At 36.6% G+C, this 144,179-nt stretch overlaps 4 protein-coding genes across 5 annotated transcripts in view; all 4 read right to left on the reverse strand.

Annotated features, from left to right (window-relative positions):
- dhodh (dihydroorotate dehydrogenase) overlaps nucleotides 1-4,673 on the reverse strand; it is a 14,781-nt gene extending 10,108 nt beyond the window's left edge. Inside the window, exons 1-3 of the mRNA XM_073836859.1 lie at nucleotides 4,648-4,673; nucleotides 3,770-3,982; nucleotides 1,991-2,190 (exon numbers count right to left, since the gene is read on the reverse strand). Coding sequence (XP_073692960.1) covers nucleotides 1,991-2,190; nucleotides 3,770-3,982; nucleotides 4,648-4,665 — 431 coding nt within the window. The 5' untranslated portion in view covers nucleotides 4,666-4,673. The remainder of the gene's footprint in view (nucleotides 1-1,990; nucleotides 2,191-3,769; nucleotides 3,983-4,647) is intronic.
- Nucleotides 4,674-32,154: 27,481 nt separating this feature from the next.
- Nucleotides 32,155-39,647, reverse strand: ist1 (IST1 factor associated with ESCRT-III). Of its 2 annotated transcripts, XM_073836860.1 has the most exons (10): nucleotides 39,518-39,647; nucleotides 38,599-38,695; nucleotides 38,326-38,506; nucleotides 38,164-38,251; nucleotides 37,998-38,081; nucleotides 36,299-36,409; nucleotides 36,036-36,215; nucleotides 35,850-35,960; nucleotides 33,633-33,681; nucleotides 32,155-33,549 (listed from the first exon to the last, which is right to left on the reverse strand). In XM_073836860.1, exons 2-10 carry the CDS (start codon nucleotides 38,684-38,686, stop codon nucleotides 33,383-33,385), a joined length of 1,059 nt encoding a protein of 352 aa, XP_073692961.1. In that variant the 5' UTR covers nucleotides 38,687-38,695; nucleotides 39,518-39,647; the 3' UTR covers nucleotides 32,155-33,382. The 2 variants fall into 2 exon arrangements, with proteins under 2 accessions (XP_073692961.1, XP_073692962.1); XM_073836861.1 differs by lacking the exon at nucleotides 33,633-33,681 and having other exon boundaries at nucleotides 35,840-35,960.
- A 5,949-nt stretch (nucleotides 39,648-45,596) lies between these two features.
- Nucleotides 45,597-66,452, reverse strand: slc22a31 (solute carrier family 22 member 31). Its single transcript, XM_073836937.1, has 9 exons — nucleotides 66,013-66,452; nucleotides 64,548-64,651; nucleotides 61,911-62,065; nucleotides 55,770-55,938; nucleotides 54,557-54,702; nucleotides 53,550-53,658; nucleotides 51,632-51,846; nucleotides 51,380-51,491; nucleotides 45,597-46,795 (listed from the first exon to the last, which is right to left on the reverse strand). The coding sequence occupies exons 1-9, from the start codon at nucleotides 66,400-66,402 to the stop codon at nucleotides 46,363-46,365; spliced, it is 1,833 nt and encodes a 610-aa protein (XP_073693038.1). The 5' UTR covers nucleotides 66,403-66,452; the 3' UTR covers nucleotides 45,597-46,362.
- A 3,632-nt stretch (nucleotides 66,453-70,084) lies between these two features.
- ankrd11 (ankyrin repeat domain 11) lies at nucleotides 70,085-100,905 on the reverse strand. Its single transcript, XM_073835716.1, has 12 exons — nucleotides 100,819-100,905; nucleotides 96,910-97,048; nucleotides 89,133-89,306; nucleotides 87,445-87,645; nucleotides 87,131-87,273; nucleotides 86,897-87,044; nucleotides 80,272-86,795; nucleotides 79,786-80,214; nucleotides 77,201-77,299; nucleotides 76,724-76,867; nucleotides 76,530-76,622; nucleotides 70,085-73,842 (listed from the first exon to the last, which is right to left on the reverse strand). The coding sequence occupies exons 1-12, from the start codon at nucleotides 100,903-100,905 to the stop codon at nucleotides 73,657-73,659; spliced, it is 8,367 nt and encodes a 2,788-aa protein (XP_073691817.1). The 3' UTR covers nucleotides 70,085-73,656.
- Between the last annotated feature and the right edge of the window lie 43,274 nt (nucleotides 100,906-144,179).

Here is a 144,179-nt window from a genome sequence, read left to right on the forward strand (position 1 = left end):
TTGAAACTCTCAACTGGTTCCAATGTTGACAGCATTAAATCTGAGAATGATTCAATAGGCTACATAACACCTTTAATTGTCAAGAAACTACTTGTTTATCTCTTGATCAAAAATTGCCTTTAACTTGCATATTTTTCTGTTTAATAAATAAATAATATTGTACAAAATATAAGCTAAAAATAAAAATTAGGGGTGGGCATAGATTAATTTTTTTAATCTAGATTAATCTAGATTAAATCTTGGAATTAATCTAGATTAATCTAGATTAAAATGGCTAATTTGAATTCTGCTGAAGGCATTCAGAATATGTGTGCAAATAATGACTAAAAGTAAGTCTTCGAGAACGGGCCAGGTGGCGCATTAGATCAGGCGCTCATCTCCTGTTTCCAAAATGCATCACAAACTGCTTGACAATTGCATTTACAACATAATTATGTATACAAACTTGTGTAACCATGTACTTCTGTGCAAAAGGCTGCACGACGTGCGCGTGCTGCACAGACGCGCACCGGCATGGATATCTGCGTGCATAGTCTTGGGTTAAACTGCGTTGCTTTTAGAAGCGTCAATTCAGTTGTTGCATATAGTTTAATGTCTTTATTTCGGGATTATCAAAGTAAATTATAACTCACGTGCCCCAGTAAAAAGGGTCTAGCAACGCACCTGCCCTGAAGCGGCTTCATAGCTGCATTCATGTTTGCACGTCTCATTTGATGTGGTAATTTCACAGAAGTTGAAGACTCGTTCTCGCCCCCTACAGTGCAATTCGACTAGGTATACGTCATCCGCGCTAAAATATCAAGGTGAAAGTCATCATAGCTCACGTAGTTTAGACCCAGCTCCCAACCCAACTTTGAGAATAGATTAACAGCGATATTTTTTTTTATCGCCCGATAAGAGTCTCACGTTAACGCAGCACGTTAACGCCGATAACGGCCCACCACTAATAAAAATGTAATCGTTTTATTAGGTAGCTTTCAGGAGGGTGTACTTATTTTTGAAACAACATTTTAGCACTTTGATAAGAAAATCTAATTCTGAAATGCTTCTTTGGTAATTGATCAAGATAACTTGCTTGAATATTATATCTTCAAATAATCCTTATCTGTCTTTAAAGGGTTATGAAATCCCAGATTACTTTTTCAGCGATTTTAGCAGAAGTGTTTGTGTTGCACATCATAGAAAGCAACGTTAGCATCTGTTATATTAATTGTTAGAGATAACTGGTTAATTTTGAGCTGTTTTGCACTATTTTCATCTTCCGGGATTAAAATCTACATTGTGGTGACGTCACCATTTGTGATGTGGCAATGGACTATAGTACATCGATGACACATCGGTGTCTCATAAATATCCTATGAGAAGTCGCTTCACTTAATTATTCATGACAGCATGTGCTGATTTGCTGTGACAGGCGCTTCAGACTATAGGATTGCGTACATTAACTGAGAGAAACGTTCATGGATCGAAAGAGAGTGTAAGACTTGGGCACACGCGATTCATTCATAAAGTAAGTGCAAGCGTTTTTTCCTTGACGCAACACATCAAAATAAGCCTGAACAGTTATTAGAGGTTCAACAGCGCGTTCATATAAATGTTTTAGATACACAGTGCAAATGGCCGTGCATTTATTTGTGTTTTAAACTCGACGGGAGCGAAATGAAACTGTCTGAACCCAAAGTTGTCTGTCTCCCCTCTCCACGCAGCGAGCGCACCACGCCCCCTTTTGCACCATTTTTCAAAACTGGTGAGAGCTAGCCAGTGCTGAAACCAGGGGGGTTTCATAACCCTTTAAAGTAAAGAATAATTGATTAATTCAGAGGGGGTGTACTCATTTATGCTGAGAGAGAATGTGAAGCTTACTGAGGTGGCTGAAGACAACCCAAAGATGCCCAAGACAAAGGCTGGAAAAACAGACATCAAATTCTATTCTGAGAGCCTGGAGACATATCACAGTATCTTTGTCTTTGTAGATGAAATGTAGCCATACCTGTTAATGACGGCTTGGTCTGAGTCCAGTCTAAACACACGTGGCTTTGGGTTTCCCTCCTGTGCCTTTGGGGTTACAGTTCCCACCTCTACGAAACCAAAGCCCAGCCTATAGAGGCCATCCACTGCCTCTCCATGCTTGTCAAAGCCTGCTGCTAACCCAACTGGGTTCTGGAATTTTCGACCCATCACATGCACTTCCTGATGGAAATAAATGTGGAAAATTTTTACTTTAAAGGGATGGTTCGGAGTAGAATTGACTTCATTGCTATGCAATCCGAAGCCCTTGTAAATACCCCATCCAAAGTTTTTTTTACCTTAGTCGAACATTTATGGAGATATTAGAGTTTTTCGAATTGCTTGTTACAGGAGTGAATGGTACATGTGATGTATCTCGTAAATTGCACCACTAAACGTGCAAGTAATCTTACCAAACTTGTACAGTAGTGTAAATAGGTTATGTACTCACAAAACGCTGCATCAGAACATTTGTAAGTCCACCACGAGTGTTTTAAAAACACGTTTTACCCGAGAACTACTAGTCTCAAAAACTACAAGTCAACGTCACTTCCCTGGTTTGAAAAAAGCACGTAAAAGTCCTCCTACTACATCTGTGTGCATGTCAACTTGTAGGAGGACTTTTACGTGCTTTTTTCAAACCAGGGACGTGACGTCGACGTGTCGCCATTAGTAGTTTTTGAGACTAGTAGTTCTCGGGTAAAACGTGTTTTTAAAACACTCATGGTGGACTTACAAATGTTCCGATGCAGCGTTTTGTGAGTACATAATCTATTTACACTACTGTACAAGTTTGGTAAGATTACTTGCACGTTTAGTGGTGCAATTTACGAGATACATCACATGTACCAATCACTCCTGTAACAAGCAATTCGAAAAACTCTAATATCTCCATAAATGTTTGACTAAGGTAAAAAAAACTTCGGATGGGGTATTTACATGGGCTTCGGAGTGCATTGCAATGAAGTCAATTCTACTCCGAACCATCCCTTTAACTTCCTTAAAAAAATTAAAAATAATCCAGAGTGGCCAATATAATGCACATACACTACATGGCCAAGAATGTGGGCAACCACTCTGTAATTAAAGCAAAAATACATGTGACCCTGGACCTGGTCGTAAGGAGCACAGGTATATTTGTAGCAATAGCTAACAATACATTGTATGGGTCAAAAATGTCAAATTTTCTTTTATGCCAAAATTCATTAGGATATTAAGTAAAGATCATGTTCCATGAAGAGATTTTGTATATTTCCTACAGTAATATACATTTATAAGAACTTCATCTGGACAAGTTCAAAGGCAATTTTCTCAATAATTAGATTTTTTTGCACCCTCAAATTCCAGATTTTGTTGTATCTCGGCCAAATATTGTCATATCCTAACAGACCATACATCAATGGAAAGCTTTGCATATGTATATTTCAGATGATGTATAGAAAATCTCAGTTTCAAAAACTGACGCTTATGTCTGGGCTTTGTGGTCCAGGGTCACATATCTTAATGCTTACTGGCAAATCTTACAGTCTTAAAATCTTCCAGCACATAGTGACATTCTACAGAACAAAACTGGCCAGCACAAAGGAGACTGTACAAATAAGGAAAAACATATTGTGAGATTGATTATGATGATCAAAAGAATAAAAGATGTCAAATTTGCAGTCGCTGCCTCAGCTTTTGTATTAGAAACATTTATGTAACAGCATTGACTATTTTTTTGTAATCCATATAGAAGTTTATCACTAATATTTAACATGCTGACCAGTGAGGCTGGGTCCTTGTAGTTGTTGTGAGGCACAAGTCCAAGACCAATCAACCGAACAGCCATGACATGAGCCGTCTCTGCCCCCACAAACCTCTGCAGCACAGGCATGAGAGCACTGGCATAGAAGCGCTCATCTCCGGAGGCTGTGAGGTATCCCAGGAACAGGGCGCTGCCACATCCTATGATCTTTAAGGCATCTTTCGCTTGTTTCTGCAAAGGTCAAGAGAGGATACTTAAGTAACAAGAGACCACATTTTTTTTCTAGAAAAAAAGACAGTGCCCCATTTTAAAAGAAACTATCTCAAGCACACACTATAAACGTGGGCTAAAACTCCAAACTGAATATCAGGCTCATCAAAGATTTTGTCTTTGTCTTGGTACTGAAATTTTGACTTTTATTACAGTATTATGTTAATATTATGTATATTTAGTATTATGTCAGATATGTTAATACTATAAAGCCTAACTTTACAAAAAAAAAAGTACTAAGTTAGCACTATGGATCAGTGGTGGTATAATACCATGATGTAATACTATAATACTGAATGGTAACTATATTTATGTACTGTAATATTTCAAAGGTAAATGTCCAAAATACTCAAGGTATTATCCTGGTATTTTTGCTCGTGTAATGCAATTAAAGTTACCATAGCAATTCAATAAACCTGAGACTTTACTTTGATTTCAGGGCATTACAGAAGGTTTACTTCCATTATATATTCACACAAACTGGGAGCTGATTCAATACACGTAAGACGCAAAACAACAAAAAAGTGCTACTTATTTATCTGTACACGCATGCTCTGCTTATGCTGGTGACACCTTAAAAAACCCACAAAACTTTGTCTAAGACCAGCGACACATCGCTTATTCACCTTCAGTCGTCCCGCCATGAGTGTTGCATGACACCATCCAAACAACGTGCGTGCAGCGCTTCGCTGTTCACTTCCTGAATGAAATCTCGCGAGAACGAAATAGGAGCAAACCTGAGGGAGAATTTCATTTGAGATATTTGTTAGATAACACAGCTGAATGTGTGAAATTAACAGTTAATTAAGTGGAATTTTTGATGTAACATTTAATATTGTTAAATGTGACAATTATAAACACAGTTTGCTAATGTTGCACTTGTTAAAAAAGAAAACGTGTAATGTACTTGATATAATATTTATATATTTTAACATGATATTTTATTACTTAATATATTTAGTACTAGAATTTTACTGTATTTGTAAAAATAGTGTGAAAACGTTTCATGTTTTAGCACTTTTTTTATATGTACCATGGCATTCAGTGCCATCAGTGTACCATGTTATTACCAAGGTACTTTATGTAATGAGTGCTTCTCCTTATTTGTCTATTACACAGTGTTAAGTATTTAATACATACAGTAATACAGAGAATGGTAATTATTTTTCATCATCACTGCACAGGACTGTGAGACTTTAAATTAGAAATAAAAGTTCTTGATTTCACAAATCTGTGATCATGGATAACAATGTACTGGAGACTTTTGGAATGGAGAATCTTGGTTTAAAGTCAGACTTTGCATGTATTTGAGTGCCTGCTCCCATTTCCCTAATGAAGTTAGTTCACATTCACTGTTTTCACAAAGTGAGATTTCAGATTTGCCTAAGATGAACGTAGGCTCCCTGTTTTTCAGTCCACACAGACTTTCCTAGACTGAAGGTTGCTTTTCAGCGATCATCAGTCATGGCTTTCTCAAAGAAAGTGCTGGTTTATTGTTGGATTTCAATTGTTTTGATGCCGCTTACAAATTGTAAGGATGAACCAGAAGAACGTGGACAGGAGAAATATGAGTATGGGAGGAGAATTTTGGAAATTCGTGGAGGAATAGCGTATGAGATTGTTCAGGAATCCATGCCATGGGCTGAAGCCCAAAAGAGCTGTGAAAAACAAGGGGGACATCTTCTGAGGGACCTGAATGTTGAAATTAAGGAGCTCCTACTTGCCTCGTCCACAGAAACTGGACCGTGGTGGGTCAGTCGGGACTTGATGTACAAAAATTCCATCAGTGGTGAGTAAAGTTTTCCACATGTTAACCCTCAGTACTTCTGTGGACTTCTAAGGAACAAGGAAAGTCAAACCTGTGCTTAAAATAAAATGTGCTGATAAATGGCAAAAGTTAAATGTAACAAGCTGTTTCATGTCTCATGAGATCTTTTGATTTAAGATTTAGGTAACACTTTGCTTATTATCATGCATGTTAGCTGTTTATTAGTACTTATAAAGCACATATTAATGCCTTATTCTTAATGGCCATAGTTTAGATCCCTCAATCCTACCCCATACCTAAACTTAACAACTACCTGATAAGCAGCCAATTAGGAGTTTACTGAGGCAAAATTCATAGTTTATAATTAGTTAAGAGTGAGAATTGGTCTTCAAACTAAAGTGTGACCATGTTTTATGTTCCAATGACTTTCCAATGAGTTTTTAAGAAGGAAATTTGATTAGGCAGGGCAAACTGATGAGATACTAGCAATCTTCTTTATTCTTATAAAGTGCAAAAAAAGTGTTTAGTGTATGTTAAAGTCAAACAGACGTTTCAGTCACGCAGGACCTTCCTCTGAGTGAACAAAAAAAAACAAATTTCAAGAATTCAGTTTTTTTGCTCTTTGGTGGATTCTTTTATTGACTTGAAAAAGTGCTAGATGTGAATGGAACCAAGCACCTTCTTTTTCCTTTTTTGGTATTTTAGTAGGTACTGCTACTGTTTTGCCAAAACATAAAGGTTAAATTATAACCAAATCAATTTGAAGAACCAATTATGTACCCCCAAAATATATTTCCGAAGAACCATATAGTAATACAACTCAAGATCCCTTTACAAATGTTCTTTGCTTATCCTGGAGAGTTGTTGTAAAAAAACATTGAAGAATATTTTCCTTAAGAGTATATAATGAAATAAATTAAATTATATCATTCATAGAGATTTTTTTATATGTTTGGCTGTGTTTACAGGATTTAAACCTGTTAAAAACGATGGCAATGATGTCAACAAAGATAACTTGGCTTGCACCTATATGGTCAAAGATCCATTTCAGCTGGTGACCACACCCGACTGCAGTATGAGCTTTAGCTCCGTCTGCACGCGAGGTACTGAAACAAATCACCTCTCCTTGACACAGACATAACATACAACAACATTATTTGATGATGTGAATCAGATCAGAATAACTGGACTGTCAAGAAATGAAATCGATTAGTACATTTTTTTTAAAATATGGAACAGAATGTAATGTATTTATACTGTTGCAGATTTAAATAAACATCTGACATCAGGCGAAGAAAACAAAAGGAGACGCAGAAGTCTCGCTGACACGTTGACAACATTGACAACCAGTATAGGAAATAGTGTTGCAGTTTTGGAGGTTGGTGAGGTTATTCAATTGTAAAAGAATTTAGGCCTATGTTTTATTTCACTAGGGTTACCTCTTTAGATCCAGATCTGTTTTATGAAAAATAAATTAAAAAGAAATTACTAGTATACAAGACCACTTGGTATCTTGCTTAAAATGCCTCATTACATATCATGATTAATGGTTTATGATTGTAAAGAAGTTTGCTACTTGATAATTAATGATATTATTTACACAGTGTTTGATATGACCATAATCAAACACTGTGTAAATAATATCATTACATTAAAAAAAGGATGTAGTCCCAGTTTATCCACATATTTTAAAAAGCTGCCATACAAAGTAAATTACAATCTCAACAACAACTCGTGAGATACTCTTAACCCTTCTTGTCAATCTTGCAGAATGCCAAAAACATGTTGAAGGATTTGGAGACAACAGCAGAAGAACTATCAAAAGACAATAAGGTGGTTCATGCATTATATTTACATCATATTTTCTGTCTGTCCAGCATATCAGACCTTTACTTACAAAAAATAAAATTAAAAATATCCTCATTTGTGTTAGCCAGCAAGTTAATATTCTCATTTGTGCAACCCAGCAAGTCTGCTAGACTTTAATACATGAACATAATTAACAAAAGTAAATATAGTGAAATCCCAGCATCGGCACAATAGGCCAAAGAACAGTCCATTTAGCTGGCCTTAAACTCTCACACTGGTTTTGGGCCAACATACTATACCATTTATTTTCGCCATCACACATTGATGTACCAATGTAAATTATTTTCTTTCACTTACTCGGATAGGTCAAATACCTGCAAAACTTATATGATCACCTCGTAACGGGCGTTACAATGACTCCAGTCCAGCTTGAAGAAATTATGAACAGCACTGCAGCCATGCTTTTGTACTCACAAGAGTGTGAACCTGACAACATGGATGAAGTAAGTCAAATTACCAATGGATCAAATGCTTTTGAGGCTGATTATGTCTTTCTACAGGTGAATACTTTACATTGTTATAGCTTTTCATCTCTGAATATTTCTTCTTTTTCTTTAAACAGCTTGAGGAACTTATCGTTCTTGCCGGCCAAATTTTTGGGAAGGCTCTGACTGTCAATGGTAACATTGTCAAGGAACTTCCAACAGGCACCATTTATGTCACCAGGTCAATATTATTTGAATGATTACTATGTCATCATCTGCAATGGTTCATATTTGATGTACAGCTGTGTCTCCACAGGCAAGATTCAAGTACCCTGGGTGGAAAAACCCTTGGCTCACTCGATGGAGGATATTGCCAACTTCCGTCTATTTCTGCAATGACAAGTCAACTGCCCGCTGGGAATGTCAATGTTCAGGTTTGTTAACATGGCATTCACTGATGTATCAAAGTCCTGTTTTTAAACCCAGGGCATAAAATCAGGTTCATGTTTATTTTTGGACTGTGTATATTAATATTTCTACAGTACAGTCCATTTGAAAGAATTAATTCCATTTACTTTCCTAAAATAGTACATATTTCTGGTCTTATTGTGCTTTGTATTTTTATTTATCAGAGCACATTATACCAAAAAGCTTCTAAAATTATTTGTAGTTTTTTGCTGACGTGTTCAAGCAGTCTTATTATTTTTAACCCCTACCCTGTCATATAGAGACCGTTTACAGTCAGTTCAGACCATTTGCAATCATTTCACAGCTATGATCATTATTTGAAACTCTATTACAGCTCTTCCAATTTAAAGAGAATCCACTGGAATTAAGGTCCAACGAAAGTATCACTGGAACAACGTGCAGCTTTTCTTTGCAGAATGGAAGCTATCCAGTCAAATTCTCAAATCTTCCAGAGAATATTGAGGTGAGAACAAATAACTGAAATCATTTTGTTACATATTAGTTAGATAACCATATTGGGCTTACTTCATTAATTTCAAATATGTGAACACTGAACACAGAAACATTTATCCTGTGTAAAGCTGCTTTAAATTTTTTTCATTGAATTAAGCAATTGAATTCAATTTCATTGTAAGTAATAAGCAGCTGCTAATGCTTCTCTCTGTACAGATATATCTGCCACGGCCTGGAGCTCCTGAGCCCGAAGTTGTAGATATAGACTGGAAACCAGGGTTTACTGTCAACTCAAGATTCAACATCTCAGACGTAAATGTGACTGTGGTTGTTACAGTAATGCCAAATCAAAACGTGACGCTTAGATTAACTTTGTACCCACCAGAGGAGGCAAATGCCACCTATTTGAATCAAAGCACTAATGTAACCTACAAAGGTAAAGTTTAAAAAATAAATGTTACTGTTATGAAGAGATGAACACTAAATCATCATGAGATAAACCTTTCCCTTGCATTATTTGTGCAACAGACAATTATCGCTGGCTGATCACCCCTGAAATGAGAAAGGGAATTGAGGGGGGCTGGAAGGTGGCAGTATCACCACTTGATTATTCCTCAAGTGTGAAGATGGCCTTCAAAGTCTCAGTTTTTGTGACCAAGTGCCTGTTTTGGGACGCAGCACTTGAAGTCTGGAGTAGAGAGGGCTGCATGGTAAGACTCTATAATGGTTGCTCACTTAATATGTACATTTAATATGGAGTCTTTTCATGATGTTTATGATATTATGTCTATCCAAAGGTTGGTCAGAATACAATGCCGAACCTAACTCACTGTTTGTGCAACCACACAACGTTCTTTGGGAGCTCCTTCTTCGTGATGCCCAACCAAGTTGATTTGTCCCAGACAGCAGCTTTGTTTGCCACAGTAAATGAGAACTATATAGTGGTGGTTTTACTCAGCTGCTTCTTTGCCCTCTTCCTGGTGGTTGTAATGTGGGCCTGGTATGCAGACCGCAAAGCTCTCAGAACGGTACAGTATACTCACATTTACTCTCATAAGGCTTGTTGAGGAGAGAGGTGCTATGACCGAACCTATAGTTTTCACCTAGTGGACAATAAAACAGCTGACAAAATCCTAGTTACATTTGAGTTAAGAAGCCATTTTTGGAGATCAGAGTCTTAGACATTAAAAAATCCTTAAGATTAAGACATTCATAACTTAAACTAGAAAATAATAAGTAATGGCAGTTGAGAAGAATTCTATTCTTAAGAATGTTTTGTAAATTCGGCACCAGAACATGAAGATATTTTTTTTTCCTGATTGAGCTGACAAGTAAAATCATTTATTTAAAGCAGCCGCTGAAGTGCATTTCCAAGTAAAATATAATGGTCATTTGATGTTGTGTAGAGATGTCTCTTCAGTCACAACACACCACTTTAACCTAAACCAGTATGCTTTACTTATGTCATAATCATCCTTGTAAATGAACTAGACTTAATTAGACTGGTAAAATCAACAGGTAAAAAGTTTCAGGATATTGGTTTTCAGTTTAATGTGGTGTGTCCTAGAGTACTACATAGTAGGACATTAAGAAACATATCATTAAATGTGACCCTGGACCACAAAATCAGTCATAGGGGTCTTTTTTTTTAATTGATACTTATACATCATCTGAATAAATAGGTTTTCTATTGATGTATGGTTTGTTAGGATAGGGCAATATTTGGCCTGAGATACAACTACACTGTAAAACGTTTTCACTAGTTTCAACTTAAAAACTTAAGTTTAGCAGCTGCATTAAAATTTTAAGTTCAATCAACTTCAAAGTACAAGCAATTTCAACTCATAAGTTAAATAAACTTAAAAGTACAAGTCATTTTAACAATTGTTTTTTGTCGTGAGTTGAAATTAATAGTAGTTTTAAGTTGATTTAACTTAAAATTTTAAGGCAGCTGCTGAACTTATGTTTTTAAGTTGAAACTGGTGAAAACTTTTTACAGTGTATTTAAAAAAATCTGAAAAATGAGAGTGCAAACAAATCTAATATTGAGAAAATTGCCTTTAAAGTTGTCAAAATGATGTTCTTAGCAATGCATAGTACTAATCAAAAATTAGGTTTTGATATATTTACGTTAGGAAATTTACAAAATATCTTCATGGAACACAATCTTTAATTTTGACCCATACTATGTATTTTTGGCTATTGCTACAAATATACCCGTGCTACTTAAAACTGGTTTTGTGGTCCAGGCTCACAAATAGGTTTCTAAGTTTAAGTTCGGTTACTATGTCTTAATTGTATTAGTTTCAAAAGCTAGGAAAAAAAGTCACTTTTAAATAAATGTGAATGCTTTTTTACTTTCACCAAAGTAAAATTGAAAAATGATGTGGTAAAATACCTGTGTCCACAGCGTAAGATGACTCTTTTGGAGGACAACCATCCATGTGCCATGTACAACTACCTTGTGAATGTTCAAACAGGCCATAGAAGAGGGGCTGGCACCACTGCGAAGGTGATACACACTGTGCTTGTCTTCCCTGGCCTATGTTTCTCAACTTAAGGAACTTTTGGCTTTTTAGCGATACTATTGATAAGTTTAGAAGGTGCTTAATTCAAGTCTGTTTTTGTCAGGTAATGGTGACCCTCCAGTTCACAGATGGGCAAAGTGAAGTTTTCAATTTGTCTGACCCTGAGAAGCCAGTGTTTGAGAGGGGAGGGGTGGATGTTTTCGTGCTCAGTATGCCCTTCTCTCTTGGAGAACTACAAAGCATTGACATATCGCATGACAACTCAGGTGGAAGCCCTGATTGGTAAGTGTCGGCATGTCCAGGCTTTTGCATGCTTTTTCGTATTTTTGCATAGCAAGGCAGAAACAGAGTACACTTTAAAATGAGGTAAGTATTTTGTGTTGCGTACTATTCCTTTTGCATTTGTATTTGGCAAAACAAACATACACATAAATAAAATACAATTAAAAAACATTTTTTTATAAAAATAGATATAGAATAGTCACATTTTAATCTAGAAGTCATGATTTTTCCAAACTTTTTGCCAGAAATGTGCTAAAACTTAAAAAAATGTAATGATACAATCATACTTTGAATTAAAGTAGAGTTTGTGACTTGTGATAGCTCTTGAAAGCTATCCTTTTCCCTTTATCTGATAATGTAAGACTAGCTGTTGATTAAACAACATTGGTTTTTATTGAAGAAGGTCCAAGTGCTAATTTCACTTTCAAAATCCTTAATCTATGGCATAGGTGTCCAATCTTGCTTCTGTAGAGCCACAGTCTGTCAGTCTTTAGCTTTAACTGCACCAACTCACTGCACTTTAAAATGACTAGAAACATCCTGGCATGTTTGTTGGGGAAGTTTGAACAACATTGCAATTTCAGGAGCAGGACTGGACGACCCTGATCTGTGGAAAGCAATATGGCTATAATTATATTAGATTGCTATGTCACACATTACAAATGTTCCATCAGGTATTTGGACAGAATCACGGTGCAGGATTTACAAACACAGGAGGTCACACACTTTTTGTGCTCCAACTGGCTGAGAGGTGAAACATGCAAGAGGACCTTCAACTCGGCCAAGATGACTGAAGTGGCAAGCTTTGGGTAAAAACTTTATCTTACATTCTTATAGAGACTATTTCTGATTATTAAACTTTTACCTTATATTATTTTACAGATATCAGATTTATAGTAGTGTCATTAAAATTATGAAATAACATTAAAGGAAGAATATGAGTTATATAGTTTGAGGGCGCTTTAGTGCCACATTAAAAAAATCTAAGATTACGAGAATAAAGTTGTAATATTATGAGAATAAAGTCTAAATGTTTTGATAATAAAGTCAAAATTACGAGAATTAAGTTGAAATATTTTGAGAATAATGTCAAAATTACGAGAATTAATTTGTAGCAATTATGAGATTAAAGTTATAATATTTTGAGAGTATATTTTAGCCTTTTGTACATGCAAATGGCCCCGATTGGAAGTGGCTTGGCAACTTCTCATGGTACTCCCAATCCAGGCCATTTTCATGCACAAAAGGCTAAAATATACAAAATATCATAACTTTAATTGCTACAATTCAATTCTTGAAACATTTCAACTTTATTCTCGAAACATTTAGTCTTTATTCTCATAATGTCGACTTTATTCTCGAAACATTTTGACTTTATTCTCGAAACAATTCAACTTATTTCTCAAAATTTCTGCTTTATTCTCAAAATATTTTGACTTTATCCTCATAATTTCGACTTTATTTTCTAATCATTTCGTCTTTACTCTCAAAAACATTATGACTTTATTCTCGAAACATTTCGACTTTTTTCTCGAAACATTTCAACTTTATTCTCATAATTTCTGCTTTATTCTCAAAATATTTTGACTTTATCCTCGTAATTTCGACTTTATCCTCATAATTTCTGCTTTATTCTCGAAACATTTCGACTTTTTTCTCAAAACAATTCAACTTTATTTTCAAAATTTCTGCTTTATTCTCAAAATATTTTGACTTTATCCTCGTAATTTCGACTTTATTTTCTAAACATTTCGTCTTTACTCTCAAAAACATTATGACTTTATTCTTGAAACATTTTGACTTTTTTCTCGAAACAATTCAGCTTTATTCTCAAAATTGCTGATTGATTCTCAAAATATTTTGACTTTATCCTCGTAATTTCGACTTTATTTTCTAAACATTTCGTCTTTATTCTCAAAAACATTATGACTTTATTCTCTAAACATTTCAACTTTATTCTCTAAACATTTCAACTTTATTCTCAGAATTTCTGCTTTATTCTCAAAATATTTGGACTTTATCCTCATCATTTCAACTTTATTTTCTAAACATTTCGTCTTTATTCTCAAAAACATTATGACTTTATCCTCGAAACATTTCGACTTTATTCTCGAAACATTTCAACTTTATTCTCAAAATATTTTGACTTTATTCTCAAAATATTTCGACTTTAATCTCGTAATAAAATGCCATCATAATGTAGCAATTGACAAATCAAATGGATCAAACAATTTTAGATTTTAACTTCTTCATTCTGGACCTTAGATCAAGACTTTAGATAATTGTTGTATAACTGATATAATTTTTTGGCTTTATTTGGAAGTATTTTAATTGTTGGGAACTAAATTAATTGGCCCCTTTTTTTCCTGAAATGTAATTTACTCACTATTAAGTTCTTGTTTATTGAACTGTTGTATAAAAGCAGTGTCACACTTGCAATTGTGCTGTTGTACTAAATATTTTTAGAGCCAGTCTTTAGAGTAATAATGTACTGTACATTTTATAGTATTTTTAAATAATAATTCTGGATACATGTACATTCCCCACCAACCCCTATCCCAGAAATATCTTCCAGACCCGGACATCTTCTGGCTTCCGAGATGAGCACATCTGGGTGTCAGTCGTCGACCCCCCACGGCGCAGTCCTTTCACACGTGTTCAGAGAGTGTCGTGCTGCATGTCTCTGCTGCTCTGCACCATGGCCATTAACATCATGTTCTGGAACCTTCCTGTTGATGAAGAGTCTCCTGTCCTTTTAAAGATAGGTCAGAAAACATCCCTGCGGCATTTTTCATTTTCTAAAATTATGTAATATACAAATGCGATGCCACACCACTTGGGTGTTTTTTATGCAATGCATCATGCTTGAGAGAGTCGTGCTTTGAGGGAGCATGTTTTGTTCAGTTGCTTAATTTAAATTCACTACACATAAGCATTATACATACTATATTATATATTACTCATTCTGACATTGTTCCAAACAAGTATGAATTTCTTTCTTCTGCTGAACACAGAATTTATGGAAGCCATTGACTTCCATAGTGACAGATTTTTCATTTTTGCGTGAACTCCTTTAATAACTGTTACATTTATAAATTTACACAAATTTTTTTTGTTACAGGCTCTTTTGAACTGACATGGCAGGAGTTCATGGTAGCCATTGAAAGTGGTCTTTTCATGTTCCCCATCAACATCTTGATCATTACCATCTTCAGACACATCAAGCCACGCATTCTCCCTAACAAAGACAAGGCTGCCACTTCCAAGAAAACACCAGCAGCTGCTGCTGTGTCTATGAACACTATTATAAAGGTTCTTGCTGAAGTAGTTCTGAAGCATAATAACTGCTCTCTCCAATATTACATAGCCTACTTGTGAAGAGTGTTATTTTATTAAGTGTATGTTCTGTTCCTACCCTTAGGAAACCATAGGACTGTTAAACCATCTGAGCAAAAGCCCAAAGAACATGCTGGCTGCCAAAGAGATACGGCCTGAGACTAGTGGTGATCTTTTCTGGGCCTTGAATAAAGTCAATGACGTTCTTCAGATTATGCAAGGTTCATTGATCAGCATTACATACATTTCATTTCTATGTGCTTTTAAAGGATTAGTTTACGTCCAGACTGCCAGAATAAAAACTTCCTGATGAATTATTCACCCCCATGTCATCCAAGATATTTATGTCTTTCTTTTTTTTCAGTTGCAATTTTTTTTTCTGAGGAAAACGTTCCAGGATTTTTCTCCATATAGTGGGCTTCTGTGGTTCCCAACAGTTTGAACTTTCAAATTGCAGTTTCAGTGCAGCTTCAAATGGCTCTACACAATCCCAGCCGAAAAATAAGGGTCTTATCTAGCAAAACAATCTGTTATTTTCTAAGAAAAATAAAAATGTATTTACTTTTTAACCACAATTGCTCATCTTGCAATAGTTCAACCTCAAACATTACGTAATCATGCACATGTGAAATATGCAGAAGTACAGATCCAGTGGCTACACAGCAAACATGCAAAGAAAGTCAAACACCCTTTACAAAATTTTGATATTGGAGGAAAAAATTAGATGGAGTTATTCTGCCTTCCCTACCTTTTTAAACCGAAGTACATAGACAAAGAACTAACCACCCGTGACTTTTCCAGTGTGGTTACACAATGAGTGAAGATGCGCATGCGTATCGCAGAGCTAGTGCAAGAGTTAGTGCGTTTATGGTTAAAAATTATATAAATTTGTAAGAAAAAAAATGCCTGATCGTTTTGCTAGATAAGAGCCTTATTTCTCAACTGGGATCATGTAGAAGCTGCACTGAAACTGCAATTTGCACCTATTGGCCACCATTGAAGTCCATTCTACGGAAAAAATTCCAGTAATGATTTCCTCAAAAAATGTATTTCTTTGTGATGTGAAGAAAGAAAGACATGAACATCGTGAATGACATGGCGTGTGAGTAAACTATAAGGAAATTTTATTCTGGAAGTGAAGCAATCCTTTAATATGACATAATATAATATTGTCAGTGCCATTTACTCGCAATGAATCATTATTCAGCGAGTCATCACAGCTCTGTTGTGTGTTTCTATTCAGTAGAAAATGTTGGTGATCCTCACTGGTCGTACTGCAGCCGCTTTGTGTTCTATTCACTGAGCCATATTTCTAACCTACTGGAGCATGTGGGAGAAAAGGGCTATTTCCTTAATGAGGAGCTTCGGCAGGCACGGGGGACGGTCAATGTTCTGCTGAAGAAGGCTGAAATGGCGTCTGTCCAACACACTCCCCAAAGGTCAGCACTGTCACCTCTGCAACCCCTCCCATTGTACATGTATAAAAAATGATTCATCTTTACACTAAACTCAAGACCTGTTAGGATTTCTGTCCTACAATGTTCTCTCTCTCTCTCTAATCTCATGTAATTTTTGTATTTTCTTCTAAACCTTTTTTGATTTCTAATCCATCAGTACTGTTTAACTCCGTTTAACATTAAACCTGGTTCTTTGAAAAAAACAAAAAAACAATAATAAGTTCTTGTTAGCTGAAACACAAGAATTTAGTTTCTTCTATTAAAGCAGTTGTTGTTGTTGTTTCAGCCAACCTGTGCAAGTACAGAAGAAGAAGCAGGGATGGTGGTTGCCTTGGTGGTTTCTTTTTATTGGCTGGTTCCTGCTTTTTGCCATGAGCGGTATTTCCACCTTCTTTACCCTGCTTTATGGCTTCCAGTACGGAAGGGAGTCTTCCATCCAGTGGGTCATCACTCTTACATTATCTCTTGTCCAAAGCATCTTCATCTTGCAACCCCTTAAGGTAAGAACCAATGGAATCTTCTTCTAAGGAGAAAAATGGAATAGTTCACCCAAAAATGTCAAATGTCTGTCATTCTTTTCTGTCAAAGCTTGAAGTGTGAAGGTCATTGCACACTGAGCTTTCCTTATCAAAATGCTTGTTACGGATGTGAAAACGCAGAAAATCGAACCTGATCCAAATTTTTTTATGACGGACGAAAATTTCGGAGGTTTGTAAACTTGATTGACATAATGTGAGGTCGTATTTATTTTTTAACGTGTGAAAACTTCGTACTCAGTGTGCAATGGTCTTAAGCTTTGGCATTAGGCATTTATGGTCAACTAAAGTATACTTTAATGCAATTTCTGTTGAAACTTGTATGTTATATATATTAAAATACTTGTGTTTACTCTTGACACATTGTTTGTAATTATAATGTTGGAATTTAGTACATTTAAAATATATAATACATATATATAACACACTACAGTTACAAATGATAATCAAGTACTTTGCATGTGCTTTATTGTGTTATTTAGCACACTGAAAAAGTGTACTACTTTAAAACGTAAGAAAAAATGTTAAAATAATGTTAAAACATAATTGGCTTTAAAAGTAAAAACCTTTTAGTACTGGGCAATGATTAACTGTCATTAATCGTGATTAATCACATCCGAAATAAAAGTTTTTGTGTACATGATATATGTGTGTATACTGTGTATATTTATTATGTATATATAAATACACACACACATGCATGTATATATTTAGGAAAAATATATTATGTTTATATATTAAATATATTACATATACATTATATAAATATATACATGTTAAAATTTTCTAAATATATACTGTATGTGTATGTTTTTATATACACATAATAAATATACACAGTACACACTCATATATTATATATAAACAAAATATATTATTTATTAATTATTTAATTATTAGATTAATTCTTTTGTATGTGATTAATCATGATTATTCATTGCCCAGCACTACTTTCTTCAAATACACTTAAATAGCCTTAAATTTTTATATAAAAAATGTATTATTCATTATGATTGTTTAGTAAAATACTTTTAAGATTTGAAGTAAACTACAAGTACATTAAATAAAATTAGGTGTACTTATTTTTAACAATGGTATGCTTTTATTGTTAAAAAATGAGCGACTTGAACATTCTTCAGAGTTTCTGTTTTTGTTTGTTTTCAGGTGAGTAATGCATTTGAAGTGCTGTATAGATAATGAGTATGAATTAGTGAATACATTTTTATTTTTGGATGAACTATTCTCTTAGGCAACAGTCTCTGTTTGCTCTCATTTAACAGTTTTAGTTGTGATTTCTCATGTGTGATTTCTCCTCCTAATGGATGACAGGTGATATTTGTGGCGATCTTCTTTGCCATGATCCTGAGGCCAGTAGCTGTGGAGAGCAATGAGGAAGTCGAACTGCTCCTGCAGGGTAAGAACATACGCACCAAAAACCAAAAACCAAAAATCTGAACAGTATTACCAAGCACAAAAGCTGTTCTTATTAATGCTTTTTTGCCGTTTTACAGAGCAAAAGGAAAAGTGTGAAGAATACGCTGGAAAGTCAATATCCTGAGTACATCTCACCTCAGACTCAAATTGCAAAGGAAGACACTTGATTTGAGAAGTCATCAAACACACCCAGTTTTATTCTAGATTTTGGTGTCGGGAACAGAGGATGCCATTTTCATGTCTATGCAGATGACTGGCTCACTGTCTCTTGCAGATTATAATCCATTTGTGTAGGCAGTAATATTTTAGTAACTATTACTATATGTACAGAACTTTGTATCAAAATCTAGCAAAAATATATTGTCTAAGTGGTTTACTCTATACTGTTACAATAACAATGGTGTATAGTTTAGCACACTCAATTTTCTCTTTACTTTTTTTTTTTTTTTTGGTCAAGTCAGAAAACAAAAAATGGGTTTTCTAATAGTTTATGGCAATAATGTCACTCAATAACAGTCATATTGAGATTCACACTACTTTATTTTAAAAAATTACTGTCTGACAATACATATTTACATTTTGGTGGGCAGTGTCATTGTGATTTTTGGTTTTGGTTACTCCAAGAGCAAATTTTGGTAACTGTTCAGTAAATAGTACCGCTGTGTGTGTGCTGTAATTTTTGAGCTTTGCTTTGTGTCTTCTCAGTATAAGGGGTAGTGGTTCAATGTTAAAGTTATATTTAAAAATCACTGAATATTCACTATTATGTCTCAATCCATGTAATGTATAAATCTCTATAAAATGTATTTTAGTATACCTTCAATAAATAAATTATTTTACAGCGCATTTATGTGTATCAATCAACAGTCAAATGTAATTATGATCAACAGAATAGTGCAATATCGAAATATTGAAAGAAATCTGCATTAAAAAATTATACTGTGAAATACTATTACAATATTAAATAAAGGTTTCTATTTAAATATATTTTAAAATTTAATTTATTTCTGTGATGGCAACGCATTACTTTCATTAGCCATTACTTCAGTTTTTACTGCTTAATATTTTTGTGAAAAAATTATGCATTTAAAAATGTAAAAAATTATTTAGTAAATAAAATTTAATGAGTCTTTGCAAAATTAGTAGTTATGGAAGCCTGTTTCCACCACTGAATAAATTTTTTTTGAGTGTTTTGTTTTAAAATGTTTCTTTCTCACAATCGCGAGTTTACTTCTCGCAATTCTGATGTTTTTTCTCAGAATTGCAAGATTATACATCACAATTTTGCGAGATGTAAACTCACAATTAAAAAAAAGGTCAGAATTGCGAGAAGTAAACACAGTTGAGAGAAAAAAAGTCAGAATTGCGAGATGTAAACTCACAATTAAGAGGATAAAAGTCAGAATTGCGAGATGTAAACTCACAATTAAGAGGATAAAAGTCAGAATTGCGAGATGTAAACTCGCGATTGTGAGAAAGAAACATTTTAAAACAAAGTGAAGAAGTGTGAGTTTTTATGTTGCAATTGCTACTTCATATTAAATTATATATATATTCTGTTTTTAAGTCAGAACAGTCTTTTTCTCCCCTTAAAATGTTTTATATTGTAAGTTTATATCTCACATTTCTGAGAAAAAAGTCAGTATTGCGAGAAAAAAGTCAAAATTGCGAGATACAAACAAACTGAGCGGGAAAAAAAGTCAAAATTGCGAGATACAAACAAACTGAGCGGGAAAAAAGTCAAAATTGTGAAATATAAACTCGCAACTGAGAGAAAAAAGTGTGGAATACTACGAACGAAATTCTAAGAACATGTCAGTCATTATTTCTCAAAATTCAATGTTATAACTCGCAATGGCGACTATATCTCACAATTCTGAGAAAAACGTCAGAATTTGGGAGATACAAACTCGCATTTGCAAGAAAAAAGTCAGAATTGGGAGTTTTTAATCTCGCAATTGCAACTTCATTCTCACAATTCTGAGAAATAAAAAAGTCAGAATTGCAAGTTTGTATGATGTAATTCTGAGAAAAAAAAGTCAGAATTGTGAGATAAAAAGTCGCAATAACATTTTTTTTCATTAGGCATTACTTCCGTTTTTGAATGAAATGTGTTAAAAAAGTGTAGTTTTAAAATGTATTGTGACTTTTTTATCTCACAATTCTGCCTTTTTTCTCACAATCACAAGTTTGCATCTCACAATTCTGACTTTTCTTCTTTTTTTTTCTCAGAATTGCAAGTTTATATCTCACAATTCTGAGGAAAAAGTCAGAATTGCAAGATGTAAACACACAATTGAGAGAAAACAAGTCACAATTGTGAGATATAAACTCGAAATTCTGAGAACATGTCAGTCTTTATTTCTCAGAATTGGACGTTAACTCAGTGGTGACTTGGTGTTTTTAAGTCAGAATTGCGAGATATAAACTTGCAATTCTCAGAAAATAGTCTTTTTTCTCCTAAAATGTTTTATATTGTAAATTTATATCTTACAATTCTGAGAAAAAAGTCAGAACTGCGAGATGTAAACTCGCAATTGAGAGAAAAAAGCCAGAAGTGTGGAATATTTTAACTTGAAATTCTGAGAACATGTCAGTCTTTATTTCTCAAAATTGGACATTATAACTCGCAGTGGCGACTTTATATCTCACAATGCTGACTTCAGAACTTAAAATTGTAAGTTTATATATCACATTTCTGAGGAAAAAAGTCAGTATTGCGAGAAAAAAGTCATAATTGCGAGATACAAACTCGCATTTGCAAGAAAAAAGTCATAATTGGGAGTTTTTATCTCGCAGTTGCAACTTCATATCTCTGAGATAAAACGTCGCAAAATTTTTTTGTTAATATAATTTCTTTGTATCACACCACAAAAATATGAAGCAAAAGCTGTTTTCAACTTTGATAAAATAATAATAATTACTATTATTATTTATATTTTTTCAAAGATATCATAACGCATCACTTATAGTTATCATGTACAGCGACTCTTTGCAAAGTCATCATTTACTCATTTTAACTTGTATTTTCTATTTGTAAAATCGTTATCTATAGTTTAAGTGGCTAGTGATTGTGAAATGTTCTAAACGTTCAAATTACAAATCAGCTAGTAAACATTTAGCTACTGGCAATGCAAGACCTTTTTGCGAATAAAACAGAAGTTACAGCAGTCGCTGCTTCCCCCACTTTCACTTCAGCACACTATTATTAGGAAGGTGTGTCATTGCCTCACTTGTACATCCACTCATCCCAGCCGCAGCCATCATTGTGCCCTCTCACTGTGCCCTGCTTCAGGCCACATTTGTTAGCAGTCACATGCAGACACTCTCTCCCCTTACGCAACAAAAATATATTTCTCAATATATTACGTGACAATATATTGTTGTATGTCTTAATATATTGTGAAATTTACATAGTGATATATCATATGATATATTATATAATAATATATTGTAATATATTGCAATATATTTTACAATACTGCAATTATTGCCGTTTTCATATATTGAATAAATACATATTATTATACTATTTAATATATTATTATGTATATTGAAATATATCCCACATTATATGAAATTATATATTGGAAGAGGCATTGTATATATATGTAAATATATATGTAAAATTATATGAGATAATATACCTCAATGTACAAGATAATATAATCAGATTTATATGAGAACATATGTCTTAAATATGTTGAAAAATATATTGATTTATATTACATAATATATTATATTATATATAATTATTATATTATATACATGGCAAATATGAAATAATCTAATGCACAATGTCTGTCATATATTTTAAAATATAATAGATTGAATAAGACATCAATATAGTTCACATTAACTGAATGAGGTATATTTCAAAAGCAGCAGCTGAAGGGACAGTGACCTGAGAACAAACAGAATGTAGCTAGCGCTACAACCAATCAGAGACGTAGTCGGTCAGGTGACGTAGTCAGAGCAACGAAGATTTTTTATGAAAATCAGTGCACTGTGCAGTCTGTCAGCCAAATAATAGACATAGATAGGCACTAAACCTTTAAAAGTACACTGTAAAAATCTCGTACAAAAAACAGTCAAATGACTGGCTGCCAAACAAAAACCGTAATATTACAGTAAAATATCTTAATTGAAATAAAGTGCAAAAACAATTTTACAGAAATTTTCATTAAAGGTTTTACAAAAAAAAAAAAAAAAATACAGATTTACAGATTTTTCCTTGTTTCAATTACAATATTTTACTTTAATTTTACGGTTTTTGTTTGGCAGCCATAGCTGCCAGTCATTTGACAGTTTTTTACGGGACCTCTTTTACAGTGTAAAACCCTCATTTTACAGACTTTCCCTTGTTTCAGTTACAATATTGTACTTTAACTTTATGGTTTTTGTTTGGCAGCCATAGCTGCCAAGAAATTAAAGTTTTTGAGGAAAAGATTTCAGGATTTTTCTCCATATAGTGGACTTCAGTAGGATTAAGGTCAAGGATAAAGGTTTCAAAATTTCCAATTTCCAATTTCCCAGTAACCCTCATTTCTTGGATGGGATGATGTAGAGCCCTTTGAAGCTGCACTGACAATTAAATTTGGACCTTCAACCCGTTGGCTCCCATCGAAATATGGAAAAAAAATCCTGGAATGTTTTCCTCAAAAACCTTTTCGACAGAAAAAGAGACAGACATGAGCATCTTGAATTACACAGTAAATTATCAGCAGGAAATATTTGTATCAGAATTGAACTAGTCCTTTAAAACTGAATAAATACAAAACCAATACATCTACAAAAAGATTAACAATTTTATTAGTTTCAGATGTCAATTTAGATTATTGAATTTTTCATTACCAGTTATTCAGAGATCCAAGGAGAAATTGAACTAAAAATGCATATCTATCTCATCCACATCATTTTATTTTAATCCACAATATTCTACTGACTCCCATGGGCTCCAAATACAGTGGTGTCCAAAATTATTAGAACACTAGTATTTTTACCAGCTAAAAATTATTTTAATTCAGTTATGTCTATCTTTTGCTGTAGTGTTTCAATGGGTAATTTTATTTTATATTTCTAAACATTAATTTTGCCATTAAATGTAATAATCCAGTAAGATTTTTGTTTGACAACAGCCAGTGCTCCAAACAGAGATCTGATCTTATCATCATCCATTCTGCACAGAATGGCATGAAGAAACAGAACAAACTGAGACAGATTAAATCTAGAAGAACTGTGGCAATGTCTCCAAGATGCTTCAAGAGACCCACCTGTAAACCTGAAAAACTATCCGCATGTGCACCTAGTGCAAAAGCCGCTTTAAACACGAGATGATGGTCACACTAAATGTTGATTTAATTTATGTAAAAGAAGTTAACTAATAAAGAAAATGTATAACATTTTTGACATTTATGATATTTTTATCAACATTCTCATTTTACAGAATTTTTACACAAGTGCTTAAAACTTTTAACAGTACTGCTTTGCAGGTAGGTTTCTTTAAGCATATTGGAGATGTTGCCACAGTTCTTCTGGATTAAGATGATGAGAATAGACCTCTGTGTGAAGCACTGTCTGTTTTCATACTCCTTGTGTCACTGATCATTGTAATTAATGGCAAAATGAACGCTTGGCAATGTAAACTGATATTTCACACTATAGCAAATGATAGAAATAACTAAGTTTAAACCATTAGTTAAGGTAGTTAAAATACTAGTGTTCTAATAATTTTGGGCACCACTGTAGCTCTGATAATTAACGTAGTGTGATAATAAGTAAAACCAAAACATACAACAAAAGGTCCAAGACTCTGCACCAGAAGTGACGGACACACCAGATGAAGAGCAGTCCTCCTCCAAATAGCCAGGAATCAGCTGAATCAGCTGGGGGTAAAAAAACAAACAAAACAAAAACAAATTTAAAACAAATTTAAGAAAAATACTACAAACACTCCTTTAAAAATAAATTAATGTTAGTGTGTCTTAATGTTAAAAATGAATACTTACTTCCTCTGAAGATCATGTAGTAGAAGATTTTCATTCCCAAAACTTCAGGATCATAAGGGGGAAACACACACACAAGCAATCAATTAAATTAAAATTAATTTGTTTGATAAAACACTATCTACTTACTGACAGACATGGGCTTGCAAAAATGTAACGTTACTCACCAGCTCCATACCAAATCTGCACAGCTGATCAAAAATCCTGGTTTACATCTATAGTCAGTTGCAAATATGGCTTGACCCCAAAAAAATTCTAACAAAAGGTTTCTCAGTGGTTTACAGTAGTATCAGATGTACTTAAAAACATACTAAAAGTTTACCAAAGTTTGACTCCAAGAAAGGCCCCATTTTCAAAATGGCGGCTGTCAGGTCCTTAAAATGACCATTACTCCTTTGTATTCCTCCTAGACCAGGAATACTGGTGCCTGATACATGTTCTGGCCATGTAATATTTTAATTAGCATATTTGCATGATAGATACAGGTAAATTATAAAATTAAAATACAAATATATAAATTAAAATGTCATGGAAAAGTTAATTTATTTCAGTAATTCAACTTAAATTGTGAAGCTTGTGTATTAAAGGGGTCATCGGATGCCCATTTTCCACAAGTTCATATGATTCTTTAGGGTCTTAATGAAAAGTCTGTAATATACTTTGGTTAAAAATTCTCAATAGTAGTGTAAAAAAAACACCCTTTTACCTTGTCAAAATCAGGTCTGCAAAATATCAGCTCATTTTATTGCATGGGCCCTTTAAATGCAAATGAGCTCTGCTCGCCCCGACCCTCTCTGCTGAGGGATTAGGAGCTGTAATGTTTACTTTAGCCGCGTTTAGCTGCATTTAGCCGTGTTTATCCGCGAAACTTGCCAACGAGCACATTATTAAGATTCACACGAACAGAGACGCATATGTAGATCGCGATTGGTGCTTTTCTTTTAAAAACTAAAGTAACGTTGTCCTCTACCTCTTAAGCAGCTCAGATGTCGGGAGCAAATGACTACTGCTATGTTCATTATAACATCCAACAACAGAACACCTCAATCGCTCAATTAGAGTCTTCCTCTGCCCCTGAGTCACACAATGGCGATCGGTGTCGAACTGTTTCAGCTCGGTGAGGGCAGGGTTAAGGTAAGACGCTCATGTCAATCTACTATCGTGGGAGTGCCCTCTGTTGGTGTTCCGTCACAACGACAAGAAGCTGAGAATGACCCGATTTTAAAAAGGGGATATTACTTTTAAAGATTAAAAAAATACCACTGGGTGGATTTTTATCATTGTAGGGTGGTTGTGTACACAAACTGCCAACACACATTAATGTTAAAACAACATGTAAAAGTTAGTTTTGCATCCGATGACTCCTTTAAATAAATTCATTGCACACAGACTGAAGTAGTTTAAGTCTTTGGTTCTTTTAATTGTGATGATTTGGCTCACATTTAACAAAAACCCACCAATTTACTATCTCAACAAATTAGAATATGCTGACTTGCAAATCAGCTAATCAACTCAAAACACCTGCAAAGGTTTTCTGAGTCTTCAAAATGGTCTCTTAGTTTGATTCACTAAGCTACACAATCATGGTGAAGATTGTTGATCTGACAGTTGTCCAGAAGACAATCATTGACACCCTTCACAAGGAGGGTAAGCCACAAACATCCATTGTCAAAGAAGCTGGCTGTTCACAGAGTGCTGTATCCAAGCATGTTAACAGAAAGTTGACTTGAAGAAAAAAATGTGGAAGGAAAAGATGCACAACCAACTGAGAGAACCACAGCCTTGAGAGGCTTGTGAAGCAAAATCGATTCAGAATTTGGGTGAACTTCACAAGGAATAGACTGGACTTGTGTCAAGGCATCAAGAGCCACCACACACAGACGTGTCAAGGAATTTGGCTACAATTGTCATATTCCTCTTGTTAAGCCACTCCTGAACCACGGACGACGTCAGAGGCATCTTACCTAGGCTAAGGAGAAGAAGAAATGGACTGTTGCCCAGTGGTCCAAAGTCCTCTTTTCGGATGAGAGCAAGGTCCTGGACTACAGAGGAAGGGTGGAGAAGCTCATAGCCCAAGTTGCTTGAAGTCCAGTGTTAAGTTTCCACAGTCTGTGATGATTTGGGGTGCAATGTCATCTGCTGGTGTTGGTCCACTGTGTTTTTTTGAAAACCAAGTCACTGCAGCCGTTTACCAAGAAATTTTAGAGCACTTCATGTCTTCTTCTGCTGACCAGCTTTTTAAAGATACTGATTGCATTTTCCAACAGGATTTGGTACCTGCCCACACTGCCAAAAGCACCAAAAGTTGGTTAAATGACCATGGTGTTGGTGTGCTTGACTGGCCAGCAAACTCACTAGACCTGAATCCCATAGAGAATCTCTGGGGTATTGTCAAGAGGAAAACGAGAAACAAGAGACCAAAAAATGCAGATGAGCTGAAGGCCACTGTCAAGGAAACCTGGGCTTCCATACCACCTCAACAGTGCCACAGACTGATCACCTCCATGCCACGCTGCATTGAGGCAGTAATTAAAGCAAATGAAGTATTGAGTACATATACAGTAAATGGACATACTTTCCAGAAGGCCAACAACTCACTAAAAAGTTTTTTTGAAGTACTCTAATTTGTTGAGATTTTGGTGGGTTTTTGTTAAATGTGAGCCAATTCATCACAATTAAAAGAACCAAAGACTTAAACTAGTTCAGTCTGTTTGCAATGAATTTATTTAATACACAAGTTTCACAATTTAAGTTGAACTTTTCCACAACATTCTAATTTATTGAGATGCACCTGAAAGTGATTACAAGTACATTTATATATTAAAGCTATTGGAAATAAGTGACCATTTAGAGGGTTCACACACAGGCCTCTGTTCGGGCTAATTCAGAGTTGTTTATGATCAAAGTTATACAACTCCAATTTAAGGAACTTTTGGGTGCAATAACTTTTACATTGAATGTCAAGTCTGTGTTTTAGAAAAAAATAAATAAAAAAAAGCTGTATGTGTCCAAAAACACATACTGAGTAGGAGTTACATGACATAGGCTAAATTGTTTACATCTCTAGTTCACCCCATACAAAGATAAAACCTTACAGTAATCTCACAACATCATGTATTCCATAATGATGTAATCATGTCAGTGCAATTTAGACAAGTCCAATGGATTCATAGACCCAGAAAACATTGGGTTAGACACCAAGATTACTTGGCTAACTCAAATAATGAAGGAGTTAGGATATTTTAAGGGTTTTCTGCCCATCTTGGACGCCATCTTGAAAATGACACCTTTCTAGTGGTCAAACTTTGGTAAACTTTTAGTATGTTATTAAGGACACCTAATACAAAAAACAGCTGAGAAACCTTTTGTTAGAATTTTTTTAGGGTTAGGTGTTTTTTTGTCATATATGCAGCCGCCTACTAGTATTCTTCTCCATGGAGTCCAATGATCATGCTTTCACTCAGGTCCTCTCTCTGTCAAATGAGTTCACATAACAGTGTCCTCAGGTTACTCATTTTGAAGTTCTGTCACATTTTGTGAGTTTGATCTTAAAACTAGCATGGGTGCATGATATGACCATATTATTTCACAATAGTAATATCTTACATTATAGTTATTTCTAATATTGTATTTCATTCAACATACGATCAAAGTAGCAAATTAACGTTACAAACAATAGGACTAATACAAAGGCAAGTTAAGTACATTTAATGATTTTCTGACGTTACTGCTTTTTGACACGACTTCTGGAAATAAATTATACACTTTTATTGGTTAATTTGTTCTTTATAAAAAAATTAAAAATATTTAATGCAATATATTTTTATTGCATGGTTACACGATTCGTGGATTTTAAGATTTTCTATTTTAAATATATTCTACTTCTGTTTTATATAAAATTACAGAGTTTTAATGTAAAATACACCAAAATATAAAACTAACGTTACTTTTTACTTTCAAATTACAAAAAGAACATTAAATTGTTAGTATGGACATAAACCTTAATGAGAGCTACATTATTTAATTACAGATTGTTTTTGTAATTTTACATCAATATGTAAGTAATTTAAGAAAACAGAAAAAATACTGTAAAAAAATACAAAAATTTTTTGTATAAAAAAAAATGAGAATTCCTGTAATTTTTCATTAATGTAATAATACTTAAAATAACAGTTAAGTTGTTAATTTACAGATAATGTTTGTAATTTTACAAAGTTTTTAACATAATTTAAAATAACACAAAAATACTGTGAAAATACAGTAATTTTCCTGTATAAAAAAAGAAAAAAATACTTTAATTTGTCTTTAATGATATAGAACCTAAAATAACAGTCAAGTTGTTAGTTTACAGATATTGTTAGTAATATTACTAAGTTTTGAATGTAATTTGAAATGACAGAAAACTACTGTAAAAAAGTTTTTTCTGTAAAATTAGTTTTTTTTTTTTAACAATGTAAACAGAAACCATGCACAGACAAATCCAAATTACACCCTGCGGCTCGTGACGATACATTGCTGTCCTAAGACACGAGTCGTATACACGCCACAGATCGCTTACGGCGTTTGCGTATACTACACCAGAGCGCGTTCACATGGGACGAGCCGGATGATAAACTCCTGCTCAGGACAGATGGACGTGGCTGTGTATCAAAAGTAAAAAATTATATAAATACTGTTCAGTTTTCCACGCGTAATTCATGGAACCAGGAATTCATGTCTGACAGAACTTATGGTCGCAGGTCAGTCATCAGAAATTTCGATTTTGACAATATGGGACCTTTAAGTGAATTGAGAGGAACTAGACTGACATTGGAAGCAAATGTAATCTGCTGCCGCTAGGGGTGCGTCTAGATTCTAGGCTACATATATGGTCCATCCATATATAATGTAAAATATATTGAATGTCATGCAAAAATCTGATTTGGTCTATTGTTAATCAACCTCTCTATAAACCTATGCATGAGCTTGCTTAACTCATAGAAAAAAATACTTTGTTTCAATAAAAATGCATGCAATAATGTAATACAGTTTTGTTTGTATATCAATGTATTTTAATATATGAATCAATATATAGCAATAGGTTGTCCATCCATATATTGCTATATATTTTCAAATATATGAGGAAGTTTCTGATACATTTAAATATATTATCTAATGTATTGCAATATAAATTCCAGTATATTGCAATATATTTTTGTTTCGTAAGGGTCACTACGCCTGGCCTCTGATATCTCCTCTGGGTCTGTGTGTTTATACCTCACAGAGGTGAGATCCTAAAGGAACGCTCACAGGCAGTGGGTTTGTGTCCCATGTCCCTGTCTCTGTACACCTCATCCTCCCCTCCAAACCAGAACGGGAGAACTGGTGCTGTCCAGACTGCTCACTGTCTATAGAATGAGAATGAATATAAACATGCCATTTCTTTCCCAGATGTTTACCTTCACAGACATAACCAACTGTGTTTGTGTAATTAACGTGTGTTTTTAACACAAAAGTATGTGTATTGGACAGTTTAACTGCAATAAGACATGAAAGAGAAGTAGTTTAGTACTCACATGCCATGTGACAGCCACATATCACAAGTTTAAACTGATATGGCTTTAAAATGCAGGATTTTAGCACGATAGACATGATAATCAAAACCAAACAAATGTTTTTTGGCAGAGTATCCCAGGTATGAGCTGTAAAGGCAGAGCTCTATTCTGGAAAACAGGGCAGGGAGCACAGCTCATTTACATTTAAAGAGCCATGCATTAAAACAGCCTGCTTCTGCTTCCACTCAAAATAAGCATTTTCAAAATAATATAATAAATTATATGTGGGGTATTTTGAGCTGAAACATCACAGACACGTTCTGGGGACATGTGAGACTTATACTTATATTTATTTAGTACTGACCTGAATAAAATAATTCACATAAAAGATGTTGCATATAGTCCACACAAGAAAATAAAACAGTGGTGTGAAAAGGTGTCGGCCCCCTTCCTTTTTTATTTTCAATTTTTTTGTCACACTTAATGTTTCAGATCATTAAACAAATTTAAATATTAATCAAAGATAACACAAGTAAACACAACATGCAGTTTTTGAAGTTTTTTTATTATTATGAAGGGAAGACAAAATTCAAACCTACATGGCCCTGTGTGAAAAAGTGTTTGCCCCTAAACTTAATAACTGGCTGGGCCACACTTAGCAGCAATAACTGCAATCAAGCATTTGCGATAACTTGCAATGAGTCTGTTACAGCACTGTGCAGGAATTTTGGCCCACTCATCTAGGCAGAATTGTTGTGATTCAGCCACATTGGAGGTTTTGAGCATGAACCGCCTTTTAAGGTCATGCCACAGCATCTCAATAGGATTCAGGTCAGGACTTTGACTAGGCCACTCCAAAGTCTTAATTTTGTTTTTCTTCAGCCATTCGGAGGTGGATTTGCTGGTGTGTTTTGGGTCATTGTCCTGCTGCAGAAACCAAGTTCGCTTCAGCTTGAGGTCACGAACAGATGGCCAGACATTGTCCTTCAGGATTTTTGGTAGACAGCAGAATTCATGTTTCCATTTATCACAGCAAGTCTTCCAGGTCCAGAAGCAGCAAAACAGCCCCAGACCATCACACTACCACCACCATATTTTACTGTTGGTATGATGTTCTTTTTCTGAAATGCTGTGTTACTTTTATGTTAGGTGTAATGGGACACACACCTTCCAAAAGTTCAACTTTTGTCTCATCACTTTTGTCTCATCCCTCTTCTTTTGGTAAAATAATTAGCATTTTGCAGATTCTTCAAGGTGTATGTAAACTTTTGACTTTAACTGTAGTTGTACAAGCTCCTCGTAATTTTGTACAAAACTGAGATGTTATTACAGTTTTTCCCAAACAACTTTGTCTCATTTTGGCACAAAATGTGGACAGTCACCCAAATATTTAATTTATGCCTCAAAACCTTGACCAGCAAAATAAAACTAGTTTTTTCATTATAGGAGCTGTACAGGTCATAATGGTTGTTTTTCTTTCCGCTGTGAAAGTAAATCATGGAAATAATTGCAATATTAAATTTCTTTTTCGTTCTATTTTGTTGACAGTTTGTCCATTTCATTTAGCAAAATGTTGTTGTCTGGGCTATTTCAACAGTACGTAGGCCTAAAAGTTTACTGAGAAAAGTCAATACATTTTGCATGTAACGTTTTACATGAAATTATGCTGAAAAGTTATGAAGAGTATGAGTTTCACTAAGAATTACCTCAGCAATTTTGAAAAAGCCATGTGCATTTAGTCATCATGCAATTTGTATAAAATAGTACGTACACATGGCAAAATATATGCTTAAATTTATCAAATTCAAATCAGATTTTAAAGATCTTGTTTTGAGGGGGAAAAAATATCATTTGAGAGCTGAATAAAGCAATTGAGAACTGTAATGGATTATTAGCTGTATTACTTCACCCTCTAGTGGTTATGAAGTGTAAAAGCCAATCCCATCACATCCCAAGCACAGCCAAGCCTTACAGCAGTTTAGTATAACTCATGTATAACTCAGTCAGTGAATCATTATTAGGGTGAGAAGTAGAAGGGTTATGAGCAAATAGACTTTATTACATGGCATCAGATATGTTTTCAATGCAAGCTAAAATAAGTATCAAACATACCTAAACACTGCCAGATTTGTATTTGGATGATTTGAGAAAAACAAACACAAATTAGTGTCATAAAGTGGAAAGCATCCAAAGCAACGCTTTCAAAACTTAAGACATTGACATTTTAAACAGTCAATTCTTACAACAAAAAAAGACAATGATATATGGTAAAACCCCCCACCAAAGAGTAGAATTAGCATGTAAATACTTATTCAAATGTGGAGGTCATGGTACAAGCTGTCAGGAAAGTCACATTTCCAAGAGCAAGATATGAAACAGCAAGGCCACAGCTTAAGATGTGGAAACTAAGGCAAATTCAGTGCAGAAACACACGCAGACAGGACTAGAAACAGGAGTGTTATTAACTGTAGACAAAATACAAAGCCTTTCCTTTCGAGTCAAATTAAAATGGCTGACAGGAGTCGAAAAGAAACAAAAATAAAAGAAATGGCTAACTTTAGGACAAAAAAAAAAAAAAAAAAAAAAACGACTCAAATATGAGGCTGAAATAAAGGAATCTCTCAAGTCACCTGAAACAAGCAGCCTTTGGTGTTCACTTGAGAACAAAAGCAACTCATTCGGTCAGTAACAAAAAGCTGAGTCACTTTGTACAAACATTGTGATCCACTAACAATCCATGACATCATGCAATTGTTTGCAGGTTCATAGTCATTCAAGAGTTCATTGCACAACTCTGGGTGTGAATAATGGCAACAGGTTATACCTGCTTTTTCCTAGACGAGTCAGAGATTTTCTGAATTGCTGGGGGAAAACCTAGATATTGTTTTCTAAAAAGGGGAAAGTGAACAAGACTTTGAGCAAGAATTATACTCTAATCTATAATATAAATATTCAACAGATTTTCTCAAGGCGCAGAGATTACACTTCAGATGATTAACTAGTTTTAGCTGTCAGCAAAGTGCTTGTTAAAAGGGTAGGTGATTTGTCAACAGTCATACATGTTATGTGAAAGTCTAAAATTTCTGCCACTGCCATTCACAAGTGTCTATAGAGCATCCGATCCTTCAGTGTGTTAATTAACAAATATTATATTACACCTCCACCAGTAGACCTGTGAATATATGAATATGGACAGGGTACATTGAATTATTCTTGTGTGGGAGCTGAGACAGGTGTTCTGACTTCCAGATGTGCTCTTTCTGTAATTAGGTTTTCTTCTTGAGTTCTTCAAAGCGCCGTGACAGGTCGTCAAAGTCAATGTCGTCTGATGTGTTGGCGTTCGCGCCGAAGGAGGAGGCTGGGAGTGTGTCAGGAACAGATGGAAGTTCAGGAAGGGTAGAGTTGTCGTAGATCTGAGTAGACGGAGCTGGGCCTAGAGACAAAAAAACTGAGCTTTTAGAAAGAAAAATATCATAACGGGAGTTTAAATAAATCATTTTAGGACGGAGCACATACCTGGGACAACCTGGGAAGGATTAGAGGGTTTGACAGACAACTCATCGATCTTGACGCATGAAAAACACATTAAAACATGTTAACAACTACTAATACATACAGTTGAAGTCAAAAGTTTACATAGATCTTGCAGAATCTGCAAAATGTTCATTATTTTACCAAAATGAATGAGAAGGTGTGTCCAAACTTTTGGTCTGTACTGTATTTCACATAAAAGATGCTTACAAGAGAAAATAACAGTTGAATTGATAAAAATGGCCCCGTTCAAAAGTTTACATGAATGATCCACAGCTGAAGAAAAATCAAAATGGTTTTGAGATCCATCTTTTCACACTGAGGACAACTGAGGGACTCATATGCAACTATTACAGAAGGTTCAAGTGCTCACTGATGGTTCAGAGGGACAAATGATGCATGATTGCCAAAGGTGTAAAGTTTTGAACAGAATGAAGATGTGTACATTTTTTGCTTAAATGTTACATTTTTTCATTCATTACTGCCCTATAGAAGATACTTACATATTACCTAGAAGATAAATGAAGTTAAATTCACCCTAATCATCAAATTCAATTTTTTTTTAATGCATTGTGTTTCCTTCTGAAGCATCAGCGGGCATTTGAACGTTCTGTAAGTAATAGTTGCATATGAGTCCCTCAGTTGTGCTCAGTGTGAAAAGTGGAATTTACAAATCATACAGTCATTGTTGGAAAGGGTTCAAATACACAAAAATGCTGAAAAACCAAAGAATTTGTGGGACCTGAAGGATTTTTCTGTTTAGGACAAACAAGGGACTAGTTACCAACTAACACTTAACAAAACAAACAAAAAAAAAAAACAGCTGTGGATCATTCAGGTCACAACACAGTATTAACAATCAAGTGTACGTAAACTTTTGAACGGGGGCATTTTCAAAAATTCAACTATTATTTTCTCCTGTGGACTATATGTGCACATCTTTTATGCGAAATATCTTATTCAGGTCAGTACTAAATAAAAAACAACATGCATTTTGTATTATCCTTCTTATTTTGGTAAAATAATTACCATTTTGCAGATTCTGCAAGGTGTATGTAAACTTTTGACTGTATATGGCAACTCCTGCAAATAATCAAGACGGCTATATTGATACTGTGAAGGATTAGAATTATGAGTCGTGCACTGTGAGTTAGAGCAAACCACCCTAGTGAGTAAATGTAGTGAATTTTTGGACACCTTGGGTATCATTTATAAAGACGCGCACAGAACGATCATAAATGTTGAAGTACAACAATTTGCAAAAGGTTCCTACAAACAAATTCAGGAAATTACATACAATTAATAAAATAATTGGAGCTACTTATTTGCACATAAAATAATAATTATGCATATGGTGATTGCGTATGTATCTTTACATTTTAATAAACAATGCTGGATTATTTTAATTACTTACAGTATATAGGAGTACAAAAAGTTTGTACACATGCTCTTCAGTTGACATAGACATAAAAAAATTATCACTTTTTGCCTTTATAAATCACAACTTGTTCCTCAATTTGGTAGGAAGAAATTTATGGAATTTAGCATTAAAAATCTGATCGTATTGTGCGTTTTATAAATGAGGCCACTGTTGTCAACATGGTTTGTCAACAGGAAGGTTTCCTGTTTCCATGCACGGTAAAGGATTTGTTGGGGTAAATGCTTTAAGGGGAATGTTACAAAAGGCAAAATTAAAAAGAAAAAATACTGTAGTTTTGTATAAAGACGATGAAACATTTTAGGTGATAATACTTTCATGACAATTAATTTTTTCACCTCAGGTCCAAAAAATAGATAAATAAATAAAAAATGATGCTTCATTTTCGTCATACAAAATACTTTTTTCTTTTCATTTTGTCAAACATGGTAAGGAGATTCACCTTTTTAATCTATATTTTTGTGTACATTTTCCATATGGCTCACATAGAGCATATGGCTACTTAAATACTTAAAAGCATTTTCCCCAAAAATCCCAAAAAAGCCATACACTTGGTGTGAGAGAGATCAGAGTGTAGTGCTTTCGATCGTTTTGCAGCCCGTAGCACATGCCTGTGGAGGCTCCCCATGTGAGTTCAGAAGACTGACAACGGAACAGGACTAACACAGCATGTGAACTGGAATAAACTACTCTTCCCTGCATGGTGAACAGGTCGTCTCCATCTGTCTGGAAGGATGAGAGGAGTGGTGATCACTTGAACTTACAGATTCATAGGTGGGTGGGCAGCTGGGCAGTTGTGGGGGCTGCCCTCCTCTCACTGGAGGCTGGAAGTTGCTAAAGGCATCATAGGTGCCAACAGGACCATTAAAGGGCTCCTGTAAGGGGGAAATGATTTTAAAAGGATTCCATCAGACTTCAAGTAAAATGAGTTAGTTAGAGGTTGGTCTTACAGCTCCTTTGGATGGTGGGTAGTTGAAAGCTGTAGGCATGGGCATGGGCATTGGCATGGGCATAGGCATGCCTACAGCGGGAGCAGTAAACCCTCCTCCACCGCCTCCACCAGATCCTGGCTTCCTGAAGTCGCTGTCCACATCAATCAGATCGGCCTCTTCTCCCGGACACACCTCTGGCTGTGATTGATAAAGATGAGAAATATTGTCTAACATCTGCTTGAAGAGACGAAGTTGGAAAGGAAGAGGAAATTGATTCCTACCCGAACCATGGCATCTGGTTCATAGGGAACGTTGTAGTTTTTGGCGATCTCAATGAGGTAGCGCTCCACCAAAATCTTGGGAGGGGCCTCCACGCTCAGTTTGTGCATAAGCTGCAGAAATAAGGTGCAATATGAATTTACAACAGCTTAAAAGCAGATTTGTAGAACCAACTCCTTATGCATTTATTATATACTCAATGTAAAGTGTCATTCACACCAAGGAATATAACTATAACCTTAACTATAAAGTTTGAATTAATAATTGTTTGATTCTATAAGAAAAGGGACATCTACATTAGCTATAATGACACAGAGGAATGAAATCACTGGAATCCCCTTCAGAATGATTTTTTCTAGCTGATGAATGATAAAACATTGACGGCCTATCAGAATCCACTTGTGCATTAAAAGCAGCAGACAAAACTCTCTCTCACACACACACACACAAGATGTGTGTACACTACCAGTCAAAAGTTTTTGTACAGTAAGATTTTTTTTTTGGATCCAAAAAAACAGCAGAAATAGTAAAATTTTGATATATATTTTTACCATTTTAAAAAACGGTTTTCTATTTTAATATATTTTAAAATGTAATTTATTCCTGTGATCAAAGCTAAATTTTCAGCATCATTATTCCAGTCTTCAGTGTCACATGACCCTTCAGAAATCATTCTAATATGCTGATTTTGCTGTTCAAGAAACATTATTATTATTATCATCATCAATATTTAAATCAGTTGAGTAGTTTTTTTTAGGATTACTTGATGAATAAAAAGGTCCAAAGATCAGCATTTATACACTTTTGTACATTAGTACATTATGCATTATACACTCTACCACTTAAAAGCTTGAAGGTTTCTTTTTTTTGGAAAGAAATAGACATTAACACTTATTATTATCTAGCATGGAAGCTTTAAGTTGATAAAAAGTGATAAAGACATTTATAATGTTACAAAAGATTACTATTTCAGTTAAATGCTGTTCTTCTGAACTTTCTATTCCTCAAAGAAACCTAAAAAAAAAAAACGTTTGACTGGTAGTGTATGTATTTATTACACATACATTAGGTCGGAATACACTACATGACTTTTGAAAACTGAACAGATTTTAAAATACCAAGCAGGGTTAGAGATGAAAAACTGGACATCAAAAACCAACTGAGGATCACACATTACCAGACTTGTTATAAACACAAACTCAAACAGAATTGTGCCTCATTGCTATGAAAACAAAATGGATTCTAAACTGGCTCAACATAACAAAAATGTTCGATGTTTCAAATTGGATGGAATCATAAGCTGAAGCTTTAAAAAAATTGTGCCAATCACACGTTACACATTTTTTTGGTGATTACCTAAGACTGCTCAAAACCTGCAGACTGGCTATGATTTTCTGCAACTACATTGACTCCTCGAGAAAGTAAATTGGTGCAAAAATCTTGGCAACCGTTGTGTAGTTTTATTCCAGCCTTCAGAAAGTATCTGGACAACTCTTCTTATCAAGCAGTATGATTTGAGACAGATCAAGTGTGCTGTTCCATGACAAAAATCTAATACGTTTAGCTTTAAATTGCTTAAAGGAGCTTTGAAAATGCCCTAATCCATGAATAAACAACACTTATTGCAATTACTGCCCAAGCACACAGTACAACGAGTTCATGTTGTGCCCACCACCTCTAAACAAACATGTTTCATCATACCCTGTCATTAACTGTTCCAATCTGGTTTGTCCTGCATAGCTTTCCATACTCTTTGCTGTATTTGGCACACAGCTGATCTGAAACCTGTGAAAGAAAGAAAAAAAACATTAAAGATCTATACCAAAACTACAACACAGAAACAGATTAATGATAAAATGATACCCACAATCTTCAGTTCTGCCACTTCTGATTGCAGTCGAGGGGCAGCCCAGATGAGTGTGGACACTGCTTCTTGTAGACCAGGGTCCAGTTCTCTGAAAAGATGATGGAAACATGAAAGAAACAAAATCGCATTTAAAATAATACAATTAACTCAAATGTTACTCACTTCATGGACTGTATTAAGCCAAAACGGGTGAGCAGCAAATCACAGTATAACTCCAGGATCTCCATGGCCTCCACCAAATAATCCTCCCTGATGATGTGCTCCACTCGGATTCTCGCACGCTCATCTTTGCCTGCCGACAAGTAGTCTGCGATTTCCTTGCGAGCCTTTTGGGCTAATTCAGCTAATTCAGATCAAATGAGTTTAAATCTGTTAAATCAACTAAACAGAACATCCAAACTTTAAAAAGTACAACTTGTAGACAACCAAACTTACTTTTCTTCTTCTCAAGAAGTTTGAGGCGGTTTATGACCAGCCTGAGATTGACACGAAGTCTCTCGGATTTAAACCCTCCACCAAGCATGATGGAGCTCTGGGGAGAAATGTCAAGAGCCAAACATCAGGGGCAGAAAAGTCTCAAAGTAAAGGCTGTAACAGTGTCCAATGTATCTCATGTTATTAATGCTAAAGCTCAAGCACATATAGAGATTTGCATTAGAGATATGCCTCCTGTTTGGTGAGTGACGTCACTGCCATATTATGACAACAGCACAAGTCAGCTTTTGGTAACTTACTTTATCTATGTCTAGGAACCCAAGAAACAGTGTAAATGATAACAATAGTCATCTACGTTAAAAAAAAAAAAAAAAAAAAAAAAAAAAAGCACTGACAGTACTATAGTATCTGATACATATACTATTGTACTGAATGATTTACTTATCATGGTATTTAAATAGTTCTCACCAGAACTACAAAAATGTTTAAAACTTGGTAATCGTCTGTTGATTGCACTCCTGTCTATTCAGAAACAGTGGATCATTTGTTAATTTGATTCTTTTAGATATGCTGACTGTTGACTCTGTTAGTATGAGTCACAACAGTTAGCCAAAACAAGAAATGACACAAAACAGAGAAATTATGTAGCTAACAAGCAGTTACTTGTTAATACTTACACGGATTGCTTCGATGCATCTATACTAATCTCTACTGATCGTACAAATTGTGTTTAAAGCCAGTTTCGACTTGTCAGAAATCTGACTGTTCAAACCAGGAAGAGACTCGTATTAGCGGCTAGAGGAGCTAATTCACGAAAGTAAACAAAACCCTGAAGAACCTACAGATATTTACCGATCATCAAAACGTCGTGGATATCTCATAAATACAGTGCAAAACATATAATAAATGTCATATTTACATGTGAGTTCCTCTTCAGGCGCTGGCAAAGAGTCGGTTTCGATCAGAATGGTTGGGCGACTGCTCAGTTAGCATTCACTTCCGCATTAGACGTGACTTCATCCATGACGCCACACGTCACATGATCGCCAGTGGAAAACAGCTTATGAGGGGAACCCCCGTCACTAGGGTGGACAAATCACATGTCTTTAATGATGTCATATTTACGATATCACATGACGAGATCGTCTAGATAGTCAATTTGGCAAGAAATGCCTGAGCTCGCTAGTCATTACCTTAAAATAGGGCAAATAATTTGATTGTTGTACTGAAAACAATAGTGAAACAATACTGTACATTTTTATAGTGTGAGTGCACTGTAGCATTGTATGTGTTTATATTTGTATGAAAAATTAAAGGGATAGTTCACACAAAAAAACGAAACTCTGTCATTATTTACTCACCACCTTGTCGTTCCAAACCTGTAAGACCTTTGCTCATCTTTGGAACACAAATTAAGATATTTTTGATGAAATCAGAGAGCTACGAACTACGTTCAAGGCCCAGAAAGGTAGTAAGGACATTGTTAAAATAGTCCATGTGCCATCAGTGGACATCTGTAATTTTATGAAGTTTTGTGAATGTGTGGCAAAGACTGGCACAGAAGAGAAGAAATTGTTGAATAAAGTCGTTAATTTTGTTTTCTTTGCCAGCAAAAAGTATTTTTGTAGCTTCATAACATTACAGTTGAAACACAGATGTCACATGGACTATTTTAACCACATTCTTTTAACAAAATTATAGTCTTTTAACAAATTGTTAGAATAATCAGAAATCCCCAACTCGCTAAAATCAGCTTTTCCATCACAGGCATAAATTACATTTTAAAATACAGTTGAGGTCAAATGTTTCGAATCTGCAAAATGTTCATTATTTTACCAAAATAAGAGGAATCATACAAAATGCATGTGTTATGTTTTTTTTTTTTTTTTTTTTCATTTTGTAAATACACAAAAAATGCTGAAAAACCAACTAATTTGTAGGACCTGAAGGATTTTTCTGAAGAACAGCAAGCAGTTTAACTGCTCAGGACAGTTGACTCATGAACAACCATCACTTAACAAAAACAAACAAACAAACAAAAAAAAACAGCAGTGGATCATTCAGGTAACAACGTATTCAGAATCAAGTGTGTGTAAACTTTTGAACAGGGTTTTTATAAATTCAACTATTATTTTCTCTTGTGGACTATGTAAATGTCTTTTATGTGAAATATCTTATTCAGGTCAGTCCTAAATAAAAAATAATAATATGCATTTTGTATGATCCCTCTCATTTTGGTAAAATAATTAACATTGTGTAGATTCCTCAATGTGTATGTAATCTTTTGACCTCAACTGTATATTCAAAAAAAAAAAAAAAAAACATTGTAATAAAATTTCACAATATTACTGTTTTGTATTTTTGATTAAATTAACCCAGCCTTGGTGAGCATGAGACTTCTTTCAAAAACTTAATAAATCTTAATTGTACATACCATGATGTTTTGTAATGTCTATTTATATGTTTATGCTTATATTGCAACGTCATGACAATACCTCAACCCGCTCTACCTCCTCAGTAAAGTTTTCTATCCCTCTTTATCTGTATCAATGTTCCTGTAAAGAAGATTCTAATGTACCATGACATTGTCATTCTAGTACCTAACTCTCTGATCATGTTCTTATGTTAATGATTGACTAATTGAAAATATAAACTTTTTTCAGGTCTTATCTGACAACTTGCTTAAACATACATTTTATTTCTATTTACCCAGAGGAGATGGGCACCTCTCACTGCTGCCATCCTATGGAGAAAGTGAGAAACAGCTGTCATCGAAAGACAGTTAAACATAATACATAGAAATGTAAAAAAAGAAAAAATACAGAAATAAACATCTGTATATGATCTGATAGATCCAAACAGCAATGGTATCTACAAATTGTAGTCAATTACCGATTGTATTATTATATGAACAAAACTATTAAAATAGGCCTAATCGTTTACACATTTTAGCGGGCGTATTCTATTGAAGCACGTTGACACCACTGAATTTAAAAACAAATGTTATTGCGACTTTTTATCTGATGATTCTGACCCTTTTTCCTTAGAATTTCCTCAAATAAACTCGCAATTGTGAGTTTGTAAAGAGATAAACTCATAATTCTGACTTCTTTTTCTCAGAATTGCGTGATATAAAAAAGGTTATTGTGACTTTTTATCTCACAATTCTGACGTTTTTACGTGATAAAATGTCAGTTATAATGTCAGAATTGCGAGATAAAGACTTTTTTCAGAACTGTGAGATTTAAACTCACAATTGCTAGTTATAAAGTCAAATTTTTGAGGGGAAAAAAGACTGATATCTGGTCTATATATATTTGGACACTGACACAATTTTATTATTTTAGCTGTTGACCAAAATATATTTAAGTTACAGTTATATAATGAATATGGTTTTAATACAAAATTTGAGGAAAAGTTAAAGGAGTAGTTCACTTTCAGAACAAAAAATTACAGATAATGTACTCACCCCCTTGTCATCCGAGATGTTCATGTCTTTCTTTCTTCAATCGTAAGGAAATTACGTTTTCTAATTAAGTTTTCTGACTTCTATATGGTGCCCCCGAATTTGAACTTCCAAAATGCAGTTTAAATGCAGCTTTAAAGGGCTCTAAATGATCACAGTCGAGGAAAGAAGGTCTTATGTAGCAAAAGAAATAACGATTTATATACTTTTTAACCTCAAATGCTCATCTTGTCTAGCTTGGCAAGACAAGCATTTCAGATTAAAAAGTGTATAAAGTTTTTAGAAAATAACCGATTGTTTCGCTAGATAAGACCCTTCTTCCTCATCTGGGATCATTTAGAGCCCTTTGAAGCTGCATTTAAACTGCATTTTGGAAGTTAAAACTTGAGGGCACCATAGAAGTCCATTATATGGAGAGAAATCCTGAAATGTTTTCCTTATGTAGAAGAGTGAGGTATAGCCCCAGAATGACTGGCTGGTGTTACTCAAATGGGTTAACCAATCAGTGGTTGTATTTCATTTTGATTGGTCATTTGTGTATGTTTCATGAGCCAATTGGTGCCCATGCTGTGAATATAAAAGAGGGAAGTGTTTGGCTGCTCGGGATGCATCATCCTGGGTACCGCCCCTTTGTGAAATGTGGCGCTTTGAGGGCTAGCAGTTGGGTCATCCTCCTGTATGTTGTGCACCAGCCGTTGGCTAGTTTTCGGGTTAGTCCCAGTTTTAGAAAAAAAGGGCTTTTGTCTGTTAAATGGGTTGTAATTCTTTAGTAAATTATGTTATGTTTTTGTTCAACCCCTTGAATTGAAGTTTAAAGTCTGCACTTCAATTTTATCTTGATTGTTGCATTTTAAACCTATTCTAGTGGCATACAGAGTCAGAATTATGAAAAATGTGTTAGTGTCCAAATAAATATGGACCCGACTGTATGTCTTTTGCGTGTTATAAAATCAGAAATGCGAAATTTGAACTCGCATTTGCGAGAATTGAGAGAAAAAAAATACAATGAGCATTTTTCATTTTTTTTATTCAGTGGCAGAAACTGGCTTCCATTCTGACTACTTTTAGATACTTTTGATTTATCAAAGTGGAGGAAAAATTATTTGATCCCCTGTTGATTTTGTACATTTGCCCACAAAGAAATGATCAGTCTATACCTTTAATGGTAAGTTTATTTGAACAGTGAGAGACAGAATAACAACAAAACAAATCCAGAAAAAAGGTTCTAAATTGATTTGCATTTTAATGAGTGAAATAAGTATTTGATCCCCTATCAATCAGCAAGATTTCTGGCTCCCATGTGTCTTTTATACAGGTAATGAGCTGAGAAAAGGAACACTCTCTTAAATGGAGTGCTCCTAATCTCAGTTTGTTACCTGTATAAAAGACACCTGTCCACAGAAGCAATCAATCAGATTCCAAACTCTCCACCATGGCCAAGACCAAAGAACTGTCCAAGGATGTCAGGGACAAGATTGTAGACCTACACAAGACTGGAATGGGCTACAAGACATCACCAAGAAGCTTGGTGAGAAGGTGACAACAGTTGGTGGGATTATTCGCAAATAGACGAAACACAAAATAACTGTCGATCTCCCTTGGTCTGGGGCTCCACGCAAGATCTCACCTCGTGGAGTTTCAATGTTCATGAGAACGGTGAGGAATTAGCCCAGAACTACATGGGAGGATCTTGTCAATGATCTCAAGGCAGCTTAGACCATAGTCACCAAGAAAACAATTGGTAACACACTACGCCATGAAGGACTGAAATCCTGCAGCACCCGCAAAGTCCCCCTGCTCAAAACATGTACAGGCCCATCTGAAGTTTGCCAATGAACATCTGAATGATTCAGAGGAGAACTGGGTGAAAGTGTTGTGGTCAGATGAGACCAAAATCAAGCTCTTTGACATCAGCTTAACTCGCCGTGTTTGGAGGAGGAGGAATGCTGCCTATGACCCCTAGAACACCATCCCCACCGTCAAACATGGAGGTGGAAACATTATGCTTTGGGGGTGTTTTTCTGCTAAGGGGACAGGACAACTGCACTACATCTAAGGGAAGATGGACGGGGCCATGTATCGTCAGAGCCAGAGCATTGAAAATGGGTCGTGGATGGGTATGACCCAAAACACACGGCCAAGGCAACAAAGGAGTGGCTCAAGAAGCAGCACATTAAGGTCCTGGAGTGGCCTAGCCGGTCTCCAGACCTTAATCCCATGAAAAAATCTGTGGAGGGAGCTGAAGGTTCAAGTTGGCAAACGTTAGCCTCGAAACCTTAATGACTTGGTTAGGTTCTGCAAACAGGAGTGGGACAAAATCCCTCCTGAGTTGTGTGCAAACCTGGTGGCCAACTACAAAAAACGTATGACCTCTGTGATTTGCCAACAAGAGTTTTGCTAAATCATGTTTTGAAATGTGTTTTTCTGGATTTTTTGTTTTGTTATTCTGTCTCTCACAGTTCAAATAAACCTACTATTAAAATTATAGACTGATAATTTCTTTGTCAGTGGGCAAACATACAAAATCAGTGGGGGATTAAATAATTATTTTTTCCTCACTGTATAAACACTCTTTTTAATAAAATATCAAAAGAAAGAAAAGATACTTAGGCTACTTAATTAAATCATAAAAAAGCAAAATTAAAGAAAAAAAAACTTTTAAAATTAAAACATTCAAAACAAAACACCTAAACACTAGAAAAAGATTAAATATTTTTATTTTATTTTGACAGGCATATCAATGTAACCATTAAGTGATAGAGAACTGTGAACTTCATTAAATTAATAGTAAAATCATATAAATGTTAAGTATTTAATATTTGACATCTACTGGTGTTTAGCTTACACACACACACACACACACACACACACACACGTTGGGTTTACATGTTTTATGGGGACATTCCATAGGCGTAATGGTTTTTATACTGTACAAACCGTACTTTCTATCGCCCTACACCTACCCTACACCTAAACCTAGCCCTCACAGGAGATTGTGCACACTTTTACTTCCTCAAAAAAACTCAGTGTGCATGATTTATAAGCCTGTTTCCTCATGGGGACCTGAGAAATGTCCCCACAAGGTCAAAATCTACTGGTATACCTATCCTTGTGGGGACATTTGGTCCCCACAACGTGATGAATACCAGGTACACACACACACACACACACACACACACACACACACACACACACACACACACACACACACACACACACACACACACACACACACACACACACACACACACACACACACACACACACACACACACACACACACACAAAAAGAGTAAACCACTGCCATAATGTACAACCATTACATTATACAGCTCAAAAAATATCTGTAATGCACTAAGAAAAGAAATGTGGTGGTAAACCACACTGTCAGACGTTTCATTTCTATTATTAAAGAGCAAACACAAAGTATGCAAATACGCCAACCCCCAGGCACACCCAGTGTTCAAATTTGCTCACGTTTTCATTCAAACATTAGCTTCAGGAGCCAAAATTCAAGGAATACTACTTCAGCTTGGTACAGTAAACAGTTTATTTCCATTTTAAACATGTATTAGAAATACAAAAGCGAAACAATGACAAAAACAGTTCCCTTGCTTTGCCAGGTTTGGTTCAGTTGTAGCTTCACACAAGAAAACTTCACATTTAGACGAAACCACAGAAAGACAGGAATGTGATGCGACAAAACTCCACACAAGGAGGAAATGAGATGAGCTACCATTCCACAGAAACAATTCACATTCCAACATTTTAAAGAGTAGACTTTTCCCTAGTGATTCTGACGTCATCGAGTGCGACACATTCCACACTAAGGAAATAAAACTATGATATTGAGTGGATGTTTTAGCACTCCTCAGTGAATCACCAGCCCGTGAGGTTAAGCGTTTTTATGTGGATAACTGGTGCTTTAGTCACAGGACTGCACTAATGAGAGGCATAAGATGCCCCCGCTAAGTGGACAGGCGATGGCTCTCGGGTGACTATTAGTGGGTACTAAATCTGAAACTTCATTCAAAGAAAAAGGAGAGACATGATGTTTAAGCATATAAACTATGGACAGAGTCTCCCAGCAACATCTGTGCATAGAGTTTGGATTCCCAAACAATACAAAACAAACAAACAAATTGCACAAAAACTGACATTTAATGAACCTAATACTCAACATTCTCTACAGTTTAAGCACCAAGACGACGTCTTCCCTGGGAAAAGACGCAGTGGCCAATTCAGCCATGCTATGAGATGAGGTCCTGCGAGTAAAAAAAAAACCTATTGGTGAAATGCTAGGACGAGTCTTCATGGGCGTCTGGAGCAGTGCCGTTACTGGACAGCAAAGGTGCTTGTGGTGAAATGGAGATCTTGTATGGGAGAGTATCTTTGGTGAGCATCTTTTTGGTGGCAGTGACGAGACGGGAGTAATTATCCCGGTTGTACTCGGAGCTGTGTGGCTGCGTGCGCAGTAAGGGCGGGTTGTCCCGGTTTACGCGTGAGAGGAAGAGAGGAGGACGCCGTTGACGCTCTCCGTCTTTAAGCGAGTCGGGAAGTGGTTTGTGTTTGCTCTCTGGCAGCAGCATGATGCACAGGACAGAGAGAACGGCGAAGGAGGCGAAGATCACGTGATGAAGGAAATAGCCGGCGTTATTCTGGAGCTCCATTAGAGAGGACGCAGCCATTCCCACGCAACCTGCGGCCATGATCAGACCCAGCGTACCACCACTGAGGGAGACACACAGTGAACACTCAAACAACAATCCGTATACTATGTATTAATTGTCAACTGATGGAATAATTAAAAATTTGTAATGTTTTTGAAAGAAGTCTCTTGTGCTGGAATTAGTTGATTAAAAATACAGTAAAACAGCAATATTGTTAAATATTGTTAGTTTTTACAATCTTTACAACTGTTTTCTGTGTTTTTGAACTGTTTTAAAATATATTTTAAAATGTAATTTCTTTTTGTGATGGTAAAGCTTCAATATACTTTTCACTGTCAAATGACCCTTCAGAAATTATTCTAATATGCTGATTTAGTGCTCAGTTATGATTTTAATTACTTAACTATTAATTATTAGAAATGTTTATGTTTAAACTTTGGTTCTTAATTTTGTGGAAATGTGATAATTTTTTCAAGATTCTTTAATAAACAGAATGTTAAACATTTTTTTATTTAAAACAGAATCCTTTTGTAACAAATATAAATGTCTTTAGAATACAAAAAACAAATATTACACTTTGTAATATACACTACTCTCTTCTGCTCACCAAGCCTGCATTTATTTGATCCCAAATACAGGCAAAGCAGTATTACTGTGAAATATTTTTACTATTTAAAATAACTTTCTATTTGAATATATTTAAAAAATGTAATTTATTCCTGTGATCAAAGCTAAATTTTCAGCATCATTACTCCAGTCTTCAGTGTCACATGATCCTTCAGAAATCATTCTAATATGCTGACTTTCAAGTAAAGTTATTATTATTACTATTATTATTATAATAATATTATCAATATTTAAAACAGTTGAGTACATTTTTTCAGGATTCTTTGATGAACAGAAAGATCCAAAGATGAGCATTTTTCTGAAATAAAAAGCTTTTGTAACATTATACCATTCAAAAGCTTGGAGTCAGTATAATTTTTTTTGGGGGGAATTAAATTAATACTTTATTTAGAAAGGATGCTTTAAATTGATCAAAAGTGACGATAAAGACATTTGATTTTTATTTAAGATAAACGCTGTTCTTTTGAACTTTCTATTCACCAAAGAAACAAAAAAAAAATCTCCTAATAATAATACTACATGTTTTTTGAGCAGCAAATCAGAATATTAGAATGATTTCTGAAGGATCATGTGACTGGAGTAATGATGCTAAAAATTCAGCTTTTAAATCAAAGGAATAAATTACATTTTCAAATATATTTACATAGGAAACAGTCATTTTAAATAGTAAAAATATTTCAAAATGTTACGTTTTTTGCTGTACTTTGGATCCAATAAATGCAGGCTTGGTGAGCAGAAGAAACTTCTTTAAATAAAACTTTAAAAATTTTACTGTTCAAAAACCTGGTAGTGTATAATACAATATCAATATAATATAATTGTCTTTACTGTCACTTTTGATTTAAATGTGTCCTTGCAGAATACAACTATAATTTTTTTTTCTTTTTTTGTACCCAAACTTTTGAGTAATAGTGTCTCATGTTTTCCACAAAAACAAACAACAAAAATGTTTTTTTTTTTTAAACATTGAAACTAATAAAATATGTTTCTTGACCACCAAATCAGTATATTAGAATGATTTCTGAAGGATCATGTGACACTTAAGACTGCAGTAATGCTGCTGTATAATTAGGTTTGCCACCAAACAAATAAATTACATTTTTAAATATATATAAATAATAAATGAATAAATAAATAAATATATTAAAAAAAGTTATTTTAAATTGTAACAGCATTTTACAATACAACTGTTTTAACTGTATTTTTGATCTTTAATCAAATAAATGCAGCCTTAGTATAATATTATAATATAATAGCAAGATATTTTCAAAAACATACATTTTATTTTGTTTTATTACAAACATTTTTGACTGGCAATGGAAATTTTATATTTTTTTCATTACTTTTCAAGCTACTATTTCGTAGCTTAAAATTTAATTGAAAAACTGCTCAAACAATCTACTTTCTGTAACTGTGTGTGTTTGTTTTATCCTATTTATTTAGTGTTATTTACAAAAGTGGTTCCCAACCACATTCCAGGAGGGCCCCCAACACTGCATGTTGTCCAGGGCTGTATCCAAAATCGCCCCCTATACCCTCAAATAGGGCACTATTTGAGGGGACAGCCATTTTTAGTGGTGTTCGAAACCATAGTGGACGTTCTCGAGTGCACTCATTCAATCCCACAATGCACCGCAAAAACGAGTGTACAACCGATGTACGCTCAACAGCTAGAGATAACCCATAATGCAATGTGAGAGTCGCGCGCTGACTGAATTCCCGCGTCTCGCCAGACGATGGCGCCCGCAGCTGAATCGTCCATCCATTAATTTTACAACGCGCTCTTCCACTGCGTAATACAGCGTACAACACAGGTACAAATTCGTTGTAAATTGATTATTAAATTGTTTAACCAGGTTTTATACGTAAACTCCTTGACATAGTTCAAGATAAATCTTTTAATCTTACTACTCGAACTGTCCGTTTTAAATGATTGTTAAACAGTTAGCAATACTATGCAAAAGCTGCAGTCCTTCCGGTGCACTCAGTGTCCGAATTCACTCACTCGATTTCATTCACTCCTTCAAGTGAACTGTATGAGTGGACTAATGTAGGGAATAGTGAATAGGGTATAGGGGGCGATTTCGGATACAGCCCATGTCTCCTTAATCAAACACAACTGATTGAGATCATCAGCTCATTAGCAGAACCTCCAAGACCTGAATTGGGTGTGTCAGACAAAGGAGAGATGCAAAATCTGCAGTGTTGGGAGGCCTCCAGGAATGTGGTTGGGAACCACTGATTTACAACATATATTAATATGGAGTTCGCATACCAAAATCGGTTTTATAAAATGGATATCTCTGGCCCTTGATTATGATCGTCTGAGCTGCATTGGAAGCCATTGTAAAATACTCCTTGTACATACCCCTGTGATCTTATTTGATTAGCCTTACTGCACCACTATGTCTGTGTATTTGCCAGTTTCAGTGGCTAACCAGGAAAGTCTGAGTTTAGTTTGAGCAAACTCTGGTTTTTCGAGTTCAAGAAGTTGGATTGGTTTTTATTTGGTGTTTATCATCATGGTAAATTGCACTAAATGCCTAATGTGCCCTGGAGCATGTCTTACTCTGAGTAATCAAGCCAAAATTTAGTTATACACATTATTAATATTTTAATTCATTTATATATAAAAAAAAAAAAAAATTATATATATATATATATATATATATATATGTGTGTGTGTGTGTGTGTGTGTGTGTGTGTAAAATACAAGCTTTAGACTATATACAGCTGTCAAAAGTTTACATCCTCCTTTCAGAATCTGCGAAATGTTAATTATTTTACCAAAATAAGAGGGATCATACAAAATGCATGTTATTGTTTAGTACTGACCTGAATAAGATATGTTTGAAGATATGAATGAAATATGTTTACAAATAGTCCACAAGAGAAAATAATAGTTGAATTGAGAAAAATGACCCTGTTCAAAAGTTAACATCCCCTTGATTGTTAATACTTAGTTTTTTGTTTATTTTGTTTAGTTATACAGTAGTTGTTCATGAGTCCCTTGTTTGTCCTGAACAGTGAAACTGCCTGCAGTTCTTCAGAAAAATCCTTCAGGTCCCACAAATTCTTTGGTTTTCCAGCATTTATGTTTAAAAAAAAAACAATGCATTAAGTGCATTCTTAGTAAAACAAAGGGTGCATTTTACTTGTACTTTTACTTATTTATTCTGTAGCCTCTGAAGGGCAATACTGAATCTTCATTCTGTTCAAAGGTGTACACCCCTGGCTCTTAATACATGGTTTTTCCTTCTGAAGCATCAGTGAGCATTTGAACCTTCTGTAATAGTCGCATTTGAGTCCCTTAGTAGTCCTCAGTGTGTAAAGATGGATGTCAAAATCATACAGTCATTGTTGGAAAGGGTTCAAATACACAAAAATCCTGGAAAACCAAAGAATTTGAGGACCTGAAGGATTTTTCTAAAAAAACAGCAAGCGGTTTAACTGTTCAGGACAAACAAGGGATTCATGAACAACCATCACTAAACAAAAAAATAAAATAAATTAAATAAAACACACGCCATGCACACACACACAGCTGTGGATTATTCAGGTACCAACTCAGTATTAAGAATCATGTATGTAAACTTTTGAACATGGTCATTTTTTAAATTCAACTATTATTATTGCATTTTGTATAATCCTTACTATTATTTTTTTTCTTTCTAACATTTTGCAGGTTCTGTAAGGGGGGTGTAAACTTTTGACCACAAATCTAAAGCTTTAAAAATAGCTAAACTTGTTAATATGCTACTAAACATTTCATTAAAAGGTCTTTTTGAACATATGTAAATTATTCAATAAGTAACTTCAGTTGATTCTCTTGCATTAACCATGAGTTAACCGAAAGTTTATAGCGAGTATTGTGAACCCCATCTGAACTGGGCTGGATTCGATTGGATTCGTCAACTCCAAACCTACTCTGAGACTCAAGGGGTTTGTTTAACTAGCTTTGTGTAACAGCCACAGATGTATGTAGAATCCATTTTACAGAGTGGAGATTGGAAATTACCGGACAACAGTTGGCATGACTTCACTGCCAAAGAACACACTGAGCATAGCCAAAGCCTGAGACGAGAGGAGACCCACTACAGACAGAACCAGAACAAACCCTCCATGCAGGTCTGAAAGAAGATGGTAGAGATTGAGTCAGTAAAACAAAAGCTAACCAAAATCATAGGAGAGACTGAAACGCAATTCTGCATAAGATTCAAAGGCATTCACTTTTGGAAGAGCATTGTGTCAAGCTTGAACAGAAGCTTACATTGCGTGAGGGCCAGCAGCAGCAGTGAAGAGAGACCCGTGACAATGGCAGCCAGCAGCAGCATCCCCCTGCGGCCAAAACGGTCCACGGACACACACAGGAAAATACAGGCCAGAGCTCCAGTCAACACACGCAAAAAATAGCTGAAGTAGAAGTGTGGTGAGTAGATGTGCAGGTTGCGTGTGAAGCAGTACTGGATTCCTGTGCCAATGAAGCTGAGGGACGACAAAGAGAACATTTTACTTGAATCGAAATTAAATTATAACTTCATTAATTAGTGCCCTGAGAAATCCGTTTTAATTTTTCTGGAAAATTTTTTTTGGGTTAAAATTTTTATAGACTTAGTTTTAACTCTCTTTTAATTTAAATTAGGGCCGGGACTCGATTAAAAAATTTAATCTAATTAATTAGAGGCTTTGTAATTAATTAATCGAAATTAATCGCATTTTAATCGCATATAAATATTTGACCTGAGAACAGTGAGAATTAAGATTTTTACATGGATTTTTAGTATACCATTGAATAATGACTGAATACATAAGCTTAAGCAACAAAATATTGTTTATTTTTGTTCAACCAAGTCCAACAGACCAGTGCAATATTGCCATTAAGTGTAGCAAGAGGCACGTTCTTTAATGAGTCTTTCATGCCTAGAACTCTGCTCTTGTGTTTGCTTAATTATGCATTTAAACGTTAACGACCAAACCTATCATTATAAATGTTGCTGCACATGGAATATAACGCGGATAACATTTAAAAAATATTTTTTATCAGGTTACACACTGATTATTTATCACTCAAACCCCTTTCTCTACCTGTCCGTTGGTCGCATATATCCTCCATGTTTGTAGTTTTTTAACACTTTTTATGCGTGTTTGTAGTTCTAATCGAATCCTCGTTCACGGCGCAGTGTGTTGCGGGCAATATTAGCCGTTAAGAGTGTGCATTGGCCGTTAAGTAGTAGACCATACTTTTTTAAACATACTACGATTTGGGACATACAATACTATTTAGGACGGACGCAGTTTGTCTGAACACTAGTTGGTGCTCCAGTATAATCGGTCCGCGGAATCTAATCCAGTGAGAAACGTTCCGCGGTGCAAAACTAAGTGCGATTAAAATGCGTTAAAAAATTTTAACACGTTATTTTTGTGTAATTAATTAATCTAAATTAACGCGTTAAAGTCCCGGCCCTAATTTAAATATTAATCAAAAAGCATGTCTAATGAATTGAAATCATGAAACATACACAATTTACCTTTTTTATTTTTTTTTTTCCAAAATACATTTTTTTGTAAATAATTTTTTCTGGTAAATGTTCCTTAAGAAAATAATAATGTTTTAATAATAATTTTAGTAGTTGTACTATTATTACATTAAGATATACATTTCTGTCTCAGTTTCTTAAAGTTAAAATTTATTTTGTTGCATATAAAATTTATATGGGTTGCTGTAAAGAAATTTCTGTTTGTATATGATATAACGATAGTTTTTCTCACAAGAAACAGTAAAATGCTCATGAAGTGGCTCTCAGAGCAGTTCTAGAGATTATGTTTATGTATTTATGTACTCATATGAGGCGGCAGAAACTAAAAAACTGAGCGTCACACGCTTCAGTATGTGTGTAGTAAACAAAAACGTGCGTCTGCGCCATCTATTCACACAGAGACACGCAGAACATGCAGGATTCATATTTAAATAATGTTTTTGTGCCTTAATATTTAGACATGCATTAAGTGTACTGACCTAGTTTTGATTTATTCTGTCAAAATGTCAAATTCCTCAACATTCCGCATTATACAGTAAATTCCATTTTTATTATTCTGTGATTTTGCCCGTTTTCCGCATTGCAGAACACTTAAATGTGTAATAGAAGTTTATGATTGGCCTGCAGCCACATTTTTTTAGTGTAACTTACAGAGTGAAGCCCAAGATAAGGCAGTTCTTCCAGATGACTCTGGTGTGACGCAACTCTACAACATGATGATACTCTGGCTGGATGTCTTCAGGGAATGCCTCATCTATCTCTACAGAAAAAAGACGGAGAGAGTATAAAGTAGAGGTTTAAAGAGTGAAGAGTTGGTAGTTTTTTTTCTTTGCCAAGAACACCTGACCAGCACATTCCAAGGAAAAATTCTCTGGAAGGGAAGGGCTCAATTCCTTCACCCTAAATGGCTCTATTCACTATCCATGATGGGTCTTGATTTGCTGTAATGTAATTTATTGCATGAAAAAAAATTCACAAGAAACAACAGCAGTCTTGTCACAGGACCAACTCTACCCTTACATGCTAGATGCTTCCTTTGATTTGATTCTGTGAAAAGTATAATCACACCATGACAGCTCTACCAATCGATTAGACCAGTAGCTAAGCCATAAATATCTCTGACCATCTCTCAATTGCCGCCCTTAGGTCTTGGGTCTTCAAATTTACAGTCTGGTGATGAAGGTTTGTTTTGGTTTATTTTTAAAGTCATTATTATGAATAGTATGTTTTAATTAGAACATAACTCATTCTGTCAGACTAATGTTTAAAAAAAAGTGTGCATCTGTCCCCATACCCAAACTTGCAGTCTTGGCCACTTAAAAAAAGCGTGAACATGACTGGAAGTAAATGCGCAAGACTGTTTTATGTCTGCTAAATGCCAAAGCGGTCTTCACGCCCCCTTGAACACTTGAGCCAAGTACAGGAAATACTCAAGTAGACAGGTGGTCAAGAATGAAAGACTCAAGTGTGGGTATCAGGACAGGCCCACTGAATCTCAGGCTATGCATATACAGTACACAAGAGAGTATTTAAATTATAGTTCTATTTAAAACCCTCACAACATTAGATTATAATTTTGCTTTGACATATGTTTGAGAATAATAAAAATGACCACTTTTCAAATCAGAAGGTGATGTTTGTAAGGCAGAGATTCTTACCTGACAGCAGTGTTTCAGCAGGGAAGAGCTCATCACTAACACACATGCCATTTCGTTCTGAAAAAGACTGAAGACACTTCTTTGCTTGATGAATCTGAGATGTAGCCATGAGCCAACGAGGAGATTCTGGGAACACTGAAGCACAGCTGTTGCCACATTCGCAACATGCACAAACACACAGACAGAGACACACACGTTACATACAATCACTTTATAAGATATGCTTGGTCTTTAATGAGTCATCTGTCTCAATGTTGGTAATCTTATGGTTGTGGTACTACAATGGCTGTGTGAAAGCCATTATTACCAATTCACTAAATGTTTTGTAAAGGCTTATTCATGCTTACATCTTACATGTCATGAGGGCAGGGTCACAAATGAACTTTTCCATTAAGGGGCAATAATTGATTGTCATAGGAGAGACTGTTTATAGACTTTAAAATGGTACCTAAATATAGGGCTGCAATAGAATGACAATCTTCATTGTAGATTATTGCCCTTTATTTTGCAATAATGATTATTCATATTGTTATATGAAACAAGAATTGGACGTCACATTCTGGCTTCGCAGACAAACATGTCGGTCAATGATGTTAGAAAGTCTAGCACAAGTTATGCAAAAACTCCTGTTATAATGACTAAAGCTACGAAATGAATCTTTTATTTACAATGTATCCGCACTGTGTTGTTTATGATGAGGGAATTCGCGAGCGTGCACACTCATTAACAGCTCTGTTTTTCAGTGCTGACTAATCTAAGCGCCTCTGATTGGCTAATGCATTCTTAAGTTCAACAGAAAAGTGTTTGATTTGTTATAAGGCTCAATGCTGCTTAAAACAGCTCGTATAAGCAATCTGAAGCAGTGTGAGTGAACTAAATGTAATTCTGTGAATTGACCCTTTAATTCATTTTCATTTCATTTTAGTCACGACAGCCGTAATAAGTTGTTTAATTGTTTTTAGCCCCTTTGTCTTGAATTTATGGAGAATTTTTGTTCATTTTTATGGCATTTTTGCCACAAGCCCTCATTAATTTCACCTCAACCTAAATTTAGTATCCAGCAGATCAAACGGTCATTACAAATTATCAAAAATGATAGGCTTATTACAGTCTCATTTTCAGCCATATCTTTGTAGCGAATTGCAACATTTGCAAAGGATTGTGGTCGATTTGAGCATACGGTGAATACACTTGATGCATATATATGACTCACCACCAATAGGAAAGTAGTAGCAGCAGGGGGAACGTGGCAACAGCCTGAAGTACAGGCCAATCACCGGAAAGCACGGCAAGCCCAGGCAACAAAAGCTCTGCAAACACGGCAAAGAAGCCACTGACCATAGACACCATAAGTCTGTGAGATGGGTCACACCATTCCAGTCCTGAGCCATGTGGAAAGAAACAAAGAGGAATAATATAAGAGACAAAATTTTGAAAGTTAGGTCAGAAGTTTTGAGAGGTATGTCAAGTAAAGAATTAAAGGGATTAAATTACCTAATGACTTACTCACCCTCAGGCCAGGTGTATATGACTTAATTCTTTCAGAATATGAATACAATCGGAGTTATATTTAAAAAAGTCCTGGTTCCTACAAACTTTATAATGGCAGTGAATGGGTGTTGAGACTTTGAAGTAAAATAAAGTGCATCCATCCATCCATCCACCATAAAAAGCACTCTGCATGGCTCTGGGGGGGTTAATAAAAGCCTTCTAAAGTGAAGTGATGCATTTGTGTAGGGAAAATATCCATATGTGACCCTGGACCACAAAACCAGTCTTAAGTCGCTGGGGTATATTTGTAGCAATAGCCAAAAATACATTGCATGGGTCAAAATTTTAGATTTTTCTTTTATGCCAAAAATCATTAAGAAATTAAGTAAAGTTCATGTTCCATGAAGATTTTTTGTAAAATTCCTACTGTAAACATATCAAAATGTAATTTTTGATTTGTAATATGCATTGTTAAGAACCTAATTTCGACAACTTTAAAGGTGATTTTCTCAGTCTTTTAGATTTTTTTGCACCCTCAGATTTCTGATTTCAAATAGATGTATCTCAGTCAAATATTGTCCTATCCTAACAAACCATACATCAATAGAAAGCTTATTTATTGAGCTTTCATATGATGTATAAATCTCAGTTTTGTCAAATTTAACCTTATGACTGGTTTTGTGGTCCAGGGTCACATATTTAAAACTTTAGAAACCGTAATCTCAAGTTTCCGCTATCTGTTGTGTAATTGTACAGGAGAGTGGGACTACAGAGGATGACGTAGGATGCAGGCATAGCGTAAGCTCCGGTGAGAATATGCTAGTCTTGCGAGAACCACTTTGGCTTATATCAAAATCCTCTGACATTTTATTAAAAAAAAAAAATAATAATAATAATTTTGTACTAATTCATGACCAGTGTTTCATTTTGCTCTCTCCTCTGTGCTTCTGGGTGCACCATTTCTCACTGGAGCTCTCTCGTGAATGTGCTTACGACAGTTTGCGGAAGATTGAGATTATGGTTTAAAGTTTTAAATATGGATATTTTTCTCACACCAATGCATGGAATCACTTTAGAAAGTCTTTATTAACCTAAGCTGTGCATTTTATTATAGATGGATACACTTTATATTGCTTTAAAATCTCAACACCCATTCACTGCCATTATAAAGCTGGGAAAAGCCAGGACTTTTTTTTTTATATATATATATATCTCCAATTGCATTAGTTTAAAAGAAGAAACATCTAGGATGGCTAGATGGTGAGTAAATCATGGGATAATTTTCATTTTGGGTGAACTATCCCTTTAAACAGAATTATTAGTGAGAGTGACCTTAACTCTAGAAAAAGTCAGTCTCCTACACAACAGGAAGTCCTCGTGTCCTCTATTAGATTATTGTTCCTAAACTCTTGCAGCACAATAGAGCAATGGAAAAAAACTCTCCAATCTTTCAAAAAACTGCCCATCTTGGTTTATTTTCGAAAATATAATATTTTACATTATATTCAAACACATACTCGCACACACTTCCACATTTGACTGAATATATCTTTCTTGTGATCTTAAATCTTTCAAAATAACTGTTGACAAATATCAATAAGGCATATACTGTACACTACTTTATGTTGTTGAAAGAAGTCCCTTTCGCTCACCAAGGCTGCATTTATTTAAACAATTATTGTTATTTGTTATTTAAACAAGAATACAGTAAAAACAGCCATATTGTGAAATATTATTACAATTTTAAATAACCATTTTAAAATGTAATTTATTCTTGGCAAAGCTGAATTTCCAGCAGCCATTACTTCAGACTTCAGTGTCACCTTTAGAAATCATTCTAATATGCTGATATGGTGCTCAAGTATTATCATTTATTATTGATGCTCAATTATTGACATTCTTGGATTCTTGATGAATAGAAAGTTATTAAACAGTATTGTAACATTATGTCTTTCCTGTCACTTTTGGTCAATTGAATGCATCCATCCTTAATGAATAATTAGCATTCTTGTTAGTGTATCACAACTTTCACAAAAATATTAAACAGCAAAACTGGTTTTCAACATTGATAATAATAATATGAAATGTGTCTTAAGGGGAGACACTGCAAGCAAAAACACAGTTTTTTCATGCACCTGTCAAGTTTGAGATTTTGGACTTTTTGGTTTTTCATAAAGTGTTTTTTTAAGACTAGTGGAAAGAAAACATCCGAAAGGCAGATTTAATGGTTTATTTTATCGCACTTTATCTATTTGTGTCAATAGATTTCAATTACAATACATATTTTTAAAGGCTGTTTTCTCAAAATGAGTTTTTTTTCTCCTACATTGAACCACAAATCTCCACTTCAGTAGCACTTACACACACCAAACTTTACATTTTTATTCCTGTCTATATCCTGAAGGTTTTTACAGAGAGATTTGTTCACCTGCAGTGTCTCGCCTTAAGCAAATCAGTTTATTAGAATAATTTCTAAAGGTTATTAAAACTTGATAAAGGGAAGGAAAAGCATCAACAAGTGGCCAGTACACACACTTAAAAATAAAGGTGCTTCACGATGCTATAGAACAACCTTTTTTGTCTAAATGGTTCCATAAGGAACCTTTAACATCTGTTTCACAAAAAGGTTCAGATTATAAAAATGAAAGATAGCGATGGTTCCTTAAAGGTCCCATATTGTCAAAATAAAAATTTCCTGGCTTTTTTCATGATAACTGAGGTGTAGGGGCTATGTAACTACCATATGAGTTTCAAAACAGTCAACCCACAGTGAACTGCACACAGCCTGCTTAAAGTAGCTGTTCATTTTCACGAGCCACTGTGACTTCCGTAACGATGTGACGTCTGATCTACTCAGTCACCGCCTTCAGTCACCACCCCAAGCACCAACCACCGTACCACCCTCCTTTTGTCAAACCCAGACAATATCGTGTCCATAACATTGCTAAGCAACAACAACACGAAAACTAATCTAGAAAACCCTGTTCAGTCGATAGATGTCGAAACTACACCATTGCACAGGCTTCAGAACAACGTGAATATAAGAGACCAGTGGCAGTCAACTTCAGCCTCTTTCACACAGCCATTCCGGTAAATACACGGATAATGTGTCCCATGATTTGTTCCGGAATTGTTTGATTTGGTTCATTCACAGTTGTTTTCCGGAATCTGTGCGTGCTTTACACACAACCCATAAAGACATGTGACGTTTGGATGTGAGATGTAATGCGACGCGTACGTTTCACTAAACTGAAACTAACCTGAACAAACTGTGCTTCAGCGCTGATAGTGAGGAGCTGGCTCTGCCTGATCGCCGCTTCATTCCACTTTGCACGTATTTTTTCGTCGTGAAGAGTCGCATGATAACGTGCATCATCACTACAACACTGCCTTTTGTTCACACAGCGCTCGTTCCCGTAATTTTCCAGAATCAGCGAGCATTGTGAAAGGGGCTTTACTAAAGCAACAGTTATGTAGCTTACTGCATTCGGTGTTTGAAAAAGAAAAAACATTAATGATCATTCTGAAATATCCTGTTGAGTATCAGCAGGCTAGGCTCTCTCTATGGCTCTGGGTTCGGCTAAAGCATACATGACCGTAGTTACCTGTGATTGGCCTGGCTGTGCGTCACTCAGAAAACAACAGGCCAATCAGAAGAGAGGCTCATGAATATTAATTAGATGGGCCAAAATCGACCTGTTTTTGACAGAGCTCCTAAAAAAGGAGCTGTAAAAATATATTGAGATGGATTTTGGCACTTATACCGCAAATATATATTCTTAAGGACATCAACAACTAAAATAAACCTCCAGAAATGTGTACAATATGGGACCTTTAAAGAACCTTTGACACAATTGTTCTTTGTGGAACCATAAATGTTTTTTCTATGGCATCGCTGTGAAGAACCTTTATTTTTAAGAGTGTACATGGAAACTCTTATAACACTGTTATTCTAAAATGTGAACAATAAAGTAATAAAGAATGAGTAGGCTGTCTTGACATTTTACCGGTAGTGTACATAAGCAGAAAATGGTAAATACTTAGATTGTGTTTACATCCAGCTTCCTCCAGTTCCTAATTACACCCAGTACCACCCATAACTTTTTCCCCGGGAGCACACTAAAGGGGCTTGCGTGTTGGAAAGAGCACTCTGGCTAACCGTCAACACGCACATAAACCCTCATTTAACAATCACAGGAAGTGCGGGACAAGACCGCGGTTCACAATGGAAAGAACAGAGAGGAGATCTTGTCCATTTTTCAGAATACTTCATATCTACTCTCTCACTTGTGCAATCACTAATAAGACAAAAACAAAGAAAAAACGTAGATAAAACACCCTGTGGACTTTCCTCAACTGATTAGACAGAAAGTGAAGTAACACAGACAGTTCTGAGGTTTTGAACAGCCTGTTCGTGAGATATAAACGGAATGCTGTGCACTGCTGTTCCCTGTCAATCGCTTCACCCCCCTCTGCAAATGGAGAAACCCCATGGAACATTCCAGAAAGCCTCCTATTACTATTCGAAACCAACATCAAGCAATAACAGACACTCCTTAACAAAAAAATCTCTAGTGAGCAAGACTAAAAAAAAATTTCAGGAACATGATTGTATCGTATAAAAGAGGGACATACACACTCCAGTCAAATGTCTACTATATACACTGCTATTCAAAAGTTTGGGATCAGTGAGATTTTGAATGTTTTTTAAAGTCTCTTATGCTCATCAAAATTCCATTTATTTGATCAAAATAATGAAATATTTTTGCAATTTAAAATAAAAGTTCTCTATTTTAATATACATTAAAATCCTTAAAATTCCTGTGATGCAAAGCTAAATTTTCATCAGTCATTACTCCAGTCTTCATTACTCCACAGTCCTTCAGAAATCATTATAATATACTGATTTATTATCAATGTTGGAAACAGTTGTGCTACTTAATATTCTTTAAAACCTGTGATACTTTTTTTTCAGAATTCTTTGATGAATAATAAGTTAAAAAGAGCAGCATTTATTCAATATAAGACTTTTCTATTCCCTTTTATCAATTTAACACACCCTTGCTGAATAAAAGTATGAACTTCTTTCAAAGAAAAACTAAAAAAAATGACTGACCCCAAACTTTGAACACTACAGTATATTGAGATTTCTATTTTAAATAAATGCTGCTCTTTTTAATCCTGGTTGTGTGACACTGAAGGAGTAATAATGCTGAAAATTCAGCTTTGATCACAGGAATAAATTCTATTTTAAAGTATATTAAAACAGAGAACCACTATTTTAAATTTCACAATATTACAGTTTTTTTTTTTAATCACATATATGCAGCCTTGACGAGTTGAAAAGATTTCTTAAAAAAACATTAAAAATCTTACTAATCCCAAACTACTTTTACAATCCAAGTGAAAGAGTATGCTGAACACTTGTTAACTGCTTTTCCTTCACTCTGAGTTTAAAAATTAAATTAGCATGTATGGCATATATTTGGCTACTGATATTTCAAAATTAAGAAACAAAAATTCAGCCAAATCTATCCAAACTTTAGGTGATAGTGTGTATTTGTAAATAATACAGTAACATTTTTTTTTTAAATATGCAAACTCAGATGGACATTTTCTATTTTTCTGTGTTGGGGACTTCATGTGGTTCAAAAACTTGTATGGCTTCCAGGTTTGTAGATACTTATGAAACTTTGGAATGTTCCTTTAAAACCAAACCTTTTTGCCTTGCCATATCTATTCCATATTGACCTCAAGTGTTCCTGTCAAAACATGTACCTTACAAAACCACTTCTTTTTGGGTTTTATCACAATCTTATCAGTTGCATACTTAAAAACAGGTCAAATGATGGAGAATACTTGCGTGCAATATAAGATGACAAAAACACTCCGGCTAATGTTGAGCCTTGGCAAAGTCGGAGAAATGGGAACGTAGAAGGACTGTTAGAAAGGCAAGACATGATTCCCAGCAGACCAGAGAGAACCACTGACAGCAGCAGAGCACATCGACGGCCCAACCTGAGACAACACACAAACAGAACATCACACTTAATTTCATATAAGTGTTATGCATTTGTTTTTGCTTATCAAGACAACAATTTGGAGAAATTCTCTTTGTCAAACTATAGTGGAAAGTTGCAGTTATTCTGCTGGAACACCTGTGAACTTGAAAAGAATTGACTTTGATCATTCGCTAATAATCAAATATGCAAAAACCTTCTGAAAGATCTAGCATCATTCATTTGCAAAAGTCCCTCTGTTTAATATTTTGCAATAAAAAGGGGTCATGACATTGATTTTTTTTTTTTATTATTTTAAAATGTTTCTTCAGGTTTACTTATGTTAATAAAGTTTTTTGCACCAAACCCCCCCATTTTCAACCCTCATTCTGACCCCCTCTCCAAAATGACATGTTTTAGGTGGCGGGTCCTTTAAGACTTCAGTCAGTAATCTGCCACTGTTATGATTGGCTAACGTCAATGCATAGGAAACAGTATCAAGTGTTTTTACAACATAATCAAAATAAAAGACAAAGCAATATGAAACCATTTCCTTACAGTTTGTGAGGCAGTTGCAGTCAGATCTAGTACCGCTTCATCTTTCAACAACTGTTTCTTTGTAAACTCTCCATGACACTGTTCCTCGTTTACAAAACAACATGCTCCAATCAATCCTCTGACATGATTCCGGGATGCCATTAAAAATAAACTATCCACTTGTTCCTTATGCTGGGATCTTTCTGATATCAGTACAAAGACGCAAATGAGCTGTTTAAACCAAACGCGTCAAAGCAAATGTTCTTTCACTCTATTTTCCTATTGACGACAGACTTAAGCGCGTGGACCGTGTCAGAAAGTGAACACACGCCACTCGCATCCAGCGTATTCAAGTGTCAAGCCGTTAAGGTGATTATGGTGACAAGATGACTATTCGTCGACATCTTGCTCTGGAGGCGGTGTTTATGCAAACAAAAGAGCCCAGGTGGCATCACCCTAAACCTTGAATCCAAACAGCTTGATTAAATAAATGCTTTTTTTTATAATGAGGAGGAGATTTTAAGGTTTGAAACTTGCAGGATGTTGTAATGGTTCAAAGACCTCTTAGATGCCAAAAGGTCAAGGCAAGTTTGATTGCTCATGTCATGACCCCTTTAATATACACCTTGCAGAAACTGCAAAATGTTAATTATTTTACCAAAATAAGAGGGATCATACAAAATGCATGTTATTGTTTATTTAGTACTGACCCGAATAAGATATTTCACATAAAATATGTTTACATATAGTCCACATGAGAAATTAGTAGTTGAATTTATAAATATGACCCCATTCAAAATTTACTTGATTCTTAATACTGTGTTGTTACCTGAATGATCCACAGCTGTGTTTTGTTGTTTAGTGATAGTTGTTCATGAGTCCCGTGTTTGTCCTGAACAGTTCAACTGCCTGCTGTTCTTCAGAAATCCCACAACCTATAGGTCCCACATATTCTTTGGTTTTTCAGCATTTGTGTGTATTTGATCCAGGGGCATTGCTAGACCCTTTTTACTGGGGCACGTGCCCCAGTAAAAATATGCAGTGCCCCAGTAAAATCTCAAATTTGAGTTATAATTTATGTTGATAATCCCAAAATAAAGACATTAAACTACATGTAATAACTGAATTAACGAGTAATTTAGGTCTAGCAACTCCCCTGATTTGAACCCTTTTCAACAATGACTGTATGATTTTGATCTTTTCACACTGAGGACAACTGAGGGACTCGTATGCAACTATTACAGAAGGTTTAAACGCTCACTGATGCTCCAGAAGGAAAAACTGTGCATTTAGAGCTTTCAATATTAGAGTAAATTTAGTTTAAGTCCTATGGGAAACATGTAAGTATCTGTAGCTTCAGAAGGAAAGTACTAAATAAAAAAAAATAGATATTCAGGCAAAATAAGAAAAATGTTCACATCTTTCTGTTCAAAAGTTTACCCCCCTGGCTCTTAATGCATTGTGTTTCCTCCTGGAGCATCAGTGAGTGTTTGAAACTTCTGTAATAGTTGCATATGAGTCCCTCAGTTGTCCTCAGTGTGAAAAGATGGATCTCGAAATCATACAGTCGTTGTTGGAAAGAGTTCAAATACACAAAAATGCTGAAAAACCAAAGAATTTGTGGGACCAGAAAATGTTTTCTGAAGAACAGCAGGCAGTTTAACTGTTCAGGACAAACAAGGGACTCATTAACAACTATCACTAAACAAACAAAAAAAACAAAAAACAAAAAAAATAATAATAAAAAAAAACCCACAGCTGTGGATCATTCAGGCAACATTCATTCAACTATTGTTTTCTCTTGTGGATTACATGTAGGCTAAATGTATTTTATGTGAAATATCTTATCTTATGTAGAATTCCTATTTTTTTTGGTAAAATGAACATTTTGCAGAGTCTGCAAGGTGTATGTAAACTTTTGAACTCAAGTGTAATAAGAGTAATAATAATTTAGGAAAACTCACCAGTCACACAGAGTGCCAAGGAGTATATAGCCCAGGGTCCAGCCTGTCATAAAACAAATATGTTGGAGTGGAATCTTCCAGTAGTCGCCACACACTAAATCCCACTGTCAACATGTCGAGGAAAGAGAGACACTTTCAGTCATACGGTCTTATAAAAATAATTCTGGGGAAAACAAAACAAAACAAAAATAGTGCAAACTCGTTTTTTTTTTTTTTATCCCAGCAGGGTAGAATCGTAAAGATGTTCTTGGAAAAATGGTAGCAGGTTTGTTTCTCATTCAAGGTTGTTTGCCAGCCCAAGATGCTCTACCAGGTTAAAGTCAGCTGATCAACTATCTAGACTAGTGTGGACCAGGTAATGATGAATATAAACAACCAGCACTAAAAAACTAAAAAAACATGCTAAACCAGCTTTAACAATTAAAAGATGTTTGAATTGGATATTACAGTAGGGTAATCTAGTAAACAGACTAAAAATATGTTTCAAATTTCTAAGTTCATACAATCATGTATCACTCACTATGCTGATGCATTTGAAAATGAAAATCAATTAAATATTTAAATGCTCTTGTATTTGAGAAAGGCTGATGATGTGTAAATGCTGTTTTCTTTCCTGTTATATAATCAGTTTCTATTATTACATTACAGCTAATGTGAAGCCATGCTTCTCTAGTTTTACAATCCTTCTCTGCCTAGTTCAGCTTTCAGATGGATCTTCTTAAAAACAAATCCATACAGATTTCATGACTCGGAAATCTTGTTTCCATCATGGGAAAGGAAACATATTTCTAGTCAAGGCAACATGAAAAGCTCCCGCTATGTACCTCCTGTTGAACAGGAACCCAACCAGGACTTTTTCCACAGCTGTTCCCTAGTGACTGGATAGGGGTCTCAGATTTTTTTTTTTAGTCTTGTATAAATATTATATGTACTTCTATGATCTCATCATGACCTCAGAGTAATGTATTCTTAATCAAAATATCCTTAACCACATGGTTAGTCAACACCAACAAACACTAAAAGACAAAAAGCTGTTCTTATGGACATGTACCACACATATGGTAGCCTATTATCTGTACTCACGTGATAGCAGCAGGTTTTACATAATTTATTACTAAACAATGATTGTCAGGCATGGTCAACGCGAATTTAAATAGAACAACCTGACTAATAGTTATCAGCTGTCAGTATATATTAGGAATTATAATTATTATTCATTTATTATAATTATTAAAATGTGTTTTGGGGTAATTTTGTCAGGTTTAGCTCACTTTTTATCAGCTCTATCACAAACTACAAGCACACCAGTAAATCCATAAAACACACAAACAGCGTATAATAACGAAGAAAATTAACACTGAAGCATGAACATCTACAAAACAATTTCAGACAACTACAAAACAATTTCAGACAAGTCGTGTCACACTTGAGGGAAGTGCTTGCACTGCTCTGTAAGCATACTAACCTCGGTCACTAAATTGTTCTGGAGTCCCGCTGGTTTGCCGTACTCCCATCCTCTTGTGCACGACACCACGTCTCTCGGTACATTCTCCGTGTAGTTGCTTATATTCACCGGGTACTTGTAAAGTTCACAGTGACTGAACCCAGATCCCTTCTGCCACGGGATGGTGAGATTGAGGTACGCTTGCCTGGAGAGGTTTCCGAGGAGAGAAGACGGTGGTAGTAACGCCAGGTCAGGTTTGCAGTGGTAAGACTCGGGAATCAGTGTAAAGAAAACATCGCTGAAAAGATTCAACGATACCGCAAAGTTTGGAAACCAGCTGAAAAGCGTTATGATCCTGTTGTATCGTCCATATCCACCAATCTGTGGGTATATTTTAGTTTCAAACTCCATAACTAGAGTTCTTATCGACGGAAACAGCTGTTTCTCACAGACATTGCACCCTGCAGCGCTGGCAAAATGAACTGACGGAGCTTGTTCACATACGCGGACTGATGGCGAAGTAGCACAGGACAGTTCGATTCATTTTAGCCAATCGGTTCCTTCGGACGAGTCTTTTCGAAGCTGTTCATAGATCCATTTTACTGCCTCTTGTGAGTCGCTCAGATGTGTTCTTAGAAACCCCTGTGTAATTTTGTGTTTCATATTATTAACAATGTTAGCAAATTACTCTCAGTTTTCACATATCACCGTTTTGCTCAATTTAGATAACTGATTTAGAAACGTTTTGACCGAATCAACAAAAAAAGCATCGGTTCAAAAGAATCACTAGTCCGCGAATCAGAGAGTTTTGTTAAATCCAGTTTATATTTCAGAAGCAACACCACTGATCTATCTATTCACAGTCACACTTGAAATCGATAACCCTGAGCTATTTTAAACCCTGGTCAAACGGAAACAAAGAGTTATTTTTCTTTACGTTTCAAACAGCTCATAATTTACCAGGGATTAATAATTAATTCAGGGTATTGATAAAATGAATATATTTAAATATATCGTTATCCTTCTCAAAAGCCCATAAACATTACACATAATATCTGAAGTAACAATTAATTTACATACATTGCATATATCCTAAAAGCTAATCACGTGCTACTGGTATGGTACAAATAAGTTGATTTTGGGTCAAGGTTTTGGCTTTCAGTCAGTGACGCCCTCTGTCGGTACGGAATAGCAGGGTTGCTAGGTTTGTATAACAAAACCCAGCCAATATTGCTACTCAAAACTAGCCCAATCGCATTCCCCAGTAAAACGTGTGTTTTGGCGGGTAAAATTCACGTTTTTTTTTGTCAGGGTTAGCATTTCAGGAGCTAATTGGGGTCGATTCAACCCACTCCCTTGGGAAAACCATGGACTTGGCAACACTGGGGAATTGCTATATGGCTGCTCAAACATTGGTGGCTTCACCGCCTGATTTGAGTTTCGATTTTTATAATAAATCCAGTCATTTCTATAGAGGGTTTTCAAGACGTGTCATCAATCGGCCATGTTGGAGGCACTGAATGTAAAAAATGCCACTGAACTGAACAAAATTGAATATTCTGCTTATTACTGCTGCTGAAAATGTCAATTATTGTCATGTTTTGGCCTGTACTAATCGGTCGGACCTGGAAAAACATTTGGAGTACTATAGACTGCCAAAAGTTATAACAATTCAAGGAGAAGAGTGCAAAAAAAAAAAATCTGTTTTAGGAACAAAAGGCCAGAGCAAGAGTCTTGACAACATTCATGTTTGTCAGGTAGGTGAAATATTAAGCTAGCATCTTAATTAATACTGCTTGTATGTATCTTTACCACCTATTAACTTTAGTTTGTCAAAATATTGCACCCCTCCAGCTTACCAAGTCCTTCTATGATTTAGCATCGTTTTTTATGGTTTAGACAGTATAAGTTAGCAGAAAAATGTATTCAGTAGTACATTAACCTTGCATTTAATGCTGTTTACATCCAAGTATCACCAATATGACCGTGCATCCAGGTAACTGACCAAATTATGACGTAAGGGGGTGTAGCAGCCAATTTAAAAGTGGGGGGGGACAGTATGGTGATGTTCATACAGTATAATAAATTCTAAATAGAAGAACAATGGGCATTTTACAGCACCAAAGTGGCAATTTGAGGACACCCAAGAGATTTGCGCTGTGATTGGCTAAATGTTAGTTCACTCAAATCTAAGTAACAAATCAGAGAACAATGGCGGAAATATTGGTGCTAGGTCAAAAAAAGTGCGGGGGACATGTTCCTCCCGGTTGCTACGCCCCTGCGTAAGTGCAATTTCTATAGATTAGGGCACAGCATCTACTTTACCTAGTTACACATCAATGTACCAGCAGATGAGATAGTCACTGTCTATTCAAAGCTTGTGACTTGTGACAGAGTTCCAGTAAAGTAATAGCTTGTTATTTTTAATTGACTATTTTTGTGTGCTTGCTCAATCAGTGCAGTTTCCAGTATTGTGTGTTGCTGGAGGGGGCCACAGTAACTAAAACGTTTTTAATGCTAGAATTGTGTTTGATTTTTTTCAATTTATGTTTCTAAATCATGTCTTCTAAAGTTAATTAGCATCATATTTTATTACCTGTTCAGTGAACATGGAAACACACACAGCCATACATTCCAGAACTACATACAGTGGAGGTCAAATTATAAGTTTATATACACTTTGCAGAATTTGTAAAATGTTAATTATTTAAGCAAAAAAAAAAAAAAAAACAGGGGTCATACAAAATGCATGTTATTTTTTTATTTAGTACTGACCTGAGTAAGATATTTGAAATGTAAGATGTTTACATATAGTCCACAAGAGAAAATAATAGTTGAATTTATAAAAATTAGCCTGTTCATAAGTTTACATACACTTGATTCTTAATACTGTGTTGTTACCTAAATGATCCACAGCTGTTTTGTTGTTTAGTGATAGCTGTCCATGAGTCCCTTGTTTGTCTAAACTGCCAACTGTTCTTCAGAAAAATCCTTCAGGTCCCACAAATTCTTTGGTTTTTCAGCATTTTTATGTATTTGAACCCTTTCCAACAATGACTGTGAGATTTTGAGAGCCATCTTTTCACACTAAGGACAACTGAGGGACTCGTATGCAACTATTAAAGAAAGTTCAAACACTCACTGATGCTTAATAAAGACACACAATGCATTAAGAGCCGGGGGTTTAAACTTTTGAACAAAATAAAGATATGTAAATTTTTATTAATTTGCCTAAATATATATATATATATATTTCATTTAGTACTGCCCTTCGAAAGCTACAGAAGATACTTACATGTTTCCTAGAAGTACCCCCAGCTCTTAATGGATCCCATTTCCTTCTGAAGCATCAGTGAGCGTTTTAACCTTCTGTAATAGTTGCATATGAGTCCCTCAGTTGTCCTCAGTGTGAAAAGATGGATCTCAAAATCATACAGTCATTGTTGGAAAGGGTTCAAATACACAAAAATGCTGAAAACCAAAGAATTTGTTGGACCTGAAGGATTTTTCTAAAGAACAGTTTTACTATTCAGGACAAACAAGGGACTCATGAACAACTTTCACCAAACAAAACAACACAGTATTATGAATCAAGTGTATGTAAACTTTTGAACGGGGTCATTTTTATAAATTCAACAATTTTCTCTTGTGGACTATATGCAAACATCTTTTATGTAAAATATCTTATTCAGGTCAGTACTAAATAATAAAAAAAAAATAACATGCATTTTATAAAATCCCTCTTATTTTGGTCAAATAATTAACATTTTGCAAATTCTTCAAGGTGTATGCAAACGTTTGACCAAAAGGCAATAGGACTAGCCTTAATTTCTGGTGCACATTGTACTTAACTCAATTACATATATTAAATCATAAGATATTGTTCGTTTATATCATTTAAATGTCAAAAACAGGTTTCAAATGTGGCAACATACCTTATGTAGTATGGTATGGTGTCAAAAATAAAATATGGCAAAAAAAACGTTATCACTACATGAATGGCTGAACAGAAGTTGAACTGAAGTCACACTGGTTCCCTCTTGTGGCATACGTGTCATATTGCAGCTCACAACAACAAACCACAGAAGCCAAGTCATTTCAAAAATTTATTTAGGAACATAATCTCTGAGGAACAACAGCAGTTCTCGCGCTCTCTGTACATGCAAGTGTAGAAAATAACAATTTTGAATTTTTCCTCTCTGTTAAGTTTTTTTTTTTTGGAATTTTTTTGGAATTTTTAATTTTTAGTTTCTCGCTTTTTGAATCGCAGGATATCAACACAGCTAAAGGTGAAAGTACTGGATCTTTGACAGCACTGACGATAGCATCAACAAACCCCTCCCTCCCATAGCTGCTCCAACAATATGTACACAATTGAACTACATTGTACAAATAAAAAAAGATACATTGTTACATCACCGGCAGCGAGCGCAACACGTCTCGTTGCTGTTAGAACCTCACATTCTACGCAAGTTTAGACTAGTACAAAGAGGAGGGTGCAAAACGTCCTGGAATATTATTTACAGCTATGTACAACGTCTCGTTTACGCATTACAAGAGGAAAATTTACACAGCGGAGACCTTTAACTCAAACATACCACAGGTGTCAGAAAGATAATAAATAGGTTATTTCTCGCCATTTATGAAGAGGAGTTCAGTTCCATTTCAAGAATCGTCTGTCAGGTTTGTGGATAGAGAAAAAATAAAAACAATTTTTTAAAACAAGGCTTGAAATTGTGGCTCAACACCTAATCTATCCTAGCTATAAATGGAAATAATCAGTAATCCGTGTACTTAGTAGAGGTAATGTGTTGCAGACAGAGGTCAGTGAGTCAAACAGGCAAGCACATATGTAAGATTTCTGTTGTCCAATCTCATGGTCAGTAAGTTCCAATACAGTGAGTCTTAAATAAAAGTTCAACGGTTTATGGCTTATGAGCGCTCAATAGTAAAGCCCAAACGGAAATCAGGTCATACCTTCTATCACATCACAATTTCAAGCCTTTTGCAAATTGAATCAGTTGTGGGAACCCAAAAAGCTTTCACCAGGTCAGAGGACAGTGGAAATTCACATATAATCTTGTAAACAGCAAGTAAACAGGGGCTTAGTGATGATACAGAAACCATTCGAGTAACAAGTCGCTATTTCGGTTCCATAGGGGAGAAAAATCAAATGCTCCTAACAACACCAAAAGCACTTAATCAAGGGTTTTTCTTAGAGAAACCACACGACACAAAAGAAAGCAACATAATCCGAACATATTATGCACTCTGTTGTAGACATTTTGTTTTGCACTGCACAGTACTCACAAAATACCAGGACAAGAGTCATTCAAAACAATGACCCGTGGAAGTAAGTGACACCTGTTGCACCCAGACTCAATGCACACATACAGAACTGCGTCATGTGGGATGTTCACAGACTCACAACCACACATGGGGGGATAAAAAACAAACAAAAAACACTAGCCTGGATGGTTAAGCAAACATCACGCAACCTCACACTGAAGTACAGGCAGGTAATGAGAAAGGGTAAAATATCAAAACATTTCAAGTTCCACTCCCCCCAAAAAACTAATAGTTAGAAATAAACCCTCTGTTTATAGATGGATTTAACATCTAAAATGTACTGTAAAGTATTCAGACTAAATAAAATGAAAATAAAATACTGTGAGGGGAGATTCACAAGGATGTTAAATATGGAAAAACAGTCTGAGAGCCCATGTATACAAATAGTACGTCCAAAAACGGAGGTGTGTTTATGTTTTGTTCTGCTAGAATGATTTGTAAAAGTCCGTATCAGTACGTTTCTAATAACAGCAATAAAAGTCACCTTAGACCAATTAAAAATGGCTTGGGGACTGAGTGAAGAAATGCAAAACGTTTGTCTAATGCTATGATTTAGAACTTACTTTGTAAAACAAAACGTTTTTTTTTTAAACAGGTAATTGTATAGTGCTGAAAAGAGGGTAGGTGTGGGGATTTAAACAACAACAAAAAAAAAATCAATGTAACATAATAAAAAAAAAAGACCTCCCATGATTATAATTGTACAATGTGTGATAAATCGGCGTGGTTTTCTATTTAGACAGACCCAAATGAAGTAGGCTCCAAATCACGTCCTATCCTACCTATGACTTGTGCAGCTTTAGAAGAAATCAGAGACGTTAACTGTATAAAGGCATTTTCTTGGTTTATACTTTTTAAAGATATATACTTGTGTAATAAAATGATGAATAATATACCTCTACTACTCTTTAAATAAATCCATAATCACTCTGCTACATCTGAAAACTATGGTCCTGGCCCTGACAGAGTAATCAGGAGAAATGGTGTTTTTCCTAATGACGGTGGTGATGACGATCTAGACTAGAAACCTTAAGGACCGTTGCATGGAAGTCTTGGAAAATACTGACGACGCGTACACCTTTTTTGGCGGGGGGTGGCGTGTTTGTTTGTTTGGGTTGGGTTGGGTTGGGTTGGGGGGGGAAGTGCTGCCCGAAAGTGAACTGTACATACAATGATAACTTTTATTCATTTATTTTTTTACACTTAACTGAGTGATGTTACAGTACATAAGTTATTTACAACTGTGCAGTAATGTGTGGCAAAATAAATTATCTAGAAGGCAGCGAGAATACATTGGTTAATGATTATAAAAACTGTACATCATTTACGGAATACTTTTTTTTTTTTCAGTTTTGTATTTTTTTCCATTAAACTAATGTTGGCTCTGTAGTGTTTCAAGTCACTTCCTCAGAAAGGGAACAATGAAATGCCCGAGTAAAGAAAGACATAAACCAAAAACAAACATAAAAAAAAAGAAAAACTATAATCTTGTAAGTCCTCGTGATTTGTGACAGCAACGTTTGCGCTTTCGTTAGTCTTTTTCCTTATGCAGTTGTTGTTGTTGTTTGAAACCAGGTATGTCAGACCTGGCTTAGGGACCATCCAAATGCACTGTTGTCAGCGTGTGAGGGCACTCTAGGTCTCGTGCCCTGCGTGGATGGCCCTACAATTGAACGCAGTCTCTCCTCCCCGAGCTGCATGCAGCTTCCTGCCCTGAACGTGGGGCTGCATGGGGCGCTGTACAGCAGGAAAGCCACTCTCTCCACTGCTGTCGGCATTATAGACTCAGGTTCAAACAGGGAGAGGGTTTGTTAGCACTCCTGTCGCACTCTTGTGTCTTTTTTGTGCCTGCACGTCGAGGTGTTGACCGTGTTCGGAGTTCAGCGTCCACCCACTGTGCCGTCTGTCCCCTTGTTCTGGAGCACATAGGTGGACGAACCTGTCTCAAGCTCCTTGTTTGTTGTAACTTAGTATGGGGATGGGACAGAGAAAAATTCTGTCCCATATGTTCGCCCAATTAACCCAAGACAGGAGGGATAAGGTTCAAAGCAGTTTTGCTTTTTGAAATCCCAAACAAAACCATAAAAACTTGAGGATAAAAGTGCAAGTTGTGTTTTCTCTCCCGTAAAAAGACGGTTCCTCCTCGGGCAGAAAAGGATGAGTTTTGTCATTTACCTTTTTTTCTCTATAGAATATATTTCTCTCCTCAAAGAAATCTCCTCAAACCGGCTAGCCCTTACCGAACTTTGTTTGATGTCTCTTTGATAGAAGATTAATGTTAGACCGAACTCTCAAGAGTCTGAATGTGTGTCGGTGTCACGCAGGCAACAGTACAAAGTCGTCGTTGACGTCGACCATTGGCACGTAGAAGGAGGGGACCTCGTTCACACACAGAGATTTGTGTCCAGCAGGGTCCAGCTCCTGTACCTTGAGTTGCCACTCCATTCTCTGCACCGCATTCAGAGCGGCGGCCTCATGCTGCTGCCGCATCAGCAAACACGTCTGTCGGGAGATGATGATTAGAATTAGACTTTGGAAAATATTTACAATACTTGCACATTTAAGGCTTAAAAGAACTCAAAAGACATACACATTTAACCAAAGATAAAAATATAATGTATTACTGGTATCACGGAATGGGCCATTCTACAGAATTTGTGCAAACTGCTGTCCCACAACCAAAACACATTTAAAGGATAACTGTTGCCAAAATGCAACCTGGGCTGTTTTTTTTTACTCTAAACGAGACAAATTATATCTAAAAGCATAATTACGACAAACGAGCCGTTTTTGAGATTGACCGTGATTTAGTTTTGTGGTCAGTGGCCGGTGAATGGGAGTACTAGCGGCATACATTTGAGCGCAACAATTATCGATTTTGTTGCGCTCAAATGTATGCCGCTAGTACTCGACACACCATGACACTTTGCTCGAAGTATCGCCTGGGTCTCTACACATGAACTCGAGCATTGAGAACATTGTTTGTGTACACAGAGTTTACTAAAAAGAAAGTTTTTGAACAACTCACTTTCACTGTTTGAGTTTCCGCTCGCAGCCAGTCAAGAGGTTTCGATCTCCGAATCTTGCGAATGAATGACTCCATAGGACGAAATATTAGGCTTATATGAGGCTCTTTTTACAACTAGAAGTTTAATATTGTTTTTCACTTGCGACAAAACAACAAATTAGCCGTGCATTTATATGGAAATATGCTTTAGGAGCTATCCATCCTCGCACTCGGAGATCGACACCTCTTGACTGGCAAGACGGCCGCGAGCGGAAACTCAAACAGTGAAAGTGAGTTGTTCAAAACCTTTCTTTTTAGTAAACTGTGTGTACACGAACAATGTTCTCAATGCTCGAGTTCATGTGTAGAGACCCAGGCGATACTTCGAGCAAAGTTTCATGGTGTGTCGAGCCTTCTTAGTGTTGTAAAAATATCGATTTTGTTGCGCTCAAATGTATGCCCCTAGTACTCCCATTCACCGGCCATTGACAACAAAACGAAATCACGGTCAATCTCAAAAACGGCTCGTTTGTCGTAATTATGCTTTTAGATATAAGTTTGTCTCGTTTACAGTAAAAAAAAACAGCCCAGGTTGCATTTTGGAAACAGTTATCCTTTAAAAAGCAGTTATGTATTCAAATCTTAGATGTTTACTAAGATCTTATTTTTGTCCATTTCAGTTTTGTTTTTTGTTCCAAATATGCCTATGTTAATGCCAACTGCATACATTTTGGCTCAGGTGTTTATTTTTATTGAAATTTTAATATTTCACCCTCATTTCCTTCTAAAAATCTATTTTACCCTAAAAAAATACTCACACTCAGGACCTTAAGGACAAAAATGTCCACACTGAAACCCATTAACCCAGGGCCATTTGACTATAAAATGATGCAATATTTGCTAACAGGCATTCATTCTATCGGCAAGGCTTCAAATTTGACATTTTTATAATTTTTTTACTAGATTGTGCCATTTTTTGTTCTTTACTGACATAGCCAAGAACTAATAACCAAAGGAAAAAAAATGTGTCATTATGTAAACAAACAAGCATTTAAAGGGTTACAATTCCGAAAATTAATGAATGTTGGGTATTTACGGATAGAACAGATGCTGGTTAAAAAAATCGACATCAGTGAAAGTGGAAAAAAATATTAATCATATTTTTATGACTGTTTTTGGACATTGACTTTTTTGTCCATTTTGCACCCGTGTGTAACTTTTTTTTTTTTGATGCACAAGGGTTAAAATATATAAAATTATCATTTAGTGGGTACTTTCAATTGTGAGGTGGCTGTTCCGAACCCTAACCCCTAAATTTCAACTTAGGAAAAATATTGAAATCACGTCACTCTCTGTCATAGCTACATGGTGAGTAGATGGGCCCCATCATTTTGAGGTAAATGTGTTCAAAAGTATGAAAAATCTGTTTACCTTTAAAAAAATGTCACCACCGATCACCATTTTCTATAATCAAACACACTTTTTTGGGAGTTATTCCATAACATTTATTTTTTTACATGTGTACAACTGGTCAGAACTGTGTTAGCTAGGTTAAAAAGTATCTGAAATTGTCACTACTGAAAAAGTTTTGGTAGTGACATCTTTGTTTTTTTGGGGTGTTATCCCATAAAATTGTCAAAAGGGAACACATAATCCTTTATTTGGGGGAAATAAAATTTTTGTAGAGTTATGCATTTTTTTTGTATTTAGTTTTTTATTATGTGGGTTAAAATTCTTCAGTGTGATGTGGTCACTACTAAAACATTACTGTCACTACCGAAACATGAAATGTTTTGTCAAAACTAAAGTATACTGAATTATCAATGAGTTTTAGATTCAATGTCTTATCAATCTAATGAATCCTTAAGTTCGAAATCCGTATGATCAACTTTTTGCCTTTTACAAAGATAAACTGGATTCAAAATACAACAAATCTAATAAATCACACTTGAAATATTAAAATGTAACTGTTGTTTGGGGAGAGGACAAATATTCCAAAACTTTCTGAAAATACAATATGAGAAATAACTGCACAATTACTAGAAATGTGTACCATGGATATTATACAGTTTGCATACATACGAATTTTGAGGAAAAAGATGTTTTTTCAAGACGTTTCCAAATCTGACTTTAATTCTGTAGAATGGCCCATATATGAGTGATGCATAAGAAAGCTCCTCACCTTCATACGGTCGTACTTATCATCCACATCTTGAATCCAGGAGATAAACTGCCGAGCATTGAAGCGATCTCTCACAGACTTGTTTTCATCCCCCTGCAGAACAAAAATTTGTTACGAATGTAATAAAATCTATGCGGAAAGGCTTTTTGAACATCTTTGATGTGTTAACAGTAATTGTTCAAATAAGTAGTCACCTGGCTTTCTGATGGCATGTTGTAGACTTCTGAATCCAGCAGCATTGTGCAAGCACTAAAAGGAACGGCTTGATTTGCGATCGTTCTTGCTGCTCTGCAATGAACACGCAGCACTTCTTGCTCACAAGATACTATCAGCTTCTCCTATAAGGCGGAATAAAATCAGAGTGAGACAGGACATCCCATACCTTATGACGACAAATTTGGTAAACAAAGCAAGTGTTGAAATGATCAAGGTCTGCAAGTCACAGAAAGAACATCAGAAGAAAATGAAATGGGGAGCCTGATCACACTGCATTATGCTTACTTAGTTGAAATGTATATTGCAGATACGTTGCTATTCTATTACACAAAGCCTTTGATGATTCATCAAAGGGTTTGTGCCGTGTGATCATTGCACCCTAACGGGGTGACTTCTGAAATGAGCTCAGTGATGCACAGAGGGGAGAAAACAGACAGAAAATAGAGAACGTTTACCCTCTCGATGCTGTGCTGCAGTCTTAGTTTTCCTCTCACTGCCTCTTGTTGTCTGAACAGCTCCTTCAGGGGCTCCGACAAAGATGGAGGTGGAGCAATCTAAAAAAATAGAGAACATTTTCACGTCTTGTGATTCTGGAAAACTCTGAATGACTAATGTTCAACAGGACATCCCTACAGCTCAGCTATGTATAATATACTGTGTACTAACCAAGAACGGTCCAAAATCTTGCTCCATATAATGCATTAAATGTCAAATTTGTCAACCTGGACCACAAAACCAGTCTGAATAAATAAGCTTTCCATTGAAGTATGGTTTGTTAGGATAGGATAATATTTGGCTGACATACAATCCCACATATATGCCACAAAACAATTTTCACTCAACAATCCAAACTTCTGGCTGTATAAAACACTTTTTTAAAAAACAAAGAAAGATAACTATAGTCAATTACAACTGTTTTTACAGATCACACAGAGGAAAAAAATATGGAATCACTCAAATCTGAGGAAAATTATATGGAATCACCATGCACTTTGAATTTCTAAAACAAACACCTGTATCTGGTTACAACTGTTAATTAGTCTGCAGTTAAAAAAGAGTGCTTGCACACATTAGTGATGTGTTGAACCAAGATGATTGACATAACTCATGGCTCCAACACGAGAGATGTCAGTTGAAACAAAGGAGAGGATTATCAAACTTCTCGAAGAAGGTAAATCTTCACGTAATGTTGCAAAAGATGTTGGTTGTTCCCAGTCAGCTGTGTCTAAAATCTGGACCAAGTACAAATCAAATGGAAAGGTTGTAAAAGGGAAGCGTACTGGTAGACCAAGAAAGACATCAAAGCGCTAAGACAGAAAACTAAAAGCAATATGCCTTAAAAACAGAAAATGCACAACAAAACAAATGAGGAACAAATGGGCAGAAAGTGGAGTCAATGTCTTTGACCGGACTGTAAGAAATCGACTAAAAGAAATTGGATTTACATACAGAAAAGCCAAACGAAAACCATCATTAACAAGGTTTCAGTGGGCTAAAGAAAGACAATCTTGTACTGTGGATGACTGGATGAGAGTTATATTCAGTGATGAATCACAAATCTACATTGGGCAGGGTAATGATGCTGGAACTTTTGTTTGGTGCCGTTCCAATGAAATTTATAAAGACAACTGCCTGAAGAAAAGATGCAAATTTCCACAATCATTAATGATATGGAGTTGTATGTCGGGTAAAGGTATGGGAGAGATGACAGTCATTACATCTTCTATAAATGCACAAGTTTATGTTGAGATTTTGGACACTTTTCTTATTCCATCAGTTGAAAGGATGTTTGGTGATGGTAGCATCATTTTTCAGGATGATAATGCATCGTGCCATATGGCAAAATCTGTGAAAACATTCCTACAGGAAAGACATTAAGGCCCGGTTTCGCAGACAGGGCTTAGAATAAGCAAGGATTAGGCCATAGTTCAATTAGGACATTTAAGTAATTTTTTTTAAGCTTGCTTAGAAAAAAACATTACCGATGTGCATCCTGAGACAAAGCAAAGGCACTGATATATTTTAAGATCAGTCAGTGCAAGTTTCTTTCAGTTGAAACAGCTCAGATTTACATTTTAGTCTAGGATTGGGCTTAAGCCTTGTCTGCGAAACTGGGGGATAATGTCAATGGCATGGCCTGCAAATAGTCCTGACCTCAATCCAATTGAAAATCTGTGGTGGAAATGAAAGAAAATGGTCCACGACAAGGCTCCAACCTGCAAAGCTGATCTGGCAACTGCAATAAGACAAAGCTGGAGACAGATTGATGAAGTATACTGTTTGTCCTTAGTTAAATCCATGCCTGTTATAAAAGCCAGAGGTGGTGCAACAAAGTAGTGCAAACTAGTAGTGTTTTTTTTTTTTTGGTGATTCCATATAATTTTCCTCAGATTTGTGTGATTCCATATTTTTTTTCCTCTGTGTGATCTGTAAAAACAGTTGTAATTGACTATAGTTATCTTTCTTTTTAAAGAGTTTTATACAGCCAGAAGTTTTGTTGAGTGAAAATTGTTTTGTGGCATATATGTGCTTGTTTTTTTTCTACACAATTAAACATTTGAATGAACATCTTCTGAGAGGGGTGATTCCATACTTTTTGCCAGGGGTTGTACTATTTGAAAATCTGCAATCTGAGGATTAAAAATAATAATAATAAAAAAAATCAAAACATTGAGAAAATTGCCTTTAAAGTTGTCCAAATGAAGTTCTTAGCAATGCATATGACTAATTCAAATGTTAGTTTTGATATATTTAAGGTAAGAAATGTACAAAATATCCTCAAAGAATATGAACTTTACTTAATATCCTAATGTTTTTTGGCATATAAGAAAACTTGATAATTCTGACCCATACAATTTATTTTTGGCTATTGCTACAAATATACCTATGTTACTTAAGACTGTTCTCAGTTGTTCTGATTGTGTCTGTGTAGTGTTGCACACCATTTCTGAGCATGTTCCTCCTTGTTAGGACACAGTGTTAAAAGCCTGGCTTTATGCATAAAATATACATACACACCAAAAATATATAAAAATCTTACCACAGGAATATGAAGCTTGCTCAAAGGCTTGCCATCAAGTAGATAGGAGCCTGTGTACGTCACATACTCTGCGTAACACTGGGGAGCTTGAGGTGTTATGTAACACAAAATCTTCCGCTTCTCCTCAATTTTCTTGCGGATCTGAAGGTACTCAAAATAGGGGTTGGAACGGTCACTGTGGTATGGCTCTATTTCATCCAATTTGATGGCATTCACAATGACTGCCAGCGTTTGCTGGATCATCTCCCGAGTCTGCTTCATTGCTGTGTTCACAAGCTGAACCTGCACCTGCTGCTGGCCTGATTTTGGAAACTTCCTCTTGCGTGGATGCTGGGCCTGGTCGTCTTCCTCAACGGGCCTGCCTTTTGCTTTGGTGATGAGTGCAGGCGTAGAGGTTTGAGCTGTGGTTGAGCTGATGGGCTCTTTCTCCTTTTCTACAGTAACACAAGAGGTGGTCACACTTGTGGTGATTGATGAGGAGGATACCGAACAGGTGATGCTTGATGAGCTTAGCGCTGCACTCTGCTTGCTCTGATTTGCTAGCATCTGAGCCTTTTTCCGGGTCATCCTCTGAGGTATTTCCTCAATTTTCTTGGGTGTCTCCAGCACTGGTATAGTCACTGACAACTTGGCGGTTGTTTCAAGAGCCTCTGATACTTGGGTGCTGCTAGGCACTGAGACGGTTGGAACCTGAACAGAAGGATGAGGGCTACATGAGGGACCCAAAGCCACCACAGGATTTTGTCCTAATGAAAGTGGTTTTGTGGTGGCTGGTAGATCCAAATATTGTACCATTACAGATGGCATCACGTTATCTGGGGTTGTTTCTTTTTGCCTGTATTCATGGTCCTTTTCGCTTTCAGTGGAGAACAAGTTATTGTTGTTTTCATTCTCTTCTTCAAAAGCTTCCCTCTCCTCTGGAATTGTTTCTTTTATAAGAGGAACATCTGGGATGTTCTGAGCCTCGGGCTCCAACTCACACTGCGGTCTATAGCTATTGTCGCTTATTGGAGGAATCAAATCCTGAACAGATTCAGTCGGAGACACAACCGCAGGAGAACAAGGAGCTTTCGACAAACTTGGCAGGTCAACATCCATTATTTCGTTTTCGTTAGTCTCAATGACTGGAGGTCTGGTCTGAGAAGGTGGATGCTTACTCTCTGCAGTCTCAGAGGCTGTTATATCAGGTTCCTGCATCTCCTTTTCTTGAAAAGGAAGGTCTGGTATGGAGAAGGGACCCATGTCATCCATTTCATCAGCTGCACTAGAGAATGGATCTGCCCATGAAACAACAGGTTCTTGGCTGACTGGTGGGGCTACAGACATGCTGTCCTCAGCATAGGTGGGAGACTCTTGACTGTTGTCTTTTATCATACACGGGGACTCTAAGTCCATTGGAGCTTCCTCTGGATTTGGTTTGCACTCAGTGAAGAAAGTTTCAAGTCGAGATGATTCTGACTCCAGTGCCTCTGTTTCAGGTCTTTCTGGTGATTGAATGTCTTCCACTGTGTCTTTGTGGACCTCATAATGAGAGTCAGATATTTGTGACGGACAGTATGCTGTAGAGTAAGCAGAGTGAGGTGGTGTCACAGGTATTACACTTGGGATATGCTGCATATCACAATCGGAGTGTGAATAGGGACTGCTAATCTTTGAGACAGCTGCCTCGACCTCTCTGTAACTCTCATGAGGTGATTTCATGAGCACATCTGAATTCCAGCCTAAGGACTGATCACATGGGTTGTCCATGTAGTTGTCTTGCAGATGGGTTGGTGTTATGGGAAGTACATCAGGATCTCTTCTATCTGGACATTCAAGCCAAGGCTTTTTGTCGGATTCCTCAATCTCGAGTGAGTAAGTGGGATCGTTTCTGGACTGGATGGTCTCGTCTGCAGCATGGTGAGCTTCTCTGGCATCCTCAACGAAATCATCATCTTCCTCCTCATCATCTTCTTGCTCTTCAACAACAGGAGGCAAGTAGTCACTCCCACTAACAGGGTGAGCTGGCGTTAGACCAGGTCCACTCTGGTGTGGCTCTGAAAGGTCGTCAATATCCATGGGAGGCAGGGCAGCAGGGGCTGGAGTTGGGGGAGCAGCTATATCCAGACAAGGCTCCTGGGGGTCGGGTCTGTGGACTGGAGTTGAGGGCTTCATGAGATAGTTGTTAAAGACAGTCTCTGAGTGTTCATTGTCTTCGTTGATGGAATTTACAGCAGACACTTCATCTGGTACACTATCATGTTGTATTGGGTCAGGCCTGGGAGACATCATGTCGATAGGTGATAAACAGAATGCAGAGGAAATGCACTTAAGTCTGTCAGCTGCCATCTTGTCCTCGGTAAGATGTGAGGCTGAAGACTCAAACTCTGTGCCTTCTGCTATATGTTGCTGTCTTAACTTGTCTGCCTCTACTTTGAACTCTAACTCAAGAGGTCTTCTGACATCAGAGGTGACAGACCTACTCACAAGGGGCAACTGCATGTTCTTTGCTGGTGTTATGCATGTTCCCTCCTGGAAGCTACTTGATGAGTTAGAATACCTATCAAAGAATGAAGGAGAGCAGGCATTCATGGACATGGTTGTGGCCAAGGAATTCTGGCACTCAAGACCCTCGAACATGATATCAGAATAGTCCTCCGCACTGCAGGATGGAGTGCGTGGAGTTTGCATGACTTCCTCATAGCTTGGACACGAGATCACAGATGTTGGGGTGGGGACACCTGTTGGTCTGTTCTGGTCAGGTCGTGGAGATGCAGGAAGACTTTCTTTCATTTGGTGGCCGGCAAGCCAGTCTTTTGAGTTCTGACTCTCCATAGGTTGTGGTTTTCTATCAGGCGACATCATTTGGGTTGGAAGGCTAATATCTTTGATCTTTTTCTCTTTCAAAACAGTTTCCACTGAGGCAGATTTTTTGGAGAGTTCACTGCGGTTCTTCTTCAGTTCTTCGTTTGACTTTGTTTTATCTTTGAGTTTTGGGTCACCTGATCGATGCCTCAGTTTTTCCATCTGTTTCATTCTCTCTTTGTGTTTCTTATGCCGCTCTTCAATCTCCTGATCTTTTAAACTGAGCATTTTGCCAAAACTCGTTAGCCTGAGATCACCATCAACCAAAAGCTTTTCACGAGGGCGGTTGTCCTTTCGAAACGTCTCTTTTGACTGGCTGAATTTGTCATTTTCATCTTTGACCTTTGTCTTGATGTCTGCTCTATCTTTGTCCATGATATCTTTATTTCTCTCCTTATTTTTCCCATCAAATTTAGAGCTGTCTTCTTTAGATTTCTCTTTGAGACCTGTGACTTGAGTGTTCTCCTTCAATCCAGATTTCTGTTCCTCTTTTGAGTGTCTGAAGGAGCCGAAACCATCTGAATATTTATGCTTTTCTTCTTTCACTTTTTCCTTGTGTTTCTCTTTCTTCTTTTTGTCTTTTATTTTCTCACTGTTCATGACACTATTTGTCTTGTCCTTTTTGGACATCTCCTTCTCAAACTCCAGAGTTTTATCCAAGTCATCCTCACCATCTGCTTTGGAACCGTATGGAAAAGTGTAAGGGTCGGCCTCCAAAGGCATGGGCTCTTTGTCAAAGGGCAAGCTTTCTCTGCGGCCATAGGATTCTCTGATCTCCTCTGACTTGTCTTTCTTCTCACCCTTTTCTTTCTTGACTTTCTCCTTTTCTTTTTCATGACTCTTTTTGGATGATGAGGACGACGAATGCCTATGCCTCTCTTTCTCTCGGAACTTGTCCTGTGGATTAGAGATGGATAGTGACTCTCGTCTCTCCTCGGATATGTCAGGTATGCTGATGTTGGAGGAATCATAGAAGCTGCTTAAAACAGGCTCATGACCTCTGTCTGTGAAACTGTCTGATGAAATTTCACTATTTCTATCATTGGAATCATCTTTATAATCATTCATCGCCTCCTCCTCAAGTTTCTCCAACAAGGATTTCTCATTTTCGCCACTCCCCTTTGAAAATTTTCGCTCTTTTAAGTGCTCTGTCTTGTCTTTGTATTTATTTTTGCCCTTTTCTTCACTGATGTCTCTCTTGTCAAGAAGTTTCTGCTTGCTTTTCTTGTCTTGGTTGGAATCCACAGATGCTCTGTCCTTACGTTCCTTATGTTTTGAGTCAGTTGAATCTTTCTCCTTTTTATCTTTGTGTTTTTCCATGGAGGCTTTTCTCTCTTTTCCAGCATCAAATGCTGCCTTCTCTTTTTTCTTATCCTTATGTTCCTTATCTTTTTGTTTTTCCATGGAATGTGTTTTGCCCTCTGAGTATTTCTTATGTTTATCCGTTTGGAAATTATCCATTTCATCTCTGTCAGGTGTGGAATCTTTCCTGTGTGAATCTGACAGTCCAAGAGAGTCACTAAATTTTGCAACACCGCCGTTATAATTGTCATCTTCGTCCTCACTCTCGTCTGTAAAAATATCTGCAATTGTATACCATTTCTTCTCTCTCTCCTTTTCAGGTTTTCTCTCTTCTTTCTTAAATTCCAAGAAATCTTTTTCTCTATCAGCATGCTTGTCCTGGGATGTCTTTTCTTTCTTATCTTTATTCTGTTCAGATGACATCTTCCTTTCTTTTTCTTTGCTATGAGAGTCTTTATGCTTTTCTTTAACCCCATCCCGTTTGTCTTTGGAGGTCCTCTCTGGATCTTTCTCTTTCATCGATTTATCAATTGAGTTTTTCTCAGGTTTCTCTTTTTCCTGGTCCAAACTTCTGTCCTTAGGCCTTTCCTTGTGTTTTTCTCCTTTGGACTTATCTTTCTTTTCCACACCATCCATTTTCTTATCCCTTTCCTTTCCAGAGTGGTTCCTCTCCCTGGGGTCAGACTTACAAGTGGTTTCAATCTCGGGTTTGTCTTTAAAGAAGGCCTCACTCCCGTGGTCATCTCTCATAGATTCTTGTTTTGTTTTGGAGTCTTTCCTTTCTTTAGTAAACTCATAGGAATCTTTTCTGTCTCTGCTGCCATCCACAGAATCCTTCTCTTTCTTCTCTTTGACACCCTCTGCTGATTCTTTTCGTTTCTTCTCCTTTTCCAGTGACTGACCAGAATTAAGCTTTTGTTTGTCTGACCAGTCTTTTTTCTTTTCAGCATTCTTTTCAGAGGATTCCTTGTCTTTCTTCTTTGATGCGGTTTCCTTTTCAGGACGTTTTTCTCCATGATCTGGCTTTTTATCTTTGACCTTATTTTCCTTTTTTCTGTCCCTGCTTTCCTCCTTCACCGTTTCTACAATTAACTTGACCGCATTATTTGCTTTGTATTCTTTTACAGGAGCGTCCCAGCTATCGTCTCCATAAAGCGAACTGTCAGAAGACATGTCTGACTGCCACCGATCATGGGGGTCATCTGACGCGCTCATCTTGGTGTCCTCTAGTAGGTGATTTTTTAAGTCATAGTCTTCATAATCAGGCTCTTCCTTGATGTTTTTATCCCTCTTAGACTTTTCTTCTTTTATGCTTTTCTCAGATTTAAAATGTTTGTCTTCTTTTTGCTCATTCTTTTTGTCAATTTTAAGAGACTTATCTTTAGACTTTTTCTTTTTATCATCTTTATGGGCTTTCTGCTTCTCCTCTTTGGCCTTGTCTTTGATACCTCTCTCCTTGTCAGCCTTCAAAGGTTTGTCCCTCTCCTCTTTGCTCACCTTTTCCTTGTTGGACTCCTTTGTTTTCTTTGACCTCTCTTCCTTGATCACCCTTTGAGTTTCTTTACCTGGCCAGTCCTTGTCTTCGGATTTACCCTTAGAGAGTCTGTCCTCCTTCTTAAAATGATCTTTCTCATGTTTGGAAAGTTTGACCCTATTTTCAGAAGGTGACTCTGTCTCGACGATGAGCGACTTCTGCCGTGTATCGTCAAAGTCAAAAGAAAAGCTCTTGACAAACTTTTCGTTCATGTCTTGACTCAACACAACACTTGGAGCCTTATCCTTTTCCTTATATTTTTTGTGTTTCACTTTGTGTTTCTTTAACACTTTTCCATCTTTGTCTGTTTTAGAAATGGCCCCATCTGTGTTCGAGTTCTTGTAAAACTCAGAGTTCTTTTTGTCAACCGCATTGGTGTGCGTGTTATTTTTCTTTCTGTTGTCTTGCACTTTCTTTTTCACCTGTTTCACAGACTCGATGCTGGAGTCAGCTGAAGAGTAGTCCGACTCGCTGGAAAGCCTTGTTCTGACCGAGTCCGAGAGGGAGCTGACATCAGACCACGTTGGAGAGGACACAGTCTTCCAGCCATCTGTCCTCCACTGCTTTGGGTGCTGCTCTGCAAGAGACTGTGTGTGTTTCTGAGAGCTTAGACTCCCATGCGTGGAGGATGAATTCGAGACTGACAGAGAACTAAAAACAGAGGGGTCTTTGAGGCTCAATGTAGAAGAGTCCTTTACACAGTTTGCACTCTGCATGGATCCTTTATCATCCTCGCTCTCCAGGTCCCCAATCTCAGAATCTGAGGTGCAAAACTTGTCGTTCACTTTACCAAAGCGCACCTCCTTACTAACATTGTTTTTTGTCTTATCCTTCCTCTTCTTCTTGACTTTACTTTTGTCTTTTTGCTGCTTGAAGCTCAGCGACGTCGAGTCCCGGCTCTTGACATTGGTCTGAGGTGCAGTTTGCCTTGGTGTGGTCGTTGGTGTGAAACACAACGTCCTGTCGTCCTCGTCCGAGCTGTTGCTGTCCGACAGGATCCTGCGCACAGCCTTCTTTGGTGTTAGCGAGTTGCTTTTGGAATAGGTTTTAACCTCCATCTTGGGTATGGAGATAAAGTTGTTTGTCTTGCTGATGGGTTCCTTGCGGAACTCTTTCTTGAGCAGATGCTTGTCATCCACAGGTGGGACACGCTCCTCCTCGTCGTCCTCGTCAAACTCGTACTCGTCCTTGACAGGAGTGGTGGTGGATTTGGGTGGGTCCATGCCCTTCCCTTTTAACTTTAAGCCCTTCTCAAACTCTGAGTCTGTATTATTGCCATCAACAGAGCTGGATGGGGCAAACGATGGGGCATCTTCCTCTTCAGAAGAATCTGCTGATACACAAGAATTCTTATCAACATCCACATATGGTACACATTTCCTATTAGACACTTTCTGGAATTATTTACACAAGAACTGCATGATAACACACCTGAAGAACTCTCCTCACTGGAGGTGTAAGTGCCTTTTCCCTGCAACAGATTAAGCATTGTTTGCGAATTTGCCACTTTTAACGGAGTCTCTCCTCTTCTGTTGCTTTGACAAGGATCCCCTCCATATCGTAACAGCAGCTTCACAACCTATAAAACCAGATAATGGTTGTCAATATCAACTTTAAAACCTCAAAATAAACCTTAACACAGAATATCTGTTCTGAGGTACTTACTTTGAGATGGCCATTGTTAGACGCATCATGTAGAGGCGTGTCGTCATCTAGGCCCTTGGTGTTAACCTCAGCCCCGGCTGCCAGCAGCTGCTTGGCCACATCGTAATACCCTCTGTTACACGCCTCATGCAGTGCGGTCCAGCCTAAAATAAAGAGCATGCCACTATTCAATGTCTGCTCATCTATGTTTTTGAAAGAATTTCATGACCATTTTAACCAGCTTGATAGAGTAATCACATAATATGCCAATTAATTCCATCAGCATGTTATAATACTAAGGTGGACGTCAGGTGATTTCTAACAGCAGCCATTACCTGCAAAGTCTTTTACATTCACGTCAGCCCCCTCGCTGATGAGCTCCTTTATCCGGCGTGCCTCCCCACGTATGGCTGCCCTGTGCAGCCGCGTCTCACCCCTCTCATTCCGCTTGTTAACTTTGTCTTTGGTTTTTGAGGCAGAGTTTGGTGTTCCCTTCTGACCCAGACTTGACTGCGACTGGTGCTTTGGTGTTGTGTCTAAACAAAAATATCAGAATTAACAGCGAATACTTTTAGAAGTGGTTCTCATTCAGGGGGCTGGGGCACTCTACAGGGTCTCTGCATACTTCCAAGGGAGTCACATGATGGCATGGTAATTTCTTGGTCATTTCTGTAATAAATATAATTATGCTTACTGTAAGTTAAAAAAAGTACAGCTACAAAAAGGTCAAGTCAACTTGCTAAAAAATATTTTTTCTAAAAAACATCTTTAGTTCCTAGCTTTGTAATTATCAAAGCTAAAGTGTAAAAGAAAACATATTAACCAACACAGGATAGGGGATTCAAATATTGCCTTCAACAACGGAAGGCCTTGGAGTCAAAAACGTTGAGAACTACTGACTTACAAAGTATGAGCTACTGACCGAGCACTGTTTGCTCTGACCTTAAGGTGGCAGTCTTACACAACAAACATGGCAAACGACACCTTCTGCCTGCATTACATCTTTTGACTAAATTACACAGTTTTAACAGAATTCTACATCTTAGATTTGAATGATATTGTCAATAACAAAACTAAAGCAACACTGAATCAACAAACTATTCAGTTTGTTAACAAAGCAATTTATTAATGACCACAGGGATGACAGAGCTACATATAGCTACACTTTCTATTTTCAGACACATTCAGAACAACCTAAATAGTGTGCACAACAATAGCTCGCTTGCAAAAGTGCTCCGCAGAGGTGGGGTTAGGGGTATTTCCTGTACAGGGTGGGCCATTTATATGGATACACCTTAATAAAATGGGAATGGTTGGTGATATTAACGTCCTGTTTGTGGCACATTATAAGTGGTCAGAAACTTGTAAATAACTCATGAAAGAATAAAGTTACGTTAAAACCAAGCACACCATTGTTTTTCTTGTGAAATTCCCAATAAGTTTGATGTGTGATGTATCCATATAAATGGCCCACCCTGTAGTCTTTTGTTTTGAAAAAATAAATCTGACAAACTATTTTAAGTGAAAGAGCCAAATTTAATTTAACTAATAAAGACATGCATACTTGAGATTAGAAATACAATTTATGAAATACAATTAGTCTATCTTAAAAAAAATAATAAAAAAATATCAATAGACATTTGAAATAAATGAAATGCAATCCAAGGTTTTAACTTTTCCTCAAGCTCCAACATTAGAATGCAAAACCACCCGAGCCAATTCAATCAAATCTGAATGTGAACAATTCATATTGAAACAGTACAACCGAGTCCCTTGTTGCTCTATCAACAGTCCTGGAGGGCTGATGAACAACAGTGGATTAAGATTGCAGAGGTTCATTTCACTGAAGTAATGGAAATTGATGAGGGTTATCTTGTTTAATTGAATTCTAATTAAGTGCTGTGGTGTGTGTTTAAATGAAGAACAGCGTGAAAGTGCAGCAGGGACAGTGGAAGCTACTGAAGCCACTGGGCCCCCTCCTGCTCGCAGACCCCGAGACGTGGCGCCCATGACAAACACGCACCTGGACTGTTTACGGACTCCTCCGCCGTCATCTGCATGAGAAGAGCCACCTGCTGCCGCTCTGAGAGGGGATACCCGGCCCGGATCCCTGGCATGCCCATCCCAAATGGCAGGCCTGACTTCCTGGTGTTAGTGGGCTCTTTTTTAATGCGCTTCCGCTCTGGACCTTGTTTTTCTGTGGAGGGGAAAACAGGGGCATATTAAACCACAAACCAGCCTCATGCACACTTGTGAACAGACATAATATCCTCAGTTTTGTGACCTTCATAGTCTATCTAATTTAATATGCATTCCCATGTATGCCATCCTTAGTAGCCTGAAGGTCAAGTGAAACCTTGGGTGAATTCCCAGCCGCCTGGCCCATGTGAAAGCCTGCTGGTGGCAGCAGCCATGGTGTGAGATTACCCAAAAGCCTCATGGGGAGGGAGGGGTCCTCTGTTGCCATTCTAGCATGTGTGTGTGTGTGTGTGTTTCTTTAAGGCTATGACTTGGCAGCCTGTCACCGATTACAAAATGGCCGGTGTTCACATTTCAATGTGGCTGAGGCAAGGTCACCGCTGCGTTTGGACAAAAGCAGCTGCTCTTCACAGAAACACCCATCAATTATTCTCAGTATGTCAGTGTCAACATATCTGCCTTACAATGCGGCCGTTCAGTTCTTTATAGCCGTCTCGCCCGTGCTATCGACTTACAGTGGGAGAGCCATCTTTGTGTTTGCCAGTTTCCACTGTATGACCCCCAAGCCTCAAACTGTACAAACATGCCCAAATGTCACACAGGCATTCCTGTGCCATTAACACCAATAAAAACCCAATGAGGTACAACAATCCTGTCATCTAGATTTTTGCTCTTGTCTAATCTATGGAATATCTACAAGCCAGCTTGTTGTTCCCAACGTAGTGATTTGCTCAAGGCCACAAGCATAATTTATAGAAAGACAAAGCCAGACACAAATGCTTCCAGCAACAAAGATCTTTCCAGGAATTATTTTTCACAGTTTTGGGCTGATGAATATTTGCTAACACCTGTAAACACTTACGCGTAATGTACCCCAACCTCTTAAACATGCATACGTACTTGCCATTTAGTCACATTCCTGTGATTCAAACCTTGAAGAGAATGAACAGCAGAAGCAGTCTAAACATGTTTATAACATGCAGATGAAGGTAACAAACGCAGTGTTTGCACTTTTAGTCTACTAAAATAGACGCAACTGAGGTAATGACACCGGTACAGCATTACAGAAGAATTCTGGTGGATTACGCTATGTCTCAATTTGTTGTGCTTAAAGTATGTTGAATTTGTGTCTGCAGAATGTTTTATTTTGTGACCCTGGATCACAAAACCAGTCATAAGGGTCATTTGTTGAATTTGTGAATTTTTGAGCAGTATGGTTTGTTAGGATAGGACAATATTTGGCTGAGATACAATTATTTAAAAATCTAAAATCTGAGGGTGCAAAAAAAATCGCCTTTAAAATGGACCAAATGACGTTCTTAGCAATGCATATTACTAATGAAAAGCTTTGATATATTTACAGTAGGAAATTTACAAAATATCTTCATCTTTACTTAATATCCTGATGATTTTTGGCATAGAATGCCAATACAATGCAATGCAATACATACAATGCTACTTATGGTTTTTGTGGTCCAGGGTCACATATTATATGCAGTACTAATTTTTTAATCAAGTAACAAGAAAAAAAATGTATTACAAGTCTTGTATCAGTGCTTAATATACTGCAGATATATTGAAGTTCAAACATAATAACAGTCTCTACTTGATATTAATACTATCACACAGTATAAACTGTCATATGGCTTATGCCATATGCGACCCTGGCCCACAAAACCAAGTCTTAAATAGCTAAAAAAAATTGGTATATTTGTAGCAAATAGCCAAAAATACATTGTATGGGTCAAAATTATTGATTTTTTTGTTTTATGCCAAAAAAATCATTATGTTATCAAGTAAAGATATTTTTTCAAGATATTTTGTAATTTTTTGCCGTTAATATATCAAAAGGTAATTTTTGATAAGTAATTATTTGCATCGCTAATAACTTTTGGACAACTTTAAAGGTGATTTTCTCAATATTTTGAAATTTTTTTGCACCCTCAGATTCTAGGGTTTTAAATAGTTGTATCTCGGGCCAAATAACAAACCACACAGCAATAGAAAGCTAATTTATTCAGCTTTCAGATAGCGTATAAATCTTAAAAAAAAAAAAAAAAAAAAAAATTACTAAAAACATTTAAAAAAATAAAAATCACAGAACCAAACCCACTAAATAAACACTATGAAATCATGTCACCAAATCTACACTGCAAAAAATATTTTAACCAAAAAAGCTAGTTTACTCAACAACTGTGACATCTGTCTTTGAGAGCGATGAATTTTTGTTGCAAGTTTAGCACTTGTCAAAATGCAATTTAAAGAAAAAAAGGGCCATTCAGAAAGCAGGTTACGGGAGCCTGTTCCTCCAAATGATTAGTTAGTATTTAAAAACAGTGGTTATCTGTCGAGAGGGACCATTGATAATCTTCTGCATTAACATAAAACACAGTCCAGTTTAACAGACCAGTTTCACACTAGAAGCACAAATCACCAACATAAAACATTTCTCAAATTAAATGTTGCTTTAACCGACTTACATCATTGCTGAAAACCACCTTATAGTTGGCTTCTTCCTGTATTGGAAGTGGCATAACTAGTTTTTTCTTTTTTTTGCAAACAACCCAAACAAGAAGAGCTGGTTAGTTGTGAGGTTTGTTATGTCTTTAATCAGCTAATAGAGCAAAACTGAATGACTGAAGAAGAAAAAAAAACACCACCCAAAGAGTCTTCAGTAATGTACCAAGGAAATGTTCAGAATGATCTCATCTGACCAGCTCAAAATATGTGATCTCTGATCACAAAACCAGTCATAAGTGTCATTTTTTGCTAAATTAATAAGCTTTTTATTGATGTATGGTTTGTTAGGATCAGACAATATTTGGCCGAGAGACAACTACTTGAAATCTCGAATCTGAGTGTGCAAAAAAAAAAAAAAAAAAAAAAAAGGGGGGGGGGGGATGAAATAATGAAATACCGGAAAAGTCAAAATTAAGTTCTTAGTAATGCATATTGCTAATCAAAAAATAAGTTTTGATATATTTACCATAGGAAATTTACAAAATATCTCCATGAAACATGATCTTTACTTAATATCCTAATGATTTTTGGCATAAAAGAAAAATAGTTAATTTTGACCCATACAATGTATTGTTGGCCATTGCTACAAATATACCTGTGCTACTTGCGACTGGTTTTGTGGTCCAGGGTCACATGTAAAACACCAGTGGTTTTAACTGATCAGTCTCTCAGTTTGACTAGTGTAGTATTTCTTGGTATGATGTGAGTGAGCTGTTTACTGCATGTCCTCTGAGACTGATGGCTGAAAGGGAATCTAGGTCAGGGACTGAGGGTTACAGGGACAACAGCCTAACAGACGGGGAAATTTCCAATGGTAAACATACAAGTATATGTTGTAGCTAAGGTGTTCTAGGTGGTTTCAAGTCAAGAAGCCACAGACAAAATCAAACTGCTTAGAAGTGAAAGTAAAAGTAGTGCTCTTTAATCATTTCTGTACATCATCTCTGGAGCATGTATGTTGAGAGACGAGTTATGCACTGTAGTGCAAGACTTATAGTTAGTAAGTTTTGAACTTTAACTATAGAAATGCCACTTATAAGAATCCAACATTACACATGGATCCCCAGTCAATCACCAAAACCGTAAGGCAGAAACTCTGCGAGCTGCCCAGAGAAAACAGGAAATGAAGGCAGAAGAGACAGGAAGTGCCCGCAGGATGTTGTGTCAATACTTTATGCACAGCAGATGAAAGGACAGTATGGGGGAGGGGTTAAAAAAGAGTGAGGGGATTGGTTTTGTCAGCCACAATGATGAAGGAAGTCATCCACGGAGACTTGAGGTTTCTTCTCTGAGAAAATGTAGAATGGTAATGTGTCAGAGGCAGTGTGAACGCAGGCCACACTTCACCTCTTCAGAACGCAAGGGCAGCAGCACCAGTGGGAGACGCGGTAATAAAACCGACGCCGACACAATTCAGGCACCACCAGATCTGATATATACGGTGAAATCACAATAGTGAATAATTCATAAGAACGCTGCATGACAGAAAATGAAATACTACAAAAACATTCCTCCCTCCAGGAATGAGTAATGCTCCATGGCTTGGTCGTACGAAGGCCAAAAAACATCACCGGTCCGATCTGTTAGACAGCAGCGAATCTCTTCTCTCTGCCTACAGGAAGCAGACACGTTCTAAATGCGAGTGTGCGCGCATGTTAGCCAGAGACCAATTGCGTGTGCAAGTGTACCAGTGCACATGCCTGCCAGCGTTAGCAAGGCGTGGGCAGCAGCGGAGCAGCAAATATTACTGCTCTTATCAGCCGACCCACTCCCTTCACCCTTATCCACAAAATTCTCCCTCCACAGCTCACGTCCACCGTCTGCTATAGCCCGTGTGCCCGAAGTGCTCAGTTCGTGCAGTGCGTATCCCAAAAAAGCACCTCATAAGCTATTCGGTCTCTGTAATATCCTCTGGAAATGCATTGTTATTTGCACGCTAAATGTGTCGCCACTAGCGAAGACTCTTCAGAGCGGTGGCACTGCATTCTATTTCCATGCCAAGTTCTGCCTCTAATACATAATGCAGCAAAGATGTCTGCAGCCTGAGAAAGCGCAGCAGAGGTAATGAGCAAACACAGAAGATGGAGGCAGGAAGACAGCGAGATGGAGAGAAGGAACGGAGGAAGTATCCTGAGTGCTCTTGGGCCTTGTGGGTTGCTCCTGCACTAGAGCTAAGTGGCACAGACGATCTCTGCAGTCTCCCCGAATGCAAAACGCACCGAGAGCCCATGAGAAAGATGCAGAGAGGGAGATGTAAAAATATCAGCTAAATAAATTATGTATTTCAAATGGAATCTTCCAGAAAATGGAGGACAGGAAACACCCTCCGTGACACAGTGAAGATGGCTCCATTTTACCCCGGCTTCAGCTTTGATACACAGTTGTACACAATATACTGATGATCTTGAAAAAAGGCTTTAACTTTTTTCTTGCTCTGCCAGGAATATAAATGTTAGCTATTTTTAGCCACATGTTTTTGTCAACAATTTTGCAATAAACTATACTGAGACCTTAGCTTTTCCCAAATTCAAACAGAATATCTTTATATGCCAGCCGTTAAATTTAAAGCAGTTAAAATGAATTAATTAATGCAAATTAAAACCAACCAAAACAGTACAGATTTATAATCACATCAGTTATCAGTCATAAAACAATTAGTAGCTTATCAGTAATATCCAAAATTTTAATACCAGAGCATTCAAATTTAACATCATCTCTGCTGTACTCATGCTATTCTTAGGTTTGTTTTTTTGGGGGGGAACCAACTCCAGCTTATTGCAGCCTAATAACCAACACTGTCTCCATCTGCACCATGAGCTAGGGCTAGGCGATACATTAATTACAGATATTGGTGACGATATAAAATTATGAAATAATGTGCAAAAGAAGTTTAAGTAATCTCAGTTTCACTTGATTATAACAGCTGATAGATGCTGCATTCAAATGTCCGTGCATATGTGCAAATGCTCTGTGAAGAGCATCAAAGGTTTCTATTTACAACACGTTCAACAGTGTTGAGCACTGTAGCCAATCAGCGCCAACCCAATGAACATACAAAATCAGAGGTGTTTTCTTTAGTCAGTGGCACATCCACTGATTTACATGATGAAAATAAGATATTGATCGTGGAGTGTAGACAACTTCAACACTATAAAGGGTGTTTTCGTGAGAGTGCAGTTATAAAGTGAGCACTCTGAGTTCATTTAGTAAAAAGCAGTAAGCTGTCACCATGTCTGTATTTTTGATTTTGTAGCTGGTACAGTCAAACCAAAAATTAAGCCATCAGATACATTTTTTTTTACTAGTGGGTGCAGGACACCATAGTTAATTTATGTAAGTGAGGATAGTAAAATAAAGTAAACGGTGACATTTTACCCCAAAAATCTTCATACCAGTAAAACTGAAATTTGGGACCAAAAATTATTCAGACACTTTGACCTGACCATGTTTTGCTTAAGTGTTTTTTTTAATTGCTAATGCGACCTTTTTACACCACAGACTAAACAAAATTAAGTACCTCTTGGTAATTGGTCAACAAAGTACTGATAATTGTGTAAATATTGTCATACTAACAGTTGTTAGACTTGGTTGATTGTAATCCATTACATACCTTTCTATCAAAGTTATCTGACATTATCAAGATGAATTTGTTCTGAGTTATTGCTATTTTATTACAATTTTCTTAATGACAGTGATATTGTGAGAAATATTGAAGGTGTCTGAATAAATTTTGGTTTGACTGTATGTACTTTGTAGCAATTAGCCAGATCATGCTTGTTTTCATGACCCCACACCTTTTCAAATTTGAGAAAATATTAACACATACATCAACTATTATCAAAATTAAGAAAAATATAAAGAGATACATTCTTTAGCTATATCGCCCAGTCCTAACATCTTCCTTTCCATTTCATTCTGGCAAAGACTGAGTTAATAATGGCTTTCGTAGCAACTGCTAATGCTTAATAATTAAAAAGCTTCCATTGCAGTAAAACGTTAAATGCACGTCCAACTTTCAGCAGCAGCCGAAAGGGTATTTGTGTGAGCTCATTGCGGTAACGGAACAAAGATCTAACTAGTCCTGTACTGGAAACCCTCCAACTGGGGGAAGAGACCATGGAGAGAGCAACTCAACTACATCAAAAAGTCCCAGTAAGGGTGCATGAGGTGGAGCACAGCCAAGAGTTGGACTGAGTCCAGTAGGAACAGACAATGATGCAGCATAAAAACATGCAACAAAAAAAAAATCCGAGCTACCTTCATAGAGACTGAAAAGAGAGTATTTGAATCTCTGGTTAAAAAAAAAAAAAAAAAAAAAAAAAAAAAACTGCTTTTAAAAACTGAAGAAACATTCAATGGATTTGTTATAAATAGATAAAACAAATGCAAAAAGCAATACGCCACTGTTTAGAGCAAAATAAGTGTTGGAAATGGACAGAGAAAGAGAGACCAACACCGAGACAGGCCAATCAAAGAACGGACATGACCACACCCCCCTATTAGCATTACAATGAGCACTTCAGGCATTGTCTGGTGAGAGAGAAAATGGGCAAGATTTCACGCCTTACAGCCACGTCTCAAAAGAGATGGGGGTTCTGCCAACGGCTTGCTAAAAGGTTACAGAGAGGCTGCGCCTCGACTGCAAAAACATGCCGAAATAACAGCCATAAAACAAACCACACTACTCAAAATACATTTAAACCACTGTCTTTCTACACAAGCTAAAAAAACACAACAACAACTGGAAAAAATAGCCAATTTGCAACATAAATGTAAAGCTTGCCGTAAACTCCCACATTCAGTGAGGATCAAAAGAAACACTTGAACAAAAATTATAATGATCCAGGCTGAACTACATCAAAAGATCCTTAAAAATAAAACAGAGTATGATATCTCACCCTTCTCAGCATGTCACATCCAACAAAATTTCCAATTACACGACTAATGGTTTCTCCATCAGCACTTCTGTCATTCCAGCATGCATTACTGAAGAAAAACAACAACAGTAGCCCACACACAAACACTCACACACTTCCTGTTACCCAGAGTTCTGTGCTACGAGCCGGCTCCGCCCCCCTTACCCGAGTCAGAATCTTTCTGATCTCCATTGGCTCCGACGGTGAAGGGCAGCTTCCTCTTAGGAGCTTTCTCTTTCATCTCTTTGACACCATCGCTGTGGTCCAATTTAGGAGTCTTGTTTGACGAGCCTTTGTCTTTATCCTAGGGGAACATGGGGAATAGTGTAAGTTTAGTAGGAAACAGCATAAAACAGTATCTCAAATGATTCAGCTCTGGGACAAATTTTGCTGTCACAAAGAATAAATGTAGAAGATACAACTACAAAAGCTTTATACATTATTGGTACCTCTTTAGTGGATATATAGGACTATGGACCTGCTCCCTTCTAACATCAGAATTTTTGGGTTAAACATACTATAAACATTCTTGGAGAAGAAAAAAACAAACAAACAAAAAAAACGTCCCGTTGAGATCCTGTTTTGCAACATTTTTAGGGAAACTGCCAAGTAACCTGTATATATGACCCTGGACCACAAAATCTTAAGTAGCATGGGTAAATTTGTAGGAATAGCCAACAATACATTGTATGGGTCAAAATTATCTTTATTTTTCTTTTATGGCAAAAATCATTCGGATATTAAGCAAAGATCATGTTCCATGAAGATATTTTTTTACAGTTCCTACCGCAAATATATCCAAACTTAATTTTTGCTTAGTAATATGCATTGCTAAAGATTTCATTTGGACAACTTTAAAGGCGATTTTGTCCATATTTAGATTTTTTTGCACCCTCAGGTTCCAGATTTTCAAATAGTTGTATCTCAGCCAAACCATACATCAATGGAAAGCTTATTTATTCAACTTTGAGATAATGTATAAATCTCAGTTTTAAAAAATTGACTCTTATGACTGGTTTTTGGTCTAGGGTCACATATTTAAAAGGCATTTTCATCCACATTGTTCATTCTGAGACATTTCTGTGTTTCAAAGTTGAGCATTCACCATTTTTGACAATTTGAATATACAGATAATTCTACATTTATGGACATACTATTCTTTCCTGCACATTTAATTACCATCTAAAACAGGAATACACAATTTAAGTGCTAGTACAAGAGAATATTCAATGAAAGATTTAAAAAGTGACTTAAGCAAGACAGTAGATACTTTATGCAAGACGTTTGAGAGGAGGGGGTCTGAAACTGTTCCAAACCCTTCACATCAACGACTGGAACCCATCAGAAACCCCCACCTCAACAAGCCTCTTCAAAGCTGCGCACACCCAGTCCTGCCAAAAGCCCATCATTAAAGACATTCAATATTCAGATCTCAAATACAACCCATCTTGCAAAAAATCCTTCCAACTAGAAACACACATCAGCCATACTTAACAGTTTCAACACATACAGCATAGTTTCATACTGCCTGTGCTCTCATTACTGTACAACTTAATGGAATCTTTTCCCACATTTTCCATGTGGAAAGTGAGACAACATCTACAGAAAAATATATTAAATTCCGCAATGGAAAAGAAATTGAGATTTTAACCAGATCTCATAAAAAAATTAAAAAACATACATGGTTGTATAAATAATATAACTCCATGAATGTATAAGCAAAAGGCTGACTGTTGAGAGAGGAAGTGGAACTAGAGCAGCTGTGGATATGTCTGCTACTGGCAGTGCTAATGAAGGCTAATTAAAGAGCTTTCAGTGCCGTGATAAAGCTAAAGCTGAATGCAGTGCAGAGCTGTTTGTACTGTGAGAGCCTCTCCGTCCAGCCCACATCCCCCTCTGTCATGAGACTATGATGTCATCCACGTGCAAACACACTCGCACGCACACACACACACAAACACAAAGACAATGTGCCCGTAAGAACTGAGCTCGATACGAAAACACAGTGAGCCAGAGACAGCGAGAGAGAGAGAGAGAGAGAGAGAGAGAGAGAGAGAGAGAGAGAGAGAGAGAGAGAGAGGGAGAGAGAGATATAATAGCTGTATTTCTTACAGCATGTACAGAAACCAAAGCTAAATCAAGTATTAAAAAAAAAAAAAAAAAAAAAATAACTTTCACTGCCTTTCTCTAAAACCATCTGTGTGAGCAGCCCTGTTTACTTGCTGGTCTCCTAGCAATGTTTTCACTCTTCCTCGTTCGCTCACACGCTCGCTCCCTCCCCCTCGCAGAGTCTGATGCAATACTACACAGAATGATGTACATACACACACCATCTGGGCCATAAACTCTTCACTAACTCTGGCTCGTCTTGCACCAAAACACTGACCCTCAGATTCAAAAACACTTATGGCATTGAATGCCTCTTCAGTTATATATTGCTTTCATACAATCCCAGACAGAATTTCTACAGTGTTTTCATTCCTAATAGAGTAGAATACAATCTTTTACGACTCGGTATTGAGCGTTGGTTTTGCTTTTGTTGTTTTGCCTGCATTTGCGAATCCTGGGATGGACGCCAATGAATCTCATTAATCATCACGTCGAACATTCTCAAGATGGTTAAGTCTCTTAACTAAGAATTGCCATATTCTCACAGTTTCGCGATCTTAGGATATAAGGTGGTGTACTTGGGATCACTAAGATTTTATGTTTAAGACGTTTCTTATGATTATCAAGGCTGCATTTATTTGATCAAAAATCCAGAAAAAAACATTAATATTGTAAAATGTTATTTCAAATGTAAACAGCTTTCTATGTGAATATTTTTTTATATTTTCAGCATCATTACTACAGTCTTCAGTGTCATGTAATAACCCTTCAGAAATCATTGTAATATGCTGATTTATCATCAAAACGGTTGTGCTGCTTCATATTTTGTTGGAACCTGTGATATTTTTTCAGGATTCTTTAATAAATAAAAAGTTAAAAAGAACAGCATTTATTTAAAATATAAATTCTTTGTAACATAACTACAATTTAAAAGTTTGTGCTCAGTAAATTTTATTCTTTTTCTTTTTTTTTGAAAGAAATGAATACTTTTATTCTCCAAGGATGCGTTGAATTGATAAAAAGTGATGGCAAAGACTTATATTGTTAGAAAATATTTCTATTGTGAATAAATGCTGTTCTTTTTATTTTTTTTATTTATCAAAGAATCCTGAAAAAAAGAATTACAAACAACAACAAAACTGTTTATAACATTGATAATAAAAGAAATAAATCAGCACATTAGAATGATTTCTGATCATGTGACACTGAAGACTGGAGTAATGGGTGATACAAATTCAGCTTTGCATCACAGGAATAAATTATATTTTAAAACACATTCAAATAGAAAACCATCATTTTAAACTGTAATAATATTTCACAATATTACAGTTTTTCTTCTGTATTTTTAATCATGTGAATGCAGGCTTTGCGAGCATAAAAGAATTCTTTAAAAAACATTACAAACTCATCATAAACTTTTGAATTGCAGGGTATATTAAAGCTGCAGTGTTATAAATGGTCAAAATCAGTAAACAGTAAAAAGCAGTAACACTAACAGTAAAAAAAGCTGTCCAATCTATGTAAATTTGCACAAAAATATTCTTATAAACCAAATATACCAAGCCAAAGAATATCTATTAATGTTGACATTACCCAGGTGTGTTATAGAGGGCAATGTGTTCTGTTTTAAGCACCTTTTCCATTTTAAGAAAAGATTAGCTAGGATCCTCTATTGGCTGACTCTTACTACAACTAAAAGATTCCCATTCTTTGTCCAAATGCTGAAATAACCACAGCAATACAGTGGAATGCTGTATGTAGCTCTAAAAAAAATAGGAGGATATAAACTACTGAATGGGTTGTTACTTAACCTCTTAGTGTTCCAATGTTCCACCTGCAGAACATTTTGCATCGAGTTAAGTCTGACAGGAATGCTAAGGGGTTAAATGCTAAGAAAGGTTTCAGGCGGTTATACCAGCAGTATGTGTGTGTGTGTGCATTTGATATAAAAGCAATTTTCCTCACCTTCTTCCCACCCTGCTTTTCCACCATGTCGGTGTTGGATGGGAAGTCCTCCAGCTGGGGGGTTTTAGAACCCCCACCCTTGGGCATCGTTCAGCTATTGCCACGCCAAACCTCATTCACGCTTCCATCGCATCGTCATCGACCGTCTGTGAGACAGAGAGAGAGAAAGAGGGAAGGACACATTAGCACTTTACTGTCACTCTCCTTTAAGACATTTCACTTAGCACACAAAGTTGTCTATTTATTGTTCAACTGGCCATTTTCAAAACACTTTAAAGCAACAGGTCTTTAAAAACAAATAGCATTTATGCACTGATGCACTTTGAAAGAAATAAGAAATGACATCTGGTAATGTTCTATATCCACAAAAAGTCATCCTGTAAGATGGATGTAAGAACTGAATAGTAAAAACACAAACAGTCATCAAAAAATATGTATCAAAATAGAGTTGTCACAATTATTGCAAAATTAACTGATCATGTTTATTTGATATAACAGTGACCAGAGTACATTTCAGATTACAACCATATTGACATCTGGTTGCATTTTATTTTCACTCCCCATTTGTGTAAGAAACGTTTCCGGGATTTACAAATTACCATGGAAAAATAATGACATGCTATGATACAGAGGTGATGACAGCATTCATTTTGGAACAAGGGCAAGTTAAAAAACCATTGCCAATTACACACAAACTCAAAGGCTTTCATGTGAAAGAGATACAGGGGTTTGAATAGAAAACATGATAGTGATTAAACTACAGTACAAATACTACAAATCTTATCAATTATGTAATATCCTCTAACAAAATTAAAACATTCTGTTCAAAAATCCATACGACTTCAATATAAAAATAACAATTATTTTATTTTTAAATTAATAATTAAGCTTTAAATAGAAAATCCTTCCCCCCCCTCAAATTCCTAAAAAAAAAAAACAATATCAAAAAGTATGTCTAACTAATTGAAATCATGAAACTTGCACAATTTAACAGAAAAATTATTAAAAGTTTAACACAACTCAAGTTTAAGGCCCTATAAAATACATTTAATTTTTTTTCTCAAATTCGGTTTGATTTTTTACCAAATGATGTGGATTCCATTTGAATGGTTTCATTGAATTTTAAAAATCAAAAGCATTTCTAATTAATTGATTTTATTTTTAAAAATTCTTATTTTATGCATTTATTTATTTTTAGAAATACTGTGTTATGCATTTACATTTTCCTGGTAAATAAATTCTGTATAGTTTTTCTTTAAAAGAAACAGTAAAATGCTCATAAAATGACTCTTCTAGACTTTATGTTTATGTACTCATATTTAGGCAGCAGAGGCTGAAAATACCATGAGCGTCACGCATGCTTCACTATGTGTGTAGTAAACGAAACCGCATGTCTACGCCATTTATTCATGTGCAGGATTCACATTTGAATAGTATTTTTGCAGCTTTATATCCACAGACACTAGTCCATATTGTGTTTTGATTGAAGTTTGTCTGGGGGCGCTGCGCACGTGGCGACCAGCGGCAGAATCAGAAAACAGTCCGTGTCGTTTGTTGTTCTTTTAAATAGTTTAAGTTGTTTAAAGGTTCTTTCTTTTTTTGCGCTTGCCTTGGAGTTCTTTGGACTTTGTTGTTGGAGACCAACTAAAGCCAAATGGATGTGTTTGCCATTGTTTTATTGTGGACGCCGTTTCTTCTCCCCACGTGTTTGAAAGCATCACCTGCTAAACAACCGGTGAGAATTCAATACGAGTTTCTCCTCCAGTGGCATCGGCCTTATAATATTCGTCATCCTGTGGATTTACGCTCATCGCATGGAAACGGTGTTTGCGACAACGGATTGTATGTTAGACGGGATCGTAACCCTCAAAAAAATGCGGAAGAGAGGGAAGAAAGGAGAGGTACGTGTGAAGCTAAGGAGGTCTCGGGCTAAACCGTACTCTTCTCCCGTCTATCGTCATGGCAAATGTTCAGTCCCTCAGGTATAAAATCGACGACCTACAGGCAATGGTACGTTTTCAACATGATTATAAGAAAGCTTGTATTTTGGCTCTTACTGAGTCATGGTTAAACAACAACGATCCTGATAATTCTGTAATTATTGATGGATTTGGCATTCCTTTTCGTACCTTTTCGTTGCCCTGGAGTGACGGGGAAAAAGCAAGGAGGTGGTGTTTGCCTATATATTAACCACAATTGGTGCAGTTCCGTTATTGTGAGAGAGAGTGTGTGTACTAATGACATTGAACTACTCTCTGTATCACTCCGGCCACAGTATCTTCCTCGGGAGTTTCCACAACTTTTTGTTACCGTGGTCTATATTCATCCGAGGGCTAACGAAGCAAACGCAGCTGAGACTCTTGGAAATGTTGTACACAAACTGCAATGCATTTCCCCAGATGCTCCGAATTTAATTATGGGGGATTTTAATAAATGTCCCATGAAGCAGTGCTTAAGGAACTTTTATCAATATGTAACTTGCCCCACACATTTAAACAAGATTCTTGACCTTTGCTATGGATCAATCAAAGGCACATATAAGTCTGTTGTCTGTTGTTATATTTCGTTTTGTGAAGATATGCTTATCCCCTGTAAGACTGTCAAAATATTCCCAAACAACAAGCCATGGTTTACAAAATCCTTAAAAGTACTTATGAATGAAAGATGTAGAGCATTTTATGAAGGTGACTTGGGTAAAAGATTGAAACTGCAGAAAGAGATTAAAATTGAAGTGAGGAAAGCAAAGTTAAAGTATAAAACAAATTTAGAGAAAGAGTTGAGTAGGAATAACTTGGGGTCAGTTTGGAAGGGAATGACAGCTATAACAGGATTTAAAGGGTGTGAGCCTAGGAAAATTCAGCTACCTGGGTATGACTCCAGTAGTCAATTGGCCGAGGAATTAAACAGGTTTTATTTACGTTTTGATACTCCTGAAACTGGTCCTAAAATGGAGTCTATGAATTCTAATATGAGTTGCGGTGGTGATTATAATATTTTTTTTTGACGAATTAGATGTAATTGAAGTTTTTAAGGGTTGCAAGAGGACAAAAACTCCTGGGCCAGATAATCTTGGTGGGCATTTAATTAAGGTTTGTGCTGAACAATTGGCACCAGTGTTCTGTAATATTTTTCAGTGGTCTTTGGTTCTCCAGAAAGTCCTGACACAGGCCACTGTGGTGCCTGTGCCTAAAACTGCAAAGGCAGTAACACTTAATAATTTTAGGCCAATAGCTCTCACTTCCCTAATAATGAAATGTTTTGAGAAACTGGTAAAATAGGAGTTGTCTAAAACAAAACAATTTTTAGATCCTCTCCAATTTGCTTATAGAACACAACAAGCTGTTGAGGATGCAACAGTAACTTTACTAAATTTGGTATTAAAGCATTTAGAGGGCAAAACACATGTCAAACTTTTATTTGTAGATTTTTCATCTGCTTTTAATTTATTACAACCACAGATCCTAGCAGATAAGTTAATTTCTAATTTTGGTCTTGATCTTAATTTGGTAGGTTGGATTCTTGACTTTTTAACTGATAGAGTTCAACAAGTGAGAGTTAATGATAGTTTCTCAACTCTTTTAATCACATCTGTAGGAACTCCTCAAGGCTGTGTTTTGTCCCCTTTATTATACATTTTATACACAAATGATTGTATCAGTAAGCATAAAAATAGGTTTTTCTTAAAGTTTGCTGATGATACAGTCATTGTGAGTCTTTTGGAAAATAATGAAACATGTCATGGGTCAGTGGTCGATGATTTTTTGAATGGTGTGATGATGCCTGTTTGCAATTGAATGCGTCTAAGACAAAAGATATGATAATCGATTTTAGAACAAAAGCACACTCTTCCCAGGATACTTTTATTAGTGGTGTGAAGGTGGAATGTGTGGACAGTTATAAATATCTAGGGACCATTATTGACAATAAATTGGGCTTTGATGTGAATACTGAGGTATTATGTAAAAAGGGACAGCAACGGCTATATTGTTTAAGGAAACTAAGATCATTTAACATAGATAAGACATTAATGGAAATGTTCTATAAGTCTTACATCGAGTCTGTCTTGTCCTTTTCTATTAGTTGTTGGTTCGGTAATCTCAGTGTTAAATATAAAAGTGCTTTAAATAGAATAGTCACACTTAGTGGAAAGATCATAGGTAAAGAGCAAAGAAATTTGTCATCATTGTTTAATAGAAATATTTTGAGTCGGGCTAGAACTGTGCTAGCTAATAATGATCATTTCCTGTTTACAGAGTTCTCTATGCTTCCTTCTGGTTCTCGATATAGATTGCCAAAGATGAAAAGTAATCGATATAAATATTCAGTTGTCCCTTGTGCAATTAGGCTTTTAAATGGTTCTTGAAGAAATTATTAGGGTATGTGATATTTATGTTTTTATGTATTGTATGAGTCTGTCTGTTTCTGATTCTAGCTGCATCTAAATTGCCCGTGAGGGATTTTAATAAAATATGACTTGACTTGAAAATATGACCTAATTTTGATCTATTTATCCAAAACTTGTCAAATTCTATGACATTCCGTGTTATACAGTAAATTAGATTTTTATGACTGGATTCCACAATTAAGTCTGTTTTTAGCATCGCAGAAATCAAAGGGCCCTATAACTAACATGAACTGACATTTCAGAATTTCTATAAAATCAGTTACCAGCACAAATACCAGTCAAAAATTCATATTCCTGATAGCCCTACTGCCAACAAATTGCATAATTTTTTTTTTCTTTTTCATTTTGAGGTACACCTAAATGACTGAGTCTTTTCACAAGGATAAATGACACATTCAATATATGTTTTAAATGCAACACGGTTCAAGAATTTGGACCATACCCCAGAATGCATTTGATCCAGTCAAGCAAGAAAACAATTACAAACACCAGCCAAGATTTTAATGTTGTCTGGCTTTGAAAGCATTTCCATAAACCCCAGGTACTTGCAAATTTAAGCAACACCTTAAAATACCAGAATTCAGTACATTTCTGGAATACAAATCTTTCCTCTCGTTTACAACACACAATCCAAAAATCAAGCTCTGCGTGGTGATTCTGAACAGCAACTCGGACACTGTCACGTACACACAGATCAGAGCTACCGGCAAAATGATAAGATGAAGATAGAAAAACACTAAAGTGTCTGAGTGCAGAGCGTGCAAGTACACCACAATTCATTAGCACTGCAGGGTGGAGACGGCTGCTGCAAGAGATTAGAATGAAAAAAATCAATTCAGTATAGTATTTTGAACTCACCGGACAGACAACCGATATTGATAGTTTTTGCATCAAGGCTTTGACAATTGTATTCAGAACAAATGCTTCGGTTTAATCTAAGCTAGACAGGAGTCATATTTTCTTCTCATTTGGGAACATTTTTTATTCTAAACACAGACTCAACCTGCCCTGTTGCAATTTAAATAAAGCATGAGGGTTGACTTTGGAGACAAACTGTCTTTATTAAATACATGCAATTGTGTGACATCGCAATCGTGACCGATCGCAATTTTCTTGGCCAATTCCGATTTTTCAGTAAGTATGACCTGCCGATTCCCATTTTTGCCGATTCCCTTTTTTTTTTTTTTTTTTTAACTGTAATGAAAGCATGGGCCTATACAGAAATATTTTCTTTAAATAAATTTATTTTATAATAAAATAAAATTTTAAACATTACAGGATCTTCTTACAACAAAATAACTTTAACAACAAAATAAAGTGCTTTGTGCCTTTGAAAAAGGTATAAAATTAGTTCCTGTAACTAACATAGTATATAGTTATACTAGCAAAAATCTTTTCCTCAATGTTTTTTTTTATTTTATAATAAAAGAAATGTATAAACATTACAGCATCTTCTCATATTAAAATAACTTTAACAAAATAAAGTGCTCTGAGCCTTGAAAACATTAGAAATAAAATATAAGTAACAAAGAAGGCATACAAAAATCTACTTTTCTTCAATTCATTTTATATGGATTTTTTTTTTAAACATTAATTACAGGATCATCTCACAACAATAACTTTAATAACAAAAAGTGCACTGTGTCTTCAAACAGATAGAAATACCAATGCTAGTACTAAATGCTATTACTTGAGCATTAATAGCAAATTTTTCTTTATAAAGAGAAGCATTTCTGCCTTGTCACCAGTTAATCCAGCGGTACTACACTTCGTAACATTCATTCACATATTTGCGCTACGCCAGCGCATACAGCGTCTTCACACACTGGTGACGAAACCTACTAGAGAGGTGTAACATAAATGCATCTGTAAATAAGTACAAATTAAATTCACGTCGCGCACGCTTAAATTACCTTCAGATGTAACATATACGCTCGCTTTGAAATATTAGTGTGTGAAGACGCTGTATGTGGTGGCATAGCGCAAATATGTGAATGAATGAAAGTGTAGTAAACGTCAACGGATATCCCCTGCTCAGGGAGTAGGGATCACTGAACACTGCGCAGGGATCATGTCAATCGGAACACCGTTCATTCACGGAGCTTACTTCTAACGAGCAGGTTATCTGAATCAGGTGTATTAACTAAGAGAGACATGCAAAATATGCAGAGCGGGGGGCACGATCTACCACATGTCCAAACACGCGCGTGGTTCGTGGTTGTTCCCTCACGTTGTATTTTGGCCTTAGAAATGTTACAAACTGCGATCTTTGTGTCATCTTCACTCACACCAAAGACATGTTTACACGCGACTGTGAGTGCGCGCGTGGCTGTGACGTAATTGCATGCGCCGCTGGCAATAAAAGGATCGGCTAGAAATCGGCAAGAGGAGAAATTGACCGGCCGGTCACTGATCTGGGCCGATCATGCAAAAAATCGTCCGATTCCGATCACTAGCCGATCAATCGTTGCATCTCTAGTGACATCATATAAAAGCCTTTTGCACTGCAAGCTATCATACTGCAAATGCATTGCATCACACCCAAATGTTGTGAAAGTGCATTAGACAAGTGACTTAGTCACCCTCAACAGAGATCTAGAGCAAATTAACTAAGATTTATACAGGTAATGATGCTTAGATCATCTCTACTCCACCCTTGAACAAAATGTTTGTGTACGCCGAACATCAAGGCTTAACGTGAGGGCAGTTCATCCCTCTATAATGCATGTTTTAGTTTTGTGTGACGTGCATGGCTGCCCATTGCCTTCTCTTCCCCAGGAAAACTGGCACTCACCACTACTCCGGCGCCACAGCCATCTCTCTCCAGCCCTCCTATTCAAAGACAGCTATTAATATCTTCGGCTAACGTACTGTATGCGCATGCAGACAGAGTAATACTGCTCTTCTGTTATTCCCGCATGTCTCCCACACCCCATCCTCACCCCACAAAGCAGTTCCACACCTCAAAGTGGTCGAAAGGTCAGGTTCTAATGGGGATAAACAAATGTGTGGAACAGGCACACAAACACAGACACAATCTCTAAATCTCTAAAGTCCATGAAGTCTGCCCTGAATGCAAATACAGAAAATGTATGTACATAAATGCACAGAGCATAATATGGTGTGCAATGTGCATTTGTGTGCACCCTGCTTCTGAACTTGTGTGTTCTGCAAGCATTACTGCAGGAAAGAAATGCACACACACACACACACTCAAGAACGGCACCCAGAGAAGAAACACAATAACATCCATTCCAGAAACACGGCTCATTTCCTCTGCTTTCCATCCCAATCAAAAGCTGCTGCGCATCTGCCATCAGTGTGGGTGCTTGTGTCAGACAAAGCGTTTTTGTTTTTTTTTGCCTGCAGCCAGCTGTAATTCATCACATATGAGGTCTACTTTTAGCACTGTACTCTACTGTAGCTGAAGCAGACGGCACAAGGCCCAGGCTTACTGACATCTCCCTGTATCCGTTTTCTGCAGCACAACCACACAACAGCAGTGTGTGCAAGTTTGTACATATTCCCTGCAGGGGTCTCACATACTCATGGACTCTGACAGGCTGTGCAAGAACTTTCACTAAAGCGAATCTCCGTTTTCAAGACCGTATAGAGTGGAAAAAGTTGACATCATGTCCTATCCAGGCATAGCAACAAGCGGCATCTCTTACATGTTGATTAGACTTATGGTATATTGACTTCCAACTGGGTTCCACATGACATTTTGATGTTTAGGTTTCGACTGTGAAATTTCTTTTATTAGACCTGAAAACATCTGGAAAGCTAATGGTAGCATTGCCATTAAGTTTCATTATTTCAGTGAAATGCAGTTAAATGTCAGAGTGGATTATACATATGGGGCTAAAGTTGGATGCACTATACAGTTAAAGTCAAACGTTTACATACACCTTGCAGAATCTGCAAAATCTTAATTATTTAACCAAAACAAGAGGGATCAAACAAAAACATGCTAATTTTTTTTAAAGAAATGATCTAAATAAGATATTTCACATAAAAGATGTTTACATATAGTTCACAAGAGAAAATAATGGTTGAATTAATCAAAGCGACCATGTTCAAAAGTTTACATACACTTGATTCTTAATACTGTGCTGTTACCTGTGGTTTTTTTGTTTTGTTTTGTTTAGTTATAGTTGTTCATGAATCCCTTGTTTGTCCCGAACAGCTAAACTACCCGCTGTTTTTCAGAAGAATCCTTCAGGGTTTTTTTCAGCATTTTTGTGCATTTGAACCCTTTTCAACAACTAATGTATGATTTTGAGATCCATCTTTTCACACTGAGGACAAGTGAGGGACTCATAAGCAACTATTACAGAAGGTTCAAACGCTCACTGATGCTTCAGAAGGAAACAATGCATTAAGAGCCAGGGGTGTAAACTTTTGAACAGGATAAAGATGTGTACATTTTTCTATTTTGCCTAAATATAATTTTTTTCCCATTTAGTACTTGCCCTTCAGAAGCTACAGAAGATACTTACATGTTTCACAAAATCAGTTACATTTAGCCTGATCTTCAAATTCAAAAAGTTTTTAACCCCCGGTTCTTAACGCATGGTTTTTCCATCTGGAACATCAGTGAGCATTTGAACCTTCTGAAATAGTTGCATATGAGTCCCTCAGCTGTCCTCAGTGTGAAAAGATGGATCTCAAAATGGAAAGGGTTCAAATACACAAAAATGGCAAAAAAAAACAAACAAAAAAAAAAAAAAACAAAGAATTTGTGGGACCTGAAGGATTTTTCTGAAGAACAGCGGGCAGTTTAACTGTTCAGGACAAACAAGGGACTTATGAACAACTATCAAAAAAACAAACAAAAAAAACAAAAAACAGCTGTGGATCATGCAGGCAACAACGCAGTATTAAGAATCTTTTAAGAAACTTTTTATGTGAAATCTTATTCAGTTTAGTAATAATTATTTTTTTTTGTATGATCCCTCTTATTTTCGTAAAATGAACATTTTGCAGATTCTGCAAGGTGTATGTAAACTTCTGACTTCAACTGTATATCCAAGTTTAAATATATCGCAGAGTGATAATATAGTATAAATTATGACAATTGAGATTTGGTACTTCGGTACCAAGTTGATACTAAAAACAGCCTGAAGTATCAGTGGTTGCAGTATCTGGCTGCTTTCAAGTGCAAAATCGCAATTTACTAAGAAACGTGGTATCGACTACTGAAATTGTGCTATTGCGACAAGGGTTGGGTCGATAGACGATGCCATCGTCCATCGCCGATGGCCGATAGACATCACGATGCTGAGCCGGCATCGCGATCCTCCACCCCGCAGCAGCAACCCGCTCGCGAAAAACGCACACTTAATCACACTATATAGCCAGATGAAATGCATGCTTTCAATTTCCGCATCTTTACTTATTTTATAATTATTATTATTATTATGAGGAAATATTAACAAGGACGTTGTTAGTGATCACAATACAAATTACAGTGAACTCCAAACGAATTACACAACTAGTTCGTTTACGTTAATAAACGAGGCATACAAAAACAGCAGAAAAAAATCGAAATAGTTTTAATTAAATCAGTTTAAATAAATTACACCAAATATGCCTTTTTCATGGTTTTACCATAACCAACAGAGCTTGGAACAAAAAACAAGACAATATATATTTTTTCCATCGAAATACGAACGTACAGTACAAAGCCTAGTATACATTATAAATAACAGTTTATCATTCAAATACATTGGGAATATGGAAACACTTGGATTTGTGCCGAATTAGAGGTATACGTGAGCCCAACGCCTGCTATTTTTAGTTTCGCTTTGTTTTGGTTTCTTACCTTAATATATTTAGTTTCATTCCTGTTCTGTTCAGAATACCGTTACATTTAGATGATTCGTTTTGGATTCAGGGTAACTAACTTATAGCTGTGTTTATAATGTTAATACATAATAATATTTCGCTTGATTTGGTGTTATTTCTGATATTACACTCTCTCTAAACATTCCGCTGCTCATTAAATGTGTTTGGAGAGAGTGGGTTAAGCAGTAAGCAATCAATGAGAGCTGTTTTGAACTTAAAAAAGCTGACTGATCGTAAATATGTTAAGGACCAACACATATCCTCCAAATACATCTACATAAACCCACGCTTGCTCTGTCTCGTATGCATGCACGCACTGTCACGATCTAATGCACTTGTTAATGCCGGATCTTTAAAAATCCGTCTCAAATTAAGCACTGGTGGAAACATAGGCTACAATGAATTAATTCGTTATGAATTAATTATTTAACAACAACCATCCCTCACCCCCGCCGACGATGCCATCGTCCATCGCGATGTTTCACATTGGACATCGTACGATGCCAAATTGGTCGACATCGCCCAACCCTAATTGCGACAACTCTTTATTGAGAGTGCTCATAGGCTTCACATACAGGTTCAACCGGTTGCATTTTTCACGCTAGCTGATGATCAGATAGACAGGCCTTGTTAGTGGATGGCTGGCTCTGGGTCATGGGATTAATCTGGGAGGAATGTAGGCCTCTCAGTTTGCTGAGGCTGACCCTGGGTCAGCCGACCAGTGCTTAGACAGCTTCCTCCTGCCTGCTGACGGTGCAGTCCTGCCTTTGCTCAGCCGGGAACACAAAGCTCCCTCTAATCTCCTGCTTCCACCGGACCTGATGGCCCCAGTCACAAGCACATGTGCAAACTACACAGATTTGGATAGGAAAACAGAATAAGCATGACTGTTCTCTGAGGGAAAACAAAATGACAACCAAAAAATAAAAACGACAAATGATTTGATGCATGACACAAACTCACACAAATGCAGTATCGCCAGATCTACAGGAGTTGCCAGGAAAGACTAACTCATTCTTAAATAGCAAATACCAGAGTCAATTTTAGTCTGTGAAGTTTTTAGTTGAAATTAACATAATTTGGAATACCTCCAATCTCTCATTGAAGAAATCACAATAAACGTTGTGCTCTATTACTTTTGACACAAAACAAAGTGTCAGCTTTTAAATTGTCAATTTTATTACAAAACTCAAACAAATACCATTTGGGCACACTTTAAGATACAATACAATTTACTGAAATGTATCATGTCATCAATCAATCAGTGTTTCAACAATAGAAAAACATCAGTAAAAAAGCTTGCAAACAATAACAGCATCAAGTAACGTTATTTTTATCTCAGAAAAGGCATTCAATGATCATAGCTCAATAGTCAGATACAAAAATACTTTAGAGAAAAGCGTTTTACTAAATATGGACTTTGACATATTTGTGACCCTGGACCACAAACGTAAGTAGCACGGTATATTTGTAGCAATAGCCAACAATACATAGTATGGGTCAAAATTATAGATTTTTCTTTTATGCCAAAAATCATTAGAATATTAAGTAAAGATCATGCTCCATGAAGACATTTGGTACATTTCCCAACATATATCAAAACTTAATTTTTGATTAGTAATATACATTGCTAAGAACTTCATTTGGACAACTTTAAAGGCAATTTTTTTTAAATAATTTAGATTTTTTTGCACCCTTAGTTTCCAGATTTTGAAATAGTTGTATCTTGGCCAAATCATACATCAATGGAAAGCTTATTTATTCAGCTTTCATATGATGATAATTAAAAATAAATAAATCAAAAAAGTGAACCTTATGACTGGTCCAAGGTCAGATTTTACTTTACCTTTTACTAGGGATGCACCGAAATTAAAAATCTTGGCTGAAGCCGACAATTTACACACTGGGCCGAAGGCCGATTAGCGAACACGTCTTTGTGTTTTTACACCATGTATATTTACTTTTTACAGTTTTGTCTTGGTTTTCAAAGAAAAAAAATCTATTACCAAACAACAATTTAAAAATATTTCTTTAACACTGAACAATTTCTTTTTTTACATTCTAGTAGACATTATAGCCTACCAACAAAGCACAATTTAACTTAAAATTAATAAATTAGTAAAATAATATTCTCCATTTTTAAGATCCCTTTCTTGAATCAGGCATGTGTTTTTAATGTACAAATATATGAAGCCTTGCTGAGCACAAGAGAATGTTATAATAAATGTTGACTTTTACTTTGGTGGAACCCCGGAAGAAGACCTCAGTACTACTTTTTGTAGAGGTTATTATTGTGGTTACTACAGCCACCATTTTAATTTTTATATCACCAATGAATTAAAGTAGGAAACCAGATCAAGTTATTATTATAAAACCTACTTTGTGTTCCATTTACTGTATATGTTTGCATACAAATCAGTTGTTCATTTGAACTTTAAATTTCACAGTAATGAACGTTCTGTTCTGTAAATGGTTTAATATATTTAAGAAAAATTGAAATGTATTTGATATATCCAAAGAACAAATACAGAATCAAATTAAATCAAGAGAGGATTTGAATAGAAATCCCAAGATTGTGAATCAAAATCTAATTGTGAAATGTGTCAACACCCAGCCCTACGCATTCGGATTATTTAATGTCAACAGCTGTGATCGAATAAGCATAATCAAACCATTTCTTGTTGGCAAAACCTATAAACTGTCAGCACGGTTGGTAAGACACCAAGAATAAACTAGATAAAAAAGTTCGTCAAGACAAACTTTGAAGTTGGCTTGAGAAAGTCTGACCAGATAGTTTAAAATAGTTTTTAAAGTTTGTAAAAGTTTTAAAAGTTTGACTGTTTTCAGTCTGAAATAGTTTGAAGTTTTCAGCAGTTTTAAGCTTGAAGATAGATAGATAGATAGATAGATAGATAGATAGATAGATAGATAGATAGATGCTAGGGTGCTCAGGGTGGTTGCTAAGGTGTTGCTAGGGTACCTGGGGTGGTTGCTAAGTTGTTGATATGCGGTTGCTAAGGTGTTACTATGCGGTTGCTAAGGTACCCGAGGTGGTTGCTAGGGTGTTGCTATGCGGTTGCTAAGGTACCCGGGGTGGTTGCTAAGGTGTTGCTATGTGGTTGCTAAGGTACCCGGGGTGGTTGCTAGGGTGTTCCTATGTGGTTGCTAAGGTACTCGGGGTGGTTGCTAAGGTGTTGCTATGCGGTTGCTATGGTGCCTGTGGTGGTTGCTAGGGTGTTGCTATGCGGTTGCTATGATGCCTGTGGTGGTTGCTAGGGTGTTGCTATGTGGTTACTAGGGTACCCAGGGTGTTTACTAGCATGTTTTTAGCATGTTGCTAGCATAATTTTAACATGACTAGCAAGTCGCTAGCACGATTTTAGCATGACTAGCAAGTCGCTAGCATGATTTTAACATGACTAGCAAGTCACTAGCATGATTTTAGCATGAATAGCAAAGTCGCTAGCATGATTTTATCATGATTAGCAAGTCGCTAGCATGATTTTAGCATGACTAGCAAGTCGCTAGCATGATTCTAGCACGATTCTAGCATGACTAGCAAGTCACTAGCATGATTTTAACATGACTAGCATGTCACTAGCACGATTCTAGCATGACTAGCAAGTCACTAGCATGATTACTAACATGACTAGCATGTCACTAGCATGATTTTAGCATGACTAGCATGTCACTAGCACGATTACAGCATGACTAGCAAGTCGCTAGCATGATTTTAACATGACTAGCAAGTCACTAGCATGATTTTAGCATGGATAGCAAAGTCGCTAGCATGGTTTTAGCATGATTAGCAAGTCGCTAGCATGATTTTAGCATGACTAGCAAGTCGCTAACATGATTTTAGCATGACTAGCAAGTCGCTAGCATGATTCTAGCATGACTAGCAAGTCACTAGCATTATGCTAGCATGACTAGCAAGTCACTAGCATGATTCGAGCATGACTAGCAAGTTACTAGCATGATTTTAGCATGACTAGCAAGTCGTTAGCATGATTTTAGCATGACTAGCAAGTCGGTAGCATGATTTTAACATGACTAGCAAGTCGCTAGCATGATTTGAGCATGATTAGCATACTGTTAGCATGACTTAGATAGAAAGATAGATGAGCTTGAATGAGTTTGAATGGATTAGAAATATAGTTCATAGAAGGGAAGCCTGATTGAGTCTCAAAGGATTCTGGGAGTTTAAATTTGAATTTTGACAGTTGGAGTTTGAAAAGTCTTGGCTCATTTGAACATTCCGTCAATGTTAGTCAATGGGATTTTTCCCAGTTTTAATCGGCATTTTTACGAAAACTGTAAGTCCGATCAGTTAGAAAAGATATAGCAACTCGAGTCAGACCAGACTGAAGATATGGACTGAGTTTGGAGTTTGTAGAGTTAAAGCTCTAGGAGGAGATACAGTCAGAAAATTTTGGATAGGAAGAAAATAGAATATCAGTAAGTTGGCTTTCTCAAGCCAACTTAATGACTTTGCACCTGAACTCTTAGCTCAAACAAATATTTCTCCGTCCATCGATCAATAGGACCTCTCCTCTCCCCTCCTTTACTGTAGCAATCCTCTCTCTGCGGTCAAACAGGGGCCATCACAGTATGTTGCCACAGGAAGCCTCAGTCTAGTTCTTCCTCATTCCTCATACAATCGCTGCTGCACAGTATGACTATTATGGGCTGCTTTGGTAACGGTGCCTCCTGCTGAGATGAAAGGGCCTGCAACCCCCTAGCTCTGCACCACGGTAACGTAGGGTGCTGTCATCACGTCCACTGGTATTTAGTGCAGCTGTCTCTCAGTGGAAAAGAACCGCGTTGCATCGAGTCAACGTGGAAATGAGTGTGTTTTCATGTACATCACATTAGCTCAGGTCTCTTTCATCACGTCTACAGAGGAGTCACAACAGCTTGAAGCTGTCAGCTTTAAGCTTGACCTTAGCAAATGTATACTGAAAATAACAGAATTAACAATAATACTTATGACATGCAAACGTGACAGATTGCATCTTTGCACCAGTATAATCTGGTTGCGTCAGGAACATGGAGATGTGTGGGGTATAACGAGGGCCATGAAGGAGGCTTGATGGTTCCCAGGTGTTGCTGAGAGCAGCTTAATGAACGGAGCTCCGAGGCGTGCGCGCTCGCTCTTTGCTGTGGTACTGTAACAGCCTATTTACATTTCATATAAGAGCGGCCGCGGCGGCGAGCCCTGTTTGGTGTGCAAATAGAACACTGCAGAGGCCAGCCGGGCCCACTGCCGTTTCCAGGCAACGGCGGGATGGGGTTGGCTGAGCAGCCCCTGACCCAAACCAATTCATTTGATTAGAGGCTTTTGTGCCGAGAGGAAAGAAGACAAACAAGCGGAGGAGAGAGGCGGCAGGCCGCGCTTTTCTTCCTGCAGTCACCCTTTATTATTCCACAGTGACGTGAGGAGGCTGTGTATGTATGCATTCATGCTGCTGTTTTTCCTTTAAAAAATAGAGAGGGAGAGAGAGATGGTAGTGTTGTAGCGGGAGGAGTGCTGAAGGAATAGCAGTGATATTCTGGGAATGTGTAGTTGCTAATGAGTAGGCCCAAATGGAAGCTGCGCCTGCAGAAATGCAAAGAACGGCTCAGTCGATTTCCACAGAATTCAAAAATCCCCTGCTTCTTGCATATTTATTTATTAGTTTTTAAATAAAATGTTGCATTTACACAGACTAGCTTGGTAATGCTTTCTATTGCTAACAACAGTAACTTCAGCACTGATTAATACATTTTACCACATTTCAATTTATTGAAACTGAAACTGCCCCTATTATGCCATTTTCTATTTTTCCTAAAATAGATTTGAATGCATGCAAGGTCAAAATTTTCAGTTTTCTCAAAATACTTAAATAGAAAATACGTTTAATATCACTTTATTTTCCAGTGATTTTCAAACGATTCGTTCGAAGCAGTTCAAAGATGGTCTTTCTAAACTCCGTTTTGCTTTCCGTGAGCCTACTCTGCTCTGATTGGTCAGATGACTGTATGTTGTGATTGGTTGACCGCATACAGCACTTTCTGTACTTTCTGTATTTTGCACGCTCGATAAAAAATATTAACATCTATTATTTATCATACTTACAGGTTGATTCAGTGAAGCCAGATGGTCCAAATAAACTGGTTACTGATCCATCTTTCAAGAGCAAGCGCTTTGTGAATCCTGGATTGAACTCTGGGATTAGAGTAGCAGTTATATATAAAACAACGTGTTCGTAGACGGATCAAGCTGTTCGTGGCTGGCCAATATATAACATAGGTGGGAATTATGCAAATTTATTTCCCTGTGAAGTGGGATTAGAACTCATAGACTCATTTAGGCTGTACAGAGTCAATTTCTTATTTTGGGAGACAAAAGCTAAATATTTATCATGCACTTTTGGCTTCACAACTTTGCAGATTGTTTACATTAACATACAGCTACATTACATTCACTTACACTTTATTTTTTTATTTATTTTTTTGGTCCCATCAACTAGGGTTGGGTACTGTTCACATTTTAACCTTTTTTAAAATTTTTACCTTTTTCTGGTATTTCACTCTGTGTAATAACAACATTTATTTCAGTAAAAAAAACAAGTCCAAAACCCTCTTTCTTTTTTTCCAACATAAATTCTTGTGTGTTTTAATTGTTCTGACAAATCAAATAAAGGCATTAAACATTTATTTATTTTTAAACAATTTTTTGGCAAACAGAGGAGTTAACTGTAAAAATTAATACATGGAAGAAAAATTGTGTGAATATTCCTTTAAAAGTTTTTTCTACAATTAAGTGGTTAATCTGGTTTTAATATTTCTTTTTATTTAATTGTTTTATTTAAATTTGACAGAAAATGGAATATATAAAGACATACATTATACTGTACAAAAGTAATACATGAGTAATATGTGACCCTGGACCACAAAAACAGCCATAAGTGTCAATTTTTTTAAAACTGAGATTTTACATCTATACTTTGTACATTTATACAAAAAAAAGTTTTCCATTGATGTATGGTTTGTTAGGACAGGACAATATTTGGCCAAGATACAACTATTTGAAAATCTGGAATCTGAGGGTGCAAAAAAAAAAAAAAATCTAAATACTGAGAAAATCGCCTTTAAAGTTGTCCAAATGAAGTTCTTAGCAATGCATATTACTAATCAAAAATTACATTTAATATATTTACAGTAGGGAATTTACAAAATATCTTCATGGAACATGATCTTTTCCTAATATCGATACTTTTGACCCATACAATGTATCTTTGGCTATTGCTACAAATATACCCTGCTACTTATGACTGGTTTTGTGGTCCAGGGTCACAATTATTTGTTACATGTTAAACTGTACTTTTATTTTGACAGGTTGCCATGAAGTTTCTGTGTGAATACAGTATGATTTGTTTCTAGTTTTCTCAAATGTAACGGTAAAATTCTTGTGAAGTGACTCACACAGCAGATTCAGTATGTGTAGTAAACAAAACTGCATCTCCGCCACTTATACATAGAGGGAAGCGGAATATGCAGGATTCATATTTAAACCACCTTTTTGCGTTTTATTATTGACAGAGTAGTCCATATTGCGATTCAAATTAAGTAACAGACCTAATTTAGATTTTTTTTGCCGTGTATTGTTTAAACGAGTTGCAGGGGTGACATCATATCACAGGGCCTCTCTTTCTCTCTCCCTCTCTGTACTGAAATTTGGTACCGATTGATTTCATGTCAATCGGTGATCAGTACCCAACCCTACCATCAACACAAAAAGGCTTCAACATTAGAACAGGACATATTGAAGAGCACATCCTCTTTTTTTCTACTTTTACGAGCCCATACATCACAGCTGTGAACAATTATTTGTTGCTTGCTATTACTAGTCAGAAATAGTTGGTATTGGGGTAAGGGACGTTCTCACGGACATGGACTGGAACCACAAAACTCCAATTTTGGTCTTCAAATGCATTCCACAGAACTTCCCCACAATCAGCATGGAAAATGTGAGAAAAGTGCACAGATTCTGTGTGTGGTAAAATCGAGGCAACTTTGAATCACTACTCAGGCTCTGCTGCAATGAAAGCCGCTCGCTCATTTCTGACAGAGAGGTGAAAGTGTAATCCGTTCTCAAAAACAGCGACTCTGACTCATCACTCTCCCTCTTTCCGGACATGTTATTCTCTAACTAGAGACATGTCTTTATCTCTTTCTCCATCGCTCTACTCCTCCTCCTCTGTTTCACATGCAGAAATATATCCGACTATCTCAGAGACAACCAGAGAAACGGGAAAGATCATAGCGCGCCAGCTGACACGCATACATACACGATATGCACACAAGTCCTGTTGCCTAGCAACGCATGAACAGGGGCACGTGTTTCTGAGAAAAGCGAGAGAAACAGGGAGGATTGTGCGGTGAGGAGGTGGACTGGAGTGCTAATGAACATGTGTGGACATATATGCATGTGTGGAAAACCATTCTTAACCTTTTCCAAGGACGAGCTTCCCAGTAAACGTGCCTTCGAAAATTCCGCTCACACCTGGCACTCGCAACATCAGTCTTGTGATCCGAGACAGAATGCAGATTACACCTGGTATTACACGTCTCAAATGCATCCAGTGACTACTTGCGTACATAATTCATTCAGAGGAGGGTCAAAGTATGTTTATGACTAGTGTTACACAGCATCGTCACAGTGCCCAAGCCACAAAATAGCTTTTTTCAAAGTTGTCACATAAAGAATGTACTATTCTTTGCTCCACCCAAAGTTTAAATAGAAGTACTCTTTAAATTAACAATAACAATGACTCAGCCTTTCTGAAATCTACTGAATTAGCTCGCTTTGACGTTAGTGCCTTTTGGGTTAACAAAATAAAGCGGTCGTATTGTGATTCTCAATGGTTTCAAACGAAATGACTGAGATATTGTGACAACCCTATTGGGGACAATATTTCAGTGCATTTGTATGCAGGGCTGTAGCGATGTGTTGGTAAATCAAGGAAACATCACAACACAAGAGCTGATTGTTAGAGTAATAACATTCCTCCCCACTGATTTTCAAGGCAAATGCCTGTGGCGGCTTATGTAAACATCTTGCACATTAGCTAGTGATTTTTATATGCCTGCTTGTAGGTTAATCCTACAGTGAATCTACAGCCGCCATGTTGTGGAAACACCTAGATACTAATCAGAGGGGCCTGCATCACAGGAAATAAAAAAAGAGGAAAAAAAAACTTAAACACACAGTCCACAGCTACAGTCAGCCAAACCACTTTCCCTTAGAGACTTCTTGCAAAATGTGAATGGTTTTCATCACTTATGCCTGGCTGCAAAACCAAAACAACAAATGGTAAGTGTGTTTACAATGGCTGTCTAAATGCTTTTAAATGAGTGCTGCGTCTTATTCAATCAGAGAAGCTCACAAATTGATGGACCGGTGTTGTTGAATTCTGCTGGGATTTCCCTCACCTACCAGATTTGCTAATCAAACAATGAGCAAAATCCTGCCATGGCAGTGCTGGAAGGGCCGCATGCAGTGATCAGCAAATGTAAAATCTTCATAATGAAAAATGTGAACACTCTTGCTTTCCTCCAGTGAGAGAGCAGATGGAGGGATAACAGAGGAAGAGGATGGAGCAGAATGCATAATCTGGATCCTCATACTGACAGGAAGGCTGCAGAAGGATTAGTCCTGAGAGAAGATTCGCGCCAGCCCTCGTACGCACATAAAGAGACCTGTACAAGGCCGGCAAGCCAGCTACATGACGCTCAAGTTAATGAAGCCATTTGTCACTTCCCTCCTGCCAGCATATATACTCAGGGTCTAAAATTAACTTTTTGACACACCTGCCAATGTTGAGGGAATTGAGAAAGTTTATTGTCCATTAAGGTTGACACAAATACCAAAGTTTCAGTCAAAAGTAATTTTAAGCGAATAATATTGATATCTCGATGTAAAGCTCACGATACAATATTTATTGCGATATTTTTAAAAAAGACAAATGAAGACTTGGGAAAAAAATTAACATTTTGGACATTTTAAAGTTATACATTTTATTATAAATTTTCTAATGCACTTTGAGAGTTCAAAATTAAGAGCACCAACCTGTGTTCTTAACTAAGAAAACATAAGTCAGAAAAAAGTCAGTGAATTGACTTTAAAGTTCTGAACTTTAAAGGGGACTCAACCCTCTTTTTATTTGTGGTATACTGTCTCAATCTAAACTACATTCACACTGGTGTTTTAGGAAGCCAAACAAATTATAATAAAATAGAAATAACAATTTTATATTATTGTTATTCCTTTGATAAATATCTATACAATTAAAGAAAATGAAGGAAATTACAATACTTATTTCCTAATTTATAGACTTGAAAGATATATTTTGAATTTGGACTGCAGTTACGTTTCACATTTAAACCGCTAGCTGTCAGGAATTCATGCACTTTTAAGCTTTCATTTTGACAGAAAACTCCAGCTTTAGTAAAAAAAAAAAACAGGTTTGTAAAAACATGCTGTAATCATCTGCCGCAAAAAATTAGATTAGATTAGATTCAACTTTATTGTCATTACACATGTACAAGTACAAGGCAACGAAATGCAGTTTAGGTCTAACCAGGAGTGCAATAAGCAGCAAGTGCAGGATAAAGGTATAATTTATAAGTTATAAGTGCACTTATAGGAGATATGTAAAGGGGGATAAAGCGTATCTGGTGGCCGATGCGTTCCCAAATGCCTGCAGCGAAAACAGACTTGTTGAAGGAATTAAGCCATATTTGTGCTTTCGGTTTTAGATCGTTTGACAGATACTGTGCCAAAACATACTTGCCCAAAACACAACATTTTATGTTAGAATAAGACAAAGACCTTTTATGTTAGAATAAGAAGTTTAAAAATCAGTGTTTCCCACACATAGACGAATCTGTGGCGGTGCGCCACAGATTAAATTCCGACTGCCACAGATTCAACACCGACCCAAAAAAATAAAAAATAATAAAATCAATACCGACCGTCACATATTGCGCTTCGTTATTCTTTTGTACGCTATTTAAAACACGCAGCGAATTTGTTCAACTGCATTTCCTTTCCATACTCTCTCTTCATCTCTCTGTCACTCACGCGTCTCTCCCTCAAACACACACAGCCCCTCCCCTCCGTACACAGCACATCTGTCTGGATCATCTGTGGAGAGAAGACGGCTGGCGAAAGGTTGGTATCTCGTGAACACTTTTAACACACAATCACAGATTAAAAAGTGCTATAAAATATTTTATATTCTGAATACAACAGTTTCAGTGTGTTGATGTTACTGTAAGTCCCGACCCTTAGCAAACGCGATTGCGCCTTCTTTAGAAAGTTAACTAGTCGCAAGTTTGCGGTAAAATGTAGCCTAGTTGGGTTGTCGAGGTCAAAACACTATATGTAGCAGCTGTGAATCAAATAAACGTATTATAAATTATGTCGTTTCTTTACTCTTACACTGAATGTTTGCTGCTTCAATCCAGGTGAGTATTGAAAAGTATTTTCCGCGACTGAAAAAGGCACGTGATGAGGATGAGGACCATCCTGAACCGGAGGTATCAGTCTGAAACAGAGCTTAGTCCGACCAGTGTAATTAGTTATGTTATTGTTTACAATATTTTCAGGCTTCAACTAGTGCTGCTCAAGCAGAAAGACAAGGTCAGGGAGAGAAAGAAATAGATTTGTTAAATATCAATAATATGTCGCAAAATAAGGTGCCCTAACAAAAGTTGCAGACTGTGCAGCAAGTAGGCTGTTGTATATGGTGTTAAATTAATGTAATAAAGTTCTGTTTAACTAATTATTAACAGTTCTTTTAATTATTAACCTTTAGGAATTAGGAAATCCCTTTAGGGGATCCAATCGTATCCCTATCCAATCGTTCTTTTCGTCTGCAACCCCCCCCCCGGGCTGACCACCACACATTGCCTTCAAACCTGTGGGAAACACTGAAAATATTGTAGAAATCTACATTTTTTACCTAGAAGACCTATCGTTTCATATAGTCATGTGACCACGATGATATCGAGACTGTTTAGCTATCACGATACCACTATATTATTGATAATACCTCTACATACCTAGCAAACAAGCTTATGCACTGCCATTTTGATTACTATGTGTATTTCTTTCTTCTTCTAAATATGTGGATAAAAATTGAATGCAATTCCAACTTTAATTCCATCATCACAATAATTGAGTTGGACTTAAACAGGTCTAGAATCAGTGAACATTCTCTAAAGCCTTCAGACTTTTCTCCATCAGAACAAAAATCATTCATGCTGTCAAAGGTGACAAACTGCAGGGAAATCTAAGCCGTGAATGTTTTCAGCACATGTATGTGTTAGAACACAGCTGCCGGCTGTTGAGAAATCACGTGCTGTCACCATGCACGACATACTAAGTGACTAGCACGGCATGCTATTCCAACAAGATACTTTTGTGAGCACAACACTAAAGTGGCAAAACAAATGCAACCGAGCAGCCATGCAGCGCCACAGCCCCTGCCAAGCCAAATCATGTCACAGTAGCTCTCAGGAGAATGTGAGGTTGGGCGGGAGGGATGCAGCACGTTTCCTCACCTTTTAGTATTGCACTTAAGATCCTATGACATCAGTCTATAGCTTCAAATATTTATTTTATTGCAAAACAATATTTTTCACAGCACACAAATCAGCTAATAAGAAACTCAAATGAAGAAACAACAAGTATAAAGGTCAATGGCTGTTCACACTGCAAGCCTTAGTGCAGGTGTTCTTAAGCAGGGATATAAAATAAGACAAAATTAAGAAGTTTCTTTTTTTAATTCAATCATTCAACAAGTGGATAGATGAGGTGTCTAGGTGTGATTTCTAGATCTGGAAGAGTCACGTAAATTAAAAAAAAAAAATCTTATAACTCCATAACTATATATATAACTATATATATATATAAAAAAATATATATATAAATATATATAAATATATTATATATATATATATATTAGGGCTGGGCGATTAATCGAAAAATAATCGAAATCGACATTCAGAACCTATAATCGTTAAAATTTTTCCAGGAAGATTATTTCAATTACTTTCCCTTTAAAAAACACAAGCGCTCCGTTCCGTTATTCCGCCGACATGTCGATGGAGAGCTTAAACAGTATTTATACAGTAAAAAGTATTTACAGGATATACAAGGGTAATTTTATTTATAGGAGATACTGCTTATTTTCTACTTTTAATATGAAAAACATTGAAAATTATTTATTTTGTTTCCAATAGTGCAAGTTATTTATTTTCACTAATTTAAGAAAAATGTGACTTTTCGTTTTAAGCAATGCTTGCTTTAATTTCAGTTGTTCAACACTGATGTTCAATTAATAATCATAGATCGTAGATAGTGTGTTTCCTTCAATTATTTTAAAATCAAGTAATGCACCCTTCATCCAAAAATCTCTCGCTTGTAATATGTGAGCATATTTACTGTACAAAACTTGTCAGTGAACTATGAGGGCAAAAAAATAAATATTATATAAATATAATTAAATATAATTTTATTAATAAATAAAATAATCGTTCATTAATCGTAATCGGGTTAAAATGTTCAATTAATCGAGATTTTGATTCTAAGCCAAATTGCCCAGCCCTAATATATATATACATACATACACACTCACACACCCCCATTTTTACAGTTATGTCAAGCTCTAAAGTGCTTAGAAATTATGTGGGTATTTTTTAAAATCCTTGTCCTCAATCCTCCACGCATAAATCACGAAAAACTGGAAAAGTCATTAGTTTGAGAATCACTGTCTTTGTGCTTGGTTCTGCTTTTTTTTCCCCCAAGAGCTATTTTTTTTTTGTTTGGCTGTTCATATTATTTTTTAGATGTGGCCAATATTACAATGGAGTCATGGTACTGAACTGACCCGTATGCACAAAAGAACACTAACAAACATGGTATGCAGCATGCTGTCATATGGAATTAAGTATGGAGTCAACTGAAGTCAGAGTTAACATGTTTATTTACAAGGCAACGCACCGTAGAAGCCAGCGAATTTGTGTGCAGGTGATAAGGAGGATGAAGACAAAGGTGAGAAGACAGAGAGCAACTGTTCTTCTATACTTTCTATCAAGTTTTGCTTTTATAGCGTGGTCACAATAATACTTATTATTCACTTAAAACCAAAGAGCTACTTGGATGTAAAATCTTTGGAGTGACTTCCATAACCAGACAATTTATCCTTTACAAACAGCTTGATTGACAGTTGATCTGACCAATCAGATCAGTCTTGCTTCTATCTGCATTACCAACCAGCGCTGGTATGACCATATCTCATGCATATTTTTCATATCAAAATAAAACAGCTAAAAGAAACATAAAAAGTTATACTGCTCCGTTGTACAATCTGTTGCGTCCAGCGTGACCACCGCCTCAAAGCTGATGTGAAGGATGTTTTCCGTCGACACGATTAAAGTACAAGCCCATTACATAATAAATAATATTTTTGCATTCAGAATTGTTGCGAATATGGAAACATTTGGATTTGTGCCGAATGAGAGTAACAGGCATCACCTTAAACTAATTTGTTTTTGGATTGACGTTTTTATAGCCTAAGCGCATAGCCTTAACTTTAGAGGATTTGTTGTTGAGAGAAAGAAACTAATAATTGTGTTTAAAATGTTTCTAAACATTTTGCTTCTCCAGCATTTTAGCCTACATTATGAGCGTAATTTTTTTTCTTTTGTTTAGTAGCCTACATTTGACCAAAATCTAGAAAAGATGATGCTGTATTGGCTCTGACTATAAGCGCAGAATTTTTTTCCCCCCATTTTCAAGCCCTGGACGACACACCAACAGACAAAACCGCAGATTTCATTTAAGAAATTAAAAAAAAAAAAAACAATTTTGTGGCTCTTTAATGTGTCGTGACAGATCGATGTAGCACCACTAGGATTGTAAACCTTGAATCTTCCTCTTTAACAGTTACAGCACAAATTAAACATGAAAAAAATGTATCAATGCACATCATTTTTCAAGTTCAAGTCTACAATGTTAATCTACTCTCCTGACTTGTTTGTTTTTGGACAAAATGGCAGATTCTGCATGATTGGTCAGAACACCTATCAATCAAACTCTTTACAAAGAGTCAATTCAAAAAGCTTCTCTTCATTATTGTTTGGACCAACTCAAACTCAAAGAAAAAAAAACACCATACAGAGCTGATGCCCTTAGTTAGCTGGAATGCTACAGCATTAACATGACACAAAAGCTTAAGAACTATCAAAAGTAAAAGATAGCTTTTTAACTGTATAGAGATTCAAAAACCTTAACCTTGATTATGTCACATCTCCTGGTGGGAAAAAAGGCATGTAGACCAAAAGACGTCCAGGTGAGAGTTGTTCAAGTGAAAGCCGCTGGATGTGATAACTGCAGGGCACATAAGAGAGGCAGCAGAGAGCCCACAGGTGTCAAGAGCGCCTGTCATCTGTACCCCGAGGCTGGGCCGCAGGCACCACGGTCACACTTCAACACAAAGACTCCCAAACAACCAATCATTCGAGCACTGCAGTCTAAACACACACACTCCTTCTTTATCTAACACTGCAGGCCCTCTGAATCAAAAGGTTCTAAGGAGGACTGCGTTGCCATGCACTTAAGCTAACAGTCACATGGCTTCATGAGGAACAGACTGACTAGTCAAACAGCAGAAACAACTATTAAGTCAGTAAGTGTGCTAACAGTAACAGCTAGACTGTCAGCATGCTAAAATACTCTGAGGACTTTATAATTTCTAAAATCTACCTGATCTCATGACAAAAACGTACATATCACCACAGTTTCCATCAGAAATCAACACTAGTGAGCACTTGTAATTTTTTTCGTACACAGTTATGATTACATCTCTATACGTTTTACATTTTCTAAATGTAACAAGTTTGCGGATAGCTCAGCCAGCATGGAATTAGACTTAGAATGCGGTATCCTTGAGTACAAATGCCATGACAAACATGACTCACTGAAAGAGCTAAAAGATGAGAGATTTCAAGTCAGAACTGCGGTGAAATGTACAAATCCAACATCACATAAAACGTACCGTATGTATGTTCATCTGTTCTGTGGAAAAAACACTTTTCACATTGAATGTGTCACAAAATGTACATGGCAGTACATATTTCTCATCTTGCGAGTTTTTTAAATTTAAATGAACATGGACTAGGCCAACATTATGTGAAATTTCTTAAAAATACTGCTTTAATAAACTGTACAATTCTACTGTACAATTCTGTCATCATAGAAGTGAAATTAAATTCAACTTTTGATAAAGTAGAGAAGAGTTTGTTTTGTATTTGGTGTCTGATAAACATGACCCTAAAACATACAACATTGAAAACTAATATACGGCCCACAAAAATCTATAGAACCACCATTATGCCTGAACAAAACTCCTCATTACTTCTGGGGTCAGCGGTGGCTGTGTAAGTGCTACAGTGTCTCAGGGGTCCAGGCCCTGAGCCCTGACAAGGCAGAGAGTCTGTGGCCGCTGCCGAACAGAGAGCAGTTGGCGGAGATACCAGAAAAGTAGGTATAAACAGTGGGGGTGGGCGGGTGAAATCTGATCCCAGAGTGGGGAGAAAAAAAAAAAAAAATGCACACGCAGACAAAGCGGCAGAGCAAACACCACCCTTTATTCCAGAGCCCCCCTGATGGAGACTCTGTGGCGGGGGGCACAGAATGGCAGGAATTACTGCACATGCAAAGGGCGGGTGCTGGTGGGTACAGTGCAGACAGGCTATGGAGTGGAAACTGGACCTGAGCAGTGGCATGAATTAAATATCAGGGAGGGGGATGAAAGCAGCCAGTCTCACAGTTAGTGGGGTGGTGCCCCTTCTAGCATACTTGCTCTGTTTTATAATACTAAGCCACCGAGATATGAAGCATTTGTTTTCGTGTGTGAGTGCTAAAGAACTACATGAGTAAGCCTTAAACACTTTAAAATATTCGTTACAGTCATAACCTTTTCAAAGGGTATGTTTGGAATGACTACGCTATACATATGAAAATACCTGTACTATTTTTGTAGTACACAGTAAGGATAGTGTACACCAAATACACATTTTCAAACTGCATAGAATCAGGGCTGTCACATTTCCTCGATTCAATTAAGAGTATTTGCAATTCAATTTGCCTTTGTCGAATAACCAGCAAAAATACCAGAAGTGCCGCAATCCATTTCTAAGGCTGCATGATTTAAAATTAAAATAAAGCATAATGCGATTGTGAATCCACAGACGCTATGATTCAGTTAAATAAATTTATGCAGTGCAGTTTTAAGATATGCTCTTTAATTATTTACAAGCGTGTAGGTAATATTATGTATGTGCTTGTCGAAGTAGGTCTGTTCACAGTAAATGCAACTCCATACAAACTTATTACTTACATGTGGAGCATCTCAAAGTCCATCTCTGCATATTGCTGTAAGTTTGGGTTTATTATAACCTTCATCTGGGAACGCAACATGCACCATTTTATCAGATTTGTAAGGTAAATCATTTATAAACCCGAAACACAGGAGAATACTCGCTAACTGTCCCTCAAACCCTCACTCCGAGTTTACACATTTTGATGTCCACATTCTCACTAAAATTATAGTAGCTGTAGCATTTCTGTGGTAAAGAAATAGCCAAGTACTACAGATTAGGTAGACAGTTAAATTAAATGTTGTTTAGTCATTAAACAAAACTACACAAGTGACATGTCTTGGGTATTCTATAGTCTTTGGCGTAACCAAACAAGAATAGAATGCTAAAACGCTTGCCATACTACTATGGCAAAGAGTATTTAATGTTAAAACGGCTTGCCATAGCGGCAGATATTTTTTAGGTTTTAATTGGCATGCACAATAAGCAGAAATGTCATGCATTTTAAACGTCTGACGGACCACCCACTAACATTTTCGTCTATTCTCGTCTCGTCAACGAAAACTCACACACGTCTCGTCATGTTTTAGTCATCAAAGAGCCATTTTTATCTCGTCATCGTCTCGTTATCATCATGAAAAAAAGTGCCGTCAACGAAATGATTTTGTCATCGTTGACGAAAACAACACTGGTTATAATGCATAATGTACATTAGCTCTATTGTTTATAATACAGTATGTATACTATTATAAATTAATTTGCTATTATTTGCTTAGGTCCTTTTTTATTACCACAAAAAAAAGATTGTAGGTCAGAATAATCGACCAATTACTCGATTACCAAAACAATTATTAGTGACAGCTCTACATAGAATGTAATGCAGTAATGCAGAGAGTGCTACATTTGCCAAAATTTGACAATTTATTATAAATTTCTCAACAAATGTCAATATTATAGGGATAGTTCAGAGATCAGAGATGATAATTTTGTCATTAATTACTAACCCTCATGTCCTTCCAAACCCATTAGACCTTTATTCATATTCAGAACACAATTTAAGATATTTTTGATGAATTCCGAGAGCTTTCTGAACCTGCATAGACAGCAATGGTACTACCACGTTCAAGGCCAAGAAAGGTAGTAAGGACATTGATAAAATAGTCCATGTAACATCAGTGGTTCAATCATAATGGTTTGACGCTACAAGAATTGTGTGCGCAAAGAAAACTAAAATAATGACTTAATTTCTTCTCTTCCATGTCAGTCTTTGTGTGCATAAGGGTGAGTAATTAATTACAGAATGGTCCCTCTTTTGGGTGTACTATCCCTTTAAATAAATGAATTAAGGGGAGTGAGTGTGTGTTTCACTTTATCAATATTGTTTAACTAATATTAATGAAGGCGCTGATAACTGAACTGTCAAATGATCATATCTGCAAACACCAACAGTTGAATTTAAATGGACATAGTACTGTTCTACAAGCGGCAATAACAAACAAAAAAAGAAAAGAAAAAAAGAGGCGATGCGACTAATGATTATTACACGTAACGTTTCCTCACACTTGTAGCAAAAGTATAAAACAAGTACTGTGCTAGTTTTGCATTTAAAACAAAAACAGTACTGATGAGTGGCTCTAGTCTGATTGTAGTGATACGGTGCTGAGAAAGGAGCACTGTGTGTATCTCCAGCACACTGTGTCAACAGATGGCCAGCTGCTCATCGTGATAATCAATATTCTCATTAGGCAAAGTAGAGCTGCACCAATTAGCGGTTTTGGACTTGTGCCTTCTAGTAACAGGGATGCTGAATTCGTAACACCAGTATGTTTAATCAATGCATACCTGGCTGGAGATCTGGAGGGGTTAAAAAAGACTGAGGCTTTGATACTATTCCTAAAAGCATAGGAGCTAGTAAAGAAAAAAAAGAAAGAAAGTGAGAGTTTGAGGTTAGTGGATGATACAAACAGTAACTAAAAATAAAAGGTTTCTTTTTCTACTATAACCATATTAATTTGAGCTGACAGCTATTTCTGTCATAGATGCTCTGTCCTCAATTAAGGTGAAAATAACGCATGAATAGAAAAGTGTTTTTTTTTTTGTGGTTTAATATGTGGAGGGGATCAAATCAGAGTGATGTTTGTGGCTGGTTAGGACAACAGCTGAGCTGTCCCTTTTATGTTACGCCTAAGACACATGCGCTACATTAGCAACTAATTTATGAATTGTAGTAAACATACTCTGAAAAGCCCAGTGGGTGCAAACAAAGGCAGGGGGCATTTGTTAAGATGACTTACGGTGAAGGCTGAGGTGACCTGTTCTAATCCTGCAACTTAGGCTCATGGGTACTTGTTTTTATCAGCTGGAACACATTTCCCAGGCAGCCAGAGTGCAGTATGGTGCCGAGCTGAGCGTGGCATGCTGTGGAGTAAACATCACTAAATGGGGACAAGTGATGGCTGCTATAAAAGCCCTTTACTGGGCCTCTCTCTCCCTCTCTGCAAATGGCGACAGGCCTGAGTGCTTCCAAGAGGCTCTACTAAGACTTCGTCACCCTCTTTAATTTACAGCAAGAGTTTACACAATGTCCTGCTCCACAATGTCCTCGTTCAACCCAATCAACCTCTGTGATGTGGTGGCAGGACCTGGAAGCTAGATGTTGCTCTGCTGTTTAGATTTGACTAAGCTCTGCTAAGGCCAAGAACATTTCCCAAGCTTCTGTGTTTTAAGTGTAGCATTAAGCCATTGACCCATGTCCAGAATAAAAAAAAGTTTATCCAGGTTATGCACTAGTCTGCACAAGTAATGTTAAAATAATCAGCTTATTATGTGAGCATTGCTTCATAATTCAGAGTTTCCCATGCTGGGTCCAATGTAACGACCTCTGGCAGAAACTGACCAAGAGCTCCAATTACTCAAAAAGAAAACTGCTGAAAGCTACAAAAGTGTAACTTTACAAAAATTTGAAAGAAAAGAAAAAAAAAACTAATAATGTTGGCAATATCATCCAAATGCAATATCTAGGCATATCCACCTTTTTCTTCAACATAGACTTAAGCCTATGGGTGAAACTTCCGGTTCATATCCGCTACCGAGAAGAATAACAGTGCGCAGTAAACTGTTTGTACTACAAACCAGTGTGCTCATGACTAAGACAGTACATTAAAATATTATGGTAAGACACACCAATTTGCAATATCAAGCAGCAAAATGAGCCGTTTTGTACAGCCAAAAATAGCTGGATGCGGATGAGACCAGAAACCAGACCCATAAAAATGTACAAATGACTGGTCCGCTCTTAGGGGAAGAAAAAGGTGTATAGTGTACAATAGTTCTGAAATGGATCCGGGAACAAAAACTCCAATCATTTTCTACATATCTGAACCTATTTTAAATTTTAAATGTAAAACTTACAAACTTAACCTACTGTGAGCTTTAGGTTATTAATGGACTGCATGCACTTTTACTGGAGTCGTTATTTCAACTTACATAAGTAATCAATGTTCAACAGCAAAATTCCTGGAGAAAAACTACATTATGTAAAGAAGGATTCAACTGCATATTCACTTAAGTTTATTTGCCAACAACCCTTTGTCAGGGAACATTTTTCCCCCAATGTTCACCTCCTAAAATGTGCAACAGCTTTAATGCTCCATTAAAAAAACAAACAAACAAACAATACAGTAACTAAAAAACTACATTTCCCATTATTCTATGAAGAAACAGAACCCGGAGAAGCAAATCGTACCAAAAGAACAATTTAGCACTGCCATGAAACACCACGTAGAATCATTTTTCCCACACTCTCAAACTACTTAAATATTTGTATGCATAATATGGATATTTTGCAAAAAACATACCGTCATACTGCCATGCTGCTCTTTCCTTTGTTAAAGCAGTTAGGTACACAGCCTTGTGCTTTTATCTTTGTGCAATTTTGAAAATATATTTTGCTAAAACGAATGGGAAAAGTACTTCTCAAACTAAGGCAGCTGAAATAGTGGACAGGCACTTTTGCACTTTTGTTGTAGAAGGTATTTTATTTTCATTTTTTTTTTTTATAGAAAAGTGGGGATACAGACAAAAAGAGATGTGATATCTGCTTCCAGTATCATTCTATCCATACTGACACTGATAATGTAAAAAAAAAAAAAAAAAAAAAAAAAATTCCCACTGATAGCCGTTACTGATAAAGGTTACCAATATACTGGGCATCCTGGGAAACTACTAACTTGCAATGTCACTCAAGTTAAGGACGCAAAGACAGCTCACTCTTTCGTGTTTTATCAGGTTTCTGGCAGATGGATGGAGTGACTTTTTTTGTAACAATGACTACTTTGTCTTTAGTCTGGCTATGTAGAGGCAAGCTAAGGCCTCCTGGGTAGAAGGGGTGACTGTTATTTGAAAAAGGCCAGGAGATGACCTCTGAGGTCAGCCATCTAAACTCAAAGCGATATGGAACAGTATCAGTAATATTCAGAAAAGAAAGAAGAAGAAAGAAAGGAAGTGACGTGAGGCCAAGTATGGTGACCCATACTAGGAATTTGTGCTCTGCATTTAACCCATCCAAGTGCACACACACAGTAGTGAACACACACACCGTGAACACACACCCGAAGCAGTGGGCAGCCATTGCTGCGGCGCCCGGGGAGCAGTTGGGGGTTCGGTGCCTTGCTCAAGGGACTCACCTCAGTCATGGTATTGAGGGTGGAGAGAGTAAAAAAAAGTATAGTCTGTACTACAGAACCAACGGCACATCAACCTCATACAGTCTCAGAAATTAAATCTGAATCATCATAATCAAATTATTCAGAACATAACATTATCATCAATACAGAGCTACACGGCACAGAAAACATTGCATTGCTACTTTATCAAACTATGTATTGTACAATATAGCACTATAGTATAAATTAAATAAGCATGGATGAGAAATCTGTTATTACTCGAACCACATTTGTGCTGATATCCAAAATTATAAACATTTTTAATAAGCAAACAGTCTAATCATCACACTAGACAGTATGAATATATCTGAATTCAAGATTTGTGCAGCATTAGTTTTTATTAATTTCATACTTGTGGTAATTTCAGGTAATTCCATTTTAATGACTGAATTCAGCTTTCAAATTGTCTTCTATATTGCAAATCATAAAACAATCAAACTCAGTAGGTTTGCATAATGTCAACTAAGTGCAAACTATGACATTTAACTGAAAGGGGACAAGATTTGACATGTTAGCTGAGCCTTTGAACCTCAGCAACAACGTGCCTTTCAAATACAACGCAGGCACAGAGCAAACAACACGCAAGACTCATGTGTGACTGTTTTTTACATCAAGTTTAGTAAATATCAGCCAGGCACTGCTAAAGTGGGTTTGTTCTATAATGCCGTCCCTGGGTGCATCAAAGCAATTCAACACCTCCAGACATCAGAACCAAGCAGATGCATGCAATTTAAGCAATTAAGGCTCGTCCCATCCCTCCCAGCAGCCCAGCCGCATCGTAACCGAGGCTAGCAGAGCTCCAGCTCAAATAAGCCTCTGTTCAGGGCTCAGTGACCAGCTCTCTAATCCATAAGCATTTTCCCCTGCTGGCTGCGAGACCACACTTTATGCCAGACAGAAAGCCTTATGCAGCAGTGCTTCCATAGTCCACACAGCTCCAGTCCAACATTCTCCCTCTCCCTCTCGGTTTGGAATTTCCTTTAGATGGCCCATTGCAAACAGCCCACACTCGGTGGAAAAACTTGCAGCTATAAAACATTTCTAGACGAAGAGGGAGCACGAAATCCAAAAAAAAAAAAAAAACGAGGCAGGGAGGGAGTTGTTGTTTCAGTACCATGTGTACAGCATACGGGTTTCCAAAATTTCTGACTGGTCCTGTGAGTGCTAGAAGAGACTGGTATCAAATGCATGCAATATGATATCAACAAGCACTGAATTAGGCAGGCAGCTCGGCATCACCATCAGGTAGGCCTGACGACAGAATAATGGAAGAGCCAGAGGGACAGCCAAACAGTTTCTTTACCAGACCAGATTGCACGCGTTGGTGTACTTGTGAAAGGCCGGGTGGTGTAAAGCGAACCCTTGGTCTTACAGAAGGAACAGCAGGGACACGGAAGCCACAATAGACTGTATACTCATGAATACATGAAGTGCTTTAGGATTGGAGAAAGATGACTGATGTATGTGTGCGAACTCCAGTTGCATTTTGAGTCTCCCTGAGGAACGTCTTGCAAACACTGCTATTTCTGATGCTGGTTCAGTTGCACGATAACCTTACACCCAAATGGATCCTTTCCATTCTGGAGAGAGGTTGTAATCTTGGGATATTTGTGGTGAAAGGGTAGCTGGGATATAAGTGTCTGTCTTCTAATTGCCCCGTGGCTGTGTGCTGAAGTGACTCATCAGAATCTCTCACACTTACAAACAAGCAGACTTTTTCTGTTGCACCCGCACGTACTGACATGCTTGTAAACATTCTCCAAAGTAGGTCACAGTTTGCCGTTTCTTAAACAGTCTTCCTAATTCCTGCCTCTGACAGCAGTCGCCCACTCCTCTTTCCCCAAACCCGGCCCCTCTGACCAGGGCCCCATCTCTTACACACAAGCACGCACACGCATTCCCGCTACAGAGAGCAGGATTGCATAACAGAGAAAGGGCAGTGAGGGGCCCAACTGAGTTTGAGGGGACAATAGCAGAGTCAGGGCACCTCTCTCCATGAGCAGAAGGTCTCTTTCATATGCAGATCCTCAGCCATGTGTGTTGAGAATGAACTGAGCTGGCTTCCCACACTTGGACCAATCAGCCCTCTACATTACACAAATAATAGGAGTTTGGAATCAAAATAGTTATAAACAATTACACAGCATTTTAAACAGTCCTATAGACACAACAGACTATAGACTGGCCCCCAGGTAGGCAAGGAATTGAGAACAATAAAAACACTTGATATAGCTGTGACCTTATTGGTATTGGCCACTTGTATTATTAAAGCACTTCAGTCTGATTAGGGTGATACTGGAATGAGATTGTTTCAGACATTATTTTATTCAATCTAATTTTACTGGACACTAATCCATTATCTATCTGAACACATGAAGTAGAGCTGCACGATTCTGGATAAATTTAGAATACTGATTTTTTTTTGTCTTTTTTTTTGTTTGAACTAAAATCAATGTGTGACAAAAAATGCTGCAATCTATTTAAAAGTGTTTAATTAATTTGAATAAATTATTAAACAATTTAATATATATGATATTTTTTTAATATTAAAATGATGAAAAAGCAGTTTGAATAAATGATTCAAAGACTTGCTCATAAATACTTCACTTGTTTCCTTACTGGATGAATCACCGTTTTTGAACAAATCTCCTGAATGAATGATTCAATGACAAATACATTTTTTACCAGTTACTTGCTGCCATCTAGTACTAGTGACGAAACAATGCAATTGAAACAAACGTTATTTGAAGCACCAATTACTTTCAAAAGATGACTTGGATCGCTACAATCCGACCTATGACCTTTAATCTCAGTATTTCTCTGATGATATAAAAGGACAAGACACAAATGTTACTGGGTATCTGAAAAGACTGTTTGTGAAGCTGTTTCTTACCAAAACATGGTAAATGTCTGCTCTCTGTGTCAGCGGCACACAGATTTGAATGTTCTGTTAAGACTTTTTCAATAAATTTATAGACACGGCGAATCGTTGTCTTTGAGAAATAAGATTGCATGTTTGATTCGCAATCTTGATCTTTTAACAAGTGGCAACTTTTGGAACTTATCAATAACCAATATAATTTTTTGGAATGCTAAAAGTGATTTAGGCATTAAAAATTAACAGATTATAAAAATTAATTTTCACTTTGAGATTTAATACATTACAATAAACAGTGTTAAATCAAAAAGGAAGCGGCAGCAAAGTTAACCTAAACGTAAAAACCTACTTGATCTCATGACGAAAATGACAAACTTTTGACAAACTTTTCACAAGACACAAAATACATATCACTGCAGTTTCCAACAGAAATGAACATTATAGGCGGGAAAACAGCGAGCTAACTAATCGTTTTCGCACAACAGTTATGGCAACACCTCCATATGTTTTGCTTTCCAGACATAACAAGCTTGCACGGAACTGGACTGAAGATGAAGAATCATTGGGTATGAATCCCGTAAAAAAACATGACTCATGATGAAAGAGCTGAAAGATTAAAAAAGCAAGCTTAAATGGCATGCTTGGCATTGCGTTTTTTATGTCACATTAGCTTTTGTTCATATTATCGGGCAGGTTTAGGTATAGGTCAGATAAAACGTTATTTTGATGGTAGTTACAGCGCCACTCGACAGACATTTAAAGTCAGAACTGCGGTGAAACCAATGTCACATAAAACATACCGTTTGTACATTCATCTTTTCTGGGGAAAAATTAACGCTCTTTTAGAGCCACTCAGTGGACATTTCTGCAGTGATATGTATGTATTTTGAGTCTTACTAAAAAGTTCCCACAGGTACATTTTCGGCAAGAGATCAGGTTGGTAAAAACAGACTAAGGAGTATGTGCAATTTTGAAAAGATTATGATAGGTAGATAAATAAAAAGAATAAAAGAAAAATGAAAAGAGAAAAAAGATTGTTGGCCAAAACAGATATGGTATTTTGATATATTGTGCATCACCTAAACAATCTTTAGCTATCAGGGTCAGTTCTGGCTTCACACAAATGCTCATTATGTACAAATTCTACGATCAGTTCAGAAACTGCCGATGCCTCCCTGCAGCAACCAATATGCTAAGCTGCGTTATACTATTACCGGAGAGAAATGCACTTAGCAAACAGGATTGAGTCTTTAAAAGTCATAGCTTTGGGGCATCTAAGGGCAACAACAAAGTCCTTTAGTAACACAACATTCCTCATCAGGAACATCATGATATTAGTATTAGCAGATTTTGGGATTCAACTTGATCAGCACTGCATTTAATTGTGAACATCTGAGGAGCACCATAGTGCCAAAGATGTGGTAAAAGATGTACTTGCAAGAAGTCCAAGACATTAGTGTTATTCACCTCTAGTGTGTCAGGAACATGGCCAAATAGGTCTTGCTCAAAGATACAAACAAAAACCAAGCAAACGACTTCAAAAACCAAGTTCACCGCAGACCATTTACAGCAGCTCACGAACACAGTTGGTCCAAATTCAAACACAAAACAGAGTCTGAAATATCAGCAGAGACTGGGACTGGCCTGATTTCAAAGGATCTGGTAAAGTATCTTGAGGCACAACCAACTCATTCCAAATGAAATTACTCTTATCAGCCCAATTCAGCAAAACCAATACCTTCCATACCAACTCCACTCATCAGAAAGCTAATGAAAGGCACGGGAAGGGTGACGTTATGTTTAAAGACCGTGAATGAGGTTTGGTTTTGATAGCGAGGTGATTAAGATGACGCATTGCCATTAAGCGCTCTCTGTGAAATCAGTGCCAAGAGCTTTAGATTCAATTGCTTCGATCCCTCCATTGAACCACAATGACTGGATTCCTCTTCTAAACTTCAGAGAGATGTATGCCGTATCTTAAAAAGGCACTAAGAAAAAGGCATACCATATTCAATATGGCATATGTATAAATACAAGCAATTTTTAAAAACATCTCTGGGAGGACACAGGCTGTGGTACATCATATAAGCATGCTCTTTTTGTCTCCCATAAATTTGAGGAGCCGCTGAGTGCAGAAATCCGTGGGTATGTGAAGCGTAAAAAAAATGAGTCATGGTGACCTACATAGGCAGTGTATGGAAGAGAGGCTGAGGCTTCTGCATATTTAATTATTTACCAAGTCAGATTCTGTACCTTTCTGAGAGAGGAGAAAACACAAGCAAGAAGAGAGAGAGGGAGAGAGAGAAATAGCAAACAACATAGCAAGCCGTCAGGCAAAGGAAGTGTTTGCAGAGGCGGCCATTACATAGTCTTCTTAAATGATGGGGTCCTCTACTCGCTCCCTCCAGCACAACAAATCAGCTAATCAGAGAATAAATATTCTGTGGCTTATATACAGCGCTCTTATCTTCTCTCCATCACTCTCCACCTCACACAAACTCCACAGAAAGCTCACACCAGTAAACACGCACCCACAAACACCAAGCACAGAATAGTAAGGCATACTAGCATACTCCTACTGTTTTTGCAGTATGAGCACATTATGCATGGAATACCCCGATGACCTACTGCACAAACCAAAATGTGCAGTGTACAATCCAAACACACTGGATAAGGTACGGCATCTTAGAAAAAGCGCTTTGACAAGATTAGATTTTTGGATATGACATACAGATATTTAGCATTTTCAAAGAGATTCTTGGAACAGATATTCATATTTTTCTAATCAATGTCTAAAAAGCATAATATTTCTAAGTTACAGTTAGCTATTAGTTAAAACAAAAAATATAAATTAGAATCCATTTAAATCACAAAACAACAAATGTGACCATTAGGCCTGAAAGTATTTTGAAAATCATTGTCAATTATTTCTTTAAATCAACTTATTAATTGGATAAAAATCCAAATATTATTATTTAATAAAATTAGGGATGCATAGAAATGAAAATTTTTGGCTGAAACTAAAACAGAATATTCTGGATGCACTTGGCCGAAACCCGAAACAGAAATAAATGTTTTGTAATAATTCAATATTTTATTAAGTAATATAAAGTAACTTCATCATTTTAATGATACTGAATTTAAAAAGCACAAGCCTATAAAACTTTTATTGAAAGTAACACAAATAACAGAAAATATATGAATATTAAATATCACTATATTATTTGTACCCCAATTTATGCAACAGAATTAATTATCCATTATTTAAGCGGACTTTACTTTTTATCTTTTAGCCGAAAACCGAAATAATTTGTGTTAAGGAAAACGCATTTCAAATGCTCTCTCAAGTGCCTGACAGGACAAGTCCTATTAAACTGTACGATTATAAAATTAGTTAGAAGAGCCTAATATAATTTCACGTATCGGATAACTTGGGTCATGCACTTTTCCTGCAACAGCCCACTGTGTGTCCTTGTTACTGTATGTCATATGCATTTTGTCCATAGAAATGAGTTGTTCACTACTGTATAGTGACCATAACAGTGCATATGATTAACCTCAATAATAAAATCTGTTGTTGATTCATAATTGACAATAATTGATTTTATTGATCAGTTGCTACAGTTCTGATTACCATTAACTTTACTATTGCTGCTACTACTAATAATAAATAATTAAAATGCAAATAGTGGTTGTCAATTCATTATGGGGCATTTAAACAGAAAAATTTACATAGCATCATGGTAAAAAAAAAATCTCTTATAATACTGGATGCTATTCAAACAGCAGTGTCGGTTTAAAATGCTTAAAATATACTTTTTAAGTGATAAGAAGTAACACACATTATGCAGCAGTACTATTCAGCTCATGGCCCTTGTGTTCATTAGCGTGAGGCTAGCTTGCTGTCTAATGTACCTTCAAGGCTGGCTGTACTGAAGTGTTTCTCATGCAGCGCGAGGGCAACTACATTCCATCTTTAATCAATAGGCTCTGCAGAGGTCTTCAGCTCCCTTTGAAGCAGAGGCCTGGATCTGGTTTCCTAATCACCCCCACCCTTTTTCCTTTCCAATACAATGAAGCCGTTTTCACATACTACATATAAGAGCAGAGCAGCAGCTTACAGAGACACCAGAGAATGCAAAGAGAAAGAGGCAGGCAACAAAAAAATGACAAAAAAAAAACAAGTCTTCAAATGTTTCACTTTGACACAGACCCTCAGACAAAGGCACAAGGGCTTACTGTCAGTGCAGCCCATAGTTTTCCCAATCACAGACACTCAGGAGCGTTAATGAGACCAAAAGGCACTTCATGGAAAGGAAAGAACAGGCTTTCGTTCCTTTTGTTAGAGCAGAAAGAATAGAAAACAGAAAAGCAGCACATTGATCAGGCAAGAGGTGAGCACTAAACAAACCCAGCATGAGCAACAACTCACCACAGTGCAACGTCGATGGACTGACTCCAGACAAACCTCCTCACAACCTGCTCGGCCTCAGGTGTGCTACAGACCAGAGTAATTAGCTTTATTCAAATCACTCTCCATTCTGTCTAGACTGCTTTTATTTTTTACCCAGGCAAGACAGATTCATGCTCATCTCCATACAGTTTTCTTTCTAATGTCTACTGAAATTAGGAGACAATCCCTTGTAAAGATGTTTGTGACCATGGACCACAAAACCAGTATCATATGGGTTCAAATATGGGTCAGTTTTCTGAAACTGAGATTTATACATCATGAACATACGAATAAATAAGCTTTACATTGACTATTGGTTTGTTAGGATAGGACAATATTTGCAATATTTGGAATCTAAGGGTGCAAAAAACAATCAAACAACAAAAAAAGTTGTGCAAATGAAGTTCTTAGCAATGTATATTACTTATCAAAAATTAAGTTTATATATATTCGCGGTAGGAAATTTACTAAATATCTTCATGGAGCATGATCTTTACTTAATATCCTAATGATTTTTGGCATAAAAGAAAAATCTGTATTTTGAATTTTGACCCATGCTACTTTGGACTTGTTTTGTGGTCTAGGGTCACATTTGTTTATTATTATTATTATTATTATTATTATTATTATTATTATTATGAGTGACATTAGTATAAGAGATATTTAAACAAACCTCAAAACTAGACATGTATCAATATTACATTTCTGTCCAATACTTATTAGTAGGGCTGCACGATTAATCGAACGATGTTGTGAGGCGCGTTTAGTCAATGAAGCCGGTACTTTGATTAGTAGTAAATCCCCATCACGTGCGTTCAGCTGGAGCGGCAGTTAATACACACAGCCTTAAATCACTGACAAGCCACGCCAAATCGCGCTGAAAATCGAATTCGATTGAGCGCGATTTGGCGTGGCTTGTTCGATTAATCGTTGCAGCCCTACTTATTAGTGCTTTCACATTAGAGTTGACAACCAATAAATGGCTGATATTAATCTACCATATTTTTGGTAAATTTAAAATAAAACGCTAAAAACCATCACATCATTAAAACTACAACATGAAAGATTTTATTAACGATTACTAATAAAATAGTGTTGGGCGATATGCTCAATTTTCATATCGTCCTATCGTCAGCCTGTGAGATCGCCGATACACGATACTATCGTGCTAATTTATTTAATAATCTCTATGTACTAAATTCCTTATTCGTTTTGTAAGGGTAGTCTTGTTATTGGGCATGTGACTAAGTTGTGCGTGTACAAAGCGCTGACTGTAGTTTTGCCGGAGAAGTTCAAGTTTACTTTCGGTTTCATTCTCTGCTATCTTCAGTGAGTGGTAAATGTGCGTGCTTGAATGTAAATGAATGTATCTTTCTATACCCGTCATATTGCAATAATGTTACCGCTGTATGTCTGATTGTTGTCATCAGTTCATGTTGTAGTTCAGTTCATACAGAATGAGGAGAAACGGTGCCCGTGTAATTACGTGCGTATGTTTAGCGCATTTTATCGCACCGTAATTATTAACGCATATAGATGTTACTGAGGTGAATGTTTATGTTTCCTATATACAGACGGATTCTGATATATCGTATTTAATTCAGCCTAAACCACATTTTTTTTACCTTTATCAGAATGACTGTGCAATGCTGGATAATATAATCCTTACATCATCTTAAAAAGCAGCTACAAATAACAAGCAAAGAACATTTACATTATCAAAGAACTTCATCACTAACTAGTGTAGCCTAGTCTAGTGCGAGGTGCACTTTAAAAAACACTCCCGTTATAATCAGTTTATCTATCTACACTGTATGATGATAAATCTCTTCCCCATGCGGCGCGTTAAGGCGACGTGGCCACTATACGTGTGTGTTTATACCACGGCAAGTTTCTGAAGCATCCTAGAACCGACTCTCTGCACTGCATCGCTAAACATATAATGAAACTTCACAAATTTATTTATTTTATCATCCAAAACACTGTGTAAATGTTTAAAAAATTGTGTGTGCAAGTACACTTGACAATTAAGCTCTTCTGAATATAATTTTGAGATTTGTTAATGACTTAATCATAACTTAAGACTAAATAGTCTTAATAAAGCAGGGATTCGAAAGATTAACAGTCAGTGAGCACTAAATAGCAATAAAAGTTATGTAAAACTGTAAAAATAGGAGATGCACATACAAGTAAAGATCCAATATGAATGTAAAGTAAAACCAAAGTATTAAATGTTTGAAACTCTCATCCAGTACCATGCATGCAACTTACATGAATGACAAATTGTGTAGGTTGTTTAGAGGGTGAATGGACTGGTGCACTCTTTAGATTTGAACCAGTAAGCAACCATGTTGCAATCACGTATCAATGCACTAAAACCACTCAGAAAACCTAAATCAAAGGTTAAAAAAATTGATTGAGGGCAGTAGGTCAAAAATAATTGCTGCATTATATTCAACTCTATTTTTCTCCCCCTTGCTCTCAAAAGGATAGTTCACCCAAAAATGAAAATTCTGTTATTAATTACTCACCCTTATGTCGTTCCAAACCCGTAAGACGTTCGTTCAACTTCGGAACACAAATTAAGATATTTTTGATTAAATCCAATTGCTTTCTGATCCTCCATAGACAGCAAGGGTCCTACTATGTTCAAAGTCCAGAAAGGTACCAAGAACATCGACAAAATAGTACATATGACATCAGTGGTTCAACTGTAATTTCATAAAGCTACGAGAATACTTTTTGTTCCACAAAAAAACTAAAACAGCAAATTATCAACAATTGTTCTTCTCGAGAGCTCACTGAGCTGTCAGATTTAATTAAAAATACATTAATTTGTGTTCTGAAGACAAACAAAGGCCTTACGGGTTTGGACCGACATGAGGGTGAGTAATTAATGACAGCATTTTCATTTTTGGGTGAACTAACCCTTTAATTCCAATTCAAAAATAATTGGCATGGCCTTGGTTTGGGCATCACTAGCTTAAATAGACCACACAGAATGCACCTGCCAACCATTCACCTCACCCTAGCACAACAGCACTACTGGGCAACACATTTTCTTTCGAAAAATCGATTATTTGATTCACCACACAGATTATTTGAGACCATTGTAGCAATCCGAACTAGATTCACTGGTATCAAATCAACAATGATCATAGCATGAGTGCACCAAGGCATCAATCTACATCCTGCACATCATCAGCCTTATCAGAGGGTGTCAGCATCAGAGGTGCGGGTAATTCTGGCCGGTGTGTTTTGAGCTTGTGGTTGGTAGTGTTATGGCAATGCAGGCGGCAGACTCAGGATGTCTGCTTTCAATCAGAGCTGCTCTTAAAGCAAACAACAGCAGACCAGAGCAGGCCATCTACTTCATCTCTGTCTGCGAGACTACCTCCCGGAGGGACTCGACAAGACTCATTACGCTCAATCAGCACTGCCCCCACTTCATAAGAAGCTCTTACTATATGACCGCCTGAGTCCTCATTCAACCTACAAGACGAGACTCCATTCAGCATGATTCGTATCGGGCAGATTCCAGCAGGGAGCAGTGGGCCATTCTGGATATGAAATTCAATATATAGTATGGATGACTGCTGAAGCGGCCCAGAGTGACTGGAC

This window comes from Garra rufa, chromosome 3, assembly GCF_049309525.1.
Source record: "Garra rufa chromosome 3, GarRuf1.0, whole genome shotgun sequence".
Taxonomy (NCBI): Eukaryota; Metazoa; Chordata; class Actinopteri; order Cypriniformes; family Cyprinidae; genus Garra; species Garra rufa.

Excerpts from the sequence above, each read along its gene's own strand:
- ist1 (XM_073836860.1), bottom strand. The coding sequence starts at position 38,686 with ATGCTTGGTGGAGGGTTTAAATCCGAGAGACTTCGTGTCAATCTCAGG. Across the intron at positions 38,082-38,163 it reads AAGTGGCAGAACTGAAGATT|GTTTCAGATCAGCTGTGTGC; the intron begins GTGGGTATCATT and ends TTTCTTTCACAG. Across the intron at positions 33,682-35,849 it reads GCCCACCCACCTATGAATCT|ATCGATGAGTTGTCTGTCAA; the intron begins GTAAGTTCAAGT and ends TCATGCGTCAAG.
- slc22a31 (XM_073836937.1), bottom strand. The coding sequence starts at position 66,402 with ATGGAGTTTGAAACTAAAATATACCCACAGATTGGTGGATATGGACGA. Across the intron at positions 53,659-54,556 it reads TGCTGAAACACTGCTGTCAG|AGATAGATGAGGCATTCCCT; the intron begins GTAAGAATCTCT and ends TTTTTTCTGTAG. Across the intron at positions 51,847-53,549 it reads CTTATCTTGGGCTTCACTCT|CTTCATTGGCACAGGAATCC; the intron begins GTAAGTTACACT and ends GTCGTCCCTCAG.
- ankrd11 (XM_073835716.1), bottom strand. The coding sequence starts at position 100,905 with ATGCCCAAGGGTGGGGGTTCTAAAACCCCCCAGCTGGAGGACTTCCCA. Across the intron at positions 86,796-86,896 it reads CAGTGAGGAGAGTTCTTCAG|ATTCTTCTGAAGAGGAAGAT; the intron begins GTGTGTTATCAT and ends GTGTATCAGCAG. Across the intron at positions 76,868-77,200 it reads TGCAGCACAGCATCGAGAGG|GAGAAGCTGATAGTATCTTG; the intron begins GTAAACGTTCTC and ends TCCGCCTTATAG.